The 144,179-nt window shown below is 38.8% G+C and overlaps 7 protein-coding genes across 19 annotated transcripts in view; 3 read left to right on the top strand and 4 right to left on the bottom strand.

Annotated features, from left to right (window-relative positions):
* rnaseh2b (ribonuclease H2 subunit B) overlaps positions 1 to 4,257 on the bottom strand; it is a 4,637-nt gene extending 380 nt beyond the window's left edge. Inside the window, exons 1-10 of one of the 2 annotated variants that reach the window (XM_022740989.1) lie at positions 4,035 to 4,257; positions 3,623 to 3,691; positions 2,778 to 2,885; positions 2,231 to 2,307; positions 1,814 to 1,928; positions 1,296 to 1,360; positions 1,074 to 1,179; positions 666 to 747; positions 527 to 572; positions 152 to 229 (exon numbers count right to left, since the gene is read on the bottom strand). In XM_022740989.1, the coding sequence (XP_022596710.1) occupies positions 152 to 229; positions 527 to 572; positions 666 to 747; positions 1,074 to 1,179; positions 1,296 to 1,360; positions 1,814 to 1,928; positions 2,231 to 2,307; positions 2,778 to 2,885; positions 3,623 to 3,691; positions 4,035 to 4,098 (810 nt within the window). In that variant the 5' untranslated portion in view covers positions 4,099 to 4,257. The remainder of the gene's footprint in view (positions 1 to 151; positions 230 to 526; positions 573 to 665; positions 748 to 1,073; positions 1,180 to 1,295; positions 1,361 to 1,813; positions 1,929 to 2,230; positions 2,308 to 2,777; positions 2,886 to 3,622; positions 3,692 to 4,034) is intronic. The other variant, XM_022740990.1, reaches the window with a different exon arrangement.
* Positions 4,258 to 53,565: 49,308 nt separating this feature from the next.
* Positions 53,566 to 57,084, bottom strand: trim13 (tripartite motif containing 13). Of its 3 annotated transcripts, none has more exons than XM_022740811.1 (2): positions 56,397 to 57,084; positions 53,566 to 55,733 (listed from the first exon to the last, which is right to left on the bottom strand). In XM_022740811.1, exons 1-2 carry the CDS (start codon positions 56,427 to 56,429, stop codon positions 54,531 to 54,533), a joined length of 1,236 nt encoding a protein of 411 aa, XP_022596532.1. In that variant the 5' UTR covers positions 56,430 to 57,084; the 3' UTR covers positions 53,566 to 54,530. The 3 variants fall into 3 exon arrangements, with proteins under 3 accessions (XP_022596532.1, XP_022596534.1, XP_022596533.1); XM_022740813.1 differs by lacking the exon at positions 56,397 to 57,084 and adding an exon at positions 55,828 to 56,106 and having other exon boundaries at positions 53,567 to 55,733; XM_022740812.1 differs by lacking the exon at positions 56,397 to 57,084 and adding an exon at positions 55,832 to 56,106 and having other exon boundaries at positions 53,567 to 55,733.
* Positions 57,085 to 57,280: 196 nt separating this feature from the next.
* Positions 57,281 to 65,135, top strand: spryd7 (SPRY domain containing 7). The gene is made up of 5 exons (XM_022740814.1): positions 57,281 to 57,479; positions 58,678 to 58,794; positions 59,236 to 59,402; positions 61,478 to 61,580; positions 63,896 to 65,135. The coding sequence occupies exons 1-5, from the start codon at positions 57,374 to 57,376 to the stop codon at positions 63,991 to 63,993; spliced, it is 591 nt and encodes a 196-aa protein (XP_022596535.1). The 5' UTR covers positions 57,281 to 57,373; the 3' UTR covers positions 63,994 to 65,135.
* Positions 65,136 to 65,427: 292 nt separating this feature from the next.
* kpna3 (karyopherin subunit alpha 3) lies at positions 65,428 to 83,545 on the top strand. 2 transcript variants are annotated; one of them, XM_022740540.1, is made up of 17 exons: positions 65,428 to 65,547; positions 68,265 to 68,309; positions 72,534 to 72,623; positions 74,923 to 74,952; positions 75,563 to 75,615; positions 75,705 to 75,800; positions 77,238 to 77,323; positions 78,037 to 78,123; positions 78,264 to 78,433; positions 78,753 to 78,797; positions 78,946 to 79,077; positions 79,200 to 79,328; positions 79,711 to 79,815; positions 80,111 to 80,182; positions 80,472 to 80,634; positions 80,894 to 80,988; positions 81,077 to 83,545. In XM_022740540.1, exons 1-17 carry the CDS (start codon positions 65,479 to 65,481, stop codon positions 81,173 to 81,175), a joined length of 1,566 nt encoding a protein of 521 aa, XP_022596261.1. In that variant the 5' UTR covers positions 65,428 to 65,478; the 3' UTR covers positions 81,176 to 83,545. The 2 variants fall into 2 exon arrangements, with proteins under 2 accessions (XP_022596261.1, XP_022596260.1); XM_022740539.1 differs by having other exon boundaries at positions 72,534 to 72,629.
* Positions 83,546 to 85,907: 2,362 nt separating this feature from the next.
* On the top strand, positions 85,908 to 97,455 carry LOC111218628 (RCC1 and BTB domain-containing protein 1-like). Of its 2 annotated transcripts, XM_022741015.1 has the most exons (13): positions 85,908 to 86,009; positions 87,570 to 87,815; positions 89,333 to 89,483; positions 89,566 to 89,732; positions 90,136 to 90,294; positions 90,378 to 90,485; positions 91,386 to 91,528; positions 91,618 to 91,808; positions 92,896 to 93,022; positions 93,126 to 93,277; positions 93,385 to 93,515; positions 94,390 to 94,543; positions 97,378 to 97,455. In XM_022741015.1, exons 2-12 carry the CDS (start codon positions 87,690 to 87,692, stop codon positions 94,528 to 94,530), a joined length of 1,596 nt encoding a protein of 531 aa, XP_022596736.1. In that variant the 5' UTR covers positions 85,908 to 86,009; positions 87,570 to 87,689; the 3' UTR covers positions 94,531 to 94,543; positions 97,378 to 97,455. The 2 variants fall into 2 exon arrangements, with proteins under 2 accessions (XP_022596736.1, XP_022596735.1); XM_022741014.1 differs by lacking the exon at positions 97,378 to 97,455 and having other exon boundaries at positions 94,390 to 95,886.
* Positions 96,518 to 105,707, bottom strand: phf11 (PHD finger protein 11). 4 transcript variants are annotated; one of them, XM_022741016.1, is made up of 18 exons: positions 105,473 to 105,707; positions 104,156 to 104,260; positions 103,925 to 104,058; positions 103,743 to 103,771; positions 103,581 to 103,651; positions 103,190 to 103,260; positions 103,016 to 103,065; positions 102,879 to 102,940; positions 102,748 to 102,770; positions 102,390 to 102,460; positions 102,213 to 102,301; positions 102,087 to 102,112; positions 101,426 to 101,460; positions 101,272 to 101,336; positions 100,838 to 100,982; positions 98,883 to 99,233; positions 98,717 to 98,788; positions 96,518 to 97,466 (listed from the first exon to the last, which is right to left on the bottom strand). In XM_022741016.1, exons 1-18 carry the CDS (start codon positions 105,581 to 105,583, stop codon positions 97,390 to 97,392), a joined length of 1,587 nt encoding a protein of 528 aa, XP_022596737.1. In that variant the 5' UTR covers positions 105,584 to 105,707; the 3' UTR covers positions 96,518 to 97,389. The 4 variants fall into 4 exon arrangements, with proteins under 4 accessions (XP_022596737.1, XP_022596740.1, XP_022596738.1 ...); XM_022741019.1 differs by having other exon boundaries at positions 104,156 to 104,247; positions 105,615 to 105,680; XM_022741017.1 differs by lacking the exon at positions 103,190 to 103,260 and having other exon boundaries at positions 103,016 to 103,028.
* A 1,316-nt stretch (positions 105,708 to 107,023) lies between these two features.
* Positions 107,024 to 140,097, bottom strand: LOC111218627 (guanine nucleotide exchange factor DBS-like). Of its 5 annotated transcripts, XM_022741008.1 has the most exons (31): positions 140,020 to 140,097; positions 137,799 to 137,913; positions 133,906 to 133,996; positions 130,534 to 130,653; positions 130,293 to 130,409; positions 129,621 to 129,770; positions 129,385 to 129,509; positions 128,326 to 128,440; positions 128,129 to 128,248; positions 127,068 to 127,259; positions 126,800 to 126,991; positions 126,317 to 126,476; positions 125,467 to 125,528; positions 125,275 to 125,360; positions 125,021 to 125,087; positions 124,815 to 124,930; positions 124,602 to 124,671; positions 124,411 to 124,503; positions 124,228 to 124,320; positions 123,993 to 124,118; positions 122,841 to 123,062; positions 122,657 to 122,749; positions 122,075 to 122,153; positions 121,831 to 121,900; positions 121,610 to 121,716; positions 121,260 to 121,352; positions 110,467 to 110,532; positions 109,655 to 109,764; positions 108,439 to 108,551; positions 108,242 to 108,345; positions 107,024 to 108,147 (listed from the first exon to the last, which is right to left on the bottom strand). In XM_022741008.1, the coding sequence occupies exons 1-31, from the start codon at positions 140,093 to 140,095 to the stop codon at positions 108,068 to 108,070; spliced, it is 3,423 nt and encodes a 1,140-aa protein (XP_022596729.1). In that variant the 5' UTR covers positions 140,096 to 140,097; the 3' UTR covers positions 107,024 to 108,067. The 5 variants fall into 5 exon arrangements, with proteins under 5 accessions (XP_022596729.1, XP_022596732.1, XP_022596733.1 ...); XM_022741011.1 differs by lacking the exon at positions 121,260 to 121,352 and having other exon boundaries at positions 121,831 to 121,903; positions 122,063 to 122,153; XM_022741012.1 differs by lacking the exons at positions 137,799 to 137,913; positions 140,020 to 140,097 and adding an exon at positions 134,535 to 134,609 and having other exon boundaries at positions 121,831 to 121,903; positions 122,063 to 122,153.
* Between the last annotated feature and the right edge of the window lie 4,082 nt (positions 140,098 to 144,179).

The following is a 144,179-nucleotide window of genomic DNA, read 5'->3' as shown; positions in this document are numbered from 1 at the left end:
CCAACAAACAAGAACTACACCAACAATCACTCAAGGTTTAAAAGAAAAAAAACAACTGCAGAGATAAAAGCAAACAAACGACCACTTTAGGTTTTTTTTTGTTGCAATAATTGCTCGGTCTTTTCAGGCAGACGGCTCCATATACACTCACTTTCCGCAAAAAGTCTGCACTGTTGAATTTGGTGTAGTCCTCTCCGGCCTCCACCGGTTTATCTGAAAGTTTCCGCTTCTGCCAAACGAGGAAGTGAGAAATGCTTTTCATGACAAAGAGCACACCTTTCACCAGAGAAACACACCACTAGCTCTAATGACCTCACACTATAGATAAAAAAGGCCCTAATAAGCAAAGTTAAAATCAGACAAGCAGTGACTTAGGATGGTGCAATCATTTCTCCTCAAAACGATGCGAATGCAGCAATGTTAGAGTGAGACTACAGAAAACATTCAGCGTGGTATTGACAGCATGCACAAAGAGGAGGATGTGTTATTCCGACTTCATTCATGTCTAAGAAAGACACTAACATACCTTGGAGGGCGGCTCTGTCTCCTTTGGGCTTGTGAGCTCTGGTAACCTGTGAAGAAGAAGGAGGTGCATGGTGGCTTTATGACCATACCTTAGCACTAATAACAATCATGTTGTCAAAGTGTTAGATGTCTGAACATACTGCAGGTGTTTGAGAAGGGCTTTGCTCAGGTCTTCACTGATGTACTCTGATATCAGGCCGTGGGCATAGCGAAGGTAGTCGTCTGTTTCATGAAGATGAGAGAATTACAGTGATTATCAATATAATACTAATTATTTTTAGATAATTTAAGAAAAAAAATCGAACTGAAAGGTGGAGAAGTGCTTCAGTGTTTTTTCACTAACCCTAACCCATAGACAGAAACTACGTCAGTAGTGCCATCTATTGGTCAACATCATATCTACTACAAAAACACAAGCTGGAAATGTTGGAAAAAATGGAAATGAGGCCAAAAAATTTGTGTTTTCGTCAGAAGGGGAGACTGGAATTTTACACAGTTGCAAGACACTGTCTTAAACACTGAAGCTCCCTGAAGATGAATCAACTTACCCTCATGGTAGTCTGATTCTGACTTCATTCTGACATATGTTGTGGATTTGACTCCTTCTCCCACAGAGATATTTCTCTTCTTGAGGGCAACGACTGTCCTCTCCACCTATAATAAGAAGTAATTCATTTTCACATGAACACATTTGTTGCCTATTGTACTGCAGTCAAACTCGCACTGTCTTTGGACCAACACAGAAAGATAATAGAGTCAATTATTAGTACCTTTTTCTTTAACCAGTTCATTGTCTTCTCTTGGCTGTATCGATGAAATTTCTGGCTTCCCACCTCTAGAAGAATGAAACACAGCATTTCAACAAACTAATTAGTATAACCTGTATTAGGAAAATACAGCATATTCCTCATTCCATCTTTGAGGATCATAAAACTCTATTTAAATCATGGTCACATAGCTTGTGGTGCCTACACTGCTGGTTTGTGCATTCTCATTCTCCCATTCATGTCCACTTTTAACTTGGCTTAGTGCCATACAAGGTGGGCATGTCAAGAGTAGTGATGTATGTACTACAGGTGTCCCAGGTATTGTGTGTATAAAAGCAGACTGCAGTGAACATGTATTGCGCTCTTGGTCAGGAACTCTCTCTGTTGTTGGCTAAGGTGTCCACTTGCAAGTGTCAGAATAAACTAGAAAAACCACTCTCTTGTTGCCGGTCCTCTGTTCCCAGAAATTCCCACGACAAACCTTACAGTTGAGAGATATCAGCTTCAAAAATAAACTTGACCTTTTTCCTCGGCAATGTGGTGCAGGGAGGCCAGAGAACGTGTGCAGCTCAGCAGCCTTGAGCAAACTGGGAATTCCTCATCCATAACAACCTGATCCACAGGCTGGAACTTCCCCTGAGCAGCAGATAACATTAACAAGATAAAAGCAGATATTGTGACTTTCATGTGTATGATCTAAATTAAAAAATAGAGAAGATTAAAATAAAGTCCAATTCACAATCATTCATATACTCCCATGGTTATATTAGAAACACACTATTGCTGTACAAAACTGTACTGTATATTTCGGAATATTAATATATAAGATAAGTTAGATATGAAGTTAAAAAAATAACTGTGAACTAGGCAGCATTACACCAAAATGATCAGCATGAAAACATCAACAGCTGTGACATGTTCAGATTTCTGTTTCTCACCTCTTTTCCAGCCGTAATCAAATAGGGCAAAATGAGATAGAGAGGATCCATTGGTGTTATGAACAGAAGTCTCCCATCTGTTTAACAAAAGAGATGACTGTAAAAACACAGAAGCCTGATTAAAACACACTCTAATTCTGACCCAGAACCAATTAAAAGTAAGGAACAAGAATTCAACATCCATATATCATCAACTTTGCGATAAACCACTCAAACTCAAATAATTTAATCAACATTTCAGCCGGTATGTCAAGACTGCTTGACCAGTTTGCAGTGTGTGAACCTGATATTTGGCTACTTTTAATTTGTGTCAGCAGCTCCTCTTTCTTGTTGTCTGTCTGTGCTTGGTGTAGTTATATTATATGGACACTGTTCTTTTGGACATGTTAAATATTATTTTTTAGTTTCATTACCATTGCACTTAAGGTTTCTGCATAGATGACTTGGCTCATTTGGATTTCTGTTATTTGTCTACCATACCTAGCAGGGTTTGTAATAATGATTAAGTTTCTTCAAAGTTTACACTACAAAGATTAATGAAACCAACCTCTTTGTACAGTCTGACCAACAAACCAGGAGTGGAAATCTTCTCCAAATGCTTTGACCTCATACAGCTGCACATCACCACTACCCAGCATATACAGAGATGCTGCATCTGCAGGATTAAAAAAGCGGAACAATATTATTTTCACTTCCACATCTGCGTGTACTCGCAACGTAATCAGACTGCGGTGAAGACTGAAAGCAAACATCCATTTTATATAGTTCCTCATGTTGACTTTTACTGTGTTCTGACTTACTTTTAACAGATGCTAATGGTTAGGACCGCAATTAACAATTATTATATTAGTATTTGCAACAATTTTGACCATCAAAAAATCGTTGCAAATGCCAGTTTGTGACAAGCTTGGCTGTTGTAAAGGTAAAAATGTGACATCTTACAACTGAAAGGCGGTCTTGCTGTATCTTGCTAATTTAGCATACACACAAATCTTAAAATGACACATATTGGATTATGTGTTGGAATAATTTTTCACCAACTACAGGAAGCGACGTTTCAAAAAGTCTGTGAGGTTACTGTGTTTTATTTCTTTCTCAAAGCCAAAGTGCCAGGTTGCTAATGGTTTTCACCAGTGCTCACCTTGCTAAAACTCAATGTCAGTTTCTCAAATGTTAATACTTGCTGATATTCATAATCTTCTATGATGATAAACTAAATATCTTTAGGCCCTTGGCTGCTGGTTGGACAAAACGAGAAATCTGAAGGCATCACCTACGGCTCTGGGAAGCTGGTATGGATATTTATCACTATCATCTGTATATACCATACGATAATGAAATTAATTGTTAGTTAAAGACCTAGATAAATGTATTACAACAAAAAAGTTAAACCTGTAGATGGATTCCTTAGTCTCACAAAAGCTGGATCACTGTCGGGCTTCTGTGTGTCGATGACAGAGTCTGTGCACATCAAAACACAAATCATGCACATGATAGCTCACTGTCAGCTCATTGAGAAAACATCACTATTTAATCTGTGGGAAATAATCTCTGTAGGGCTGCATATCATTCTGAGAACAAAGCTAATTCACAGCATGTTATGTACTAATGAATAACTATCTAGTAACTAACATTAGCTGACTTTGTAGTTACGCGTTATTTCTTTTATCATGTAGCTAATCATCCATCACGGGATTCAGTAAGTAATGACAAAATTATCAGGGTCTATTACCTTGGCTAAGATGTCTTATGTTTGTAGCAACTTAGCTTAGTTAGCTCACACTGACTGTACTGTTCAACCTACCTGCAGCAACGACAACCCAGCTGTCATTTTGTACATTAGGCGTTCGCTTCTTTTTAGAGGCCATTTTGTATAATTCAGCCTAAACGGATGAGTTTCTGTTGGCGTGGTTTAGTACTGATATGAATTTAATTCTTTTCTGGGCTAAAACACTCTCGGCCCTGAGGAAAGTAAACGCTACTTTTCCAAACAACATGAGCTCAGAAAAGGCGCCTCTGTGTGTCCATCTGCGATTGTACCACAGGAAAAAATGGGAGAAAATCATCCATTTATTATTGCACTGTGAGCCCATTTCTATTGTTTTTTAAATGAGCAACACTAAATACGTTTTTTTTTAATTAAATTAATAATATGCAGTTCAAAAAAGCTCAAAAAGAAGCGGAAAAGACACCGTGGTATACGTTTATTTCACCCTGTTCACATTGCAGTGGTACGTTCCGTTGTGACGTCGTCAGTATGCAGTTCCTCAGTGAGACCGCTAGAGGTCAGCCAAGACCTGTGATTAAAATAACAGTCTATGTTAGCATTTGAGTTTGTGCTGGGCAGTTTACCTCCCAGTTGCTGATATGTGAGAAATATAGTTTACCCTCCTCAGAGAGCCAAAAGGCCTCTGCTCTCAGGTGCAGGATGTTTGGTGACCAATCGTCCCTTGGCACATGTGCACATAACAGATTGGGGGATCCATCTGTCCTTCAGTAAGAGAAGGGCATCTCTCACTCTCACTCTCAGGATGTGACACTGTGGGTCCCAGTAGGTTTTCAGTGAGTCACTTGTTTTTTTTCCCTCCTGCACTGTGTATGTGCACGCTCAACTAGGGATGTGTAGAACGCTTGTGTGTGTTTCCTTCCCCGTTAGATGACTATCGCTGAGTCATCAATTTATTTAACTGTTCAGGGGTCCCTCTGATATGTTTATATAGCTTTTTTGAGTTGTGGATTTCCCTCTCTTCTAAAGACACCCACAGCACAGCCCATTAACAGGTTTTTAATTAGCTTGTTTTGGTAATGAGGAAGGGAGGGATTTGTGTGCTGGGTGACTGATCATTTAAACAATGCCATACAGTGTCCCTGTGGGGAGCAGCATGATGTAGAGGAAAACCAGAGCCTACACAGGATGACTTTTGGCTTAATGTCTCTCTGATTCAGTCTTTTTTTTAATGTCACCTCTTTTTGCATTTTCTTTTTGTGTGTGTGAGTGTCTTACCTTTGTGTCTTCCTTGTTTTTTTTTTCTATTTAAAAATAATATTGCCTTGAAGGACCATTTGCCCAGACTTGAGCAACACATACTCTAAACCCTTTGAACACTGTCTCAACTCCTCCTTAAAATCAGTTAGATTTATGTTACTGTAGACTGCGGCAAAGAGAGCATGGGTGAGATATTGTCCGTGAATTACTTGTTTTATGGGTCCCGGGAGTATCATACACAACAGTCTGTGCAGCTAAACAGAATATTCCATGAAAGCTTTCTTTCTTTTTGGGCTGCTTGAGGGAACGTCTGCGTTTCTGACTGCCAGGGAGAACAACAGCAGCCTTTCTGATACACTGGACCACAGACAACCCCAGAGAGCCCAGTCCTCTGTCACCAGTGTGCAGACAAGAACAAAGTGGGTCTAAATTTAGGCCCTGATGTGGCTTTGTGGACACAGAGTCCGAGACCCCCCCTCTATCCTCTCCCAAACGCAACTCCACAATCCTCATCAATCATACATCCAACAAAGAGAATTCTAACACAACCAAGGCCATGACTGTTCTTTCTTTCTCCCCCTCAAGCCCAACTTCCTCCTTCTCGATGTAACTCACTTTTGAGCTCGCTATTTCTTGTTAAAAAATAAGATGATTGCAGTAAACTCCTCTGTGGAGGTAGGAGTGTATTGCTGCCAGCAGGCTGTAGACGGTTGGTCACACTCTGCTGAGCTCATTGAACAGCCCGTGGTTCCATCTATCTCTGTGGCCTCATTTGTGGTGGTCCAGTGCAGGGTGACAGGTTACAGCTTACATATCGACTCAGCCCTGAGCTGCCATGTCACCACAATGTGCTGTGCATTAACAAGGGTGTATTTTTTACCCTCTTCATAGTCAATCTCTGAGATTTATAGAGTGAGAAGAGTTGATTTCAAGAGCATACATATTCACCACAGTGCATTTTTAACTGTCATGGCTGCCAGGAGAAGCAGGTTATAAATAGAAAGAAAGCATCTCTCAGGGTGCCACATTTTCTGTGTAGATACAGACATTGGCTGTTATTCCACACAGCTGTTAAAGCCACATTACCATTTTGAATTCCCCACAGATGTAAACTCCATCTTTAGCTCAAGGAGGTAATATACACATCGATACACTCACAATAGACATGCACACACGTACACACACATAAAAACAGATGTGGAGAGAATTCCCCTTGGCAGCAGAAGCCTTTGAGTCATCATCTGGGATTCCCTTCCTCTCACTTCCAAATATGGGTGGGATTGTGAGAAAGAGGGAGGCAGAGTGTGGAAGCAGAGTGGAACCCCCTCGTGATGTCAGAGCTGTGGAACAGTGAGGCTCACGCTGACTGGAAATCCACAGGAAGGAATGTCGGGAATGCAAGGATCACCGAAACGCTTTTTCCTCACGTACGTTTGTAAAGTCTGGGTTGTAGCACTCATGCCTCATGTGCACCCACACACATTCACACACACACACACACACACACACACACACGCACACACACACACACACTCATATAATGTTTTTCGCTGGTCCTCTCACTGGGGAGATATTCCTTCCCGTAAAGACTTCTTCCTCTTCACCCCCACTCACCCCGCAAGATGGTGACTCCTTATTCCCAGCATCAGTTGCTCTGTGTGAGGCCTCTGGATCAATGTGGTATTTCCCTTCGCCCTGAGTTAGAATGGTGTGAGGGCTTGTGCTCGATGAAGCCCTTTATTTTTTGAAATCATGCAAATTTGTTACTTTTTTGTAATAATCACAAAATTGATTTGCTGCAGTACTTTAGTTAAGTATGCTTCTCGCTACATTTCAAACTTTTTACTTCACTACATTTATCTGAAGGTTAGTTTGCTTGCAGAACAAATTCAAACATAAAATCAGCTTGGAAAGATTTAAGTTGAAACCACCCAACCAGGGCTCTGACAACATGCTAGATGTCCTTTGGGACATAAATGAGCTGTGGGCCACTATTGGAGTCCTTGTTCTTCCCACTCACACACCTGTTGTCTTGAAGAACCCATCAGCTACAGTAATTTACCACGCACTACTCCCATATTTGAATACTACCTGCCCCAGGTTTGCTGTGTGTCAATTAGTTTGTGGTAATTTCACACAAATATATTCATAAAGTCAAAAGGTGTTACATTTTGACACAAAACAAACCCTCAAGAATAGCCAAAAACACACAAGCCTTTTTAAAGGAGGACTATATAACATTTGTTGAGCAGCAGCAACAGTGGCCTCGTTACTGGACGCAGGCACATTAAATTGTGTTGGGCGCCGAGTCAGAGCAGTGAAGGGTACTGGAAAGAAGAAGAAAGCAAAATATCTTCAACTGAGGTTAAAAGAACAAAAACATCTGAATCCACAGCAGTTTTGTGCTAAAATTTAGTCTCAAGGAATTAACTTTACTCCAACTGAGTGAAGTGGCTGGGAAGGGTCAGCAGGATTGGCAACTCAAGCTGTGGTATAGGCAGTTAGTGAGTTACCCAACATGTGAATATGTTCCACTAATGTTACAGTCATCTTCACACACTGTGGAAAATACAGTCTGGTGGCTGTCAGTATGTAGCTCAGCTCTGTTGATGACCAGCAGGTCGTCTGGAACTTAGCTCTGCTGATTACAAGCCAGCTTACATATCAACGAGATAATGAGCTAAAGAGCAACTGTACCAGTGAATTACATGATTCATTGAAGGGGCTGATAAATGAGATAAAGCAATTAGGATGCACATGGCAATAAATGTGGGTATTAGGTTATTAGAGATAAAGTTACGAGAAAAACAAACCTGGCCATTGTAGTTGGTGTACTGTTAGTTTACTTTGTGGCATTCTCCCTCCTAACTTTAAATTATAGCCACAAAAATGACAGAAAACACAGAAAACAATAAGCACAGGATTGTTGCAAATCTAAAAAGTGATTGTGCCAAACCATTTTAGAAAAAGTGGGATTTAGCAGCCAAAATCATTGGTACATCATTTCTATTGCTTGGAAATCTACCTTTTGTTTTTCATGAGAAAAAATTTAGTTGTCTGTACATTTAAAAGTTCAGAGTCTTGCTTGTTTGTTTGTCCTCGATCAGAACTAGTTCATACTACATCCTGTCCAAACCAGGTGGCAACCCCTGGGGCAGAAAAATGAAGCCAACACGGAAGTGCCAAAAACTGCAGTTCCTCCGATGGCCACTTGAAGCTGGCTCCAAAGGCGAGTATATCCCCATGATGGTGCATAAACATGTTTACAGCTTGTTACAAAAAGCGGTTTTAGTCTCTATAGCTAATTCCCCCCTTCATGACACCTGTACAGGGGGGTGATTTTTTTTTATATAACTCACGCATTTAAATTTTATTCAGGCTTAAAGTTATGCATAATTGAGGGCGTGGCCGCTTCAAATGTCAGGTGGGTGTCGTCACAGTCCTCGAGCCGTATCCTCGGCGTCACGTGAGCTAACTCTGAGCAACACCGCACTGCCATGTTTGCGGTGTTTCTGCATTTTGGAAGATTTTTATGGCTTTCTGGGCGGATAATTGACCAACAGAACGTGAGGTAGTCTGTATTCTTCCCTTGTATTCTGAGGTGAGTGAAATTTAAGTATTACTTAATTTATATGTCAGCACTAATTAGCAGGTGTTGTCTGCGCTCACCATACCTGGCTTGTTTGCTTAGTTAGCTAACCATCGAATTAGCCAGCTAATGAGTTAGCCTTGGGTTAGCCTGTGAGCAAGACACCCAGATGCTCAGCTGTGATAACAATGTTTAAGAGAGAGTATGCTCGCCCCAGTTATTAAACTGCCATGCACTGAAGTCTGGGCTCCGTACATGCCCCATCTCTTTGCCCATTTTTGGATTAGCCAGGAGGTAGACTGAATCAGGCACCACCAAGATGGCGACGGAAGAGCAGTCAACTTGAAGGCGCAATCCCAATGTCCCCCCCTAAGCCCTGAACCCTTACAGACTTAATTGAATTCACCTGGTAAGCGATTGTGTGTGAGAGTCTACAAGGGCTCAAAATGGTATAAAGAGGATTGGGACTTTTGTGACATCATGTTACTTCGATGACGCCAAAAAATGTTGAGTATACTTGTGGGTTTGGGACATTACATTTTTCACTCCTTCCCTTTGCTCGCTGTTTGTAAACAAAATATTAATGTCGGGTCAGATCTGATAAAAGCGTATTTTGAATAAATCATCATGCCATCATAGTATAAACATCTACACACAGTTCTGGCTGTGAATCATCAGTGAGCTATGTTTTTATAGTTACATGTAAAATTCTTTTCTTTCTTTTTTTTAATTTTTCAATGTTAACGTTAGGGTTAGTTCCTTACATACTTGTTTGTTAACTGTTCTTCTAACTTCTCCTTTTTTCTGTTTCATACCAGTTGTTTATCATTTTTTTAACGCTTCCGGGCATCCCTTGGTAGCCATGGTAACTCTGTGTTTAATGTCACACCACTATGAACTGTGGGTAATTCCCTCAGGCAAAGTCTGCAGAAATGTGGACTTAAGGAAAGTGTTCATAAATGGCTCAATGTTTCCTAGAGAGCCCTCATGCGCCTCTAAGTCTGTGAGGGTGGACATTGGGGATTGTTCTGAACTTCAAAACTGAACTTCACAGACCTATAGATGAAGTCACTGAGGCTACGTCCATCTTTATTTGGAGCCTATGGTCCAAACACTTTGGAAATCTAAAGTGTTTATACTTGTACTGAATGTCTACACAACACACATTTTTAGACAGTCTCTCCAGGAAGACGCTCATGGTGTTGCATGTGGTTGTTCACATGAAAAGTGACAGAAATAAGAAGGAAAAAAGAGCTAGAGGGAGAGTTCAAACACTGGCTCCTCTTCTTGTTAAGCAGTCACACACTCTTTTTTTGTCATTTTTATATTGTTTAGTTAAATACAACAAACAAAGGAGCCCTTCTTCCTGTTGTCATGAGGTTATCATCGTGTTTTCTTGTGCACATGTGGATAATGTCCGCATACACATATCACTGATTGTAGTATGAATAGAAGGACGTCCATGTTTGCTGTCTGCATCCATCAGAGGGTGAGCAGAAACCATGAATTGGCCTTAACCAAGGGCCGTCAGGGCCCTGAGAGTCTGTGGCCCCAGGGCAGGCACTTTTCTTAGTTAATAATATAGCCTTGCACCTCACGATGAACCTTGTCTAGTTTAAGATACTCCGTTGAGTTATTGACTGAGAAGCTGAATAGCTCTTTTTGACCTAAAGTTACAGGAACTATGGAATTGTAAGAATTAGCAACAGGAACTAAACTAGGAACTAAAAGTCCCTTTTCTACATTCAAAGAACTGTGACGATCAAATTACTTCAATGACAGATCAAACAATAGGGGCTTTTGAAACTTCACATATGAGAGAACGACAGCAAAAAGGGATTAAGTTGTTTTGTGACTGATGGTTTAGGCAAACGTAATGAATGAATGAAAGTAGCTGTTTTGATGAGTGGGTTCCCATCTTGTTTGAATCTCATGTAGATCACTTAGGACACAAATCGTATGACACACAATTTTGCCATTTTTGGTTTCACACTATTCCACTGATTGCGGACGGTGATAATGTTCCAAGAAGAGCAGCACTGAGCCAGTAAATTGCAGGGAAGAAGACAACAAGCTAGCAAACGTGGATGTGGAAATGAAATGAATTCAGCAGTTTATTAGACCTCAATAATACACACAATGCTTTTTGTTGAGAGACACTGAATATAGAAGATGCTTGTTAAAGGGAAAACTCCACAGGGTACCTATAATGGGTAGGTTATTTAAAACTGAAAGGAACATTGCGCTCCTAAGACTTCTAGTCTTAGTAGAGCAAAACATTTTATATTAGGTACAAATTACTTTGCCATTTAGGCATTTGCTACTTTTTAGTACTGGAATTTGCCTATTTCTTCATTGTGTATCTTTCACATCTGTTTTTGAGCTACTCAAAGTATATTAATCATGGAAGTTGGGCTGAAGTGATGAGGAAAAATAACTGATCAATCAACATGCAGAGCCATTAAGCAAAAATACTAAAGATTCACTAATTGCAGATTGTCAAACGTGATGATTCATGACTTTTCTTAAGAGTTTGTCGCTGCCCCACATGAACGTTGATGTGTGGGGTTTGATAAAAATTGAAACTTTCACTCTTTCAGGGGATGCTGTCTGTCCCAGAGGCTTTCATCTGCCCATGATCCCTGCCTGTCTCCTTTCTCCCTTCTCTCTCCCTCTCTTTACTCTGTCCCGCCGAGTAGACGTCCCACAATACACTATCCCCAACCCTAATTATTGTTTACTAGGATCAATCTCTCTCGCTCTCTCTCACTCTCAATCTCTCTCTCTCTCTCTCCCTCTCTCTCTCTCTCTCTCTCTCTCTCTCTCTCCCTCTCTCCCTCCCTCCCTCCCTCCCTCTCCCTCCCAGTGTACCAGGGACCAGAGATGATGTGGTAATTACATCTGCCGACTGCTGGTCTGCCGCAGACGGCTCCGCAAGTCTCTATGCTGAGAGAGAAATTAGAGACTGCTCAGCACATGTCCAGGACTGCAATTAAAATAAGTACTCTGTATATGAAATGTGTTTATTTGTTTATTTATGAGACCCCTGAATTCCAGGGCATGTCTCTTTGCTTCTAAGGCTGGGTCATGTCAGGGGATGTGCACCAAAGCCCCTGTTGGAGAGTTAGGAAAAAACAGCTGTAGTGGTAGTTCTTCTCCCACTGCATTTATTGTTTTAGCACGTGTCTCTGTTTGATACTGTTTTGGTGTGATTGACATTTTTCCAAAAAAGTAGTTCATAAATGGAAGCTAATACGAGACTTCAATATTTTTATTAATCGTATGAAGTGAATATCTTCCAACATTACTGTCCTTATATTTCAAAATTCCCTTTATGTTTTTCCCCAGACAGTGTGTCTGGGATTAGCTGCAGTGGAGGGATCGTAACACAAAAAAAGAGGGACTTTAAACTAAAAAGTCTGTAACTTTGGAAGATACTCACTTGATTTTACTTTAACTCAGACTGCTGAACTTTAGCGTGCAATTTAAACTGAATGTGATTTCTGGCCCTTTTCATATTTTAGGGAGGGGTGTCTTTGGGCCCAGTATGAACAGTTGATTACAGTGACTGATAACTCTTTCAATGTACATATAAGGATGTGAGTTTACTTTTGCCTCTTCTTCCTCTTTGTGGATGGTACTAGCATCTCTAAACTCCATAAATTAAGACGTTGTATCTCGTTTCTAATCCCTACAAGTGTAAAGATTACACATTGTGGTTTTACATTATGTGTCGGACTATTTCTTGACCAGAAACAGAAACTACCTGAAGTATTGTTGGTATTCTGTAACCAGCAGAGCATCATATTTACCACGCAGCTGTGAGAGTGGTATCAATCTTCTCAATCTAACACTCAGCAAGAAAGAGAATAAGCATATTTCCCAAAAGGTTAAAATATTTGTTAAATCGTCTACCCTTGTCTTTTTACCGTCACTTGTAGCCAATGTGGCTGCTGTTCAGCAAAAGTTACATAGGTTCATCGCAGTATTATATCTTATGTAATTCATTTACTTAATGTTGTCACTCTGGTCCTCTATATTATAATTCTACTCTGTACCTACAACACCTATTACACATGTTTCTGTCCTTAATGAAGCAGTTCCTTTCTGTTGCTCCTCCTAATGTTTCTCTCCTTTTCCATTTTTCAAAGGAGACTTTTTTATTTTATTTTTTTCTTGATCTGAGTCAGGACAGAAAGTTTAGATTTTGGGCTATGTATTAAATTGACTTGATATTGTTGTTTTGAAGAGGCTGGACCAGGAGAGATTCAACTGTAATTACACAAAATATCTTTCTTTTCCAAAACTCTGTCTTTCACAGATATATTGAGAGAAAATCACAGTTTTATCAAAATAAAAAGACACAACTGGCAACTACACTTTCAGTAACTGTACACTAACTGTTTTCCTTGACTACCAATCCAGCAACAGGACTTCCAAAAATCACTGAATCTCTCATCTTTCCTGATAGCTGCATGTCTCCCCTTTCACTTTGAAGGGGTCCAATTTCAGACACAAAATAGTCAAGGGGACCTAGAGCTGCCGAGGGGCGCTTTCTCCACTCCCAGATTTATGAGCTGCGCAATGAGACAGTCGACAACTCAGGCCATTAAAAGATTATCTGGATTTTTCACAGGCATACTGGGATAATTTGGGAGCAGAGTCATTATGTTCATACCATATAAATCTACAAGGTGGAGGGTGACACAGTGGGGAAAGAACAGCCTATTACAGTGTATTTGTGTGCATGGATGTGTATGTTGCAGTATGTGCTGTGACATGTCTGTGGTTATTTTGTGTTTCCCCCTTAAGACATAAATTCTCCACCATTTACATCCTTCTTCGTGCTTTTCTTTGTTTGTAGGAGATTATAATTTTGATACCAAACCCCTGTCATCATGTATTGCACACCATCTTTTATCAAAGATAGCTGAATGATTTAGCCATGAGGTTTTGAGTGTTTACAAGCAGCTTTGCAATTTAATCATCTTCACTTCTTTTTCAGCCCTCTCACACTCCATGATCTGAGAGTCATTACTGGAACGGAAAAGCAGATGCTGGATGAGAGCAGAGGGCAGACCGAAAGGCAGACACATGAAGGTGGTCATGTTGAGGGAGGCTAAGCGACTACACAGCAGTGACAGGTACCGGATGGCTGAGAGCCCCGTGTGTAGCCTTTAACTTACCTCAGAAGATGGATTGACCAGGCTGCTTCATAAAATAACAAGTCAGTCTTTTAGTGAAATTGTTCCCATGATGGATCTATGCTTTTATGTCAGAACTGTCATTTTTCCGCCAAACTAAAACGACTCTCATCATGATTTCATGTGCTCTGAAGGACTTCACATTAAGGCATTGCTGAATTTCTTGAGCCAATGCACACAATCAATAAACACATTGGCATTTTAAACACAATCATCTTTAAGTAATGCATGAAATTGTGTATGTAAGCAAATATTTATACAGGGATGTGGATGGATAGACAGTGTGTAAGACCACTGACTTCATTATTCGTGACCAGAAAGACAAAAAGGTAATTCATGTGACATAAGGGTTTTGGCCAATTTCCATGCTATAGGTAATGACTACTTTACTTGCCAACACCATTATCTCAGAGTGTGAACAAGAACTTTAATTTTACCAATAAGCTCGTCTGACTGGACAACAATAGCTGAAGCAGACGCTTTCATCTCAGTAGTAAAAGTGGTAATTACTCTCCTGACTGGACCCAGTCTCACACAGTCTGCATTTTGTCCTTGGGTTTTCATGGATAAGGGTCTTGGCATGAACTAGCCAAGTGTAATGTAATCGAAAAAGGCAAAACCATGAATCTGGTGGCGTGATGTCATCACTATGAGACACTGTGTGATATCATAATTGTGAGGTAATGGCGGGAGGGGTGTGCAAGTTTATGACTTTGGCACACGCTCAGTTTACCGTCGGTCGACTGCAACAGGGTACTAATGAGAATAGATGGCCTGCCTCAAGCTATCCATGTGTGCCTGTGTGTATGAGAGGCAGAGTGCACATGTTCTTACTATGATGAATTGATGGTTATTGACCGAATGATGTAGTCAAGAAAGGGCTGATGCAAAGGACCTACAGGTACACACCAGGCGACGGACACATGAGGAAAGCATGTGAGGTCTGGAGTTTCACATGAATCTGATTCAGTTTTCCATTGACACATAGTGTTTTTAGACAGTGTCTCAGGCATCCAGACAATACAAAACCACTCACCAGATGAGTATCATTGTGAACTCAGCCAGTCAGAATGAGCAAAGGTTGAGTCTATTTCCAAATTTATTCTGTGGTCTGAGCAATCGCCACGTCCTCTCACACATAATCTACTAATGCCTGAGTTTTAATGTACCTACTGTCCTGAACCGGTCGCTAGTTAGTTTGATAATAAAGCAATCAAAGTTTCTTCAACCGTTGGATTTAATGTCACTCACTCTCAATGAGCGAACCAGTTGAGTGAATAAAATATAAATTGCTAAGTTACTCAGGTTTTTTCGTGGTTTACATAACATTGTCATTCTGACAAAACTCCTCAGTGTAATTTGTTACTTTAGTCTACACTCTACATATGACATCTAATGCACGTCTGTCCGTCCCAGAGGAGGGATCCTTCCTCTGTTGCTTTTCTCAAGGTCCTGTCCTGTTTTCCCGTTAAATGTTTCTCTGGGGAGTTTTTCTGTATCCAAACTAAGGGTCTAAGAATAGGGTGTTATATTCTGTAAAGACTGTAAAGCCCTTTGAGACAAATTTGTGATTCTACTCTACATTGTGAATAGGTTGTTGAGCAAATCACCTCTTAAAAACGAATGGAAACCAAAGTAAGTCATTTTTTTCCCTATATTTTGATCTCAAATAGTTTTCTCTTTTGTTTTCTTTTGTGTTTTGTAAGTTCCTCCTTCTCTTGGCCTCTTTATGACAAGGTCAGTGTAAGGGGTCAACTCATGCAGAATGCCAGATCCCATCTACTAATGTTTGGACATTTGGAAACCGAAGAAAAGAAATGTCCTAACTGATGCAGACATGCAAAACCCTTTTTTATATCATATATTGGTGGCAAATTATTTTAGTTCTGAATCATTTAATGTGAAAATTATTGCTGTAAAGCTCATAGAAAAAATTGGCAAGCCAGTATAAGATTTTTCTTAACTCCTTTTATATGAATGCACATATGGAGAAAATCTTAACCTCAGAGTTACACTTGCAATAACCTTGCTCAAGCAGTGGGCTATATGGTGCACAAAAGCACACGACACATATCGATACAGTTCTTATGATAGAATCAAGTATCAAATCCAGATCTTAATTTAATTTTTTTTTCACGGTTAAAAGATACAGGCAATTAGTCTCACAAAATGCATCCTATGTTTTCAGTTTTTTATTAAATTGGTAACATGTTTTCGAAAATGTTAGTTCTGACTACCTAATTGGCTGCCAAATTTGACATGGCTCAATCTGCAGCGGTGACCCACTGTTTCATTGTCAATTACAGTGAGTTAGAAGTGAAGGTGTGACCTCACCCAAACGATCACATGTGCCAAAGTCACCCTGCAGAAATGACATCATGGATAATGATGTCATCCCAGGATTCCAGACCCTCTCCCATTCCCGCTTAAATGCTTTTAGGCTTGGCTGCACACACATACACACATACACACGCAAACACACACTCATATACGCACGCACGCTCAACACCCAAGCGTGTGTGTGTTTACACACTGGTGCTCATACACACAGACTGGCACGCACATACATGCACACATACACACGTAGGCAACACACACGTGCGCACACCCACTCGAGGAGCCTCGCCCAAGACTGAGTCGTGATATAAACAAGACAAACATACAACAGATGCGATAAGGATGTCATTTGGCCTCAGAACAAATAAAACAAGTCTGCAGAACTAAACATGCCTAATAATAAGCTTGTAAACCTTCAGTTTTCTGACAAAAGCCAGGCCGCAGCTCCTCATATTCTGCCAGGAAAAAAAGCTACTTTAAATCAGACTCTAAATGTAATTACATTGAGCTTATTTTAAATAAGCCAAAAATAGTATTGTAGGCCACTGTGTTAATGTTCTGTAGCTTATATATAGAGTTCCTCACTGAGTAAAAAAAAAACTGTAAAACAGGACCTTTCCTTGTGTGTAAAAAGAGTTGTGTGTTTAGTTACAGACTTTTAACACAGCCAGGTGCCTTCTCTGAGCATGTGTACTTCTGGAGTCTGAATATTAAAATTGCTATATTATCTGGATTTATATTGAACTTCTACACAGAGCTTGAGTTGACAATTTGTTGAGACGGTTATGCTTCTGTGCATTCATTTAGATAGGCTGAACTAAAATTTGCGGTGTTATGATGGCAGCAGTAGATTACAATTAAACTAACTTCCTTCTCTGTCTTTCTCTCTCCCCGTCTCTCTCTCTCTCTCTCTCTCTCTCTCTCTCTCTCTCTCTCTCAAACCCGTACACAGGCTCCCCCCTGGTCTCTGTGCCCAGTGCCTGACCTTAGTAAATACGTGGCTAATTTGAAGCATGTGGCGGCAAATTGGAAACACTGAGCTTTTAAAACTGTGGACTTTTCTTTTGCACATGCTAATTCCTCCCAGGAGATCCCATCAGATGAAATGACCCAAAACATGTCAATGTTAGGGTGACATTTGGGCCTACAGGGTGAAGGGGGGTGGGTGAAGAAGAAGGGGGTTTGAAGGGTGGACAAAGAGCGGCTGAAGGGCAGAAGAGTGAGTTAAACAGGGTGTGTTTAAAAGGGGGAAATTCATTCAAGTTATCCCTTAATAAAACACCACTGCTGCTCTCCTCCCTCTTTTATTGTCTCTCTCTTTATCTGTCACACACACACACACACAGACACACACACACACACACACACACACACCTCCCACGCACAGGTGGAAATTCTTAGTGCTCTACCTCCTGTTCAAGGGAGAGCTGCATGTTCCATATAGGACAACAGGTGCACACAAGGCAGGAGTGCACATGCACTTGTGCGTGTGTCTGTGTGTGTGTGTGAGTGTGTGCGTGTGTGTGCGTGCGCGCACGCGCTCATGTTCAATCTACGACTCTTTATTTTGAGAAGTGCAGAAAAAGAGAGAGAGTGTGAGCTTTTGGGTAGGGTCCACATCTCACTCTGGGTGGACTCCTTACCCAGCCCCCTCAATGCTGCAAAAAATGCCCAGCCAATTTAGGTTATGTCCACACTAATACTTTTTCCTTTTAAAACAGTGATTTAAAAATGAAAACAATCTTTGTCCAGATGACCATTTTATCCCCGTATCAGAAATAATATCCATCCATACTAACACACCTGAAAGTGCATATCACATGACTAATGTACACTGTGAATACACGTGCCGGTGTAAACAGGAAGCAGATTGTCTACTCTGCAGTTAGTTAGTTGCAGCAAATACTACAAACGAGGAACAGCAAAGGCAATTGTAGCCTTAAAATGCAAAATTGAACTGCACGAGCAAAGACAATAAGGTCAGCAACACATGTAATTTGTTATCTATCTGGTATTCATCACTGGTAGTCGATGCTGATAAGATCCAATCAGGAAGCGAGGCGGGTGTCTGCGTCATCATTTCAAAGATCTCTCTTTTTGCCTGCCCAGACTAAAACGCAACCCCAGAGTTTGTCAAACTAAAATGGGGCCAGCAGCATTTCCAAAATTCTCTGTTTTATGAGGTCGAAAATTCCGGAGTCGTGTGGACGCCAGATGTAAACGTAGCAAAAGTGATGCATTTTAATACAAATAAATTGTATTGGTGTGGATGTAGCCTTAGTCTTCAAGTGAGGTTCACAATCGTACAGTCCTGTTTTTCTCACTATCATATTTGCCTATAATATATTTCAAATTATTTACTAAAATAATTTCCTTGTTTACTTAAAATATGTGTAAAAGAGGAGTGTTTCAAGACACCCTAAGTTGACTTCAATGTATCAAATCAGAGCACGCCAAATGAAAAAACAGGATTAAGTGACATGGAAATGCAATAATTGTGTTGCACTTTAACACACATCATCACCACATTTTTATTTACATAAAATAAACAGTCATCACAAGAACTCTTGTTGCAGAAATGTTGAAATTCAATTAAATAAACACCTCTAATTTCAGATAGACTACTAGGCATCTCAGTTGCCTTGTTTTAGTAATTAGACCATGTTATAACAAACAAACAGTCTACAGCTGTGCTTTGAGCTAAGTGCTAACATCATCATGCAAACATGTTCACATGAAGAAAGGTCAGGAGGATCACCAGAGTTATTGAGGTGCATCCTCTGGGGACCATGAATGTTCATCTAAAATTTGTTGAAATATTTCAGTCTGGACCGAAGAGACAGGCAGACCCACATTGCCATCTCTAGAGGAATGCTGCTAGCTAAAAATTAAATTCAGTGTTGCATAAATATTTAGAAATAGTTAAAATGGCACGCTTAAGGTCTTGAAAGGGAATATTTTTTGCAGTAAATACTATCCCTCTATGCTTGGCACAAAGATGATGGCCCCAGTTTTCCAACAATCTGGAGGACCTCTATCCCGCTTCGTTTCAACAGACCAGCTTCCTTGTCGGTCTAAATTTAGCCCTGGTCCCCTCTGGAGGCTGGAGCAGGTGGAGGTGACGGGGGCCTTGGCCTGTACTCATGGGACAGACGGGTGAACGCCATGACCAAAGCCCCGGACCTCACAATCTAGTTATAGAAATGATAATGACATCCTCCATTTCAGCACACACACACCTCTAAAAATGAGTCTGTTATGGCCTCAAACTGATGGTTATAATCTGTGTCATGCTAGGTTACAATCCCAAACTGAAAACAACAGATTTCACTGGCAGAGTCTAAAACCACTTATCAAAACTCTTCAGCACCACCACATGAAAACCTCCAACCATGCCTCAATATTTTCAGACTTGCAACATGTAATTTGAGACCAGCTTTTGTGGGCACATAGTCTCCAAGGCTCACCATTGTCCCCTCGATAGAAAAAACACACACACACACACGCACCAAAATGCTGCAGCCTTACCTTTCTGCCATAATGACTCCAATATCTGCTACTACACATGATGTCTGTCCCCAGCGTTTCTCATTTCAGAAACTTGCTGATCCCCATATTGCTGGCCCATTCACCAGGATGACATCATTGGTTCAGACCGTGCCAACTGTGCTCAATAAAGCCCAGGCGTGTTTCAGTGTGGGAGTGCCTCTGCTGCATTGAGACTTGTATGAAAGACGTGAGTGAGAAGATCTTTGTACTAAATTAGTCATGGCAAAAATTTGAGTATAGCTTGACACCAGTACTCACCTAGTAATTGTAATTAAGAAATTGAATCATTATAACAACATCCTTTCCTACCTAAAGTAGATGTTAGTGTGCAGGCTGAGCTCAGATAGGGGAACTGCTGCCTGGTGATGCCTTTTATTGTAAAACCTTTTGTAGTAGGTTCTATTTAAAGAAATATGAAGTGTTAATTTGTGAGTTTTAGAGATGCTTGCAGGTGGTTCGAGTCAGTACTACCAAAAAGAATGATGGTATCAGTCAGTTCAGCCAGTGCACACCACAACACATTTTTATGTTCAAATGACAAAGCCTTCAAGTGGACGTAGGAGTTATGATGGGAGCAAAAGAGGAAGTAAGGTGCCATTATCATACAGTGACAGAGTCTGTGCAGGGTGGAGGTCAGGGTGGTTGAATGGGTCAACAAAACATCAGACTTTAACAAGGGAGACCACTATTTGATTCCTTTTTCAAATCGATAGCTGACGTCGTTTCTTGTTTTAAAGTATGACCAAGATCATTCCACAGCCCTAACCGCTTTTATTATTGTAACCATCATGACAAAAATCCCCCAACCTTAACAAGGTAGTAATTTTAACATAAACTATGTTCTTTCCCTAAACCTAACCAAACCTTAACCATAGCATTGTCACATTGTAAAACTGATTTATTTCTCAACCGTGCATTTGTAATGGTTTTAGAAGGTACAGAGAAATGCTGTTGTCCTGCTGGTAGGAGCATCAGGGCAGAAGACACTTCTACATGTCATTCTACAGGGCGTGGACAAACACATTTTGTCATTTAGGAAGAGGACTTACAGGGATAGTCTACATTCCTGCTGAAACATGGCCTTTAGTATAAATATGGAGTTACAGCCAGTCGCAGGTTAGCTTATTTTAGCATGGAAACAGGGGGAAATAGCTAGCCTGGCTCTGTCCAATGGTAACAAAATTAGCCTTACAGCATCTCTAAACCTCACTAATTAACACTTTCTATCACATTAATATAATCCATATAAAAAGCCAAATGAAAAAACAAAAGGGGTTTTACAGGGCGTTATGTGCAGGAGTATTTCTTGGCTGGGAGCAGTGACTCCAAGATACAGTTCAGCACACAACGCCCTTAAAACCACAACCTCTCCTTTTTATGCGTCAGTTTTGTGTGGATTTAACAAACAAGATACAATATGTTAATCTGAGTTTTAGAGGTGCTGGTAGACAGATTTTGTTACCAATTAAGACAGAGCCAAGCTACTGTTTAACCCTGTTTACTGTCTTTGTGGTAAACTAAGGTAACCAGTACAGATATATTGATAGTCACATGAAACTCTCAACAGTCAAGTGAATAAGCGTATTTTTCAAAATGTCAAATTATTTCTTAAGCTCATTCATTTATCAGAATTTTACACCAGACAGTGAAGTCTTAAATATAATGATTTTAACAACAGACATTAAATAATAAAATGATTCAGACAATCTATGGCATTCCTCCATGTACCAGTTTTTATCTTAATGACAGTGTATGCTGAGGCTTTGTGGTGTTATGGTAGCAGCAATATTGTGTAATTAAACTAACTTGCCCCTCAGAGCCCATCCCCTCCCCAAGCCCTCCCCACACCTCCACTCTTCTTTGTCTGCCCTCACATCACACCACTACTGCTCTAAAGAATACCTCACCTCCTTCTTATGCGTGCGTGCGTGTGCGTGCGTGTGTGTGTTTCTGCCTTCCTGGCAGTCCGTGTCTATCGCCCTCATTCTCCTTGCTCTGGTCTGTGTGAGCACTTGTGCTAGCATGGCAGTTTGGCCGATGGTCTGGGTATAGCGGGTGTGTGTCAAACAGCACCTTCCCTCCGAGGAAAGAAGCAGAGGGAGGGCTGCAGGGGGAGGGGGGGGGGGGGGGGGGGGGTACACACACGCTCACACACATAGCACAAACACACATACACTGCATGGTGATGTCATCTAAAATGACATCATCCAATGGAGGGGAGCCAAGGGACCTGATGGGTTAGCATCCTCCAGTGAGTTAAAGGGAGAGAGCAAATAGGAGACACAGAGAGTGAGACTTGTAAATAAAGAGAAAGAAAAAGGAATAGACACTGTGAGAGAGACAATGACTGATCTGAATTTCAGCTCTTTGTTTTCTACATGACTGTGTCTCCTTCTTGTTCAATCTTCGCAGAGCCATGTGTCTCTCTTTTAGGAATACTTGCTTTATTTCCATTTGCAGGTGTTACCGTCCTGAGGGAAGTATGCATGAGTGCAGCTAAAGTGCAGCTAGAGTGCAAGTGAATCAATACCAGTCAGCGAATACACACTCACATATAAACACATCATACACACAGCTACAATATCTGCCAGCCAGCACACGCATACAAGTGTACAAGTGCATGTGCTGCAGTAGTATACTGTACATGTAGCATATGAGCACATGCTATATGCACAACAACATATTTACACGTGGACACATAGACACAGTCTCACAAATAAACACACTATCACACAATTAGTAGGGACACCTGTGTCTCTGCGTGTTTCCATTGTTGTCCACTTGGCTGTGCTGTGCTCCACACTGTGCTCCCAGCATGCCTGCCATCTGAAACCAGACACCTATGGACCAGCATCCTGCTGGAGTGATACACCTCTCCTTCTCTGGAGCCACTGCCGATGCTGAGGACATTCCACTTGGCAGACACTGATGTGTTCTCTGTAAAAAGCTTACTTTGCTCTATTTATTTGATAGCATGGTTATGATTATGACCACTTTTCTTTGTAGCAGGGTCATATCTTTTTAACACTTTGATTAACTGCCAGTAACACTCTGTTTGCTTTTAAGACAGTGAATTGATATATGAAAGCTGGTGTTTCTAATGCATGATGATTCAATCTTCCTTATCGCTCACTGCTGTCAGTGGCAAACTGACTCAACTGTATAAATAGAGAGGCATGTAGTGTGGGACAGAGAGGAGCAGGGATGAGCGATAGGAAGGGAATGAGGGAGGGCTCGTCGTGATGTGAGGGTGTGAGTCCACAAAATGGAGGAAAAATTTGGTCAGGGATAATCAAACAAAATAACCAGAAAAGAAGAAGCAGACAAATGTTCTTTTTGCCCTGACCAGCATCTATTCTTGGCAGGGTTATTACTCACAGCCATCAGATTTAGTGGCCCTGCACTTCTTCAGAGCCTCATCAGATTCGCTCCTTATAACTTAAAACGCTGGCTTCAGTGCAGTTACTCGTGTTCAGCAAAGTTAGCAAGAAAGATACACTTTAAACAGAAAAGAGGAAGCAGACCATTTTAGTGATTATTTCCCCTTTGAGTTCCTTCTCTTCGTGTAGTGTTTTGTCGAAATGTCTGCTTGCATGCCGTCCCATCCTTGACTTTAAAAGGCACAGCACAGCACATGTCAGGCAGACATGATTAACACAATAAATTGATCATTCACAACCACAGACCTGCATTTACTCACATACTGTACGTGCTGTGAGAACAACATTCTGATTGTGGGGTCGAAGAGGTCACCAAAATGTAAATGTTTACATAAATCACGGGGAATTTCACTACCTACCGCTCCCCACACTCTGCCTATTTTTGGTCTTATTTGGCGTATCTGTACCCAGTCCAATCACCATCCACTCTTTCTTACCTTCTGTCTTTTCGCTGCAGTATCGGTATGGCAACATTGGCACAGGCACACTCCTACTCTCTTCCGATCTTAGTCATAGGCCTCACTCATGAGGCACCAGCTGAAGCCCTCCAACAGTTGATATGTTTGGTCACTTCCGTGTGTTCTCTCTCTGCGCCTTTATCACTCTTACACACACACACATACACACACACACACACACATACACGCCAATGGCACCTGTGTCCAGCTCTCAAATGAGAATAAAAAATGAAACAGGATTCAATTTAAAGCATTCTCCTTGTTTTATCCGGTTTAGGTAAGTTAGTTTTTGCATGTGTCCAAGTAATGCTGAGCCTTTGTAGGTCAACAGAAAGGGAACATATATACCGGTGTGATTAGCCATTGTATTCAGGTTTTCAGGTTTGGCTAAGGCCTCTAAGTTACCTGTTGATTCCCATTGTGCTGACAGGCTGAGCAGGGTAGGAGAAGGAACTTATCATGGGAACACTTGTTGTCTCTATGGACACCAGCCCATAAGCACTCTGTGAATATAGGCCACCTTTTGTGCTTGCAATAGTTTGCATTGAGCGTCGACTTCAGTGTGTGACTTCCTGTTAGCTTGTTTCAGGTTATGCTATCTTCATTACATAACCATAGACCATACAAAAGATAAGAGACAGATGTTGGTAATTTTGCAATGTATGTTACAGTAATTGATTCTTAACATTGCATCTGTGCTCGGATTAAAGCTCCGTCTGTGTTGCAGTTATACATTTCTGAATCATACTGTACATCGTCATCAGGAGAACTGAGCTTTGTTTTCGCAGCTCTACATAGGTTGCATGTAAGCTTTGCTATAAATATTTTACTGGTGCTTTTAAGGTACAGTGACATCCAAGCCTCAGGGAAGGGAAAGGAATAATGTGGTGACTAATAACAGCTTCAATGGGCATATGGGTACATGAGTATTGTTTTAAGACAAACTTTAAAAGCGGTGCCCTTACTGTAAGAGTGCAGATTCTGCAAAGCCTCAGGAGAGTGACCGCTTTCAAATCACTTCTCTTTTATCATAAAGTATCTTAAAGTCTTGTTTTATGGCCTGTCATGTCACTGTTTGTGTTCATGACTGTCCTGTTCTTTTCTTCATGTAATGCACTTTCCTTGTTCAGCAAAACACTTCAGAAAAATACTAATTCAGTCCAGTTTGTCATACTATCTTTACTGAAGCTGTGCCGTTAAATACACCCTACAGCTTTATATTGTGGCAAACACTGTAATTGACTGAGTGCTTTTGCACACTGAATATCTCCGAGTGTATGTTGTGACAGAGACAAAGATGGAAAAAAGAATAGAGAGACCTTTGAACCTAGGCAGGCAACTTGCCATTAAAAAGTATAATTGGAGGGGTCCAGGGAAGGGCTCAACATGCTCTCAACCCACTCCCCACTAAATGGCCAACGGTTTATTTAAGGGGACAAATAGGTCAAACAGTCTCCAATTATCCCTCAATCGAAGGCAAGGATTTTCTTCTCCTGCTTTTTTTTTTTCTCCTTTTCTTTCCTGTGTGTGAGAGAGCAGCATCGTTCCAACTCACCAACCAGCGGTCTCTGTTGACCTAGTTCTGCTCTGGACACAGGGTGCTTTAGTAGGGACAGGCCTCACCCACTGTCTCCTCTGGGCCTGTAGACAGACAGTCCAGGATGTAAACATATTCACTCAGAGTAAAGCTTTACGCTCTCACATCCATAACCCCTCTGACATTTTATCCATCAGGTTAATTGAGTGAACATCATTGATCTTGGATGGCGTCCCCAGTTGACAAGGATGCCATTGTCAGAGTGACAGTGATTATGTTTGCATGCTGGCAGTGCATTTTCAGTCTATATAGCATGAGTGAAAAGTGAGACTGTCCTGTGCAACTGTCAAGATCTTACTGTAGATGTCTAATTTAGTTTAGAAGGAATTCACAGTGACTGAAGCCACCAGATGCAGGTTTACTTTGACTCAGCTGCTGACTACATTTGAGCCCAGGCTAATATTGAGCACATGTTCAATAGCAGATTGTTTAAGAGAAATGTTTTTACTCATGACATTTCCACTGAGTACCATACTAATAACCTAAAAACCTCTTTACAGTCTGACAGGGGAGATGATTTGTTACCAGTGTGTCATGTGCGCGGTTACACACACACACACACACACACACACACACACACACACACAGAGAGAGAGACAGTTGCTGAGTTTCTCGTTTTGAGTAATATAGATTCCTCCCACTCAATATGACCTTTCAGTTGCTTCTCATATTCTAAATATCTTAGTTAAACATTTGCGCAAACGCTCTCCTTTTACGCTCTTGGGTCATGTTTGCGTTTTGAAAATGCTTCTGATACATAATCGATTGAAAAGTTAAAAGAGGAACATTTTGTAATCAGCTGTTACAAAGCGCAGAGGAGGGACGATCTAAATCTTGTAGCTTTATCTTCGATTGCTTTTCCTCTTTTTTGTAAGACTCTCCAAACTGCGCGTAAAACATTTGACATCTGAGTTGTCTCTTTTATTAATCCTCTCAAATTCAAACTTCAGTTCACATAATTTGCATGAAAGGGTATTAACTATTGGTTGTAATATGATATGTGATAACTTTGGCTTGACAGCCCCGTGAGAAGGGAGAGGTCAGCGCTGGTCAACTAGGAGTATATCAGAAAGTTTAACGATGTCTTTTATGCGCATCGCTCTTAATTTTTCATAAAAGTCAGCATTCAGGTGTTAAACCAGAGCAGAGGAAAGACGGGGAACCTACATAAACTCTCTTAAACCATATGTGAGTTTGTTTTAAGGTAAAAAAAAAAAGGACCTGGTTGATTGACATATTTAAAAGTGGAAATTATAAAACCTCTCCACGACTATTTTAGACGACTCTCGTCGCAGTCTTGTTCTTCATCGATGACCTTTAAGGGGAACCGCAGCCCATCAGATGATTTTACTACTGTTTCTTCTTTGCATTCTGACTGTGCATCAGCCCACACATCGGGCAAATATTCAAATACTGCTGCATAACTGTGAGGCTGACACTCCCAAAAAACACGCTCACACGCAGTTAGGCATCGTGCATCTTAACAGTTCCTTTTCTTCAGCCCTGTCAGTTGGTCACTGTAATTTACACACACAACAGTACACACAACTAAAGGTGTGTTATCAGTCAATAAGTGTCAGTAATAAGGAAATTGTATTATATGCGTATTTAGAGCTTCATTCTGTTTTTTTCAGCTCTCAAAGCCTCAAGTTTTAACCTCATTTCGTTTTTTTTTTGTTTAAAAAAAGCACCTAAGTCCTGTCGAACTCAACAAATAGAAGATGTTAAAAAATCTGCTCATGACAATTAAATATTTGCAGTTTTACCAGAGTTTAGCGAAATCGAATGGTGACTATTTAACTGGCTGTAATCAAGCCCCATTTTCAGTAAAAGGTTTTGTTTTCCCCAAAGAGAAAAAGACTCACACCATGTTTTTCCTGTAATTTAGTCAAACCGGACACAATTTCACTACTTCATCCAGTAACTTCAGTATTTAAATGTCCTCGTGCACATGAAGCTGCATATATTTCAATGCAATTTTCGAATACAATTCTCATCAGAGAGCAAATGAGCTCTGTCAACACTCGTGAAGTCCAAAAACCATTTTATTTTTCATCGTATGTTTTGTTTTATTGTTTTATCCCTTTACAGCACAAACAGTAAAGACGTTTGTATCCCACTCCTTATAACAGATGACCTGTGGCACACAGCCGTACAGTGGCTGCTGTGCACCTGCTGTTGTAGGGACAAAGTGTGAAACCAGCATAAATCAAAGCTTTTTTCTGAACGTTTTAAAGTTGGTGCTAAAAAAAATAAGCTCACCTGGTCATTTAAGACGTGGTGGCGCAGCGCTGGTTGCACAGTAAGGACCGTGTCAGTGGACTGGCTCCTCAGTAGGCTACTGGGGAAGGAGTAACCTTTTGTCTGCTTATGATAACAAGCAGCATTCTTTTGGTCTCGTCCTATCAAACATACAGGCTCATGCAGCGTTGACGGCTGCTTTAATCCTCCCCTTCGTACACTTAAAAAAAAAAAAAGAAAAAAAAGTGAGGGCACAGTTGGTGGGCAAAAGTGCAGACTCTGCAAAGGTAGCTTAATATTTCTATGCCTCAAACAGGATATTTGTTAAAATCAAACTCCTATATGCTTCCAGAACTCTAGAAAAGACTCTTACACGGTGACAAATCAGAACTTCTCAGGCTTGTACATCGTCTTTTACGCATATTCTGTTTTATAATGCTTGTCTGTATATGCCACACTTATTATACACTCTCAGACTTCGAGGTTGTTGGCTTATTGTGGACTTCCTAATGCAAAAAATCCTTCACAGGCCTTGTTTTTTTTAAGTCAGTAAATTTAACATAGCTTGAAAGGAGTTTGTAAAGCCAGGATGCAGCCTACAGTAGGCCTGAAACTGCAGGCCTGCATGCACAAGGAATCTTTGTTATGAGCTGTAAACGCTCTTAGTTCATTTGTTGTGATTAAGCTGCCACACACATCATATGTGGATTTTTCTTTTCCCTTATTCGTCTACAACCTTTGAAATTGGCATCCTTGTCAATGAAATGTGCAGCCTTTTATTTCCATCGCACCAAACATTTTTGTCACAGCCTCTCGCGCTGTCAGGTCACAAATATTTTCAAGGACATTTAGGAGCTGAAGGCACTGGCTGCTTTTCATTTGATATAGGAATGATCTGAGCGGGCTCTGTTAAGCGTATACGCTACTAGCCGTCAGGCTGGATGGAGAGAAGAAGAAGGGCGTCTTGATGGTGACTTCACTGACACCAACAACTTCCTGACGCAACGCTGCTGTAACAGCGGCGGGGAAACAGGGAGCTCACCTTTTTATCCGATGAACCTACATGATCCTATTTCTGCATAGTAAGCCGCTTCAGCTCCCCCTCCCCTCGGTTCCAAGAACAGCGACGGGCTCGTTATATTAAAGGGTCTGTTCGTGTCTCAGTTTTTACAAGATGAGGGAAAAAGCCTCTTTTGTTACCCTATACTTGTTGCATTGCTCTGTGGTCCTCGTTTTTGTCGTTAGAAAGCAGGAAATCAAATTACCTGTCCTGTAAGTTGTGTCCAAATTGTCTCTCCATCTTTGTGTTTGATAAAAACCTGCTTCCGCTCTCAGAAAGTGAACTTTTCTGCCTCATATAATCTATGACAGAGAGCGAGTAACCTGTCGAGAGAAGGAATGGGTAGATGGGATAATTACTCAACTTCAGTCCGGCGCTCAGGCTGAGGGAAAGGTGAATTCATGTGAGAGCAAGAGTTTTTTTGAGTGGAAGGAAATCTGAAGTCTCTATAGGCCTACTCCCTGCTGGGGAAGCGGCAGTAACGCGTTACTGAGCGTGTCGTTACCGCCCTGTTACTGTCCGGGAACTAGCAGAGGTTGAAGTGGAGAGGCGTATAGGCTGCATGCGTTCTCGTTTTGAAGACTCCAGCTCGGTGAAGTAACAGAGTGAAAGCCTGTGAGCGCCATTGAAAGCAAGAGAGGAAGCGTGTCTGCGATTCGGAATCTGTAGTTCTGTATAGAAATCCAAGTTACCGAGCCGGGCTATGCAAATGTCCCCGTTCCTCTACGCGCGCACGGGGCGCACCGATGTGTAGTAGCCTGATCTTGGATAGCCTATCGGACCCGGGCACCGTGTGCTGTGCTAGTGTATTTCACTTTGAAGGGATGCTGGTCGTCCCAGACACGTGAGCTGAGCTGATGAGACGACTTTATCGCGGATTTAGATGAGGGGTTCTCTGTGCGTTAATGGCCAGGCGTGCGAACTAGGCTATGGTGCGCTCAGATGTTTTTTTTCTTCTTCTTTCTCTCTCTCGGTCGCTCTCTGTATCCACCGCTCCGCCTCCCCCTTTTCGCAACATTGACGCAACCAAAAATACTGGAACAAAAGAAACAACTTCCTTGAAGCTTTGCTGAAACTGCACTTAGTCGGAGAATGGAAGCTTGTTGTCAACTTGCCTTGGATGGAAATGTCGAGGTGAGGGTGTCACCAGTGGCCGGCTGGCAGCGAGGGAGATGCAGTCGATCACTCCGAAACGCATCCAGGCGATCGAGTAAGTGCCATTAAACATTCAGTGGAGTAATTTCAACTTTTGGTGTGTGACCTCTCGACTACTTGAGTTTGCCGTACGGTGTCAGTCACTGGAAAAATAAAGTCGTTTTGGTCGATTCTCTGCGACACTGAGCACAAAGTAAAGCCCCTTTAAGGTAATGCTGTCGAATTGACGAGGTAGAATATAAGTTATAGGCCTATATATCATAATCACAGTGGGAGATGTCGATGTGCATGTTGTTGTCAATTTAACAAGTTTGTACTCTTTTTTGACAATTTGACATTTAGGGGCCATTGACAACGAGGCTTTAACTATTGTTCTGTCAACCTAAAAGACTGGGGCTGTAGGTTTAGTCATAATCTATTGTGAACAAGAAACCAGTTTGTATGAGGTGAATGTGAACAATCACTATTCCAGTGAACGTAAATGTGTTGTGCATTGACAGGACTTCAACACAGGCTCCCAGTTTATTATTGTTATTCATGCAGCAGCCTTGAGCAGTCGCCGGTTGCATGAAGATCCCTGTGATCAACAAACATGTCCACAACAGAGCAGCAGTGCGATCATTTTATTCCACAGATATGGTGTCATCATTTCTAGGTGCTGTGTCTAACTTTGCTTCGAGGTTCGGTCCGCAGTTTGGGCGGACGATCACTCCGCTTTGTCGCGTCGGTGTTTTTACTGCATGAACAAAGAACTGGATGGAGTAGTCGGCTCGGCACAGAGCGTCGGTGGAGAGCAGGCGGGCTGTTTACAATAATAACACGATCGCGATGACGTCACGCGACTGACAGCGGCCTCGGCCAATGGGAAGGCAGCGTAGCCATCAGCAACACGCTATATTTGGAAAGTGGTTACATCATCGAGGTACAACAGCAGCCTGTGTAGGGAGGGACTTCCGCAGGAATTCTCAGTTTGTAGTCCAGAAACAGGACAATGAATAGACCAGTTTTGTTTTTGGAGCTTGAACTCTGATATTTTTTAGGGCTCACATCCACTCACAGAGCCTGTTTACGCTTTCATACAGCCAAGATGCTGCTAGGTGTGCCTTAAACAGTGTTTATGACTGTGTCATTACAATGCAGTCATGCTCAGGTAACACACATTATAACTGAGTAACCTTTCAATCTGTCAGCATGCTTGTAGTTTCAATGCAAAAGATACTTGACTGGTGAAGATTTATGAGCCTGCTGTTTAACTCACATATATACATAGAATTTCTCAGCAAAAGCACACTCCTTAATGTCTACTGATCCCCCAAGATGTCCAGTAACTAATGATTGGCGGTTCTGTACCAGAATCATTGAGTGCAACGGCTGCATCTTTTTGTAAAGTGTCAGTTTTAGCAGGATAGGCGTATTGATACTAGCTTTAAAGATTGCAACCACACAACATGCAACTGTAGCCACCAAGTGTCAAAGAATAGGTTTGCCACAGTCCTCAGCTCCTACAATGACTGAGTGACAAAACAGCTAAATTGGTCAATCACCTTGCTTATTAATAAAAATTATATCAACTTGGTGGACACTTGACTTCAGTGCTACAAATTTGTTCAGACACATCAGAGTCAATTACCAGAAAGAGCCAACCGAGCTGCAACAAAAGAAAAGCAACTGTGTCCAAAATTATTTTCAAGTTCAGTTCACAGTTTTGAGATGGACTGAAGTTATTGCAATGAAATCCTATGTGCCCCGTGACAAACTGCATTACTGCTTGATTATTATAATCACTATTTGTAGTAGCAGCAGTAGTTGTATGTTGTATGTATATGTTGTAACATAATAATACATGTAAGACTGTAGACGGTAATGTCCTTAATTGTCTAAATGTAATGTTATGTGAAGTATATTCTTCAGTTTAGATGTGAACACTGTGAGCAAGTACATGCGGCCGGGAGTGCGCAGGATTGTTTTTTTTTTTGTTTGTTTTTTTGCCATTTTGTTTGTGTGCAAATCCTCTCATCTCCATGAAATTACATTCAAAGTTTCTATCAATGCAAAGTATCAATATTAGTATCAGTGGCACCTGCTCTGATATTATTTGGTGAAATTCAACCTTAAATTTAAGGTATTGTCCATCACTACTATACTATAAGAGCGGACTCACTTCTCACTCTGATTTTCATGAGAGCATAAAATCATTAAATATAAGCAGTGTACCTGAGACAAGGATCCAGGAGCTATGGTTGTTTGTCGATCTTTTTAATGTACATTGGCCTAATGTTTAATGAATATTGTACTTTGATTACCTCAGTGCAGTTGTGGAAAATGTAAACGGTCATCACCCTAGAAAACTATGTTTTTTCTAGCATCAGAAAACATTAAAGTACCCAGTGCGGTGACATTTGCGTGATATCAACTGTAGAACTACCAGCCAGTGTAAACACACTTTGCAATTTTCATCATCATAAACTAACATAAATCTAACATATGCAATGTAACATGATTTTAGAGGAAACTAATGTCTGATTTATGAAAAACAAGAATACTGGTTGTGACAATCGAGTCTCAATTTAGCTGATAAAATGAGTTGACTCCTGAGTATATTAAGAATGGGGGGAAAAAAAGCCTTAACATTTTGTACACTATATGTGCTTTGTTTTCAACATCATCTTGTCATTCCAGCAATCACTGTCCATACTGTCTGATAACTTGAGTTTTATCCACAGTGATGCCTAAAATAATTGCACTCGGATTGAACTCTTCTAATAGTTACAAATGTGTGTTGGAATGTATTAAGTATCGCTTACAGTGGAAATCTGTGTGTAATGGTGGCTTGTAAATTGTTTGTGAACACAGACTTTGGGCAAGAATGAGGACATAATTTAAACGTTATCTAAATACTGATATTTATACAAAATGGACATAGGAATGTTGTTGCACACTCATGAATGCAATGTATGAAATCAGTTGGAAGATGCTGTGGTTTGTAACTGCACTGTGGTTAAAGTTACATGTAAGAGATAACAACTGAAAGACAAAATAGAGCTTGGACAATCATGTAAGAAAATAAATTATCTTGTAGGACAGTCCAATGAGTCTCCTTCAGCCTTTCAAATGTCATAAGAGCTAGTGACTAATGTTATATACAGTATAATCCAGTATATTACTTTGCAAATAGTCTATCGGCCATGCAGATATTGCTTATTCCTCTGTGACTAACTGATGTCGCTTATAGGTACACCTGTCTATAACCTGACTTTTAAAATTCAGTATTTTGATTCAAATGCACACTAATGTGCATATAGATATTATTGATATCATTTATTTATATTATTTCCATTCAGGTCTCAGTGGAGTGTTAAGTCTTATGGTGAAGCTGCTGTTCATACCATACTTGGCTTTATTTTTTTTGGCACCGTCATCCTCAAATTTAAAGATAAAGAATGTCAGCACAAAACATCCTCAATCACCAGCTTCAGGCAAAAAATAGTGCTGTTAACATCGGCCTTCAAAAAACTTATTCTTCAAGGGCCTTCTGTAACTCTGCTGGCCTAGGATTAGATCTTGCTTGTGTTTAGCCTTCTCTGTAATCCCTCTCAGCAGTCTGCCTCAATAAAGAAAAAAATACGAAGGGGTGTGGACAATCCAGTCAAGATAAAAAAATAAAAAAAATACTACTAGAGCAGGAAGCAACATGAATAATGTTTTGTTGGGTGATTTAAACCTGTCCCAAAAATAACGATAACATTTGTTTGGAACGGAAAATGTCTCTCACCAGATTGAAACAGCCCCAACCAGTGCACTGGGTGTTTGATTCTCGATGTAACACATGTCTCTGAGGTTAAACATGTTATATTTTTTTAGCACATGACTCTACAATTAGTCTGCAAAATAGTATTTAATACATCCAGTAGACAACTGGTGTTAACAGATGTAACAGCAGTCAAAAGCACAGTTTTGGGGTGAAATTAAGCTTCTCTTGAGAATCTTGTCAGTGACTGTACGCTGTTAGCAGACTACACATCTCTTTAAGTGTCTACGTTCATGTTTTTGCTGAGTCTTTTGCTATTTAACAAGTCTCAAACCAGTGACTTTCTTAGTGGAACATAACTTTACTGTCTTCACTTTGCCTTCCTTTCCTTTTACCAAACACTTTTACCCTCCTGTGTTCATGTTACCATTGCAGCTGGCTGAGTTTTTCCCCTTAATTGTGTCCAGTTTGTAATGTAATTTTAGCCTGTTCTATGAATTATGCCCACTTAATTTGATCGCTATGTGTGAGAATGTCTGTAAGATTATAGAGAGACTAAATATAAAGGGCTTCTTGTGCTGTAACATATGAAATTGCTGGCCAAGCATGTGATAGTGTTTAGCCGAACCCTGGCTATCTGTTCTTTTGCTTTTACTTTAAGTTAAACAATTTATTTGTCATGAGATTAGGTTAGGAGAAAGTTTGTCAGAAAGTAAAACAAGAAACAATATTTCATCATGTTTTCTCACAGCAAATGCTGATATAAACATGTTGAGTGTGTGTACACTTTTTTATAGCGCCTGGGGGCTAATGTGACCACCTTACAGCCTTTGTGCTAAAAAGAGGTCAGAGGTCTCTGTTGTGTTTTCAGGGTGACCTGCTAGTGACTATTAGCCATTGATAAATGTGATGTCCCACAAGTGTGCGGGCCGGACCCCTCCAAAGGGGGAGGTTTCATAACACGCCCCACACTAACCTCCTCGCCAACCCCACCTCAACTAGTGCATACACACACACGCAAACACGCACACTCTGCCCTGCTGACAGGAGCACAAGGGGGCAGCTGCTACAGATGTCTCATAGAGAGAGGGGGAGGGGAACCAAGGAGACATCAATGGAGAGTCTCTCTCTAGTATGGAGTTCTCAGTGGGGCTCATTGTGTTCTCTAAAGACCAAGACGAGGGAATAGGCCACATTAATATAGTAAGCCTATAGTCTCTTATACTTTCTTCTAGGGTGTTGCTCACTTTGACTGTTGTGTTGCTTCATGCATGTACTGTGTTCACCAGAAATTGTCTCTTGGTGTGCACTGCCAAGTGTCAGTTTACACAGGTTGATATTTACTATGAAGAATGAAGTTTTTTTCCCCGTCACTCTTCTTTGTGAATTGAATGATAAAAGGAAATAATTTAGTTTCAGGTTTTACTTGATATGATGGGGTGTCTGATATTTTTGGAGAATGGAAAAAACTATATTTAAAACGATGATCATCCTAAATTCACCTTTACAGTGAGAAAAGTAAGATTGATTTAGTATTACTGTGTACTCTCATTTCAGCCAACACCCATGACGAAAGGTGATTTCACTGTATTGCACATTCAACAAGACTGAAGGGAATTCACCTACTGGTGCCTCAAGTTGACATGAAAGCTGCAAACTGTTTATTTGCTTTTAGTCTTTTGTGATAGGGGTGTTTTCAAGGTATCATTTAGTATTTTCTTCATTTCAGTTATATAGAGGGGTCTTCTGAAAGGTTTTGCTTTTGAAACTCTTGAAGCTTGTTGTGGTTTGAGCTGTCCATTTCCCCATCATTTGATGTGATGCAGTCCAATGTCTGGTGGTGTGAAGGGATATCTTTTGATTTGCGTGAGGGAAGAGAGAACGAGAAAAAAATTCATAAAACTCCTCTTTGAATGAGAAGCAGCTGAGTGTAACAGCCAACTATGCACGCAATTTATCTGACATGAAATCAAATTACATTGAACTAAAACTGCCCCAGCATGGCAACTTTGCAGCCAGGTTAGCCTGCTGTGCTGAACCCCACGATACATGACACTGTGGCTCTTGTTCAGCTCGTCTACCAGAAGACAAGGGAGAGCCCCACTCAGTCTCAACCCTTCTAATGAAGAGATGCATTATGATGTGATTTCATTTGGGCCTGCAAAAAAAGCTGCTGTGGGTAACAGAGCAGTCTGAGTAGCATGGTTCATTTGTGTAGTGACATGTGACTTGTGTTTTCGTGAGTCATAAGGATCTCCTGCCTAATGGAAGGCAGTGTGTGCTCATGTGACGGTGACACAATGCAGGATGAACTGTATAGTATTCACCAGCGCTCAGCTTGGCTACTGTTTGGCACTGCTAATAGGGACCCATGAGTATCTTTTTATCTTGTTAATTTTTGTCGTAGTGAAACTAAGGAAACCACAATTTCTGTTCATGTTACTGACAGGATTTGGCTGAACTGGTTACTAATCTTTTGGAAACATACAGTACTAATCTGCAAATCTGCAAGTACTGCATATGTGTTTCTGTAGATATTAATGCATGTACATCCATTTGTGTGTGTGTGCGTGCGTGCGTGCATGTGCACGTGCGCGTGCGCAGTGTCTTTGAGTACTGCATCATGATCTTCCCTATGGTCACAGTGGTGTTTTTGCTGGCTCATCTCTGCTTCTCCACATGCCTGTTTAACAACACAGAGCTCCTCCTTACTGGCTTCCTGTCCAAACCAGTTTATCTGTAAACAAGTGTGTTTTTTTCCTCTCCGCCCCATTGTCCACACTACACCAGAATGCATACACAATGGGCGCCCTCTCTCTCCCAGTCTGCTTTTGTACTCCAAAGTAGGAAACATTATGTTTTACTACAACACACAGCAATGCAAAGAAATTATATGTTTCTTCATGAGGGCTGAAGAAATATAAAGTTTAAAATGTCATTAGTATGAAATGGCATCTGTAATTGTGTAAAAGTTTTTCAAAGGCAAGTAGAATTAACTTGCTTAAAGTTGCGTTCAGGAGATTGGTCTCTATTCACTTAAGCAAACCCCACAACTAATGGCAGGTTGCAATTAATTCTTTTTCCAGTGCACCCTGTTGGAGCCAACTACTGGCATAGCAGGTGAATGTTGTGCATTGTTATTATGTGTGCATTGGGATGAAATGGCTGTCTCTGTTTATCTTGCCCGAGGTACACTATGCTACAGTAGATATGATAACAGCAGGGTTATTGTGGCAGAGCCCAACCCATCCATGCTTTGGCCATTGCATATACACCACAATGTTGTGTGTGCTCATGTGGTAGCGAAGCTTAAATTGAGTAGTTACACCACAGAATTTACTTATGGAATTTGTTTCTTATAAGCTTGATACCCCAGTCCCTTTGAAAGGTGTGGAAAACAAATCAGTCAAGAGTAAAAAAAAAAAAAAAAAAAATGGGGCAACTGAAAAGGAAACTTAATTAAAATTAGAGAGGGCACTATGATGTCACAGCAATTTAAGATAAGAAAGCAATGTCCTCATTCAGACTGTGGAAAATAAACTAAGACAGAGCGTCTTTCAAACCAAACTCCACAATATGATCAAGAACAGGCTCAAAGGAGAATATCACAGCTGATGTCTATGATTACCAACCTCTTTACCTCACTGAATCAGAGTTAAACCTTTGCTGCCTTTTGTTCCCTGACATGATTTTTTTCACATCTCCTTGGCCTTGGGACTTAACTTGTTGACCTAATAATACACATATACCAGATATTATGTTAGATGTTCTGTCATCTATAGCTGCAATAAGGTGTTTTATTTGGCTATTCTTTGATTGTTTTTGATAGGCCTGTCACTCCAAGACACACACTATTGTTCTAACTACAGATAACCACCCATTCTATAAATAAGGGACACACTTTGAATAGACATCCATACTGCTTGTATCAAGGATGGTTATAAAAGTATTGCAGTGTAGCATTCTTATACACCCACAGGACCATGCCTTTATATGTACTTTATATGAAAAACTCTCCTTTTATTTTGCCCATACAATGTGCTATAACATGTAATATGTGAACTAGAAAGTGTGTGTTTATGCATGTACATTTTAAAAAGTGTCCTTAGCTATTGACAAAATACATGTACATTTTTATTTAGGATGCCTCTGGTAAGGAATAATTGGTGAGTGAAAGTGCAATAGCAGACAGCTAACACATTTTAATCCAGGTCATCTGGGTGAATAACAGTGTATTTAAACCATGAGGCCAATAGCAGCTCTCAATCATTGCTGTTTTGTTTTGGATCACTATGGAGTGAGCCATTGAATTTGCTCAGTTCAGTTGGTACCATGGATATTTATCATGCTAAAAGGGACAGCCTGTGGAGCTTTAATTAAAGTTTTTGTCATTTTTATTCACGGGTGGTAAGAAACTTGACAAATGATCATGTTTGGTATAACTTTTAGTCAAGGAATTAGATGCAACTATGATATTTCTAAACTGCATACAATATTTATGTTGGTCTATGAGTATAGTTTGTCTATAGTACCTAATAATGTCATTAGTATTTACTTTATTCAACTTTTTTTCTCTCAATCTCCTGTTGTATCACCATGGAGTTTTGTGGACATTCATTTTGTGACTTATAAATGCTGATTTGTATTATTAATAGTGCATATAGTCGTTACTAATGATAACATTAATTTAATATCAAAAATCCTGTTATGAACAAGTTTGAAGGTAAAGGCTTTCGAGTGATTGCTGTAAAAGTCGTTGAGGGACGTAAAGAGTTAATTTGTCGCTCTCTGTTGAACGCTGTGATGGGCTGCGAGATCATTCGAGAGTGCATTTTCAGCGTCCAATCAGCTGCGCGGAGTCCACTCCGCATTCAGCCAATAGGGAGAATGGGAGGCTCTATCGAATTTGAATGAGGAGTGTATCTTTCGGCGCCATTTTCGAGTGAGCAGCGATTGCCTCAGCAGCTGCGGAGAGAGGATGCTGCGAATATATGAAGCTGTCGCTGAGACGGGGAGAAACCAAGCGCTCAAAATTAAACTGCGCTTTTAGAGAGGGAAATCACGTAATTTCAACGGAAACACAGGTAACTGCAGCCACAAACGATTGAAATAGATTTTAATCGGACAAAATAAACGGAGTGAAGGACAGGAATACGTGGAAAAGAGAAGAGACCGACCGTGGCGGGGAGACGTTAGCCATTTGGCCAGCTTTGTCAGCTTGTACTACTCCTAGCAGCTAGCCTGCTAGCTTAGCGTGCTAGCACATAGAGAGGGATTTCTGACTTTGCTGCGCTGTAACGGTAGAAAAAAAAATGCGCTCATACAGCGGTCCGTTTTATCCAGGAGGTGAGGGGGGCATATTAGAAAAATACACGAATAGATGGAATATTATTTTGTATGGACGAGACACTTAACTTGGGGGTTATTAATCAGAGTTGAAGTAAAATGGACTATATTTTTTTCGCATTGGAGCCCAGTTTTGAGCGGGAGGTGCAAAAGCAGCCAGGCTCGAGCAGAGGAGAAGCACGGTCGGCAGTGTCAACAAATGCACACGGCACCTACACTGGCTTGGGAGGGAAAAAATCAAAACGAGAGACCGAGACAGACACAGTGCCTTTTGTGGTAACATAATTTTTGCCAAGCTTGTTAGCTAAGGTAGACTTTTTTGTCCGAGCTGGTAAATTGCATGACGTTGTGTTTTGTTTCAAACGTATTTTTGGATTGTAAGAGAGAGAGAGAACACCTGGTAAGTTTGTAATATTATAGGTTTGACTTTACAGTCAGTGATGCCTTTAGTAGTAATGACGGAGTTTGTTTTATTTTCCCATCTGTGTCGCATAGTGGATGTTAAGCTGTATTTGCAGGCTTAACCTTACTGCTGACAGCTCTTGTATTAATATAACTACGATTAATAATTAACTTGATCTCATCCAATGTTAAGTACTTGTTTCATGTTTGTATCTGTGAAAACGTTTCAGTATCTTAAATTAACGTTAGGTGATCAACGTGGCTCTCAGCCAAGTGACAACAGTCATAGGTTGCAACTTCTGATGGTTCAACTTTAATAGCTGTGTTAAACGTTAGACGAATGGCTGTCATAACCACTAACGATGCAGTAAAGTTGAATTAACGTTAGTTAATAAAAAATAAGAATTATATTGTTGGTTGTGGTGCTGCTCGTGGCTCGCTGTAATGTTGAGTTTTTTTTTTTTTTTTTTTTTTTTTTTTTTTTTTTGGGTTTATCGTAGTTTGATGCTGAAGGCTTTTCAGCCATTGCCTTCTGTCTCATTTTGCCTTTTTTTGCCCTTACTAGCCTCGCTCCACTTTCTATGTGCCCTAGACCCTGATTAAATTCAACTACATTGAAGAAAAAAACTCTCTTGTGGTCTAATCGGTTTAGCAAGGAATGACAAAATTGAGCTAATCATTCATTTCTTGAGAGGTTAGATGTGTGATATTTTATACTGCCTTATGCTTCTCATCATGAACATGACTACTTGACTGTTACAGCATAAGAGAGGAAAAGAGAGGCTGCATATAATTGTGAGTCTAAACCCGCCCCTTCTAAGTAGAGATCGGTTTAATGTGTTACATAATGTGAGGCCTTCCTATCTTTTACAGTGTTACATTTATTTAAACAAATAAGTGTCTACATTGTCAAGTATCATGTTCAAAATTCTAAAAATTTCTTATTTAAATTAACCACGTTGAGAACATGAGACAGAGTGAAGGTACTTATGTCCATTTTCCCTTGAATCTGTTTCTTTGGCCAGTCACATCTGACAGTGTGCTTACTAATAGCATTTTCCAGGATTTTTATTTTGTTATACATATACTGCAGAGTAAGGATAGGACTCGAGTTTCTACTTCGATTAGATATACATGACCCGAATGAAAATGTAACTAAATACCATAGTTTTAAGTATAGCTGTCTTAACTGAAATTGCAGATTGTACCCTCAGTGTAACAATTGTTGCAGAAATGGGACAGCATTTTCTCAATGAAACCACCCCTACCCCCCTTTTAGAATGATTTTTATTTTTGAGGGTATTTAGTTGGAGGGAAATTAGCCAATGTGATAGGAGGGAAAGATCTTTCACAGCCACATACCAGAGTAAAGAGGTGGAGGAGGAAATTATTGTACTATGAGATCTGATGTGTCACTGACAACAAAACTTTAATTTGGGGGTGTATGAAACACAATGAATATGATGACATAAAATGTGACTGGCATATGATTATCTGCCTTAGGAATAAATAAATTTGTTATTTAATGTACACCACATGGTGTATTTAAAATTGATGGGCAAATTATATTTATCCCAGGTTCCCATCTTACTCTAGAAGGGCATGTATGTTAACTGTCATCGCCAATATGAAATACACACATAATGATAAAAAAAGTCCCCAACTGTTTATTGAATATATATATATATATATATAAATAAGCTTCTTGATAAATTGATCTACAGAGGGGAGGGGGAATTCCGATCACAACATAAGGTGGGGTGTGTTTTGAAATATTATTTTTCACATTACCTGATCTAATGGATGAAAATTGGTGCTTGAAAAATGTAATTATTCAAAGCTCAATATCTAATATTTTTTACAGTATGGATTCACAACATTTTGTACATTACTATTCTGGTGTATATCTTTGAGTACATTCACATACTAAGTTCATCTGGTGGCTTATTTCTTGCTAAAAGTTGAAATTTGGCTGTCTCTGTCTTTCATCATGTGATTTCACCCAAATAGCTGATTGCAGTTTTAAAGTTAGGAAATCAAGTAGCTCTTGTAATGTAAATGGATAAAAATAATACTGATGGATGGCTATTAAAAGTGGCGATATGAAAAAAATTCTATTGAAAGTGTTAATGATTCACAGTGTCAATCTAATTGTTAAAATGGGGGGAAAAAAGCTAAAATATATATTATGACACTTAATATTTCAGTTGATGCAGCATTGATGATTATTAAAATCAAGTTTCATCAAATTTAGTTGATGGAAGCAATGCAGTGTGGGCTTATTGCTAATATTGTTGTTTCATAAAAACTACAGATTTGAATTTGTAGATCTAATCTCTAGAAGGGAGGCAGTAGCAGTTTGTCAAAGTGGAATTTTAAGATCAAGAGTCTTAGTAATATATAAACGTTTACTCACTGGTTGGCTCATTTCAGAATGTGTATCTGTTGTGCTCATACAGGTGAAATAGGTGTAAATATTTTGCTCATTCTTTTGAAGAGGGATTACAGCATTGTTGACTCTGTCTCTGTATGCAATTGTCAGATTAGTACTGGTGTATTTTAACAGTTTTTATTTCTGTGGTGCCTACAGTTAATCTCCTTTAAATGCTACAGGTCTATGTCTCCCCTCCGTTCTCTGGTATTTGCCTTTTCACTCTCTTTGTAGAGCACCGTTGTGCTGTTTCAGACTGTTAGCATGACATTCTGTGACTCATCATTCTGTCTTCTCAGACCCCTCCGGCAAAATGGGCTCCCACCCCCATTTCCTGGTGAAACTGTGCCTCTCTTCTTGTACTTGCTCACATGTGTTGTAGCCAGGCTACAGAGAACCCCCACCCTTCTCTTCCTTCTTTCTGCACCACTCAGCACAAACTTTATAGTATTCAAATTTGCTGTGATGGGAACAGGTTTTCACAGGTCTTGTTGGTTATTTTCCAGAAGTTGGCCTTGGTTTCAGTTCTATGTCTCAGCAGCATTAAATAGAAGCTGTCAAATGGTTTTATATGCATCACTCAGTTCTCTCACAAACATAACTTTAGTGCTGGAATAATCTAAATAATGGTAATTCTAGGTAGACCTTAAATTAAGATGTAGTTTGTAGTTTGTATTAAGAGGATGACTCCTGAAAATGAATGTGTGTTTATTTTTTTTCTCATGTATTTAACCATGAAGTTAAGACTGATAACACTAGTGGCAGCAGTGCACCATATGAGGGTGCCAGGCCCTCGCATGCTTCTTACAAGCATATGTTTTGCATTGGCTTTGATTTTTTGCATACAGTATGTGCTGCATCACTGTAGTGCATAGGGCTTTACACCTGTTTTCATTAAATGGTGAAAAGATTAAAAAACAGTTTATAGGGATTGCAGTAACATTTTTAAATAATTGCCAGCTATGTGCTTAACTGCTGTTATGGTTTGTGTGTATTTCACCACATTTTCAGTAAATCCGGTAAGTTGAAAAAGTAAGTGGGATTTTGTGGCATGCTAAAGCAAGATCTGTTGTGTACACTGTTGTGTTAAGGCTGGCCAATTAGCTGCTTCAAAAATGTTACTTAATTTTCAAAAGGTCAAACAATCTTTTCTTAAAAATCAGGTCTTTTGTGGCTGTTGCACTCAAAAAGTTGTAGATTCCCTTTTATTTTATTTATTATTTATTTTATTTCATTTCTTCCTGTAGTGACAAAAGCACTTATGAACTTGGACAACATGTTTAGAAAGGGTACGTCAGCTGTTACAGTGCTGGTGAATTCTCTGCTTGATAATTAAATTTTAGGTAGTAATATGATAACCTGCAACATCACTGGCAGTAAGATCTGACATGGTAAGAGTATGTCTCCTCTGACTAGACACACATGGTGTTTTCATTTCTGCTGCACCAGCCTTTTTTCACCTGAGGGTGCTAGATTAGCCTACAGTATTAACATGTAAGCAATTAGATTGGAAAGATTTATAATGATCCTAAAATATTGGTGGTTGGCTTGTGTGTGTCTGTTTTATTAGCCCTAACTTGGTAAGCAGGTAACACCTCACCCACTGCTCCACAGTCAGGCAGTGTGCTTGGGTGCACAGAGACCAGATACTTTGACACACACTGTGACTAACAGTGTCTTGTTTAGTCCGTTTTAAAAGTTTGATTCAGACAACTAATTTGGTGTATTTACAACCGTAATATTAGCAGTCTTAATTTTGGATTTACTGCTGTAACTAATGTTGATCTGCTGGTGTGTAATTGCCACTGCCTGTGCAGTTGTAAGTAGGTAGGTCATGTCTAGCAAGGAATGTGGTGAAATCTATAGAAATATCAAAGCCTGCATTTACATGTGATTCTCTTTTTTTTAATTTTTTTTTTTAATTTTTATTTTTTAAATATAAATATGCAACAGCCATAATACTGTTTTATTTATTCTTTTTTTATTTATTTATTTGTGTCAATATCTATACTCAATCGTCAATAGTGTAACAACAAAACTTTGAAGTCCTTGGAAAGCCTTATTATTTTTGGTTTTGGTTGTGGTATGTGTTTACCAAACATTTTTACACCGTGAACCAGAGTAATGTCAGTATCTGAATTTAACCAAGGCATTTGAATTGGAATATACAAAAAACCGAGTATAGTCTGTGTGTTTATGTAGTTGGTGTATGGGTGTGCCATTCAACTCTCGCACTTAAGCTTTGCTTCCTCTTTTGCCTCTCTTGCTTATGTGTGCATGCACATACAACATACAGTGCACTCTTTATTGGATATTAATTTCTGCCTTACTGATGATTGTTTAAATAGTGATTCACTGTAATGAAAAAAATATGGTAGTCATATTAAAGGTAGTGGAAGTTATCAAGACTTAATTTGTTGAGGTGGTTGTAGCCATGCTTTTTTATAGTTTAATGCTATTGGTCAAGTGTAAATCAGGTCCTCATGTCGTAGTTTTGAAATTGCATCACAGTGTACTGCTTTGTCTGCATCCTGTTTATTGCTGCTCTGTCTTTCGTGGCAGTAGGAGAAAGCTTGAGACAGTTCAAATGAAGTAGTAAATAGCTGGAGAGATTAGAAATGAATTTGCTGAAGAATAGTAATATTGAGTTGAAATGCATTGTTTATACAGTAGGAAAAGGAACAGGAATTGTGTGTTCACTTTAAATATTTCACCAGACACATTGTGGACACACTGGTGTGTTTAGAGAGATGACAGATACTGCTGTTGGTCTTGGTGGAATCTTATAATGTGGTCCACACTGGTAAAAAAAAAAAAATAATAATAATAATAAATGGCTTCAACTATTAGTAAATCTTTGAGGACATGCACTGCCCTTTTGTAAGACATGCTTTCAATAACTAATTCAAAACAGCACATTGAATCATATTAATCATTACTTTATATGTTAGAGGGTTTTTGTGTTTACACTAGCCAGTTTCAGACATTGGTTAATTATACTTTTCATTTATTTATTACATTTAAAACTTAGTTTCTAATCCTTTGTTCCAAATGATTTTACTTATTAGAATAGATGTGTACCTCATGTGTAAAGAGTCCTTCTGTCACAGTCATACCTGACAGTAAATCGAGGGGGTGGTTTATACCTGTGGAGTGCAATAATGAATCAGAGGTCACTCTAATATCTGCTAGTGTTGTCCTGTGAAATAGGGTTATTCAGTTTCCGATCCCAGGTATGTGTTTTCACGAGTCTCTAGAGTTTTCTCTTATTCATTTGACATGATATGGCTGTAGTTTCCAGGGAATCCCAGTCACTCTTCCTGTGCTCTGCTGGACATGTTTTGCTTGGTGTGCAAATGTAACAGGTTTTTCTAGGATTCACACATACCATTATAGTAGTGTGTATGCAACAGAGCAGCGCTTCATAGGTAGCATTTCTGTTCTACAACGAACAATAAAACTAATCACCGCCTCCTGGGTTGCTTTTAGATTTGCACACCCTCTCTAAGTATTGCTGAACGCTGAAATATTAATTTTTTTTCTCCATTATTTACTTGTCATCACAGTAAATTGCTTTGTTACTATGGAAGAACTGGTTTAGTTTTTACTACTGTATAGATCTCATGCTGTGCACATGCTACCCCAGTAGCTGATGAAACAATTTGTCACATCTTTTAAAGTGGTGACATGGTGAACATAGAATATTTGTAGTGTGTGTGTTGCCAAACACAGGACAACAACGATGTGGCTAGCTTAATACCTGGTGTTTATCTGGCTTAAAATTTGACAAGTTATGAATGTGTAATTGTGTAGGTAAATATTTTTGCACATTGCATCTACCTTAACATTCATTGTATCCTGGACTGATGGCTAAACATACTCTGAGACTAGTATTAATCAGTAATGTTTGTTAATTGTTATGGCTGTTAAACTAGGCTGTTATGTCTGCAGATATTTAACCTGGAGTTGTTTCCTTCCGTGCCCCAATGACTAAAGATAGAAAGTATTATGGACATAATGATGAACTCATATTTGCATGGATCTTTTCAAGTGGATAGATGCGATTGCCATTCAGGTTTTTTTTTCCCACAGCTTAGGATGTCATTGCAGATCTCTCTTTGGTTTATGCTTGTACAGGCAGGGGACTGTGTAACACAGACTAGAAGAGGCCAGCCCAGACCACTTGATCCAGGGAGGTGATGGGCTGTCATGTCCATGTCCCTGTACCCGATGGGGTGTAGGAGGTTACTTGACCCTCAACCTCAGGGTCAGGTGACTCTTTGAGGCCATTGTATGGGGAGCAAATGTTGTAGGAATGGGTTAAAAAGGCTGAGCAGTGAAGGTGACATGTCCGGGCATGCTTCCTTAAAGGAAAGCAAGAAAAATAGGGAGAGGTTAGAGTCATTGATGTGAACAATTCCACTTAGACTTGTAAAGAAATTATCAGTTAAAGGGAAATTATACATCTTACCTGGTTAGTTCCTTTGGGCATGCATGTTTTGTAATTTATTAGAATGAACAAGGTAAAATGGTTATGTCATGACAGCTTCAGTTTAATTCAGTACTGTCTGAGCCTCTAGGTAAATGAGCTAAAAGAGGGAATCTACAAATGATACATAAGACTAGGAAATGATATGCTGTATTTTCTGTATGCAAGTCCAAGTTAGTGTACATTGTGTGTTTCGTGTGTTTTTCTTCTTTGTGTCATAAATAAACAGTCGGGGGGGGGGGGTCTATAATTGTAACTGACAATAATTTTTATTATCAGTTTTGTCTTTTTTTCTTATATTAATTTACTAATTAATTGGTCAAATGTTGGAAATGATGTAAGGTGCCCCTTTCCACCCCAATTTTCCAGAGCCCATCTGTGTCTTCAAATTTCTTATTGTGTGAACAGCTAAAACAGGTGATTGAGTTTACACAGATGAAAGCTGAAAACCCTAAAGTTTCCAAAGCTGAAACCAGCCAATGTTTGGCATTTTATCTTTAAAAAAAAAAAAGAAGAAGAAGAACAAAAAAAACAATTTATTGATTTGGGTTTTCTTTTCTTTTTTTCCTTTTCTTTTTTTTTTTTTTTTTTTTTTTGCACACAATTTTTTTTTTTTTTTTTTTAATTTTTTTTTTTTTTTTTTTTTTTTTTTTTTTTGGCACTGCTTCCAATAGCTGTCTCTGTTCCCCCTTTTTTGCCAGGAGATGTGGACCTTGACAGGAGATGTGGACCCTATTAGCCCAGGGCTAATGCAAGGAGATCACAGGAGTCATACCCTCAGAGATCTAACAATAATACCCCCTTGATGTGAAGTTGTGAACTAACCACAGTATAACATAACATGGTATCAAATGTCTTGCGTATAATTAGTTGACTTTTTGATACCTTGTGTTTTAAACTGTTCCCCCATTAAGTGCTCTGCACCAATTTAACAGCATTGGTTATCAATTAACGTCTTTTTTTCTTTTTTAAAAAAAAATTATTATTATACATTTTTTAAAAGATAGTAATTTGTCATTTAGATGTTATACCAAATTTTGCGATGGTCCTGCAGGATTTGTGCAAAAGATGCATTTTTGAGATGCTAGGTATAATTTGTAAAATTGGTTCTAAGTGTAAACTATACATTTTCTTGGGGGAGTGCTTCATTTTCATACTAAATTAGCTTGTACCATGTTTTTCCATGCTATGGTTGTAAGACATTTTTTATGTTGTGGCATAAATGTCATGTGTAATTAAAGGTCTGGGCTCCAACTCTCCAATTTAAAAAAGCACTGTACTCACTGGTCCTCGCTGTCTTCCCACCCTCCTGCTACTGCTAAGTGTGTCTGACTGTAGATAGCATTGTTGCACCTGTGTTTTCAGCCTTTTGTTTACCTAACAAATTTCAGCTGCAATGATTAATGTACTTCACTAAGAATTGCACGTATTATGCTTTGAGATTGAACGATGAGACAAATGCATATCAGTATTACTAACATACAATGTGCATCTTAAAACTCTGAAACCCTCCCATTTTATTATCATTTCTTCCCTGCTTGCACTAAGATTGATTTGACATTAGAAACCAATATCTGTGGTTTAAGCCTCTGTGCAGAGATGCACATGCAGTATGTAATGATGGCACTGGGGGTGAAGTTGATGAAACGTCTAGGCCTCTGTCAATTTTACTTCAGCAGTTGCACAGTTTATGTGGTAACTGCTTAACATTTTCTAAACTATACCACGGGGTTTTAGATTGACTGCTGGCCTTTGCACATCTTATCTGTTGTTTGTGCAATCAGTGAACAGTTTTTTTGGACAAATTTTGTTGTTGCATGGTAATGTAATTTAGAGCAGGGACCAATTTGAAAACTGCCTTTTGGTGGTTGTGGGACACTGACATCCTTAGTAAACAGGAAAACAACCCAATTCATATAATCCCCTCCCAGTGTTTAGCTTCTGACTTTGTCAGACAGTATACAATGAGAGCAGTGCCAGTAAATGATGAGAGCTGTGCCTTTGTGTGGCTGACCCTGGCATCTTAAGAGCTTTTTTCAAATATAAATTATCCCTGCTTTGCATCTTCATTACTATGACAAATATAGATAGAAATAGAAATATAGATAAAAGCTACAAGTTGTTAATGTTACCTTTCCCCAAACGAATGAATGAAGTGGCTTTTTTAAAATAAGTCTTCTCTGAGCTGTACTGGAGTTCGTGTGGGAGAAAGAAAGACTGCACATCTTGTCTTTTTTTTCTCTTTGAGAAGGACGTATGTAAGAGATATCATTAGGTTCAGGCTATCCGGTCCATTTCAAACCAAGGTCACAATAATTACAGGTCCATTGAGACCTCTAGTGGCAACACAATCGTTGGACCCCATCACCTACAGGATTATTATCAGGATACAGTTTCTTAACATATTTGCATAAAAACAAGGTTTTGTTAAAGAAGATTTGGTTTTTAGATTCTCAAAATTTGGTCGATGTTTCCCAGGATAACCTAAAACATCTTACTATAAAAGTTGACACATTCTTGTTGTATTTGGAAGCGGTACCTTTTATGGCAGTTTATTGATTCCTCCAGTAGACTAATTCTATTTTTCAGTTGCTGTTTTCCATGTGTGGGGTCATTTTTTCACTTTTGTTTTCTATTTTATACGTATATATGTTTTGGCTTATATACAGTGGTTTCTGTTGGGTGAGCACTTAGCTGAGTGCAATGGAGTAGTAATTATCTTTGAACCTAAAAGTGCTCATCCACTGAATGAGATACTGCACTATCCCTCTGACCAGTAACCATATTTGTAAATCTGGTCACATCTGTTAATAGTTCTAATGTGTGCTACTAAACATGAAAATGCCACAGTGTTATAGAGGTACACTTACTTTTTAGAAAACGTGATTTAATTCTGAGTCATGCAAAGTATAGATTGGCTTTTTTTTTTTCTCCATCAACCACTTGTTTTCATAGTTCCTAGCTGACACAGACCAGTATGATTAGTAAATTTATTTATTTTTTGCCTTAGTCTTGTAACGTCACCTATGCTACTAAACCATTTTCAAATTGGCGAATGCAGTCTTTCCTTCTAAGTTATAGTTTTGCAGCTTTTGCTTTTGGCAAAAATGGGATTATTTTAAACGTCACATAGTTTTACTGTTTGTACTAAAATGTAATCACATGTAATGTTCAACTGTATTGGAAAAGGAGTCTGCACAAATTCTTCGACTTAAAATATGAAATTGCTTCAGTGCACTATGGCCCTGCTCAGACCTGGCATTAACATGTGTCTTGGATGATCACAAGTGGACAGCTTTAAGTACATCAGTCCACATCTGGCATTAAGATGCCTCTTGAGTGTCCACTTGTGCTCAGATCTCACCTCCCTGTACATCATTTCTGTGTAAGTAAAAACCAAACGCATTGTTGTTAGCCAGTCCAACTATGACAGACGGGGCGGGCCACCACAAATCTATATGATGGGAAGCACTGGGATGTGTAAAAGTGTTTTTCAGTTCATTATGAAGCTGTAGTTGGATAAATTGTGACAGTGACTCAAGTCACGTGACTGTGACAGAGGACTGCAGTTGAGTAGCTGGTCCTTCAATGTGGCCCAGGACACATTTGCGTTCACACTCCAGACCACCACCAAATGTGGTCTGAGTGATCGGATCTCAGTTGACTCCTCAATGCATCTTGGGTGCGTGAACACCTGTACTTAGAGCTGTCCACTTGTGATGGGATCACTCAAGAAGCATGTTAATGCCAGGTCTGAACAGGATCTTAATGGCCAGAATGTGGACAACCCTACCCATATCTGGGTACAGCATACAATGTCATTGTAGATAACTGTGCTTCAAGTGTTGTGGGAAGGCCCATTACTGTTTACATTTGACAATGCCACAGTGCATTAAGCAAGATCTATAAAGAAATGGTTTTCTGATCTTGGAAGAACTGTCCACCAGAGAGCCCTGACCTATCACCCAACATCAGTGTCCAACCTCACATTGTTTCTAAATATGTGTAAATCTCTGCAGCCAGATTCCAAAATGTTGTGAAAAGTTTTCTCAGAAGAGTGGAGGCTGATACAGCATATACCTTTGGTTATATGGTGCACTTGGATTATTGTTAATAATCAATTTTGACAGGCTGACCTCAGAATTAAATTAACATCTACTATATTTTGTGTGTGTGTGTTTCAGTTGGAGAGCCTCCTTGCCTGCTTTCGGAGTGGACAGGAGACTTCGATCTGCAAAAGATGCTGATGATCATCTGAACGTCCTTTAGGTAGATAAACGATAGGTGATAAGTCTGTACCCATCTGTGAACATATGGTAAGGACTTGAAGCCTGGAAGATGAAGAGAGTGCAAACAACACAGTAGATGAGAAGAGCTGGAAGCGGAGGGACCATGACTGCAGTTCTGGCAATGCTGTAGCAGCACGGAATGGTTTGTGGGTTACACAGAGATGCAGGCCATACTGTGCTGCAGCAGTAAAGCCTGAATGTACAACCTGGCTGCCACCTATCAGTTCTTTAACGTGCTGCCTTTGTTCAGTGATTGAAGTTTGTTGTTAACTATCACTCTTGCATACACAGTAGTCTTCACTGTCTGAATTAATGTCACATAGTCAGCTGTTTTCCTGATAGTAAATTTATCCTTCTCATTTACTGGTCGCTTTACTGTAGCAGCACGTAAATATTGGAGTTAAGACTAGCTGAAACCTCCAGTATTGATCGTGCTGCTGAAGCAAAGCTGACCACTCACGATCAGTGCAACTGACCAAGTGTGAAGTTTGATCAACCCTGGTGGTGTTAAGACAGTGGATTTGCTTAAGAGATGCTCACAGGTACATTGTTTACTCACACATTCTGAGTTAACCTTCAATACGATATTGTTTTGATAGTTAAAATATGTATACAGCATATTTTTACATTTCATTGTTATGTCTGCACACTTGCAAAAATAAAATTTTAAATGGGGTTTTGTCTGTAATGTGTTTTGAACATGACTAAACTTTTTTTTACTGAATGCCATGCATTTAGTATTGGTTTTCTTTTAAAGTAATACTTAAAAGTGTTAGTTTTGCTGACACTGAAAATAATTAACATGGTTTTAAGTAGCACTGCCATCCACAAAGAAGAAATCATGCACACTGGCCTGCGTGGCCTTGATGCAGCGCTACTGGAATGGCGGCCTGTTCAACATGTTCACAGACAGATTTGCTGCGGATTAAAATCATTACAGTCATTTTATTGTCGACTATACGCCAGAATTCTTTCTGAAATATCAAAATATAAATATATATAAATATTCAAGTCAATATATTTTTCTGTTGAAGATATTTATAAGACCGATTTCTTCTCTTAAAGGCCCGATTGCCCTGATCGTCTTTGGTATCTATTTTGTCGCTCATAACGACGCAGTCGCTTTACATTGTATATTGTGTCGGCCTTATGCCAACAACCCTATGATGATATATTCTTTGCAGTGCGGAGACACATTATATGGTGTCCTGTCACTGCTGAAAGCCTCCATTTTAAGCGCATGTGATAGCCATGTAGGCATCTCTGTACCAGGACATCCGACGACAACGATAATCCCAAATCAGACGTACCTAATAAAAATCACTACATTCATGTTTTACGGGCTTTTGGAATAAATCGCTGGCTTTTGTAAAAATTTGGACTGCAAGCTGCAGGTGAACTCGCAGGGTAAAATAAAACACTTCAAAATCAGATAGGTGGAGAGAAGAAGCTGAGAAGTGGTTACACCTGTTTACGAAGTCGTATAGAGCCGACCTTGGTTTTTGATGAAAATATTTGAAATAAATAAACGTGTTACAGAATATTACTTTAGTGATAACATTTTACACGGTGGCCATGCTTTTTTTTCTGACAAGTTTAAGGCCCAGTGATATTTTGCTGTATACTGAACAAACCTACGTTGCATCGGTTTTCTTCCATTTGGCCTTGTGGGCCTTTTTATTGATTCTGAATTCTTAGATTTGTTTGTGCAACTATAATTATAAATAAACTAATTATAACTAAATTACGGGATTTGGCAAAAAAAGTTTTTTTTCTAAGTAGGAAGGCTGCTTGGAAATGGAAAATAAATTTATATCAAATATATATTTTTTAACATCCGGGCGTTTTGTTATAGGAGGATAAGCCTGAATACAATAATATGCCTTATTTTATAACGCAATGGGTACAAGGTGGACTTTGAAATTGAAGATACTGTGTGTGTGTGTGTGTGTGTGTGTGTGTGAGTGTGTGTGTGTGTGTGTGTGTGTGTGTGTGAGAGAGAGAGAGAGAGAGAATTAATAGCATCAAAGTAATCCATCAATAATTTTGTAAATTCTTAAATCATTTCCTAAATACTGTGATTTAAATCTGAAGTATGTTGGATTATTTCGCGAATTTAGGAAAGCTGCTGACTCCGCACACCGCACATCAAAATGTGGAAACAGTCTTGATGATGTCCGAAGGTCCACATTTTGTCTTACACCTGTTAACTTTCACATTTTGTGCCATTTTTACCAACCTTCATGTAGGTCGTGAATATTTTAATTATCTGAACAATTGTACAATTATTCACTCAATAGCATAGTCACCCACAGGATTTGATTGCGCTTGTATTCTTTGCAACCATACTTTCCAGAAAATGTGAAAAATGCTTTCTATGTCAAAAATATTATAACAATAGTAGATTATATTGAATAAGCTGTTTAATCATTAAACAGTTCTTTACTTAAATTACCATCACACACTAAGACCCACAGTGTATAAGGGTGTGGGACCTGATCCAGGGATGTGATCAGACACGGATAAATATTATTCGCTTATTTGTTCATTTAGTCACGTGCACATGGTGACTTGAAGTTTATTTTGATTAACCCTCACCATAGGCCCACATATATTTAAGTGTCTGACCGTGCGCCATGGCTTAATGATCATTTTTCAGAAAAGTCTTAGTTATACACCGTTATTCACAATAGTTTCTTTTGATTTGGCTTGAGTTAACGTTTGTAAGGCTATATTTAAATTTGCGTGCAGTCACAATTAAAATATTAATGCGGTGTGGTACTTTTATTTTCATCCTATATTTGCCTGGCAACAGAAGGCTATATATGTACCAGCGTGTCATGACGTACATCCTGAATTATGGTCAGTGCTGACATCACGGATTCACTTTGTGGTCTGATCTTAGGATTTTTAAAAATGTATTTATTTTTTTTTTTCAAAATGCATATGCTCAGGGGAATAAATGAATAAAAGGTTACATGATCAATGTACAATTCATTGTTTGTCCGTTTGCTCCGACCTACTTTAATGAAGACCACAGTTGGTGATAAGCCAAAGATTTCACTGAGCAAACCCTAATTTAAAAGAACTTTAAGAACTTCAATTTGCCTGCATAATTGCACTTTGATTTTAGGCTTAAAATCACGTTTCCTTCATATTAAGATGGTAGAAAATATACTTTTAATTTAACATCCTGCAAATGTTTGACTTTATAGACCGGAACAAGTCGTGCTACGAATGACTCGCATGAACCTCCGCAAGTAAATTTTGTGCAGAAATGAAGTGACTGCCGAGTACGCGTGTCAATCATGTAGTCTTATATAAGGTGTATTATCATTGGGTAGAAGAAATGCAGTTGTCAGTTTTTTAGATTTCATGAAAACAACATAACACCACGGGGCCGTGTTCTTTTTTACCTCTCGCACCGTGTCTGCAGCTTGCTGAATATTTCACACGGGCCCTGTTATGCAACGTTTGTAACCTTGAAGAGGTTGCAGCATCACTGGTGCGGACGCGCTCTGCGGGGAAGAGGCCATAGATTACACTGTATACTTCTTTAATTACTCACTTGCGTAGTTCACTGGCTCGCCACGGTTCCTAAATAGATGTCTGATTTGGCCTGTTACACTAAATAAAAAATCAAACATGGATGTGTCTTACATTTCTCAGTTTTATTTATCAAGATCATCTTGGAGAAGTATAAAAGTGTCATCGTATTAAGAATAGATCGCACATTTGTGGAAAGAAGTGTGATTTAGTGTCTGTCCTATGTAAATGAAGGCTTCAATCTCTGAATGAATGATTGATTCTGTGGCTTCAGAGAGGTTAAGCAAAAAAGAGCAAAAGACATAATAAACAATTAGATAAACAAATGTTTACATATGCTCAGGTGCATATTTGTCACCACTTTTGTGCATCACGCGGGTCACTTTGGAAACAATTTGTAGCTGTGAGTGCGTGAGATGCCACAGGCTAGTAATTAAAACAACTTACAACTGCCAATAAAACTGACAGTAGAGTCAATTAAGTGCACGACACATTCCTGGCCTGCGCTCATTAAACTTGTGCACATGTCAGTCATTTCCCGCAGGTACACAGCAGTGTGGCTGAGGTGCGAGGAAACTGTAGTAAGAAATGGTTCAATCTGAGAGGTTACGCAGGCTGTAAGGTTGTGCGGCTGCAGCAGGAGCAGAGTTGACAGCAACAAACTCATAAATAAGGTGATCCACCGAGGCGCTGCCATCCGTGAGCCCCCCACTCTGTACGAGCCATTCTCATGGGGGACTGAGATCTTGTCCACGTCTCTGAGCCTTAGTGAATCCCACTTTTTTACATCGAAATTGCGCACAAGGGGGCCGACGTCCATCTCTTTCCGGGAGGGCAGGGGAGTCTCCTTAAGGACCTGTAATCTTTCCCGAAACTCCTGCATCTGCTGCAGAAAGCACAAGGGGTCGGAGACGCTCCTGAAAGACTCCGCGATGCTGAGCGCCAGTCTCTGCTCTTCCAGTGCTGCGCTCAGCTTGGTGATCTCCGGGTCATATGCTTGCATCACCACCAGCTTCAGTGTTTCAAAATCGGAGAGGATCTCATTCTTTTTGCATTCAAGTGCACTGATGAGCTTGTCGAAATAGTCTGTTACCTTTTCTGCGTCCTTGGTCACGGACTGAAGAGCCTTTTTCTTACTGGTTTGTAGTGTCTCCAGGCAGGACAGGATATCTGCACTCTGCCAGCTCTCCACCCCGTGAAACAGCTCTTCAAACGCCTCCTTCTCATGGTCATATGCCTCCTCCAAGGAGCAGAATTTATGCCCTTTGTGGTCATCTGTTGTTGCGCAAAACCCACAAATTAGTTTTAAGTCCGTGGCGCAAAATATGTTAAGAGGCTGGTCGCAGTGTTGTTTACAAGCAGACATCTTAGGCAGAACCCTTATTTTGCTGTACTTCTCCACTATTCCGCGCAGAGAGTAGTTGATCTGCAGGCTGTTTGCGCCGTTGTGAGGGGTCTCTTTGCGGCATGTGGGGCATTTGAAAGGTGTTCTGAAAGCTGGACCTCGGTTTCCTTCCAAGAGTCCCTCCAAGCATTTCTTGCAAAAGCTGTGTGAGCACAGCAAGACCCGTGGGTCCTCGAAGAGACCGCAGCAGATTGGGCAGGTAAGTTCCTCTTCTAGCTGCTCCATGGCATCCTGTAAACACATTACCCAGGCGTCAAATCGTTGCCCAATTTAAATAAAAGAGCAATAAATCAACACTTCATAAAATAGACTACATAATACGCACTCACACTCGGAGATGCTGCCACGTAAGGGAGCAGCAGCAATATATTACACACGAAAATGCTGTAGCATCACAAAGGATACAGATTTTGCAGTCATGTTCCAGCTGTGTCTGGTGTATTCCCATCCTCAAAGTGAAACTGACTTGCATTGCTGTACCCGCGCAAAAGGCTGACAGGCGCTCTGCCAAAGGCTCCGTTTGCCAATCTAATGTTAAGTAACATCCTGTGTTTGGTGTCTCTCTAACCAGCTGGCGTTGTAAAAAAAAAAAAAAAAAAAAAAAAAAAAAAAAAAAACATAAAACCTCGTCGCAAAACCAAGCTGAATATAAGTCAAAATCAATGATAACTTTACAGACGATTTTCTCCTAGCTTTGTATTACAGAGTAGCAGGACGGTGGTTAGCTGTGATGAATCCTAAATTATCGCCGCCTAACCAATCCAATGCGACAAATTAGCGACAAACAGGGTTCACGTTTGCGTTGCTCCTGTTGGCAAGGTACTGAAGGAGGGCTGTGACAGATTTTGCAAGCGCATAGTAACATGCAACTACTGGACCAAAAGAATCACTCACCAGCTGCTGAGACGCACAGTGCAACGCAATCATGGCGCTTGTTGCTGTGCAGACTTCGCCCTTTCCGGGTATGGAGTTAACTGTTTCAGTGGCGCACAGAAAATTAAGATACGCTGCTTCCTCGGTATTTGCCCACACGTACACCCACGAGCGCGATATGATGCCATCAATATGAAAGCTACTGGTATTTCGATTTATTCGACAGTTTAATTTTGAACATGACGGATGTTTACGTTTTTGTCCCTGCAGGGTAACTTGCAGAGGATCCCTGCCAGTTGGATGGGGGAGGGGCTGTTGCTATGCAAAACATTACAGCGTGAAAAACTGTCAACTAGGTTTTAGTCCGAGCTTGGCACCACAGGCTTTTTATACTGCCCCACTTCAGTCACTCGTGTGGGCACTTGTCAATATATGCATGTGTAAACAGTTAACACGATAAAGGCGCCCAAGTGCATCAACTGGTATGAAGAGTAAACTTCAATTCTGTGTCGCACTGAACAAAACAAGTGGCAGATTATCTGCGCACCGTGAGCGAACAGAAACTGAGATAGGCTAGAAACATCAACACCATTGGCTTCATATTTCAACCAGTTCAAATCAGCCTCTAAGAGTGCTATTCACTTATCAATTTATATTAGCAATTCAGCACTTGTGCACTACTAAACATTTGATGTTTTCCTCCCGAAACTCACTTTTTGTTCACTTGTGATTATGTAACTTCGATATCCAATAGTTACTTAGTCACGTGTAGAAATTTTGACCTTGATTTTCTTCCCTTGTTTCCATGCCATCAGGAGCAACTGCCTATCTTAGCCACTGTGATTGGATACAGTGGGGTAGCGGGGGCTTATGTAGCTCCGACCTCTGCCGTGGTGTGTCGCTGTTGTTTGAGGGGAGTCTGACGTTTTAACGGCGAGCGCTCTTTGGTTTGATGGTATGAGTTTGTTTCCGGATGTTTAGCTTAGTATCGGACAAGAATGGCTGCGATGTTTACGTGTTGTCTAGGCTGCTGCGGAGATGGCGGATCCGGGCATATTCCCCTCAAAGAAATGCCCACGGTTCAGTTAGATACACACCACATGGGTAAGTGAGTTTGTCTTTAATTTTCACAACTGATGTACAGATAGTTTATGTCTTCACACGTCGACATGGTTGTGTCTGTGACTTGATGGTTTGCTACTTCCGCCGTTACCATTAGCTAGCTAGCTAACTGTGCTATTGACTGTTTTGTGGCAGAGTGGTTGCAGACAGTTGTGTTTATTAAACAAACCGTCACTATACCGCCCATGAGGTTATCGCGTTGTTTTATACGACACGACTTGGCGCAGCGACACGAACAAATAGAAAAACTGGGAAATCTGACCGCTTCTCTTTTGCAAAGACATGAGTGATAGTTTTCAGAATAGACATTTCTCAGTTTTTCACCAACTAAACTTTAAAGATCCCTTCAGTTTTACGGTAAACACAGAAACTTTGGTTCTACACTGTGAAGATCAAACATACAATGGAAGTAACAATAAGAAAGATATATTTTTGAGTTGAGGGTCATGAGGTATTATTTGTCTGAGTTGTATTTCATTAATCTTAGCTAACCTAACCTCAGATAAGCAAGGATTCACAGGGGAAATGCAACTGAAGCCTTAACTTGTTATAATATTGTGTTGATTATTGATTTTGAAATACAGCAACTGGTTATTGAATATAAACCTAAAATACTCCCCTTGAATAACTGACCCACCTCTTTACCCCGAGGAATATCTGGATTTTCAAATGGCACCTGCAGAGAATTCATACTGTCCAATAATAATTGGTGTAATGCTGACACAATCAGCAGATAAACCAACCACCAAAAAATGAATCAACAATTTTGATCTAAAAAGTCATGTATTTATTGTTTATTTGTTTTCACTTAAAAAAGGCTCAATTATTAAAAAAAGATATGTTCACAAAGACCCTCACACATATGGAAACACATTTACCTACATATAGTCAGATATAGATAGATAGATAGATAGATAGATAGATAGATAGATAGATAGATAGATAGATACTTAATTAATCCCCTTCGTTGGACAAAGCAAACTGTTAGAAGCTGAGCACTTGGAAAATATGACAAGGATTTTATAATATTTACAGAAATTTTATAGACTAAATAATTCCTTGATAATTCAAGAAATAGTTGACAGAGTAGCTAACAATGAATATCAGCTGTTGTCAAAATTGCTTTTATGAATTTTATGTGTTTGAACTGAAAAATGTATTCTTTTTTTTTTTCTTCCAGGCACAGATGTGGTCATTGTAAAGAGTGGTAGGAGGATATGTGGAACTGGAGGCTGTCTGGCCAACGCTCCTCTGCACCAGAACAAAAGTTACTTTGAGTTTAAGATCCAGTCCACCGGTAGGCATTTGGTTTTTAGTTGATGATCACCCTACTCTCATACCTCTCATGCCTTCTTTCCCTTCCAGATTGCCATTTTCTAGTGCATTCCTAGTGGTGGTTATTGATTCTGACACACTGTACTTTTTAGTAGCTACACTATCTTGTGACTGCATGAAAACTGATGGAATTCTGTTTACTCACAAGGACAGCATCTGAAACCACGAGATATTTTCTTTCTTCCACATAAGACTTTAAGCAAGGCCACCCTCATGCAGCTTCACGCTAGTCACAGACTGGTTTTGCTATGTAACATTTAGTTTTCAATATGCTATGTATGTGAATCACACCTACCAACTTTTTATTGCAGCTGGTCTTTGTTATAAATATTAATGCGTTTTAAGCTTTGTGTTTAAAGTGTTTGAAAATAGCAGGTACTTTAGTGTTGTGCTTTGTGTTTAGGTGTGTGGGGAATAGGTGTGGCCACGCAGAAAGTGAATCTTAATCAAGTGCCTTTGGGCAGAGACACAAACAGCCTAGTCCTGAGGCATGATGGGTCTGTGTACCACAATAATGAAGAAAAGAATCGTCTACCTGCAAACAGCCTTCCCCAGGAAGGTGACATTGTTGTAAGTTCAAAATGTATTTTATTTGATCCTGAATTGAAGTTTGAGACCAAATCTTTGAATATTTTAAGTGTTACAAGTTGCTTGTCAAGCTGGAACTTTTTCTTATCTGAATCTTCATCTTGTCAAATAAATCAGAACTGGCAAGTGTAAACACATACAGACACCAAATTTATTAATGAACTGGACTCATGAGCAGGGAAACCGGCTCCAATCCAAAGATACAGGTTGTGTTGCCTGACATGGGGAGTGACACGATTTTGTGCAGAGTAAAGTTGCACTAATGCTTGCTGGAATTCCTTTTTATCAGTCTAGTCTGTACACATATTGAGCTATCTCATGGTCTTCCAACAAGCATATGACTTTAGATTGTGTGAATTTACAAAGTTAATCAACCTCTAAAGACTAATCATCTATTAGGAGTACTGCGGGCCAGCCTGTTCCAGCAGGCCTCTGAGAGGCACAGTAGTAATCGATATTTTGTGTTTTTTCCCCAAGGTAGCTGGCTGACAGCTTCAGTCACATTGTAAACCTATGGTCTAATGTGGCTTGGATTGCCTTCTGTTTGTGCGTTGATTTTTCCACATGCACACCAAATTTCGGTTGTAAATTCTGATTGATTTATCATTACCCTAAAATAGCCATTATTGCAGTTGTTTATAAAGCTTGTCTATCAGAACTCATTTAGTAAAATTTGATGTTAATGAGCACAGACTTGAGGTTGGAACAAATGGACTGTGGAGCAGTTTGTGTCTGTGCAGCAGAAAATCCTACGGGTGCAGGTGGTTGCAGCACAAAGCACAGCAGGGGCATGCGAGAGCTGTTTTAAGAAACATGCCGACCTCTGCCTGTCAGTGTCAACAAGTGTGTCATTATCTGTATAGTGGAGTTTGCCACATTTTACCTGTTTATTATAAGACAAATCATTTCTTTCTTTCTCCCAGAGCTAAAAGCTTTCTTGATTTATACTTACTCATGCTCATTTTATGACACTATATGGCTCTGCTAAAGAAGATACCAAAACAGCTTAGAGCTACCACAACTGGAACTTAACACTGGCTAACTTTGGAGACCCTCTAAGTCCTTTAGTGGCAGTACTGTATTTTTGTGAGATGTATTCAGACCCCCACAACCACCACCACCATATACATGTGCAAATGTACATAAGACATGTATGCCGGCACATGTCAATGAACTTGTCATACTGCAAACTAAGTAATTGTGCAAAATAATTTTTTTTTATCATGACACAAGGTATTTTTTATCAGGAATTCAGGTTAGCCAGTGAAACTGTTATCACACCCTGAATTCAAATATACAATGCTACCACCACTGAGATCCATGCATGCAAATATGCAATGCAATTAGTGTGTGTTTATGACTAATAGGCTGCAGGTTCATGGAGCAGTGTGCAAAACTCACATGCATTGTCATCTGTTCACTTTATCATTTACAATGACTCGCAAAACCAAGCTCTGACTTTGTTCAACACATATTTTCAATACAAAGGTCTTTTTTTGATTGTTTTAACTGATTTAGGCCACAAGATAGATAACAGACACACACACACACACACACACACACACACACTTCAGAGGCAAAAGAGGCCACCATAAAGACATGTAATACACAGATTTTCTATGTGCAGATAATAAAATAATACATTTATAAAGTCTATGATATATTAATAAAATGTTGTCAGGTAGTGAAATCCTTAATCTACCAAAATGTGTAATCATGTCATGTATTTATATCCCAATTTGTGTCAGAAACATTTTCTTCTTTGATAGAGTCTCATTGTTACTGCAGGAAGGAGAGGAAGGCAAAGAATACTGCAGGACAAAATGTATACATACTTGGGTTTTGATTTTATTTGGCTAAACCAAGCCTTTCCTGCTCCTCTTGAATTGGACTGAAAATAGGAAAGAGTCTCAATGCTTATCTTCCACTAGTTTTCATCATAAACTTTGGATAGCCAGGCTATACATATGAAAGTTTCTTTTTGACAATTAAACCAGGTTTAAATGTGTAATCATATTCACATTGATTAGTTTTAAATTTTTGTCTATATTCCTCAGGGCATCACATATGACCATGTGGAGCTGAATTTATACCTGAATGGAAAGAACATGCATTGTCCTGCCTCAGGAATCCGAGGCACTGTATACCCGGTTGTTTATGGTAAGTTTATTTGTTGGCTTGTTGACTTGTTAACCAAGGTTTGTACTAATTTCTTTAAAATTGAAGCTAATTTATGTGAATATTATTGACTGTAGAACTGCTTTCTCAGAAATGCCATTATAGCGGTTACAATTTTATTCCACTAGAGGGCTGCATTTGTACATTTTTACATAACATTGGCCAGCTCGGGTCATTAGCATGGTCATTAGTTGTACTTTAGAAAAAAAAACTTTTATTTGAGCACAAACAGATTTTACTTTCCCAAGAGTGAGTTACGTGAACGAAACCAAATAAGGCCTTTAGAAGAAAGGAGCAGTCTTACCACATAGAAACAAGACATGCAGGTTTTATTCTAGTCAAAAGCTATAGCAGATGGTTTCACTGACCGTCTTGCTTTTTGTTGCATGTTGAGCTAGTCAGTGAAATCAACTGGTGAGTTTATGTTGGAAAGAAAACATGTAAACTGTTGATATTTAGTGGTAGCTTTGTATGTTACTGGCCTACAGCAACAATAATGACTAATTTGTTTGAGCTTTCTTGTGCAAATACCCTAAAGCACTGCTTTTTTTTTTTTTTTTTTTTTTTTTTTTTTAGAAAATAATATCCATGTGATCAGAGCATGACCCTGGGTGCTTTCATAAATATCATGTCAAACTATTAACTTTATTTTCTTTTGTGTATGAACAATAATATTATCCATATCCAAAGGGCAAGAGAAACTTTTTTGGCTATTAGGATCATGACTTCACTATTCACCATATTCATATTCATATTCATGTCATTTACAGCAATGTCAGCTATCTACAACTCTTGACTCAATTCATTCATCATGGGAGAACAACTGTTTTTCTGTTTTTAAACTACACTTTTGAAATGTGGGGCATAGACAGTAGTTTATGGAACCAGTGAATGAGACTTATCTCAAGTGATAACTGAGTTCTTCAAACATCGCCTCTGCTGTCGCCACACCTCCAGTTGATAACTAGTAAACAGTACTGTAAGTTGGTGTGGCTTAGAAGTGGTGCTGCTTCTCTAGCTGAGAACCGATTTGCATAACGAGTCAATTACAAGGCTGACCAGGTATTTTAAGCTGAATTTGAGTTGATAACATTCTAGCACCCTAAGATTTCAGTATTATGAAACTCGAACAGTTTTAATGTTGACATCTGTTCAAATGAAAGGCCTTTCTCAGGGCTGATAGCTTGTCAGAGCAGGAAAAACACAAGTGTAACTGCTAACATCAGAAACTAGAACATCTTGTAATGGGATCACACCGCAAAGCCTGTCAACATTTTGACGTTCCAACCTATGAGTACTCAGTAGTCATTACTACATTATTACATGACTACTCAGTACTCATGGATCAGACCACACTCATCTTCATTTTGAGCTCAACTATACACTTGTAAATTTTCATGACTGTATTTTGCATGGTTATGATGCTCTCCTACTGACAAAATCTGTCAACAGACAGACATATAAACACCTACCAAAGTAGCCAGAACTGCCTCTGTGGTAGTTCCTGCTACAGTAGGTGTCTTCAGGACAACAGTTTGCCATGATTACCCACACACACACACACACACACACACACACACACACACACACTCTCACACACACACACACACACACACTCTCTCACACTCACACTCACAAGATGAAAACAATACCAGCAATGCAGTTGCGACGGGTAACAACTGCTTTCTGTTTACATGAGCTGGTTCCAGGGTCCTGGTGTTGTGCATGTCTCTCTGTCATGGCTTAGTGGGGCACTTGATGAAACTGCCATCATTAACTACATTTGTTTAACCTGTGCTTCTCCTTCCATGACAATTTTCCAACTTGAAGGCAGTTTTCTCAATCAACTTCTTACTTTGAGTGATGTGGGCATACACACAATTTTCTGCACAAGTTAGAATAGTTTTGGTTATTTCATATGAAGAAGTTTTGCATTTGTGTTTTTCTCTGTTCTCTTCTCACGGGGGTTAATTAGAAAAAGGTAATAACATGAAGCAATATTTCAATAAAAACATGATAACAGTCATTTGGTTGTTTGGTAATGTTGCCAGGCCACTGTCAATCAAACTTGATCAGTCCACACCCACACAGTCCCAGTGAAGCAGCTGAGCCGAAGTTTTGTTGGTTATCTCTTAATGATAATATGTAAGGATGGTTTTTCTGATGTTATAGAGAAATGTTACAATTTTAAACTAAGTTTCTAGTGGCTTTAAAGGTTAATATAAATGTTGTTGTTTAGGTAATAGGTTAACATTTAAACAATGTCTAAGCTTGTGCTTTCTCTTCTGTTGTTGCAGTGGATGACAGTGCCATCTTAGACTGCCAGTTTAGTGACTTCTATCACACACCTCCACAAGGATTTGAGAAGATCCTCTTTGAACAACAAATCTTCTAAAGGAGCACTTCAGCCTTAGCCCCTCTTTACATTGTTGTCCTCCTCTATATCTCATAGCAACCTCTGTGGCACTACAGTTTGACCTTGATTGAATGTTATCTTAATGTGTGGCTTGAATGCCTGTTTTGTTTCCCTTGATTACTCTGTCTTGCTACTGCTGCTCTGGATTGATGTTGGAGTATCCTTCAAGAAGTGGGGATTTCTGATCATTGTTCGGCCTTGATGGGCTGCTACAGTCTATGCTGATGGAAAACTCAAATCATTACCTTGTGTCAGTAGTAATCACCCTGTATTAACTGAAACACTTTTAGTTGCTGTCAACATCCTCAGTCTGTGAGTAGATGCCAGGATCAGAAGCCATGTCTGATTGACAGTGCTTTATAGTCATGTTTTTTCATATGTAATCTACTAAATGCTAAACTGGTATCTGGCTCTATATTTATTTGTATTTATTTGAATCACAGATCACAGTGATATGTTAATTTAGTTTGACAAAAGCTGCAATTTCTGGGCCATCAAGAGTTTGTGGACTAATTGAGGATCAGCTTTCAGGACTGACATATCATTCAACAATATCCCAATTATGTTTATGTTGCCTTCTTTATGTAAAAATATAATTAAAAGTGGGGATATTGCAGCATTTCATGTCACTGCTTCAATTTGAGTTTAGACAGAGATGGTTTAATATATGAACTCCAGTAAACCAGTGCACATTCCAAGGAACAGACAGTGGCTGAAGTTGACTTTTCACTGAGGTATGCTGAGGTGATGGTGCTGGAAAATGTTTCATGAAGTGAAATGTTTCTTAAATTCTGTGAGACTAATATGTATTAAGCCTGATTCCTATCAACTCACTTCTATGAATAGCCATTTAGTTTTCCCACACTTTTCTTGTCCTGAAATCTTTTTATGGAGTATTTATTCTAAATATCAGAATATTACCAGAGCTGGTGCTGGTTGTCTCTGATTAGAGATATATGGCTAAAAATGTCAATCTGTTGTGTTGTATTGGCATTGCATATCTGCTGCTGAAGTGTGACCGCTAAATATTTCAGATGCTTGTTTTCGTTTGCACTAATGATGTTATTGTACAAGCAAATCCAAATATTGTTGATTCATTAAACTTTTGTGTCTGGAGGCATCCTTTTTGAGTCCTGAGTAGTTAAGTTGCGTATCTTCATTGTAATCATCAGTGTTATTATCCGCAAAAATGAAGACAGGTTGCTCAGCCCTCACGTTTGAGGATGCTTGCTGCGGCCGATAAATTGTGGGTGAATTTATTATTACTGCGTCGAGGAAGCCGTGGAAACCAGGACAGCCCGTGAAGGAGTTATGCGTTAACTCCTCCCCTCACTCTGCGATTTGTTACGTCGTCCTCCCCCTCCTCCCCTTCTCCGGATCCAGCATCAGCATAGGAGCTGCCGTGCCTCGTCTTTCACTGAGGAGATCCAGAAAGCCGGAGTAACAGCTAAACCCCTTACAGCCATGGCAGAAAACGCCGGCTTGGAAAACCACCGCATCAAGAGTTTTAAAAATAAGGGACGTGATGTCGAGGTGAGCTGACATTGAAATGCGCATGTAAATACCACGAATCGAATTAGTTTTACGTAGAAAGCGACAGTCTTTGGGCCTCGTTGGGGAGCCTGGCCCCGGCTGCAGCTGCCTGCCAGCTAGCTAGCTAGCTAGCTAACATAAGCTATCGTTAGGAGTTCACCATCAGAAGTGCTTATTTGCCTATATCCGGTTGTCGGTAAATCCCCCCCTAATAGATCGATTGTGATGATAGTTGTCGCATTAACACAAGTGGATGTTGGTTAATAGTAAGCAATATCATAGTTGGACCGTAGGAAATGGGAGAATTAATGGATAGCGATGTAGCTGTCACTGCCAGCTAACGTTAACTAGCTACTTGGATGGACACCGGTCGCTAGCGAGGCTGGGCCTGGCCGGCACCCTAATCTTGACATTTGCTATGTTGTACATCCAACTGACCTTAAGTCACACTAATGCTAACTAGGAAACGTTACATATTTTTGTCATTATTAGTAAAACGTCGGATTATGTTGAATTAACGTCACACGGTTAGTCCACATCAACCTTAACCAAACACTGCCCCTCCTTGTTAGCTTGCTAACGTTGTCAAGCAAACAGCTAGCATGTAATACCAGGTGAGCTAGCTAAACTGAGCTGCTAGCTAAGTCACTAAACTGTTAGCTGAACGGTAATGGTGCCATGACCTGAGTTTTGCGGTCCATTTTGATGTTAAAAAACAGCAAATATATTGCTTACTAAAACCGATGAATGTCACGAAGTTACAGTTTGGTTAGAATTCTTCAGTGAGAAATGGTAATGTTAGACTTGATTACAATTAGCTTGCGTTTCTTTTAAATATAACTTTGCCTAGCGTTGTAAGGCTAGCTCTCAAATTTCATTATGGTTATGCTTACTCATTTTTTCAAACACACATTACTATAATAACGAAATATGAAAGATAATTGTAGGTGCCTTACAGACATGTCACATGTTCTAGAAAACACCACCGGTGTACTTTGTGTCTTACTGGTAAAGCTACAGCCTGAAACGCTGGGCACTGCAGCATCATCCAATTAACAAGTGTAATTTTAAAATTCAGTGACAGCATTTGTCTGTAATGCTCATTGACATGAAGACCAAACCATTTGGCAAAGGCTGTGTTCAGACAAGCCAAGGTAAGGGAAGCTAAAAGTGTTGGACCAAAGGAAGACGTCACAGGAAATAACAAATATCTAGACTTGTTTAGTCTGTATATTTTATAGATGTAATTAATTGATATGCCACTCTTAGCCTAATAGTTAACCAGCAAAGAGACATGCTTGTGCTGGGTTGTTCTGATCTATTGGTAATCCTGAGATAATCCTCAAACAAAGGTATGTCTGAAAATGGCCCCTCAAAATCCATGAGGGTGCTGATTGGAGTTTCACCATCAACTGCCTCAAAGCTCAGATCGATGACCCATAGGTGGTTGTTTTGAAATTCAGTCAGTGTGACAAGCACATGGCTACTATAACAGGCAGACTTTGCTAAGTACATTCCTGATGCTATTTCAGGCATAGATGTCTGACATGGGTCCTCTTAAGAGCCTCTGTATGAATTTGAGTTTTCCTAAAGGGATGACTCAGACTAAAACAGGAAAAAAATGCCAGTTTGGGTTTTATTTATTTAGGTCAGGCATAACAGATTGCTCGTCATTTCTGTCATCATTAGAAACAGCTTTGAATTGCAAAGCAGTAAAGTCTCACATGCTCCAGATCATACTAAGAGCCTCCTTTGTTTTCCTGTATATCATATAAAATGTAGTTATGGTTGTCATTGTCAAGTGTTAATCCCAAAATATCACATCTTTCTTGCCTTGCGAACATGCAGATATTATTTAATTTTCTGTAGGTTGTATCTACTGTGGTGCCTCTATGATCTCCAGCAGTTTTGTAATTGTAAGCATATATTTATTCTAACTTTGTATTTAGGTCCATATTTTGGGTATATCAACCAACAGACTTAGGCAAATTAAGCCAATATAAGTGTATTGGCCTGCATTAATTTCTCTTGACTGTCAGGCAGGACAATGGTATTTTAATGTTCTGCTGGCTGTAAAGGGACATTTTTTGTTTGGGGCAGTATAGTGGCATTGTTGTTATTATGCATTGGGTGGGAGACACCAATCTGCTCTACAGCCTCCTGAGTTATGACTGTCCCAGATTGCGTAAGAGGCTATTTAGGAAGGCAACATGAACCTCTTCAAACAGTCACAAGATGTTAGACCATCTCAAACTGTTCAGGATGAACTGGAAACTCAACAGACACTCAAATACAGCAATTAGTTAAAGTGTCTTCCCTCACTTTTTAAGTTGTTTTATAGATGCCTAGATGTTTTACATAATCTGTTGGTGATGGTTTTTTTCTTTTATGATTCAGTCACAGATTTATGCATAAATTGAAAAAAGTCACGTACTTGAGTAATGCTGTTAAAGTTATGTCATTTCAAATGGTTATAAGATTAAATGGATGAAATTAAGTTGTTTATTAATGAGATGGAAATTGAATGGAAAACATACAACTTGATAACCTTTTTTGATCATGTTGGTTTTTGTGATTTGCCCATTGGGTCATTTTGTTATGCATTTAAAAGGCTCAATGTATATTTATCCACAGCTGTAAATGGTTGAATTTCTCAAAAATGTCAAAAAACAGCAGTTTTCTCATTTACTGTCTTTCTTTTTGTTTCTTTGTTACAGACTATGAGAAGACATCGAAATGAAGTGACAGTTGAGTTGAGAAAGGTGAGAAAAGATGCACCATCTGTCTACACACACATAAACCAAGCCCCAGTCAGAGTATTATAAACCTGCCACAGATTCCAGACAAGTGGAGTTTAACATACTGAGTATATTGAAAATGCAGACTGAGCCATTTTATGTTGAGAACCACTGGGAGGTAACTATACAGTCTGTATGCAAAAAAGTTTGCTAAAAGGTGCAGAGTTGAGCATTTAAGTTCATTACATCTGGAAGCAGTAGCTGCCCATTCCATTACAGGAAGACATTTAATTCATCATTAAAATCAAAAACCTTGCTCAAACCTCTAGTGAATAGGCTGAAATTTTCACAAAGCCTCATTCACCACCCACTATTACACTTGTCTTTGAAACTGATAAAGCTTTTTTCATGAGAACTGTTGCAAGTCATGTATTTTTGGTTTCCATTTTGTCAATACTGCTCAGAGGAACACCACTCCTCCCATAGTTATTAATTACAGCACCAAATACCAACAATCCAACATTCACACCCACTTCACACTATGATTGATAAGCTGAGAGGTGAGAAAGGAGCCAAGGGTTGAACTTCTCTCTTTTGCTCTCCTTTTTCATTTGTTACACAACTATTAGTGGCACTGGTCATGTGAACAACCAAGTGCAACGCTATGATTGATTTCCTGGAGAGACTGTCCGAATGTCGAACATTTAGTCTTACTAACTAGTTCTATAAACTAGTTCAGACAGACCATGAACCAACCTGACATGGATATATTGATCATTTATGGATTTCTGTTGTTGATATGTAATGGTGAGAGTGAAGCCTTTTTTTGCTAAACTTCTTAATTGGGTCGCAATGGGAGATCCAGAGATGAGTGTTCACTACCTGCCAGTTGTCATTTACACTTGACAGCTATCTAACTACAAAAGACCTGCTTATAAATGATGTGATGTTTGTTAACAGACTCTGTTTGGTCTTATTTAACAGCAAAACATGTCACAGCCACACTTGACTTATTATTGTTTCAAGTAGAATATCCAGTTGATACTGAAGGATGTTTCTTTCCTGAGGAAATCATTTTTGGCTGAGCATTAATAGAACAGACATTGGCTTGCAGAGGCAACAATAACAGTCAAGTTTAATTTTGTCCTTTGGTTTACTGAAATAATTAAACTTAATTAGCTACAGCAAATTAAATTTGTTATATTGTAGCCTGAATAAATTCATAGGCACTATTCTTACATTTGTTACAGAACAAACAAATCTTATGCTGTTTCTACCCAATGGTTTATACGCTTCCTTGCAATTCCACATAGATCTCCATAGATTTTCAGACCCAAAAAGGACTAAATTAGCTTCAGCTTTTTCCTAAAAATTGTAATGTGATTGTGATTTTACACTGGACTATTGTGTGTTGTTGATTTGCTGCACTCCCACTGTTCCAACATGGTGATAGTATTGAAAAGAGAGATGAATCTCCATTATTTTGACAGAGCATTATTGTCTGTTTTTGATTTTTTTTTGTTTTACAATATGCACTTTGTGCATATAACATGTTTTCCCCTTTACCCTGCACCATGCACTAATAAATGAAACTATTTATTTATATATATATATATATATAATTGCAACTTTCAGCTGTTTTTTGAGGATGTTATCATGTGCATCAGCTGAACGGTGTTGGAATTTCTATGATATTCGGTTTTGAGTGCATACTGTTTGCAGTCACCAATTGACATATATACATCACAGGATGAAAGCGTTTTCATTTATTGCTTGTTTCAGGGGATATTTGCCTTGATTCTAATCTTCACTTAGTAAAACCCATTCTCAGTTGAATTTCCTGTTAGTTCAGTAGGTTGCCTTGGATAGATGTTGAGGATCATGCTGCAGCTTTAGGATGGCATAGTCCAAAGAGATTTGAAGCATTCACTGTGATCTGAACAGTATGCATTCATGTTGCTGCCATCAGCCGTGACTTCATTAGCGAGCTGGTTCCACTGTCAGCCATACATGCCGCCGTCACGTTTCACAGATGATGTTTTACACTTTGAATCACATTTTTCTCCACACAGTTCTCTCCATTACTATGATATGACTTTTGCCGCATCATCCAGTAACACTTTGTAAATTACTTAAGTAAAAACCCATCAGAGTTCCACAACCAACTGTGACCTGGTTTTTCTATATGTGAGGTCCACAGGAGGTTTTTTATCTTGTGATGAATCCCTGGAGGTTAAGTTGGTGTCATTTTCTCTTGATGGTACTCTGATAGAACCATGTTATACATCCTACAGATGCCTCTTAATCTGTTTGTGGTTGTTCTTTCACCTTTACAAGTATACATCTGTCAGATCATTTGCAGTCGCTGAGCTGTAACCTGTTATAGCAGGGGATGTTTGATGATATAATGATGATATATTTAAAACTAAACCTCACTCTGTTATATCAATATAATTTGGCGAGTATAATCTTGATTTGTGTATGCCAACTCTGTCCAGAGTCAGAAGAAACTAAGGCTAGACTTCAATTTTACACTTCATAGCTGCTTCATTGACACTCACTAGGAGACAGCCTTTGTGGACACTGCATGGTAGGATATTTCTTTCCGACAGTAATGCATTTTCTGGTGAGAACTATGAGTAAAAACTCACTAGAAAAGGTATGCATAAAAATTGTAGATACAGTACAGTAAAGTTAAACTTGAAGCAGATCTTCAAGAAGCTGCTTGTTAAAATCAGACTCAGCACCTGGATTCCAGTTGCAGAGTTCAAGTACTGAGATCATTGGCTCTTGAAGGTTTGAATACAGTGTAACAGGAGTTGAATTTTAACTGTTGCTTTGTCTATTTGCTGTTTTTTTTACTAAGAAATAAGTTCTGTCATGCAGCTTTTAAACTTGCTGATGGGTCTGAAGTTGTTTTCATTTTCACACACAGTTGCAGGCTGATTTGGGTTTGTAACAGATGCATAGATTGCTCACATCTTGGCTGGGTTCATAGTTCTTTGTGTCTGTTTAAATGTAATTATCTGACAACAGGAAGACCAATCTTGATTGTCACATTTTTTGTAGATTTTCTTTGTGTAGATTATACCTGATGACTTTGAGAAATAAAGTGCTAACACAGTCACTATGGCTCAACCACAGGGGTTGTATCTACTGAATAATAGTATCTAAAGTATCTAGTATCTATCTAAATGTATATCCACAACACATTTAATGATCATTTTGGTAGGGTCCATCCTTATTGATAAAATATTCCCACATGAATCTTATCATGTGATATTAGAGTTGTTCCTTCTTCCTTTCCTGGAATAGGAAAGGCGTATGTAGGTAATGGGAGATGAAGGTGCCCTCTGGTTCTGGGAACTGGGTGTCAAACAAAATGGTAGAAATTGAAATGAGTCATTGCCAAGCGATTGCTCAGTACAGTTTAGTTTTCACAGCTCAGCATGGCATAGAATTGACTCCATGAAGAAAATCACAGCATCTAAACACCATACTTATTAAAATGAACATTTAGGTGACGGATTCACATGTAGAAACATGGCTTTGTATAGGGCCACCTGAATGGTATTGGTAATACTAATATGTAAAACTCAAGCACACTTAAGCACTGTGCTTTCAGAGTAAGCCTGAGAATGCTGGTAAACAAGCATCTAGAGCAGCACAGCCATCAACAGTCATTTGGAGAGCACCGTCACAGCCAGGAGTATTAAAATATAGAGCGTCACTGTTGTGGAGTGCTGAGGTGGTCTCAAGTCTAGCACATTCCATTTAGCTGGATCAGAGCAGCAAGAAGCACTGCACTAGCTGATTAGTCATCAGTGACGCACATCAGTATGATGCACAGGAATGTAGGGCAAGGGAATCTCCTCCTACCACTGACTCACATACCCTGTAAATTGATGGGAGGTGTGGGTCCTCCTGCCTGTCTCCATGTACATGTCTGTCTCTGTTTTTCCATCTTGAATGCGGGGGGGGGGGGGTTGGTTGGTTGCACAGTGTGTTAAGGTTCAGTGTCCTTCAAAGATGAATGTGTGTTTGCTTTGTGGATTAGCCTGCAGACAGATTTCTCAGACTTACCAACTTAGAATGGGATTTCAAACTTATGGGCTCTAGAAAGTTCAAGTTTGGAAAAGAGAAAAATAGTTTTCAAGGTAAACCTGTTACTTTAAGAATTCATGAATGCATTAATGAACACGTTCATCTCCCCTCATTGGTTTTCTGTCTTTTTTTCCCTCTTGTCAGAACAAACGAGACGAACATCTACTGAAGAAGAGAAATGTCCCCCTGGAGGAGAGTCTGGAGGACTCTGATGTCGACTCAGACTTCAAAGGAGTAAGTGTGGGTGTCTGGGTATGTGCTTGAGCGAGAGAGATGTAGTGAGACCGGACTGTCTGGATAACAGGTCAGAAGTGTTAAAATCAAGTGGGCAGTGTACTTAATGTGCACTGTGTGTGATACACACTAGAAACAGAACGTTAAGTAGGAATAAAATGTATCTTTGAGGAAAGCTCTGTTACTGGGATTTCCTCCTATATGGAAGCATTTACAGTGCAAATTAAATGTAAGTTTTCATGTTATGATTTGTTATTTCAAAATTAAAAGGGCCAGTTCACCCAAAAATATTTTCTCCTTAGTTGCGATTGAAGGTTCATTCTTGATCTTGGGAAGAGCAGATGACCAAAGTTAATTTAGTGGCTGTTTTGGAGCTTTCAGTCACACATGATCTTCACCAGATGGAGTTTTCCCAATTGTCATGAAATTGTAAATGGTCAAATTTCTAAGAAGTATAGCAGGGTCCAAAAGTCTGAGACTACTTGAGCAAAAGTGGCCTCAGACTTATGGACCCCCCTGTAGTTCCATTTGATAGCTTAAAAAGTAAAGAGCTCAGAGGGTTTGGGTTTGGATTTGGGTCGGGGTCAGGGTTACAGAAATTTGAACATTTACAATTCCATGACAACTGGGTAAACTCCCAACTGCTGGGGAAGGTTGTTTAGCATGTACATCAATTTGTATATTTGGGGATCCTTAATAGCTACTAGATGGCCGGTTTGGTGAGTTTATTTTGTTTATTGCTAGTTGTCGGTAAATGCCGATTTCAGTTTTGTAATATCTGCTGCTGAAACTTCTACCAACACCCCAAAACAATGAAGGTGACTGGAATTTTGTTTGTGCTCCCCACAGCAATAAAAAAATGTTTGATGTTTGCACACTCAACAGCAATGTGTCTTTCCAGTAATAATGTTCTGGTTTTTCAGTATCCACATACCTGGGTCACTGTTTTTCTATTGAAAAATTTATTATAAAACTGATGATAGCATGTACTGTGTATTATCCTGAGAAACCAGGAGAATGTTTCTAGGAAGATGATTTGCTATTAAGTGTTTTTTTTTTATTTTTTATATATATATATATATATATAAATGTTTCCTTGCTTTGGGTACCACAGATGAAATATCATCCGAATTGGCTTTGCGCCAGAAATCTAAGGCAAATCTTCAAACTAGTGCAGATAACATGAACCCTTTAATTATCCCTCACTCAACTAGAGAATTTACAAATATACCATGGTTAATAAAGTCTGTGGTTTGTAGGCCAGAACTTTGCTCCTAAGACTGCAAAAATCATCCTGTTATGCTACTAGTTCTTCTACAAAATGTAATGTGTATTTGGACAGAGACATTTTCTTTTCTCCAAAGCCAGTGATTTCTGATGACATTGTTGCAGTAGGTAAATGATGAGGAATTGCCTGCAGAGGAAGCCAATCTGTGCATCTTAATTACAAACTGAAATTACACTCTCAACTTGTGGCTCACAGAAACATTAGTGAGAAGGGATAAAGGAAATGAAGAGTGCTAATCAAAAGCGGGATTGAATAAGTTTGTTACACCACATGTCCAAGCCATTTCATCCAACATTACTGTTACCTCTGCTGTGTTAGTTCTGTGTATTAGGCACAGAAGTACTGTGAAAGTCACATGGGAGCTGTGATTGAAAGCTAATGCCATCATTGTTTCATTGTTTGTTAATATGAGGAGGTTTTCCAATTTTTGAGCCAGTACAGTATTAGAGAAACTTTAATATAACATTAAATATTTAACAAAATATCACTTTATGTTGATACTGAAACAAGCTAGTCTGGAGGTGGGTACTTATTTCTTTGAGCCCTGTCACACTGAAAACAGAGAGGGTGCAGTTCACAGTGACTTCCTTCTTATGTTTCAGTTGAAAGCCAAAAAGCCAGCAAGAATTTTGCATATTCTGCATTTATAATTTACATGTCAGACACCAAGGTGCAGTGGTCAAGCTCAATATAGGCACAGAAACCATTTTAGCATATTTATATAACTTAGTATTTATATAATTCAGTTTGGTATGGGTACTTACACTTGTTTAGTTTGTTATGCTGCAAAGGTATTTAAAATATAATTACGTCAACCTCACATCAAAATTGTATCCTCCACATTGTATCTACTGAGATTCTGTCATCAATTTTTATTTGCTGGTTGATACAATAATGTTCAAAAGGAGTAACTACAGCCCTGACATTGAATGGAGTACACTTTTCAAATTATGACAGTGCTAATGTATTATAAATAATTACTAATATTCCTCTTTATTTCTTTTTGTGCAGCAAAATGTTACACTTGATGCCATCTTACAGGTAAGAGTTAACATCATTCAAGCGGTCCCTTATGCAGTACTGTGCAAAAGTAAATTAAGTAACTTCATACAAAGTGTAATAAACTGAAAAAAGTTGAATCAACCAGTATTTGGTCATCTTTTTGTCTTTCTAAACAGCTCCAGTTCCCTTATGTGCACTTTCACGTAATTTTTCAATGTGCTCAGCAGGCAGGCTGTCCCAAGCATCTTGGAGAATTTGCCACAGTTCTTCTGTGGATTTAGTCTCTGTCTTCTGTCTCCTCATGTAATCCCAGACTGACTCTGTGATGTTGAGATTAGGGCTCTGTAGAAGAGAAACCATCTGCTGCAGGACTGATTGTTCTTCTTGCTGAAGATAGTTCTTTATGACTCTTGCTGTATGTTTTTGGTGTGTATCATGCTGCAGAATGAGTTTGGGACCAATCGGATGCCTCCCTGATGCTGTTGATAGCTAAGAACCTAAACATCAATCTAAACAAATGCCTAAAATGTTTGCACAGTACTGTGCATTGGCCTTTTCCAAATGTAACAGCTGTAGCCTCTTAGTTGTTGGCTTATTATGTTGTTCTAACATTTGTTATGGCCATCGCTCTTGCTTCTTGCATCTACAGAATGCTACCAGCGATAATGCAGTGATACAGCTCAGTGCTGTACAAGCAGCCAGGTGAGTTACTGACAGAATACACACATACACACACCAGCTGTTTTTATATACGTAGTTCTTGAGATTTCTTTTTCCCTGCTTTTTGTTAGAAAACTGCTCTCAAGTGACAGAAACCCTCCCATCGACGACTTGATAAAGTCTGGGATCCTGCCCATTTTAGTTAAATGCCTGGAAAGGGACGACAAGTAAGTCTGCTTCCAAAACAGTTTGTGTTTGTCGTTAGTCTTACTTATGTCTCATGCTGGGTGTTCGAGTTGATACGACTGGAGACTGGTGTGCAGTTTGTGATGGATTACTGATGCCTGCCCCATCAAGTCTTTGCCCCAACAGAGACTGTGTGTGTGTGTGTGTGTGTGTCTGTGTGTGTGTGTGTATGTCCTACTGTGTCCACACGTGAGAGTGTGTGGAGGAACGCAGGGCAGTTGGCTGGTCCTCTCAGTCCAGGCCAAGCCAAATATAACAGCATTCCTGTCTCTTGGAGTTCCCCAATTCCCAGGACCTTGTGTTCACTGAGGGGGCAGACTGAATAGTTGGGGTTGAAAAAAACATTTAAGGAAGAAGTTGTAAGGATTTTGCTATGACAACCTGAAACATAAGGCATCACGTTAACAAGGTACACAAGCCCATGTTGGACAATTTTGTCATTTTTAGTTTGTACAGAATGCAGAAATGCAGTACAACCCATGTTCATCCATCAAGAAAAATAATTGTCTACCATGTTGCCCCTAGCATTATGGCAGAAAGACAAGCCAGCTCAGCTTGACATAATGAGGTACATAATTACAATGAAATGAACAGAATTAAAACCAGCACTACTTGACATGAACAACAAAAATATATTTTCTGAGGTCTTCAAATTAAATCTGTGAATTCACAATAGGGGAGAAACTAAAACCAAGTTGTCCACAGGCAACCACAGTGGCAGGTTAATCACAAAGAGTACCACACACTGTTTACTGTTTTACATCCCACCTAAAACTTAAGAAACCAGTAGGAACTCAAGGTCACGGCTGGTTGTATGATGATATATTTAGTGGGGTAGACGGACTTACCACCTTTTGCCATGATTTACTAGTATTTGGCTGGCAGCTGGTGTGAGGATCACCTGCCACTGTTTGATGTCTAATATTTAGTGATCTTTTTTTTTTTTTTTACAATCAATTTATGACTGTCCTCCCTTTTGAGCACGGCCCCGGTTTGCCGAACAGCATGTCTAGGCCACTGATCCATCCAGCGTTAGCCACCACACAAACTCTGTTTTTACCAGGATTTCATGGAGAGTGTGAAACTGGTTATTAATCTCTCTTTATAGAAACCAATAATAGAAAACTCCTCTATGTCCACATGAGCAACAAGTTTTTGATTAAAATAGGGTTGAGGTACATTGCTCTAAAAAGTCCTTCTAGTACTGGCAGCCCAAAAACGGATAAGTGTGTTAGGTGCTTGGGGGATGAATCACTCTTGGAAAAAGATGTAAAGGCAGCTGGAAAATCAGGAAATGTGCAATTCAGTGTTTATCATTATCATTATTATTTCATTTCCCCCGTTATGTCCCAGTCTGCTGTGAAACTTTTAAACTAAACAAGCTTTCTTTACCTGGTTTTGTTTTCTTTGTCCTCCAGCCCCTCTCTTCAGTTTGAGGCAGCTTGGGCTCTGACCAACATTGCGTCTGGGACTTCAGCACAGACTCAGGCTGTGGTTAAATCCAGTAAGTTGACCCCACATTCTGTCTTCCCTGATGTTACCCCTTCAGTCTGTGTTTGTGTACTGTCTGCAATCTGCCAAGCAAACGCATTTATTTGTTTTTTCACTCAATGAGGCACAGCCATTTTTTGGATGATGGCTTTGTTTCAACATAAGAGTGGTGTGTTATCTAATAAAAACAACATGACTGGAGAGTAGGAACCATGATCAGTATTCATATGATTACCGGGCTGTCACAGAGAGAGGATATGTTTACTTAAATCCAAGTATATATAAAATACAGTTAGACATTTCATATGTTTTTGTGTAAAAATTACAAATCTCCATCAAACCTTTCTGAATAAAAGCTGTGTGTTCAGCTTGAATTGGTCTAACTTTCAAGAATTTAGGCTAGCCTAAGTTAAACTTGACCTTTTATTTTTTTAAAAATTTGTTTATGTGTCATTTTAAAACATTAAGATTTGATGATTTACCTGAGCGTGTGCATTGGTTGTGTGGCTCTAAATGGGCATTTGCAGTTGGGCTACTTTATACAAATTAACTGGGTCATTACATGTTTTTATTTTATTTAGATTAACTGGACGTCCTGTGACAGTGTCATGGATTTATGTTTATTTTATTTGACTTTGAATGTGTCCAGGCAACAGAGCTTATCGCTGAAGTTGCACAATCTGTCACGTTGGGCAAATGTTTTGATATATTGATGTTTGTGTCCAGATGCAGTGCCCCTCTTCCTGCGACTGCTACACTCCCCCCACCAAAACGTTTGTGAACAGGCTGTATGGGCTTTAGGAAACATTATAGGTAAGTAAAGTCAGATAGAAGTGTGTGTATGTGTGTGTATGTGTGTGTATATATATATATATATATTAATATATTATTATATATATAGTGTGGAAGCAGCTCTTCAGAGTTATGTTGACCTCTGCCCTTTGCTTGCCCAGGTGATGGTCCACAGTGCAGGGATTATGTCATCTCCCTGGGTGTGGTCAAGCCCCTGCTTTCATTCATCAACCCATCAATCCCCATTACCTTCCTCCGCAATGTTACCTGGGTCATTGTTAACCTCTGCCGCAACAAGGATCCACCACCACCAATGGAGACTGTGCAGGAGGTGGGTGGGTGTGCGTGTGTACAGGCTTTCATGTGCCAGACAGATGGATGTTGCTTTGCAGTTGACTGTCACTGCAGGCTGAGTCACAGAGAGCGTTTCAGTAGCCAAATCAGCATCAACACCCAGTGGAGTTTGTAACTATAAAGCTCTTCTGGCGCCATTTGAAGACCATTTGAAGTCTGGTTTTGACAGCTATTCATTTGTGATTTTTTTTTTTTTCTTTTGTCTTTTCACTGCGCCCTGTTTTTGCCTTCATCTGATCCATCTACTCCTCTGCCTACATCCAACCCACTCACAACCTACTTTTCTTTCCCCACAGATTTTGCCCGCCCTCTGTGTGCTAATATATCACACCGATATAAATGTAAGTATAAGAGTGAAGAGTGATTATCAGTCATTTACTGTTTACTGATTCCCACAGTTTTCAGAGAAAAATCCCAAATTCTTTTTGTGTTGCCAACTTGCCATAGATCTTAACTGCATACATTTTTTTGTGTTTTGTGTCTGTTTAGATCCTAGTAGACACAGTGTGGGCTCTGTCCTATCTGACGGACGGAGGCAACGAGCAGATCCAGATGGTCATTGATTCTGGAGTTGTTCCATTTCTTGTGCCTCTCCTCAGCCATCAGGAGGTGAAAGTTCAGGTGAGGACTTATAGGGCCAATTCACTAGTTTTTTCCCGTCTGTAGAGAGATGACCATTTTCATTTTCATCCTCCATGAATTAATAAGATTTTCATTCCTCCTCTTTGTCCTAAAAACTGCAGACGGCAGCTCTGAGGGCAGTGGGAAATATTGTAACAGGGACAGACGAGCAGACACAGGTTGTGCTCAACTGTGATGTCCTCTCACATTTCCCCAACCTGCTCACACACCCTAAAGAAAAGATCAACAAGGTATCTTTTAATTGCTATGGACCCTCTTGTAAGTCTAAAATAAGGTTTGAATAGAATATCATAGCCACAATTTATTTATTTTTGATTTTGTATGTCTGGTGTTTTTTTATGGCCTAGTATGGAAACAGGAATAAGGTTTCTGCTGAAATCATTCTTAATGGAGGTTTCACTTTAGCCTTTATTGTTACAAACATGTTCAATGGATTTCCATGTTAAGGTGATACAGCCAGATACGATATGTGGAACGATGTGTAAGAGACTTATGAATTGGAGCCAGCACCAGAGTTTTGGCCAAACCCAAAAATGACGAATGTCACTGAACGAGTATTTGTGTGTGGAAGCTTTAGTGCTGGTTTTGAATTTGTGATGGCTCTGTTTGCAGGAAGCAGTCTGGTTCCTGTCCAACATTACAGCTGGGAACCAGCAGCAGGTCCAAGCTGTGATCGATGCTGGCCTGATTCCTATGATCATTCACCAACTGGCTAAGGTTTGTTCACAGTGGAAGAGCAGAAAAGAAATTCTTTAAGCTTTATATCCTATACCCTTCTATTCAGTTTTCTCAACAGATGGTACCAGACTCGATGCACAATGCTGGCATTGATTTTATGTCAGTTGCATCGACACATTCCACATTTTGTAGCCAGTGAAATAACACAACTTTTGATAAATGAAAAACACACTTAATGCAAACGTAGCCTAGATTTTCTGTGAACCTTGGCATCGTGCTTTTGTAAAAAAGACCCGGTATGTGTACATCTTAGTGACAGCCTGTCTCTCTACAGGGTGACTTTGGCACTCAGAAGGAGGCAGCATGGGCCATCAGCAACCTCACCATCAGTGGGAGGAAAGACCAGGTGAGCTGGGCTTTGGGACCATTGATGTAGAAATGTGGTGCATGTGTTTAAAAACGTTTGCTGATATTTTTTATTCAACATAAATATTTTTATTTAAACTGCAGAAATCACGCTTAATATGTGAGTCAGTCATTTAATATTCTATCATTTTGATAGAAAATGTTTACCCCACAATTTCAATTTATGAAGGTCATTGTGAGTGAATTATAAGGACATGTTCCACACTTGTAACCATGTACCTATGTTGTAATCAAGTATGGATGTGGTGTGTATGTGTGGGTTTGTGTAGGTGGAGTTTCTGGTGGAGCAGAATGTTATCCCTCCATTCTGTAGCCTGCTGTCAGTGAAGGACTCCCAGGTGGTGCAGGTAGTCCTGGATGGCCTCAAGAATATCCTCATCATGGCAGGAGATGAAGCCAGCACCATTGCTGAGATCATTGAGGAGTGTGGAGGTCTGTTTCTTGCATTACTCCTCAGTCTGATCTCTTTATTTGTCTGAATTATCTTATCATTTTAAACGGTTGCGCTTTTTGTTGGAAGTTGTTGCAATTTCTTTTTCAGGGACTAGCATTGTAAGATTTTTTTATATATAATTTTTTCAATATTTGGCGAATAAGTGCATGTTTTTCTCAGTCATTAAAAAGACGAGGAGAAATGTTACGTTTGTCATTGTTTTGTTTTTTTTTTTGTTTTTTTTGTTTTGTTTTACAGGTTTGGAGAAGATAGAAAATCTGCAGCAGCACGAGAATGAGGATATCTACAAACTAGCCTTTGAGATTATCGATCAGTACTTTTCAGGAGATGATGTGAGTTTATCACCAGTGATTTTACACTTTAAGATTTTCATCTGTTTTTCTTGCGCAGTCATCAAATTATCATGCATGTCTTTTTCAGATTGATGAAGATCCCAGCTTGATCCCTGAAACCACTCAAGGAGGAACCTTTAATTTTGATCCAGCTTCCAACATGCAAACAAAGGAGTTTAATTTCTGAAAGCCAGGATGTTTGGTTCAACCAGCTGCACGGGTACTCTGTAATCACCCCAGACATTCATCCATCTCTCCTCCAACCTGGCAACCTGGTACCGAAGGATTTACTTAGCATCACTTCAACATGGAAACTCACCACTGAAGGATTTACCCACCTCTGCACTGCGGGGTGTTTTTTCTTTTTAAATGGTCATCCTTCACAGAACACGGCAACCCTTCATAGGAGACCTGGTCACTCAACAGGCACCATCACCATCTGGCAACCTGCATCAGGAGGATTGTCAGTATTCTCTGCCAGTGCTTCTAAATATCACACAAAAATAAAAACCAGAAGGAAGAAAAAGCCTTCATGGCAATATTTAATTGCCAAATGTCAAGTCCTCACAAAGACAAAAACACAAGCACATTTCCAGACACACACACACACATATACACTCTTTTTGACACCTAGAATTTGTGTGCATACTTCTGTTAGAAGCCATCATATCACTTATGGGGAAGAAATACTGCTGTTTGTTTGTGGTTTATTTTTGTGCTTTCCCTCCCCTGGATTGTCCTCTGGTGTTACTTCACCCTCATGCACGCACACTGACATTCATGTACACACATCAACACACTTAGTCACACTGATACCTGATGGCCGGGCACCCAAATAACCCCCTCTCACCCAGTTTAAAGAGTTAATCCCAGAGCTAAGCCATGATTAACCACGGACCCCCACTGCCCTCCCAGGAGACTCCTGGGGCAGGTGGAGGGGTGAAAGGGCTCTAAGGCAAAAAGAGGACTCCGTGGCAAACTGACTGATGGGACTTCTGACTCAATGACGTCACTTTTTTTAATGTGACCTCTGTTGAATTATCAAACTTAATGTTTGTTTAAGAAAATCATCAAAAATGTGAAGAAAATGCCATAATATTTTTTTCCAATTCATACAACTGTAAGACCTGCTAATTGCCTGCTTCTGATTCAGCAGAGCGACAACATTTTTGTTTTTTCCGGATGTGAATACCTGTCACAGGAGGAAGCAACTTTAGGTGAAGGCGCAGAGACTTAAGAGAAAAGGAACATGTCAGCTGTAGCATTTATCCCCCTGCCCCCCCCACAGGACATCCATTTGTGCAACATGAGCTTGGTCACGCCTGTGATCCAGTGAACTGTTTGCTCAGGACTCCCCTGTAATGTGAAACTCAGAAAGGGGGTTTAACAAAAAACAAAAAAAAAATCAAACTTAAATCAACCCAAATTGCTTATCTGACTTTAAGCTTATTTTAATTCTTTTAAACCTTCAATCAAATATTTTAGGTTCATGTTTCAGCTTCCTCTGGTTGAGTCTGTGGAGCTTCCATATGTCTGTTTTTGTTTTTTCCTTCTCTTCAGTCTTATGCACACGTCTGAGAGGCATATTGATGTCTGCCTGCAGAAAGGGACCTATACTCACTGAAGACTAAGCTTGTATAAGGAGTACAGGTCCTGAACTTTACTATACTTAACTACTTTCAATGAAGAGGTCACATGTCATCACTCAATTTGAATAATTGTAGAAAAATGTGATGTGTATCTCTCCTTGCCGTCTAATGAATATATGAATATATTTACATAAAGCCTGTACAAAGCTGCTGCAGCTGACAGTCATTGGATGGACGATAACCTTACTGTCAAAGATGGCTGGGGAGGTTTTTTTTTTTTTTCTTTTCTTTTTTTTTTTTTCTTTTTTTTTTGAAGCAATATTTCGTTGTTTCATTGTTTTTATTTTTGACTTGCATATGTATTGTGATGACATGCTGATAAATTGGAACAGGCTGTGTTTTTCTTCTCTTCGTAGTGGTGACGGGCTGTTTAAAATGTACCGTCCCATGTCCCAGTTGGTGTGTTGGTTCGGGTTCGAGTTGTCAAAAGTCTTGAGCCCGACCCTAGCCCTGGTCTCGAAGACTTTATGATCCTCTGGATGGCTGCTAACTACTGAGAGGGGGTCATAGCAGGGGAGGGAGGGGGGTCACACTGGGGTTTTAAATATTGGGTGGGGTTGTTATGAGCAGCCCAGGCTTGTTTTTGGGACTAGCTGTTTATTACTGAACAAAACTATAGAGAGGGTGTACAGTCATGAACTAGCAGACTAGACCGAGCCACTTTAAAGATTTACAATTTCGTTGCCTTGTATCTGAATTGGATACAAGCTTATGTTTGTTGCAAGATTTTTACTTGCTAATGAAAAGTTGTTTTAAATAAAATAATAGGAGAAAAGCAACAGACAGCGTTTTGGCCTCTGATTGTTTATATCTTTTTATAAATTTTAGATTGAATTCTTCTCTTTAAGGTGGCTCATTGATGCTTTCAACTCTTGTGCATATTAAAGACAAGAATGAGTTGAAAATCATTGTGCCTTTTGTTTTTCATTTCAACTAAAACTAGGTTTTATTGAATAGAAAAGATTCTTTGAGCGACTGGAGAATTTTGAAATGGGAGATGTGGCTGCAGTAATATTATGTGGCCTCCCTGTTGTTGGAGTTTGCCATGGGAATGGTCAATGCTGCTCTCTGCTGTTGAGAGTAACTGCTCCCCTCCAATCTTACCCACTGAACATTGTAACACACCATTTCTCCCACTCACTACCCCCCCCTCCCTCCCCACCATATTGCCATATTTCAGTCAGGGGATTTTGATATCATCTCCTCTCATCTCGCCCTCAGGACATGATCTGTGTTTCTGATCCTAACCAAAATAAACTTGCTGTTTAGCCGCTGGATCCTCCATGCCTGCAAGTGTTGTGATTCACACATACAGTAGCTGTTGGTTAAATTTAAGTTGCATGAATGTGAATGTGACTAGCTTTTAACAAAGAGATTCCAAGTGTGTGAGAGACAGACCCATTTTTTTTTTTTTTTGGTTTTTTTCATGCTCTTGAATTTGTTTTCAAGATCTGCATCACTTCTTCTCTGTGGATTGATCATATCTTGTCAAACAGAGTTTTTAAGTTCTCTTACTCCTCATGGTTTTTCTGTGATGTGCTCTTTACATTACAGGTGAGATCCGTCAGCAACAAAAACAGTATGGGGGTCATGATGGTCCTGGATTCCTCTCCTCCTCCAGGTGATGTTTGTGAATTCACTTCATCCCAAAGAAACATCTGACTCGTGTACAGCAGTGGGGACCCCAGGCTGGTTTCTGGCCCACACATTTTCACTCCTGAAAATGAGGTTACACTGAGCACTTGGAACAGCTCATTGTGTATTCAACATGTTTTGTTTTGTAAGTGGCATAGTTTCTGTCTGCTGAATCCATGCAAGTGCCTTGGTGAACACACTGACTTGAGGGTAATGATTAACCTCAGGCCTGCAGACACTGAATTTGGGTTTTGGATGGGGTGTGTATCCAGAAAGTGCATAGTAAGATAACAGGCCTGTAAGTGGAACATTTACGCTGCTCGACCTAGATCCAGATTCCACAGGCCCCAGGTTTACTGTGAGGCAGTTACTTTGGTAATTTCATTGCAATTTTTGGGTACAGTATATGCACAGACACAGAAAGATGTAAATTGAAATGGTAAGGGCCTTGAGGCAGCTCTGGCTTTTTACCTAATCAAAAGGTCCTGTCTTGTATAACTACATCAGCATCTAACTTTAATGTATGCATAATGACCAGAAACCGACACAGCAAAACCTGAGGCAGGAGAGTTTTCCATCAGAGAAATGATCTGAGCTGAGATCCTGAGTTCACGTTTGACCTCGGAGAAACAGCAGTTGACAAAACAATCGCACCACAGTAGCTGTTCTGGAGCTTTCTATCATGTTACACAATCTTCCTCTGCAGATGGAGGTGCCCAAGAAGATTGTCTTTGATAGTTTTTTTTTTATCAGTTAACTTCTCACAGTGTAGTAAAAAGAAAAAAAAATCCTTTAAAATGGCTCCAGTTCTTCTTGGTACACGTGCACATAGTTTTTGGCAGGTCGGTTGTTCCAAGCATCTTGGAGAAACTTGCCTCAGTTCTTCTGAGGGTTTAGTCTTTCTCATTGTCTCCTGTCTCTTCATGCAATCCCAGACTGACTCCATGATATTGGGATCAGAGCTCTGTGGGTGCCAGACCATCTGCTGCAGGACTCCTTGTTCTTCTTGTTGCTGAAAATAGATCTTTATGACTGGCTGTATGTTTGGGGTCATTGTCATGCTGCAGACTGAATTTTGGACACCTCCATCTTTTTCGGACACCTCCACCTCCATCTCCTGTGGAAGACCATGAGCTGTGATAGATTAATTTACCAGGGGGTTCTAAGGGCAAAAATGTGGTATTGGGCCCATATTGATCCCCAGCAGGTTAATAATTTCATAAGACAAACAGAAACCCACCTGTACAACTGAAAAGATACATTTATCATTTAGTTCTTAAGAGAAAATGTTTGATTTAAGAGAAAATTAGTTGGCAATGCATTTGATAACTGATTAAAGATTTTTTTTTTTTTTTTTTAAAGCAAAATGCCCAAAATTCACCAGTTTTCCATTTTAGGATTTTTTGAATTTTTAACAGTTGGTTAGAAGAATATGTTAATTTCTGCTTCAGGTAATTTTATGTACAGAACAATCAATCATTTATTAAGGAAACCTTTACTAGCATGGCCTGGATTCAGCCCATCCGGTCTGAACTCCGTCTGCAACCGATTATTTTGGTCTATGATGATGTCACGTGACATTACTTTTCCTCCCCATTTCCGCAAATAAACGCGAGCGCAGGAGAGTGTGGCGGCTCCAGTCGAAAGTGAAAACAGACGGCCGCCACCGACTCGTGTGTCATGGTGAAACCGTCAGCCACAGCCGTTAACGACGACAGTCACGGGCCTATCTAACAGGTGGGTTGAACTCTTGTGTTTCTTCATTGTTTGTAGTTGTCACCGGCTGTTTTCTTCTGGCTAATTTGCTAACCGTAGCCAGGTGAAAAAAAAAACTAGTCAGCTCAGATTAGAGAGACTTTCCAAGCGGATCAGTCTAGCACCAGCTCCGCTCACTTTGCTGTGTTGTGTCAGCTGGATAGTTTGCTGAATAATGCGTTTGTAACAATGGCCAACGTTAGCCAGCCAGCTAACTGTTGTCATTTAACAGTGAAGTGCTCCATGTCTGCTCGGTGTTTCATCTGACTCATTACACAGGAGGGAGGGGGTAAGAGTTACTGTTGGTTTAGGACACCCCAACCTCCCAGACATGGCTAATTAGACTTCATATAATTGGTGAAATAATGTAAGAAATTATTAAAACTCATTACATTATTATGTCATTTCATAAGTAATCTTCATAATAGCATAGTTTTATAGGGGTTCATTTTTATTTCATAATGGAATTTTCCCCAATACTACTTCAATTTCATGCCATTTTTGTTATTTCATAAAGTCACTCTTCGTGACAGTGGTGCTGTCATGGTCCTCTGATGAATTTTAACTTATTTACATGCAGTTGTGTAGTTTAATCAGTAACTGTATATCATATGCAATTACCTAAATTCAGATACTGCAGTATATAGTATGCATTAAACTGAACTGTAATATAGGGTTTAAAGGTGTGTGTGGTGTTGTCAAAGCCTCTGCACCATCTATGGAGCAGCTCCAGGATTTGTTTCATCACCACTGCCTGTGTCTCTCCTGTCCAGCTTAAGACAAGGCTGATTCAAATTCACAAACTACTACTAGGTTATGCAGAGCTACAAAAGTAAGACATAATATAATCTTTTTTTAAGATGGATTTTTTTTCCTTGAAAGACCAGATAGGGTTAGTTAGAAGTAGGAGAGTCCTGACTGCTTCACTGCTTAGACATTGAAGAATAGTTTGAAACATTGTACTATCATTTTAAAGAAACCGAAATATATTTTCTTGAAGTGTGTATCCTCTAACTGGGTTAGGAAATCTCTAGAGCTCTCTTAAATAATTTTGGAGCTGAAACCAATTCCTAACGTTTATCCATAGGCACATATATTAATTATAAGGCTGAAAAAATAAATTGTATAACTTAAAAAAAATTATAAAGAATTTTGAAGCACATAAGACCAAAATTTTTCTGAGCGGCTTTATACATACTGGCCCTGATCTCTTGGGACTAATGTTTCACCACATGACCCAACTTCCCTTTAATCTTCTCAGTGAGATCATGTGTGGGGTTCACATCATTTCTCGCTAAACTGAACATCAGTGCATGCGTGTGAAGCATGTTTGTCCCAAAGCACTTAAACATTTAACAGTTTCACAAAGTCAGAATGCTTTGACTTTGCTGTAAATTCCTTTTTTTTTTCCAAGGATTAAAACTTGTGCCAATATGTAATTCTCCTTTTCCCATATTTGTGTGTTTAAGTGCGTTGACCGAATGGTTGTTTATATAGTTTGGAAAATTTCTGACTGTATATTTTCACACCCACTCATAACAGCAACTGCAGCACTGGCATCCTCGCCCGCCCAGACCCTCCCCCCGCCCCTGCCCCCTGCCCTGCCTTTGGACTGAGGTTCTTCCCTCCACCCCGCTGCCCTCGCCACAGACTCACAGCATCATGGTGGATGTAACCAAATGGCCCCTTTTCAATCTGATGGGGCCTCAGGAGCTCTCCACCATACGGAAAGCATGCGTGTTTGGAACGTCAGCTAATGAGGCCATCTACATCACTAATGACGATGAGGTGAGAGGTCGAAGGGAAAACAAGGTGGTGGTTGATATTTAATCATTCAAGGGAAAGAGAGTGCTGACCTTTTGAAGGTGATGATGTGAAGCTTCCAGGGTTGCTTTGAGAAGTTAACTGATACACAGCGTATAGTTAGAGCCATTAGCTATTAAACTACAAATCATGTCTTCTTTACATTGCTGCCATTTTCTTCAGCATACTGTTTAGATTGGTTTCCTTCCTTGCAAGCAGCTATTGGTTTCAGTTCATGCCTCATTAGACTCTAATCAACAACAGTAGTAAAACACGGTAACTTCAGACAATCTACCACAGAGGAAGTTTACTCTGCTTCATTATCTTTCTGTCAGTGCCACAGTATTGTAGCAACTTCACTATTGGTTCAGTGTCACTGCTCTCATTAACCTAGTTTCCAGCAGTGGCAGTCAGCCATTTTCAGCAAAAAAAAAATCTCTGGTGCTGAACCAGTAGTGTACAGTTGGTTTAGCAACCAGCTGGTGAACATAGTGGGCATAGCATTTAGCAGCTAAAGGGGCAGATATTTCTCCATATTTCTTGCTGCAAAAACAAATGGGAATTCAGGAGTTTCTGGCTTTGAAAAGGGTGCTACTCAACAGCCCAACTGTTACATCCTGGATATTAAACCTTTTTATTTATTTATTAATTTGTCATGTGAAACGGCAACTAGATTTACCAGAATTACTTTGATGTCATTGTTGCTCTGGCTAACAGATGCTAAATGACTTAATGTGGTAGCAGTTGTGGTAGGGCTATGTGATTGTCTAAAAGATAATGTCACTAATGAAAAATGACATTATGTAATAATGGTAAAAAAAAAAAAAAAGGTAAAAACTACCATTATGAAATCAAAATGAACTCCTATAAAACTCTGTCATTATGAAAATGTCTAATGAAATGACATAATGTTGTACTAAGTTTTAATAATTTCTTAAATTGTATAAAGTCTAGTTAGCCAGGTCAGGGAGGTTTGTGTGTCCTAACAGCGTTGCTAAACCAACAGTAACTCTTAATACCCCCTCCCTCTGAGTAATGAGTCAGATTAAACACAGAGCAGACATGGAGCACTTCACTGTTAAATGAAAACAGTTTGCTGGCTTGCTGTTTATATATTTATATATTTTACACAATTTAGTCATATGATTTATGTATTTCATAATTATTTATTCAATATTGAACACCCTGGGGCTCCTTTTAATAACTAATGCTAAAGTAAATATCAAAATAAACTCTAGGCTAGTGCTGCTGTCGTTGCTTGTCAGCTCTCTGTGTCAGTGCTGTTGGTCTGTACCGAGTTTGTGTGTGTGACTGTGTGTGTGAAAGTATGGATGGTCAATGGCACCGGATCTTCTTGTGCAGCTTTTATCAATACTACTGCCTGTGTTGATGTTTGTGTGTCTGGTATGTGACCTGTTACCTACTCAGCTGACTCCGTCTGTCTCTGCTTAGCCCTGCTTATCACTGATCCACATTACATGTTCTCCTCCTGCCACTCTCAGGTGTATGTGTTCGGATTGAACTGCAGTAACTGCCTGGGAACAGGGGACAGCCAGAGCACCATTGTACCCAAGAAGCTGGACTTCCTGAGTGGGAGGAAGGTGGTCAGCCTGAGCTACGGCAGCGGACCCCACATCCTGCTGGCCACAGAAGGTAGCTGCACAAAATGTGTAATCCTCCTCTTCACAGTTGGATTAAAAAGTGCTGTAGGACGACTAATCTCTTTGTGTTTCAGACGGAGAGCTATTTGCATGGGGACATAACGGCTACAGCCAACTGGGAAATGGAACAACCAACCAAGGAGTTGCTCCAGTGCTTGTCTCTGTCAACCTGCTCAATAAGAAGGTCACAGAGGTGGCCTGTGGTTCTCACCACTCAATGGCTCTGACTGACTCAGGAGAAGTAAGTGTCAAGGGGAAACGAAATTGTTACTTTTACAGCAAAATTATGCACAGAGCTGAACTGAAGCCTGTTTAAAACCTTTGTAATGACACAGGTGACTCAGCTTTGGTCAATGGCCCAGTGGTTAATCACACAGACCATTATAGGACCCTGAGTTCAGTCACAGCAAGAGTTCATCCCCCTGACCTGAAAACTTAGAAAGCTGTTTAAGCTGCAGTGTATTATCATATAACTATATATTTTATAATATAACACTATAATTATAGTACAAATATAATAAAAACATCATTATGAACTAGTGTCATATTGTTATAGATAAGACAAAGATATTTAACTCTGCATCATTCAGAAAAGCCAATAGCTATCATAATCATCTATCATCATAAGCATCATTGTCTGCCAGGTGTATGCATGGGGCTACAACAACTGTGGTCAGGTGGGCTCAGGCTCCACAGCGAACCAGCCCACACCCCGCAGAGTGTCCAGCTGCCTGCAGAACAAAGTGGTCGTTGGTATCGTCTGTGGTCAGACCTCATCTCTGGCAGTGGTGGACAACGGAGAGGTGATTGCTTAGTTCGTACTGGAGATATAAAAGATATCCGGAAAAAAAAACAAGCGCTTATATTCTCTTCTTGGCTCTGCAAGGTGTACGGTTGGGGCTATAATGGGAATGGACAACTTGGACTTGGAAATAATGGGAACCAGCTCACTCCCTGCCGACTTGTGGGTCTGCAAGGTTTATGTGTGCAACAGGTTTGAAATAACACTCACACACACAAACATTTTGATGAACTTCTTAGTACACATGGACACTTAAGGGGGAGATCTGACATCATTACGTAATCATATCAATACACAAAGAACGATTCAATCCATCTGAATACAGCTAGTAGATCTCTACAGTTAGATTCAGCCCTGTCACCACAGTTACAGTTCTACTCATGCAGTGCTGTTGAGAATCATGTTTGTTTATCATTTGAGATAATGCCGTGAAAGATTTCAGAAGAAGCGCAACTTCTTTAACTTGACTTCTTAGTGACTTCAAAATTCATTGTTAGATGTGTGATGAATATTCTCAACAAACTCAAACATGTAAGTGCTCTAATATTTTGCCACAAAAATGCCTCCACAGAAAGAGACAGGAAGAGTTTAGTGAGGGGGAAACATACACAGTGAAAGCACCTGAAGTAGCCGTTATTAGATGCTAAAAATAAATACAGGTGTCATATTGAGGAATGATGATGCGCTGAAGCCTGTATCTGTGTTTTTGTGATTCACCCTTTGCTGAATTGATTTAACCTCATTTTAAACATGAAGTCACGCACAACAGTTTTAATTTGGTGTATCATCATGCCTCTGATGTACACAGTGTATTTTCTGTTTGCAATGCAAACTCCAAAACATAATTAATCACAGTATGAAACGGAACAAATACTCGCATATGATAAGTGACTCAAATTATCAAAATTATTATTAGTATGTTTTCTGTTAAAAGACTGGGAACTTAAAATGGACAACTCTGTATTTTTATCTTTATTCAGTGTTAATGAGACTTTTATTCTTTTTTTTTTTAAAATGAGAAAACCTCTTTTGTGTGTTACATTGGCATGTTAACATGGTGGACCCCACATGTAAGTTTTATTTCCTCTCCAGATTGTCTCAGGCTATGCCCACTCCTTGGCACTAACAGATGAGGGGTTGCTCTACGCCTGGGGTGCCAACACGTATGGACAACTGGGCACCGGTAACAAGAGCAACCAGCTGAGCCCAGTTCAGATCATGACTGAGAAAGAGAGGTGAGCATCACCACAGATGAAATAGATCCTCCCTCCACTGTCTCGTACACTGACACTGACTGATTTCTCTCCTCTGGCTTCTTTGACAGAATTGTCGAGATCGCCGCCTGTCACTCCACTCATACATCGGCTGCAAAGACTCAGAGTGGTCAGGTGTACATGTGGGGCCAGTGCAGGGGCCAGTCCATTGTGCTGCCTCACCTCACGCACTTTACCTGCACCGACGATGTCTTTGCATGCTTCGCCACCCCCTCAGTCATGTGGAGGCTTCTTTCCATGGGTAAGACAAGAAGCTCGTGCTCAGTGATGGCGGTAGTGATGCAGTAATTAAAGCACAGCAGCAGTTCTTCTGACATTTGACTCCATTAAACACAAATCATGTTTCTGTTACTAGAGACTATTTTCCAAAGCAAGTTTTTGATTTATTTCTTACCCTCCAGGAAGTGATTAGGTTTTAGTCCATGCACGTACGCTATCAAAATCGACATGCACAGACTAAACTTTAGACAGGTAATTCATCACAGAGGAACATTTAATTTAATTGACTTTACATAAATATCATGTGGTAATGTGGCTGCAGATGTTAACAGTTTTGAAAGCATCTGTGTTTTTCCTGAAAGAGTTTCCTGAAGAGTTGTCCAAATACGTTCATGTTCGTACCTGCATATCTCCACTTGGGGTACTGCATTAAACATATAACAATGTAACATATTGTTATAGAAAAACAAAACTTTATTTATATGGCGATTTTAAAACCAGGCTTATGATGGTCTTCAGTTAAAATATTTGAAGGAATAGAAGTTTTTGTTCCTTGAAAGAAATACTCCATTTAATTGCAAATGAATTTTCATTCATCAGTCTTTTTTTTTTTTTTTTTTTTTTACAGCCGACATTTTTACTTGTCACAGCAGGAAAAACATAAGTGTTACCGCTGACTTTGGCACTGTAATGTTCCAGTAATGTTCAGTAAGCCATGACAGTGAGCCAGCATGAACAATACCAGGACCCTGAAACTGAAGCCAAAATGTCTGCTGCCTACTATTGGGAAATATAAACCGTAGGCATTGACTGAAAGACTTTAGGTTACACTAGCTTACCATTTAATTTGAATTGTTTAAGGGCAGTGTATTATCCAATTTAGCCCTGTGTCAGTCTGACCTATAATTAGAGCCAAGTTACTTGAAACTTGAAAGGAAATTATTAGGACCATGTAAAAAGAATTAAAAAAGCCTGGTCAAAACGACATAGGAAGACTGTGGTCCTTCCTGTAAAGCTTATAAAAATACCAGTGGTTGAAAGTTACTGCTACAGCTTTTATCTTTCTAATGCCAGAAGCTGATTTGTGTGGGTGTGTTTTCTCGCTCCAGAGCATGATGACTTCTTGACCGTGGCTCAGTCTCTGAAGAAGGAGTTTGACAACCCAGAGACAGCTGACCTCAAGTTCTGCATCGATGGCAAATATATCTATGTCCACAAAGCCGTTCTCAAAATCAGGTCAAGATTTTCATCTCACAGCTGTCCACTGAAGTCACAAAACTATAAAATAGAAACAATTCAAAAGTAAATAATATCTGTATTCATCCTCAACATTTTGCAGGTGTGAACACTTCAGATCCATGTTCCAGTCCCACTGGAATGAAGACATGAAGGAGGTGATTGAAATAGACCAGTTCTCCTACCCGGTCTACCGCTCCTTCCTCGAGTTCCTCTACACAGATAACGTGGAGTTACCTCCTGAAGATGCTATTGGTCAGACCCCCTCCCATACACGTGTCACTTCATAATCTCACATCCTGACATTTATCTGTCAGTTGTTCCTACTCACAGTGTTACTGCCTGTGTCTGTGCTCTATCAGGGCTGCTGGATCTGGCAACTTCGTATTGTGAGAACCGCCTGAAAAGACTTTGTCAACACATAATCAAGAGGGGAATCACTGTTGAAAACGCCTTCTCCCTGCTGTCGGCTGCTGTGCGCTATGATGCAGAGGTCAGTCTTCACCATCAGTCAACACACCATCTGTTTATTTTTATATATATATATATATATATATAATGTAGAAAGCAGTACATATCTTGAAATCCACATCTAAAGCAGCTATTGTAAAAGTAGGACAGAAAATGTTTCATCCAGTGAGAAGGAAACAAGGTCTTTGTTTTTCCATTAGTTTTTCTTTTTCAAGGAATAGTTCAGCATTTTGGGAAATATATTATTTCTTTATTATTACTTATTTGCCTCATGCTGAGAGTTAGATGTGAAGATTGATACAAGTCTCATAACTAAACAGTAAATATGAAGCTACTGCAACCAGTTATAATAGCTTCACATAAAGACTGGAAACGGGTAGAAAAGGCTTCTCTGTTTAAAGGTAACAAAGTCTGCTTTGTACCTGTGGAATAATGAGAAATTATTCCTTTAAACCACAAACAAGGTGACAGAAGGAGGCAATTAAGAACCTGCTGCTGCTCATTCGAACATGGCAGTGAGGACATGTCCTGCAGAAAATGAGGTTACAAGGTATCAGACCGTAGAAATCAGCTCCAGTCAGTTATTCCAGTGACAAAAGTCCACAAAGTTCTCCCTAAGATCCCTGATTCCTTGGTCTCTCAAGTAGGAAAGAGAAGGGTCCCATACTTAAAAAACTGAAATTGCTGTAAAAGTCTATGATCTGCAGCATGTATTTCTAAATATATTTGTTCAATAAATATGCGTTGTCTCGCAGACAACCACACATCTGTGGGAGAGTGGTGGGCCAATCCACAGGATATGGGAGTTATTCAGAGAATCTCATTCATGTCTTTGAGAACATTTGACCTAAACAAGGAACTCTTTGGTTATTTGTGCTCTTCCCTTTGTCATTCAGGACCTCGAGGAGTTCTGCTTTAAGTTCTGCGTGAATCACCTGACTGAGGTGACCCAGACTGCTGCTTTCTGGCAGATTGACGGCAACTTGCTCAAAGATTTCATATGTCGAGCCAGCCGCTGTGGAGCCTTCAAAAACTGACCTCAACCCCAAGGTAATGATGGGAACTGACGCAGAGGATGCTGTGGGACTCTGTGGGAGTAAATTCTCAAAAGATGTCATCACCCCCAGTCGGCTGCATGTACCTTCACTGACAGGTGGTCACACAGTGGAAATCTTTAGATTATCACTGTCGAATCTGTTATTTAGCTCATTCCGGACTAGAACCTGTTTGTTCATTACATGAGCTGTACGGACTGAGATTACAAGACACAGCTGACAGGTAGCAGCATCATTTCAGAGTGCAGTGATGGTAGTTGTTTGCCGCAGTGCCTGACTGCCTATTAATTTACACATATTGTGTAAAGGAGGATACTATTGCTTGATCAAGTTGTTTCTTTTTAACTTAAAAGGTTTTTGCCAGTCGCCTATTCACACTTTACTTTTCTATTTTTTTGTTTAATTGACCAAGTTACTCCCTCAGTCTTTGCACTTGTATTCTTAATATGATTTTGTTCCACTTAACTAGAAGACCATATTGTAGTTTGGATGTGGCATCTGGATTCATGGGTTTCAGGCTGAGGTATGAGACTCTGTGCACTTGTAGTTTTCAGGACAGAATGAATATTTTGAAGACTGGACACTAACATAATGAGCAAACAGACTCAGGCATCCAAGGCTCGATTAAGTCTGTTTGGGTCAAACTCCAGTCAGTGATTATTAGTTCCAGTGACTTCCACAGCTGTGATTCTAAGGTGTGAGCTTTTGTCCAGGTTGTAAGTTGACCCAAAGATGGGAACTCAGGTTTTAAGTGAGATTCAGAACAGAGTGATTCAGTCTAAAACTGTGGATTTCACTTTACATTTGTGGATTGCATAGGTTGGAAAGTTGTTATTGTGCATCTACAGCATAGCATATATTAAGCTTATTTAGTTTGTCAGTTTTTAAACGCACAAAACAGATAACTGGCAGTGAAACTGCCTGGTTGCACAGCCAGACAAAGGTATGGAGCCACTAAGATTCAGTTTAAGGCATGTAGCCTTGCAGAGGCCTGGGCTGAGTGGGCCTGGACGTAGATTTTGAAGGACACTTGTGCATCTGCATGACATACCTGCTGGATGTTGAAAACAAGATTTTACAATATTAACATTAATAAAGTTGTTTAGTGAGATCTACACTACTGCCGTGAGTATTTTGAAGAACATATTTGCTATTTACTTTGCAGGACATTTCTACTTTAAAATCGATAATAATGTTTTATTGATATGAAGTGCCAGTTACATTTTGTGACCTCTACAAACAAATGAATAAAAACACTCTGATCTGCTTGTGTTTTCTGTAAACAAGTGTTTTTCAGTATTCAAAAAATGTATTGCAATAAACCAAATTGGAAAAGGTGATGGGTAATATCAGATAAAGTACAATAATTGAGTTTTTGACAGGTTATTAACATAGTGGATCAACCTCTTTTGTGCATCTATAAACCACAAGATGCAAACCACCTTCACAAATACACAATGCAGCATTCAGGATTTATAAAGTGACTCCACCACCATAAAGTGTTTTGTTTCATCATGTGTCAAACTAAATGATCTCCTGCATAAGTAACTAATTCTACAAATAGTCCTACTTATTTCACCCAGAGCATCTGGGTCTTAGTGCATTACAGATGTGTTACAGATGTTTAGAGACATTCAGATCTGCATATTGTATCTTGGATACAAGTGTTATTCTGTATTGTTAAGATGTTATGTTGAGATCATGTGGCCACTGTAGGTTCTGCCTGTTTTTTCTTTGAAATTATTTTTAACTTATGAAAATCTTTCAATTGGCTGTAAAATGTTGGGATAGTTTTTTAGCACTCAAGAGTGGTTGTTCGCTCTGTCATTATTAACAACTGGAAAATATTACTATGTATTATTAACAGTTCAAAGATTTGAAAAATGTATATTATACTAGGAGCAAACACGAATTATCTGATGATATGTTACAACTAGTTAAAACTTTACAAAAAAGATTCAAGAACATCTTTCAGCTTCAGTTTTTATCTTTTACAGTTATAAAAATATATTCCAGAACACAAATTCCTTTTTAATCATAATGTAAATGTAAACAAAACAAAACGTCTGGACTCCACTGTCCCCACAGGACACAGAAAAAATTACTTGTAAACACTGAGCTGTAAACTGCAACATTATTTCAGCTCTCCTGTCCATGGTTTACTAGTTTGAAGATAATACCAGTCTGTTCAATCACTGACAACATGTAAAGATATATAAGATGTATATAAAAACACACTTTAAATGTAAAATTGACATAAACAAATATTTTTTGTTTTTCTACTGTGGGTCATTAGTTTTACTATAAAATATCCTCCATTTTAACTACCTTAAGAAAAAGATAATATTAAACAAGATCTCAGTTGAACATAATGAAAGCAAGGAAACTTCAATGTAAACATTTAAAGAATTTAGTTTCTAGGGTTGGATATGGGACGTTTTCAAGACAAATATTCTTTCCAATTCTTCATGTTCAGTAAAGCTTTTGAAATCAGTTTTCCCAGACTTATTTCTTAATATGAAACAACTCTTGTGTACGATATCTTCTAAATGGAACTGCAAAATCTTCATCTGATTTGTAAGCATCATGATCACAGGCTGAATTCTGAGATGACAATGCAAGATTCAGCCTTTTTAATCTTAAAGTGATTTTGAATTATCAGTGCCAAACATTGGTAGTTTTATATTTCCATATCCAGCACAGCTTTCCACTATTGGAAATTAACGAAGGCACAATCAGTAAAAGAAAATATACATATACTGTTTGTGTAGAGTAAATACAGAACAACAGTGAGAAGGGAAAGGTAACTGTAACCTTGATCTCTTCTAGCTGCTGATGGACTCATCTCCTCAGTGCTGAGACGACCTCCTTCATCGCTGCTGCTGCCTTTGTCAGCTCCATTTGTTTCTGTTGTAACTCTGTCAAAACAATATATTTTTATTTATAATTTGTGCTTTCATTACTATAAAAAATGGCAATTTTGAATTGTAGAAGATTACACATCTTAAAATAGGGTTAAACAAAAACTGAAGCTGTACTTTGCTATTATTAGTTAAACAGCTGAACATTGTGGTGAAGTGGCCTAATATGCATCTTTTATCTTTACTGCTGTCATTGGTTTTCATTATATAAACTGCAACTAAAGATTGACCATAGTCATCTGTTTCTCTGTCATGTTTAAACATGGCTATACTTCCCTGATCAATCTACACTTAATATCCCATAATGCCAAAACGTAAACTGAATTTTAGTGTTTGCAAATTTATTAAAGAGTAAAAACTGAAATATCACATTGACATGAGTATTCAGATCCATTCTCATATTTTGCAACCTCAAACATGCAATTTTAAGCTGTGCCATCTTTCTTCCAATTTGCCAGCACAAAACCTTGGTGCAGCTCGGGCCGCAACTAATAGTTATTTTCATTATCAAGTAATCTATTGATTATTTTCTCTATTCATCATTTAGTCTTTAAAATGTAAAGAAAAATGGTGAAGACCTCAAGATCCCAGAGCTCAAACTGACATCCTTAAACTGCTCGGGTTGTTTGACCAACAGTCTGAAACCTGCAGATATTTCATTTACTATCATATGCTGTATGATGAAGACGTGCAGTTAAATTCTTGAATATGAGAAGCTGGAACCAAATATTTGGGATTTTTGCTTTAAAAATAACTGAAACAGTTGATTATCTAAATAGTTTTAGCTGATTAATTTTCCTGCAATCTAACCGATCAATTGGTTAAATCGCTGCAGCTCTCTATGCAGCCCATTATTAAATTAGTTTTAAGGCCAAACAAAGAGCCTCATACATCAGTAAACATCCCCTAAAAGCCTAGACACTAGGAACACTATGAGATTGCAATGAAATTTACTGACCAGACAACAAAATTGTCTGCAAATTTTGGTGCCAAAGAGAGGTCAAGCTGTCTAAAGCAAAACGTGTGAACCTCTGCAGAGTGCACTTTTTGATATCTCATACTCAGTTTAAGAGGCTCAGCTCTACATTGTTACATTACCTCCACTTTTATCAGTCTAAACTACTTCAGCCTTTGCTGAATGCTAAAATTGTGTATATGTTTTCACAGTAATGCTAAACTACTCTTGACCAAGTGAAGGACAAAGGTACCAACCCACATAGAGCCACACTGTTAAGAGTGTACTTCACCTTTCTGCTGCTTGGCCACGAGCTCTGCCAGCTTTCCAGAAGCCGCCATCACTGTTAGTGCAAGATCATAATCTGTGGAAAAGAAGAGGGAGCATAAATGTATGTATGAGTATGAGACCAGAGATGTTGTCCCAGCAACTTGTGAGTATACTGAATCCTCTCTCACCCTTCTGGCTGGCCTGGTCTGACTGAATTCTGCTGGCGATATCGTTCATCTCATTAATGAAATCAGTAAAGATGGCCTGTGTGCATCCTGCCACGTTACAGCTTTTCCAGAAGCTGGGGGAGTCAATGATGAGCTCTGGGTCAAAGCAACAGCCCTTAGGACAGGGAGACGAGGAGATGAGGGATACACACATGGATTCAGGAGGAGGCGGGGAAATGGCCGAGCTGCTGCACTGAGGTGAGCCAGTAACACTGTCGGGTTTCGAGTGGCCAGGAGAGGGAGAGGGAGGGGCCCCAGTGGAGCTTTGCTGTGGGGCAGAGGGTCCAGCGATGTGTTGATCAGGACTGCACCCTGAGAAAAGGGACAGTCCCATGTGTTATCACAGCTTTCATAACATCACAACTGTATGTTTCAGTATCATCATTTTTGATTTGATATTTGAGTAATTTCTAAACTTCCTGCAACAACAGCATCTTACTGAGCTCACTAGAAAATGGTTTTCCACATATTATTTATTTTTCCCAAATTGATTGTATCATTCATCCTCTCTCTGTAATGCTCTGTCTGTACTGTGATCTGTAGCAGTGTAACTGCTCTCTTCACTATCATGACCAGGCACATGTTTTTGAACACTTACAAATGGTATATTAATAAGTATATGAAAGGTTAAACGTATGTGCACTTTCACACAACATATGCATATAACCATGAGGTCAGTTCGCAAATGTGTGATGTCAAGCTGTTGCAATCTGTTTTTTGGGGTCTTTTTTAGCATGCTAGCAGCAGAACTGTACGAATGGCACTGTTGGTGCTTTGGTCCAGACTGAAATATTTCCACAACTACTGGATGACCCTGAGCACAAACAGAAGTGGGCCCTGTAAAACCATGTGCCTGTATAATAGGTGCAATATATACTGGAGTCCAAAAGTCTGAGACCACATTAAAAATATATTCACATAAACCTGGGAATAACCAGCAAATTTGAGGATTGAGAAACATTTTAAAATACAAGGAGAAATATTTAAGATTCTGCACTATTTCTAGGTCAGCAATAAAATTTAAGCAAATTGGGGCATTGACCAATTTAATACTGAGATCCACTCAGATGGATTGGATCTACTAATCAGTAACTCAACTTGCAGCCAGTGTTCACCTGTTATAAATAAGGCTGTGACTCCAGCTTCCAGCAGATCATAGCTTATTCAGTATCATTGTGATGATGGGAAAAATAGCATCAGAAATAAGCAAAAGAGTCATGAGTCAAATTGTTATTCTGGGCAAAGAGAGGCTCCCTCAGCATCAAATCATGGTTTGACTAAAGCTTTATGAGGGGGCAGTTCATGGAGCTCTAAAACGCTTTGCAGTAAGTGGATCAGTTGTATCCAAAGCACAATGAAGCAGACCTAAAGTGACCACGCCATCAGAAGATCAATGCATCAAGCTTAGTTCTCTGAGAGATAGAAAAGCAACGTCATCACATATACAGAATTTACTAAATAAATAATGCAAGACTCCAATCAGCAAAAGTACTGTTAAAAGAAGACTGTCTTGTGGTGGTCTCAGAGGACGAGTAGCAGGTTCTAAACCACTTCTAAGGAGGGAAAACAAGGCCAAATGCCTGAGGTGGGCTAAGAAATACCAGAATTTCACAGTGGATGAGAGGAGAAATGTTATATTTACTGATGAATCCAAGTTTGAGATTCATGGCAGTAACAGAGGGGAGTGTGTAAGGAGACGAAAAGGAGAGAGAATCAAACCGACAGAGAAACATGGTGGTGGGAATATTCACGTCTGGGGGTGTTTTGTATTATCTGTCCTGTAAAATATTTTTTATAACACTTCTACTGAATCTGTATCTACTTTTCTGAGTTCCTGACACACTTATAAAAAGTTAATGTTATTATCTCACTGCATTTCAAACAAACTGTTCTGCCACAGTAGGTGTAAAACTTGCCTTCATCTTCTCTCTTTTTCTCCTCCGCTGCTTTAACCAAAATCACTTTCGGATATGCTGTCGACACTGTCTGAGGTGAGAGTGTAGAACTTGTTGTTGCCTCCGTGCAGATTTCCACAGGAAGTAGACTCTCTGACTCAGCATCCTGAGAGTAAGCAAACATATATCGTGTCACAATCCTGTTCTGCAAGTGATAATGGTACATCATATTATCAACCACATATAAGAAGTATATATATTCTGTGATCAAGTATCCTTTGCAGGCAGGCTAATTCAAATTAGCCTTAAGAAGCTATAAAGAAATACCATGAATATCAGGTAAAAGACTAAATAAATTAGAAGAATTGCTCAAATGTGAATAACCAAAACATCATATACTTTGAAGACAGGAAACATGTTTGACAGTAATAATGCACTGGACAGTAACAACTCACTGAATCTATGGTTGTTTCACCTTCATCTTTATTTTCAAATTCGTTCTTGACGTTCAGTTGATTTCCTAAAGGGACAGAGCAGGAGTTTGCAAACCACTGGTATACAGCATCGTGTCTTAGCTATATATACACAGAATCTGGCGTGACTGTTTACCTGAGGTGCACTCTGTTTGACACTCTGTGTCTTTTCTGTGAAGGCAGAACATCATAGAGAAAATTATCTACTGTGGTCCATGTTAATGCAATCCAATACAAAAGGCCTGTACTAGAAACTAACATTCATTTTCTAATAGTTGTTAACAGTGTTTCAGAGAAATTAAATTAAATTGATTTGAATTAACTTAATTGAGTAAAATTCATGAAATAATGTGATGTCAGGAACACCTGGAGGGAACTTCTAATTTGATACAAACTCAAGGATGAACCAATTAGATTTTGGAGGTCAAAGGTCAAGGTCACTGAGGCTTCACAAAATGCGTTTTTGGCCATAACCCTCAAGAATTCATATGCTAATTATGACACAATTTAACACAGATGTCTACTAGGATAAAATGACGTGACGACAACAGTCAGAGGTCAACTTCACTGTGACATCATAAAACACTTGTAGCCATTATTCAACGCTGTAACTCAGGAACAGGAGATTGTTGATATTTACTGCAACTTGACTGGTTGACAGAGGCGTACAGCTGTGAGGTGGTAATTCTAGTTATGGTCATATAGTGCACACTGCAAAAATGATTACACAATGTAAATAACTAAAAATAAACTTATTTCACACTTATTCTCAATGAATCACAGAGAGTTGGTCTTACCTTATAAACTGAGGCCTAGTCAACAACTGGAGAAGAATGAATGATGGAGAAGAAAAATATATGATTATTAAACATTATTAAACAACTCTACTGATGGTATTAGTTAGGGATTAAGATTGGATTTACATAGTTCTGTGGAACAGAGTTTGTAGTTTCATCTATATCGGACTCTAAAGGGGCGAAGATTTCCATTTCTGTGTTAGGTTCATTATCATCTGTAGAAGAAAGGGAATCATATAAATCAGTATTGTAACGGGTTGATTAGTTCATTAGTTTACATTCTCTCACTTGCAATTGGTTAACCTGAATGTGAAGAATCAGATATTCTCCTTGTCTTGGCTGCAGGTTTATATTTGGATCGGCTCTCCTCCTGTCTGTGACAAAGGAGAGAGATCAGGTATCTTGCACAATTGTAATAGGTAGACTTGACTGGGAAGGTGGTGGTGCTGCATTAAACAAAAGCAAGGATGTAATCGTAAAGAAAAGTAAAAAATGTAGATGATTGACAAATCAAATACATTGTACATAAATATAATACATTTTTAAAACAAATAATTATTTAAGCTGTAATAATGGCCACATTCTACGCAAAAGTCTCAAAACATCAAAGAAAAAAAGGTTTGAACAGCCAAGTCCAGGATGCAAACGATCAAACACTTACCTGTCATTGAAATTCAACCGTCTCTGTTTCAAATGCAAAAGCAAAATGATTAAAATGATTGAATCGTTTGGAAGAGAAATTAAATGATATTAAAAAGCTTTATTTAGAGTGACTGAGAATAATATGTAAACCTTGGAGTGCAAATGCGAGTTTGAGTCACTGCTGCAAACAGGTCTGGCTTCTGCAAAATCGTCTGTCAAGGAGAAAGATGTTTAGTCTGTGACACTAAGAGGTAAAACAGGAGACATGAGACACTCATGAGACTTACCATTGCTGTTCCTCTTATATGATGAAGGAGCATGTTTGTCACAATATAACCTAAAAACACACGTCTAGTTATCACAACGTGATCAGATATTGATGTTGAGAGCAGATTAGAAACACACAACAATTTAGTTGTAGACTTACAAAGGAAGATGTTGCAAAATGTGAACATACTTACATAATAATGCTATTAGACAAACTTTCCAAACTGATATTTCCTTCTGTCTCCTCACAGGTGAGACAATATACCTCATGAAAATAAACATGGACATCATTACTTCCTAGACAATCAATGCAAACATTTAAACAATTACATGTATACTGACAAATCTCATGAAAACCAATTAACAAGTTTTGCCTGTTGACACTGTTGTGCAAAAGCTATAAATAAAAATACATCCATGTTCCACATCAATGTTCCTTCGTTATCATGCGCCATTTCTGGGACATTTGCTGTAAACTACAGTAGCCAGCTGTTTTAGGAAATTGCTGATCATTTTTTTTTAAAGGTTTGCAGTTTTCAGTGATGCGCTTTACGTCTATGTAGGAGATAGATCCATCAATCAAACCTGAGATGTTCCAGCTTCACTGGGATTTTTGGAGGTTCCATGCCCATTTACAGGGCCGTTGTATTTCGAGCCTGAAGAATTCAACACATATCTCATACGTTGAAAAAAAAAAAAAAAAAAAAAAGGTCACAGAAAGGCAAAAATTCAGAGATGCCCACTTACTTTGTGAATGGTGTTTGAAGCAGAATAGCCTGATGCATAAACACAAAACACATAAAAGAAGTTTTAGGAAAATGTATATTTAACTGCAATGACACATAGATGTTTCTTCCAACAAATAATGCAGATGCAGGACAGGTGTTTTCTAGATATACAGGTAAACAGACACAGTATGTTGCACTGACCCGTACTTCCCATTGTCTGGATCTTCAGTAATCTCAGCTCTCTCTTGAACAGCACAGGGGTAGTGGAAGGACTTCTTGCAGCGTCCGACTTCACAACCAGCAGTGGCACCCTTTTGCTTACATCTGTTACAATACTAATGCAAACAAATTAATAACACAACTACAGATAGTTTCAAGCAGACAATTAGAGGATTAGACCTGTTCAGATTGGAAAATGTCAGTAATTTTTACCAGTTTGCTTCCTCGTTTGACCTCAGTCATCACATCCTCAACGGAGAAACCAAACAGGTCATCAAACTCTGGTGAATTCCGACAAAAAATACCTGAAGAAAATAACTGTAAAACAGAAACAACACAAGTGAGGAGAAAATGTCTGACACTGTAATTCAAAGATACATAAAATCACAAATGAAGAGCAATACTGCTGTTGTGTTTTTATGCTTAAGTGAGTTACTCACTAAATAAAATAAAATTACTCTTCCACAAGAGGGTGACAGATTTTATGTTGGTATAACTTGTTTTAAAATGATTTCTACAATTTGATGTCACTGTAGGGACATTCTTGACCTGTTTAAATAAAAAAACAAAAAAAAATGTTAGTCGTAAAAGAGATTTGCCGAAAATTGTCCCACTTTACCCGAGATCATCCTACTTAGTCCCCCCCCCCTTTTTTTTTTTTTACAATTGGTAACATGTATTTCTCGATACTGAGTTAACTGTTTGCCAAACTCTTCACACAGTTTAGCACAGCAAGAGTCAATGTGGACTAAACTGTAACCCACTTTTCATTGCTCTGACACAAAATGCATTCAATAACCATGTCTTTCAAAATTCATTCAACTGTTTCCTCACTCAAACTCAACCACCACTAAAACTGTGTATTTATAGAGCCCACAAAAACAAATCCATCATAATACAAAATTACTGTAAACTGGACTGTAATTTGCTACATCCTGCTGCCTACAGCTAAACAGAAATATAATGATAAAAATGTCCTCTACTAGATTTGTGCCAGGTGAGATCCCCAGCACATTCCAGGGGGGTGTCACTTCTCCTTACACAAGATTAACTCTTGTTCTGAGCTGCATGTCAGCAAAGAAAGCTTTGCTTAGGGTTTTGAAAAAGTGAACTTGGAATAGAGAACTGTGTGTTATAAAATGTAAAAAAAAAAAAAAAATGAAATAACTAAATTTGGAGGCTTAAAGTTAAAGGATTACCAAAAATGCCAAGAGTTCTGCTTCTTGGCAGCTATTATACCACCTCTGCCCTTTCATCATTTCAGTATGTGTGGGACAGCTCCACACTTTGCATGCAGGGCATAGCATGTGGAGGAAGGTTTCTACTGCTGTTTGTGTACTTTCATCGATCTCCATCTTCTCAGAGATAGATATCAAACATAATACGGTTTCGTTGTTCTTCATCGTCTGCTTTTAGCAAATGTCAGTGCTAAGCTTTTAACCGATTTAGCCAACTGCTAACTTTAGCTCACTAGCTACTCGTTGGAATTGAATGAAAAAAAAAATCAAGGCCAAATAAAATTATATTCACCAAACAGTTCTGATGAGCAGTGACTTCATCTTTAGTCGACAAGGCTCCGGTTACCTTCGTCTCCTCGGAACGGTTACAAAGTACACAAAACACTTTACGGCCGGGACTCATTTTTACGGACTGTTAGCTTGTCTGAAATAACCTCTTTATCTATCTTCAAGCCCGATAACCGTCAATTTAATACGCCCACGTTACTTCAACACCTTGCTCTATGCTCTTCCACTCCTTTCTCGTTTCTCCGCCCAATAGTACGGTGGGTGGTTGCCAGGTTGTTGCCAGGTTGTAACCACGATATCCCCCCATCGAGCTCGAAAACCCCAAAGGGCATTTCAATCTTGTGAGAAGCTATTTTTGCAAATAAAACTAACGTGTCCTGAGAAACTATTGATACAGATCTTCTTTATATATCTATATTGTGTTTTCCCCATAAAATAATCTGTGCTGTAACCGGGAATTTAGAAATACTGTAGTTATGAACTAAATCACCTTACTAAAAACATCTCTGGCTAGGCACCAACTAAAAACATCTATGCTCAAGGTATTTAAAAATTTCCTATGTTAGGCTATATACATTTAATAATTACTTTTTTTGTGAGTTTCATCAGAAGGTGAAGAATACTGAGTTATTTTTATTTTATTTTCATTCTTTGCCCCCAAACAGTCCAATTTAGTCTAAGTCCTATCAAAACCCTCTCATCTGTAATATGTGTGTAATTGTAGGATGTAAACATTTCTTTCAGTAATTACAAAACCCTCAAAATGTAAAGAAATATTAATGTGGACATGCCTTTATATTCTAATATTTCCATAACATATGGATAGCAATTTTCAGGGACTTTAATCAGCTCATTTCAGTTTATTCCCAGTAGTCTGTATCATTAAAATGATCTCTCGGCATTCTAAAATACTTTGTTAATTCAATTATACCACAAACACGATTTTATGTTTGTCTCTTTTTTTTTTTTTACACCTCTAAAAGGTTTCATGTGGAGAGTTTTCTGCTGTAATAAACAAATATTTGTTGTGTGTAGAAATGTGGCCACTTGAATGTCAAAAACACATTTACCTATTTAAAAAATGGCCCTTTTTGATAACAATGGTACTTTTCATGGCAGTGAATTTTCATACCTCCACATTACTTTTGTAGTCTTTGGTCTCCACCGAGTGTAAAAGATGGGTTTTAACAAAACCTGGCAACCGAGTTCGGCAGTTTGAGTTTCGTTTCTGGTCGTTAGACTAGCTGAGGGCTCGCAGGGTTACGCAGGCGCCCCATATAAAGAGGCTACAGTCCTCGCTGCAGCTGGCCACCGGTTCGACTCCCGCATCGGACGGCCCTTTCCTGCATGTCATACCCCCTCTCTCTGCCTCCCCATTTCCTGTCTCTCTACTGTCCTGTCCATTAAAAGGCACAAAAATTCTTAAAAAAAAAATCTGCTCATAAAATTTATAGGAATATCTAGAATGCTTTCTAGGCACAGAAAAATGGATCGATATTTAGCTATTCAGAGACACACAGAAACAGTGACTGAATTATCACAAGTCATTTATATATAAAAAAAAAAAAATTAGACAAGTCACAAAGTAGTGACATCACCGTACTTAATGTACAATATAGCATCTCCAATAAACATTTCATGACAGACAGATATTAATGAACAATATCTACATTCATAACATGATCCCTTCACAGGGAATAAGTTAGCGATATACAGTGATCTCTGATTATTCACACTGAGAAACATTTTTAAACTGCAGCGTACATGAAAACCCACAGAGTTAGACAATGAAGCCATCAGAGACTTGAAAAGACAAAAGCTCATACACAGTCAAGTCCGGACAGCTGGTGACATAACAGGTTCCTAATGACAGGCTGACAGAGAGAAAAATGGCAGACAGGAAGAGAATAAAAAGAAAGTAAGAAAAGATGAGATGCCAATTTATAATTGGCTAAACATACAATATGTGGGCGTTTTCATTTCTTACAAATAAATAAACATGTAAAGGGAAAAAAAGCAGAGGACAGAGGTGATTAGACCCTCAGAAAACATTCATTCAAGCTAAACAAGCTGTATGCATTTATCTCTTGCCCTCTTTCCTTATTTACAGTAATAGCGGAAATGTAAACTCTTGGGTGAATTAGTGCAGATGAACACAAAAACAACTGTCATCCACATTTGATCACTAATCTTTCTCCATTTTTAATGCGAACACAAATAGATGCATTAACTGAGATCAGTCCTGCTGGCCCATTCATACATCTATTACATTAGAATCACACAGATCCTGCATAAAAAATAAACAGACAAGTGTGTGACTAGAGGAAGATCATTTTACTATACTATGAAATTACTGTGTGTAACATATGCATCTATGCTGTATCTTCACTGTGCAATGGCACCACAGTCAAATCTATAACGTGCCATTGTCTCAATATGTGGTGCAAGTGCGTGATAAAAATAATGAAAAAATACAGCTTTCTGTGGAAACCTGACAAAATACTTATGAGCACTGGTGTTGGCATTACAGCACAGATAGCCACATGATGCTAGCATTGAAGAGGGCCGTTTGGTGATGGAGGAAGTGCTGAGCAGTTATTCAGGGTTTGATGTCAGAGAAGCTTGTGTAGGTCTCGCTGCAGCTAGACGATGTGCTAAGGTTTCCAGAGCCACTTCCTTCTGTTGGAGACACGCATGTATTGAAGATTAACATTACACTTGCATAACAATTGTGTGTTAACGTCTCACACAGTAAATTGCTATGTTTGAATACCTGAGCTGGTGAGTGACTGGCAAGACTTGGACTTTCCAATGAGTGTGATAAGATTAGCAGCAGCAATCCAACCCTCCTTAGAGGTGCTAAGGTTACGTACAAACCTGCATGACCACACACAAAAAAAATAGTATTATAGTAGTGCTGCTGTAATTGTTTTTATTTCTAATAGGCCGCAGTAAAGGCTGTATGCTCACCATTGTCCATCATCTCCCTCTTTGACCAGCTGCACCATGTCTCCATTCTTCACTGAGAGCTCTTGAGAGTTGCTCTTCTCGTAGTCAGCGATAACTGTATATTTTCCAGCACACTGTTCATAATGAAGATATGAAGCAAACAAGATACACAGTTGGAAAATCAGGAGCTTTGTCAGATCAAAAGTTACAGTAACGCCTAGGATTAGTTTGTGCTATGAGTGGAGAAAACAATTCAGTCAAAACATGTGTCACCTTTAAAGCTTAACTAATCATTATTTTTACATTAACAATGGATCAAATAATGTTTCTGGCAGTAGCATGCAACGCTTTTCTGCAAAGTTATGATAAACCAGTTGTATGCTACCTGCCAGCAGCAGACAGCACACAGACTAAGGTAATGACTAGCTGGTGAACATAGTGGAGCATTTAGCAGATATAGAGCCAGATTATTTTCCTCAGGAATTAGTGAAGATCAAAGTAGAGCTAAAGGGAGAGTGGATATTACACTTAAATTCATCAGGTGACTAGAACCACTACTTCTTTGGTCTATGTTTGCTGGATATATAAACAAGAAATTGTTTGCTAACATGTTTAACAAAACAACTTTATACTGTGTGTCAGTGTTGTGTTTACAGCTTGTTCTGCTGCCCCCAAGCGGCCAAAAAAAATTAAAAAATTGCAGCTGTAAATAAATGAAGCATCTTATATTTAAATATAATTCTGTTTCATATTTGATCAAATGTGAAAATCCACAGAAAATGGAAAAAATAGGACATAGTTGTAAATTGTCATACAGTAAGAGTTATCTTCTATGGGCAAAGAGGACAGTGTTCACTAGCAAATGGATCACAAGCTGATCATGTGACTATGGATAGTGAAGCTACAGTATACAGCTGCTAATTATTCCACATGTACTGATTTCAACATCACATGTTTTCATGGCTTGTTAAGGCCTTTTAACGGAAACGTCTGTACATACACTTATGCAGTAGATACCCACAGACAGACTTGTTTTTGTCACTTAGGAGAACATTGCACTATTTATTCCCTGGAGACTTACCTTAACTACAACCATACATACCTAACCCCAACCCTATGCTAAACCAAAGGGACAAAAGGTGAGTACCCATACTTTGATTGTGTAATCAGGCTTTTGTCTCCACAGTGTGATTAGGACACAGGCAAGCTGACATGTTTGTCACGCATAGTGACTCACCAGCTTCTTGCCGTTTTCATCCTCTGGGTCAGAATTAAGAGGCTCCTCTGCGCTGGAATAGCCATCATGCTCCTCTGAGGCATCCAGTGACAGGGAAGCCTTGTTCCAGCCTGAGGAGGGGAAAAAAAACAGGTGATTAGTCTACGGCAACATGTAACTTCACTCGCTGTCAGACATGTGAGTGGCCATCAGTGACAGATCTACAAGAGTGAGGGAGTGAAAGGGAAAACCACAAAAAGCTCTTGAACAGAGAAGGTTGAGCAGCTAACCCCAGGAATCCCAGCATGACACAACCAGTCCCACAGCTATTATCAAATCTATTTTTCTACAACAGGGGAGGTGGACATGCAGCGCTATATTTTAAATTCCGACTGAAACCAAAATATAATGTGGCAGGCAACCATGTCTGTCAGTGTATCAGTGTGCATTTATTTGATTCTTACTAAGCCTGAAAGAAAGGTGAAGATTTCAGATGGGCAAAGCAAAAATAGAGAGAGACGGTCTATAGATTTTTATAGTAGTGAAACAGTGGACCCAACACACAGCCAGCGTGAGGCAGCTCGTGCCAGTGTACCTCTCCACTTTGTCTGTAAGAGACTAGAGGTGCTGAACCACCTGGCCCTGCTCAGGTGGAGGGGTGGAGGACCTGCATCTGAGGGACAGGAGGCAATGGAAACACAGCCAGTCACTCACCCTGCAGCAGCTACAGCAAATCCAACTCATCAGTGCTAGAGACCCTGGCTGTGCTCAGAAATCATGGATGAACAACTAACAAGACGGGGAAGTACGCACTTGTTGCTGAACAGACTAACCTTTGAAGCCGAAAGGCGTTGGGTCGCTCTGGCGTTTCGTCTTGTGATCAGGGCTCGTGGGGGATCCTACCATGAAGCAGGAAAAAGAAAAGATGGGTGATTTGTTGATGCAAGAAAGAAACCACACCCAGAATATTGACAAGCAAAAGCTAAAGGAGTAAAAAAAAAAAAAATTTAAAGGGAAAAACTGCAATTTAGCTCTGATTACAATGACAGTAAACTTGAGGAGAAACTGATACGAGGATAAACTAATTCTAATAAGGAGGGAAACTGCAAAATACAGCTCAATGTTGCAATGCATTTTGAAAGCAACATTACACTGCACTGGATTAAATAAAGCTGGGGTCTAGAGCTGTGTGATACCTGGAGACAGGAGGACTGTCATGGGTAATGTAAAACTTTTATCATCAGTAGTTGGGGGCTCTGTGGAGGGAAGCATGCAGTATTTGACCTGCTGAGCAAACATCTTGAAAATAAATTATGTCTTCACTCTATTCACTATACACTTCATGAACAGTTCAGGGAATAGTTCGAAATTGGAAATTAGATGCTTATTTGCTTATTTACCTAGAGTTAGATGAAAAGATCAATACCACTCTTATGTCAGCATGGTAAATATGAAGCTACCGCCAGAAGCTGCTTTGCATAGCTTAGCATAAAGACAGAAAGCAGGAGGAAACAGCGACTAATTGGCAACTCTAATGTGACTGACATTTTTACATCTTTCAAAATTATAGCATTTTTTTTATGCCTTACTATACTATGATGTTTTCTGATGTTTTTATGCCTAACTATACTATGACATTTTATGCCTTAGTGTACTATTATGTTTTTAGATGTTTTATGCCTTATTATACCAAGACGTTTTTTGACGTTTTTTTACTAAACTATGACATCTTTATGCCTTACTATACTAAGACGTTTTTATGACGTTTTATGCCTTACTATACTATGACGTTTTTATGACTTACTATACTATGTCGTTTTTATGACTTTTTATGCCTTACTATACTATGACTTTTTTATGACTTTCTATACTATGACGTTTTTATGCTTTACTATACTATGACGTTTTCATTACTTTTTATGCCTTACTATACTATGACTTTTTTATGACTTTCTATACTATGATGTTTTTATGCCTCATTATACTATCACATTTTTATGAATTTTTATGCCTTACTATACTATGACGTTTTTATGACTTTTTATGCCTTACTATACTATGAAGTTTTTGTGACATTCTATACTATGATGTTTTGATGTCTTACTATACTATGACGTTTTTATGCCTTACTATACTATGACGTTTTTATGACTTTTTATGCCTTACTATACTATGACTTTTTTATGGCTTTCTATACTATGATGTTTTTATGCCTTACTATACTATGACGTTTATGACTTTTTATGCCTCATTATACTATCACGTTTTTATGAATTTTTATGCCTTACTATACTATGACGTTTTTATGCCTTACTATACTATGACTTTTTTTATGACTTTTTATGCCTTACTATATTATGACATTTTTATGCTTTACTATACTATGACGTTTTTATGACTTTTTATGCCTTACTATACTATGACTTTTTTATGACGTTATTATGCCTTACTATACTATGACTTTTTTTTGACTTTCTATACTATGATGTTTTTATGCCTGACTATACTATGACGTTTATGACTTTTTATGCCTTACTATACTATCACGTTTTTATGAATTTTTATGCCTTACCATACTATGACGTTTTTATGCCTTACTATACTATGGTGTTTTTTTTTTTACTTTTTATGCCTTACCATACTATGTCGTTTTTATGACTTTTTATGCCTTATTATACTATGACATTTTTATGACTTTCTATACTATAACGTTTTTATGCCTTACTATACTATGTCGTTTTTATGACTTTTTATGCCTTACTATACTATGACATTTTTATGCTTTACTATACTATGTCGTTTTTATGACTTTTTATGACTTTATGACTTTTTATGCTTTACTATACTATGACGTTTTTATGCCTCACTATACTATGACATTTTATGCTTTATTTTATTATGACGTTTTTATGACTTTTTATGCCTTACTATACTATGATGTTTTTATGCCTTACCATACTATGAAAGTTTGACGTTTTTATGCCTTATTATACTATGACGTTTTTATGAATTTTTATGCCTTACCATACTATGTCGTTTTTATGACTTTTTATGCCTTACTATACTTCATAAATTCATAAAAACGTCATAGTATAGTATACTATGACGTTTTTATTCCTTTTTATGCCTTACTATACTATGACTTTATGACGTTTTTATGCCTTACTATACTGTGACGTTTTTATGCCTTACCATACTATGTCATTTTTATGACTTTTTATGCCTTATTATACTATGACATTTTGATGAATTTATGCCTTACTATACTACAAAAGTTTGATGTTTTTATGCCTTATTGTACTATGACATTTTTATGAATTTTTATGCCTTACTATACTATGACGTTTTATGTCTTACTATACTATGACTTTGACAATTTTATACCTTACTATACTATGAAGTTTTTATGCCTTATTATACTATGACGTTTTTTAATGTTTTTTTCCCTTACTATACTAGGACATTTAATGCCTTACTTTACTATGATGTTTTATGTCTTACTATACTATGACATATTATACTATGATGTTCTATGTCTTACTATACAATGACGTTTTTTGATGTTTTTAAGCCTTATTATACTATGACTTATGTATTAATGCCTTAATATACTATGATGTTTTTTGATGATTTTATGCTATACTATACTACGAAAGTTTTTGACGTTTTTATGCCTTACCATACTGTCGTTTTTGACTTTTTATGCCTTACTATACTATGAAGTTTTTATGCTTTACTATACTATTACATTTTTATCCATTACTATACATTGATGTTTTATGTCTTACTATACTATGATATTTTATGATTTACTATACTGTGAAATTTTTATGCCTTACTAGACTAAGACGTTTTTTTATGTTTTTATGCCTTATTATATACTATGATGTTTTTTGATGTGTTCATGCCTTAATATACAATGCAGTTTTTTGACGTTTTTGTGCCTTAATATACTATGACATTTTATGCCTCACTATACTATTACATTTTTGACGTATTTATTTTGACAAGAGCAGACTGCAGCGCATCATTCACTCTGCTGAGAAGGTGATTAACTGCAATCTGCCAACCCTCCAAGACTTGTACACCTCCAGGACCCTGAGGCGACCAGGAAAGATTGTATACGACCCTTCCCACCCTGAGAGACTGTTTGAGTTACTCCCCTCTGGCAGAAGGCTGGGGTCCTTCAGGACCAAAACTTCTCACAACAGAAACAACCTCTTCCCTACTGCAGTTGGCCTCATTATCGAAGCTCTGTTATTTTTCTATTTATTTTCTATAATATTTCTTCATGTTGTAAATATTGTATCTTATTGTTAAATTTTTCAATTCATATCAAAGACATCTCACTGCAATAATTCTTTGTTTCATCTTTGTTTATATTTCCTTCTTACTCTGTTGATTGTTATGCACCAAAACACAAGAGAAAATTCCTTTTATGTTGAAAACCTACTTGGCAATAAAGCAAATTCTGATTCTGACTCTGATTCTGTACAATGACTTTTTATGCCTTATTATACTATGATGTATTTATGACTTACTACTACAAAATAATGTCGTAATATATTAAGTATATTAAGGCATAAAAAGTCATAAAAACGTTATAGTTAAGTAAGGCATAAAAAGGTCATAGTAAAGTAAAGCATAAAAATGTCCTACTATAGCAAGGCTTGAAAAGTCATAAAAACGTCATAGTATAGTAAGGCAAAAAAAGTCATAAACGTCATAGTATAGTAAGGCATAAAAAAGATATAGTATAGTAAGGCATGAAAACGTCATAGTATAGTAAGGCATAAAAAGTCATAAAAATGTCATAGTATAGTGAGGCACAAAAAGTCATAAAAATGTCATACTATAGTAAGGCATAAAAACGACATAGTATAGTAAGGTATAAAAAGTCATAAAAAAGTCATAGTATAGTGAGGAATAAAAAGTCATAAAAAAGTCATACTATAGTAAGGCATAAAAACGACATAGTATAGTAAGGCATAAAAAGTCATAAAAACGTCATAGTATAGTAAGGCAAAAAAAGTCATACTGTAGTATGACAAAAAGTCATAAAAACGTCACAGAATAGTAAGGCATAAAAACATCATAGTATAATAAGTCATAAAAAGGTCATAGTATAGTAAGGCATAAAAAGTCATAAAAACGTTATAGTAAAGTAAGGCATAAAAACGTCATAGTATAGTAAGGCATAAAAACGTCATAGTATAGTAAGGCAAAAAAAGTCATACTGTAGTATGACAAAAAGTCATAAAAACGTCACAGTATAGTAAGGCATAAAAACATCATAGTATAATAAGTCATAAAAAGGTCATAGTATAGTAAGGCATAAAAAGTCATAAAAACGTTATAGTAAAGTAAGGCATAAAAACGTCATAGTATAGTAAGGCATAAAAACGTCATAGTATAGTAAGGCAAAAAAAGTCATACTGTAGTATGACATGAAAAGTCATAAAAACGTCACAGTATAGTAAGGCATAAAAACATCATAGTATAGTAAGGCATAAAAAGGTCATAGTATAGTAAGGCATAAAAATGTCATAGTATAGTAAGGCATAAAAAGTCATAAAATAGTAAGGCATAAAAACGTCATAGTATAATGAGGCATAAAAAGTCATAAAAAAGTCATAGTATAGTAAGGCATGAAAAGTCATAAAAAACTCATAGTATAGTGAGGCATAAAAAGTCATAAAAAAGTCATACTATAGTAAGGCATAAAAACGACATAGTATAGTAAGGCATAAAAAGTCATAAAAACGTCATAGTATAGTAAGGCATAAAAACGTCATAGTATAGTAAGGCAAAAAAAGTCATACTGTAGTATGACATAAAAAGTCATAAAAACGTCACAGTATAGAAAGGCATAAAAACATCATAGTATAATAAGTCATAAAAAGGTCATAGTATAGTAAGGCATAAAAAGTCATAAAAACGTCATAGTATAGTAAGGCATAAAAACGTCATAGTATAGTAAGGCAAAAAAAGTCATACTGTAGTATGACATAAAAAGTCATAAAAACGTCACAGTATAGAAAGGCATAAAAACATCATAGTATAATAAGTCATAAAAAGGTCATAGTATAGTAAGGCATAAAAAGTCATAAAAACGTCATAGTATAGTAAGGCATAAAAACGTCATAGTATAGTAAGGCAAAAAAAGTCATACTGTAGTATGACATAAAAAGTCATAAAAACGTCACAGTATAGTAAGGCATAAAAACATCATAGTATAGTAAGGCATAAAAAGGTCATAGTATAGTAAGGCATAAAAATGTCATAGTATAGTAAGGCATAAAAAGTCATAAAAAAGTCATAGTATAGTAAGGCATAAAAACGTCATAGTATAATAAGGCATAAAAAGTCATAAAAAAGTCATAGTATAGTAAGGCATGAAAAGTCATAAAAAACTCATAGTATAGTGAGGCATAAAAAGTCATAAAAAAGTCATACTATAGTAAGGCATAAAAACGACATAGTATAGTAAGGCATAAAAAGTCATAAAAACGTCATAGTATAGTAAGGCATAAAAACGTCATAGTATAGTAAGGCAAAAAAAGTCATACTGTAGTATGACATAAAAAGTCATAAAAACGTCACAGTATAGAAAGGCATAAAAACATCATAGTATAATAAGTCATAAAAAGGTCATAGTATAGTAAGGCATAAAAAGTCATAAAAACGTCATAGTATAGTAAGGCATAAAAACGTCATAGTATAGTAAGGCAAAAAAAGTCATACTGTAGTATGACATAAAAAGTCATAAAAACGTCACAGTATAGAAAGGCATAAAAACATCATAGTATAATAAGTCATAAAAAGGTCATAGTATAGTAAGGCATAAAAAGTCATAAAAACGTCATAGTATAGTAAGGCATAAAAACGTCATAGTATAGTAAGGCAAAAAAAGTCATACTGTAGTATGACATAAAAAGTCATAAAAACGTCACAGTATAGAAAGGCATAAAAACATCATAGTATAATAAGTCATAAAAAGGTCATAGTATAGTAAGGCATAAAAAGTCATAAAAACGTCATAGTATAGTAAGGCATAAAAACGTCATAGTATAGTAAGGCATAAAAAGTCATAATGTAGTATGACATAAAAAGTCATAAAAACGTCACAGTATAGAAAGGCATAAAAACATCATAGTATAATAAGTCATAAAAAGGTCATAGTATAGTAAGGCATAAAAAGTCATAAAAACGTCATAGTATAGTAAGGCATAAAAACGTCATAGTATAGTAAGGCATAAAAAGTCATACTGTAGTATGACATAAAAAGTCATAAAAACGTCACAGTATAGAAAGGCATAAAAACATCATAGTATAATAAGTCATAAAAAGGTCATAGTATAGTAAGGCATAAAAAGTCATAAAAACGTCATAGTATAGTAAGGCATAAAAACGTCATAGTATAGTAAGGCATAAAAAGTCATACTGTAGTATGACATAAAAAGTCATAAAAACGTCACAGTATAGAAAGGCATAAAAACATCATAGTATAATAAGTCATAAAAAGGTCATAGTATAGTAAGGCATAAAAAGTCATAAAAACGTCATAGTATAGTAAGGCATAAAAACGTCATAGTATAGTAAGGCATAAAAAGTCATACTGTAGTATGACATAAAAAGTCATAAAAACGTCACAGTATAGAAAGGCATAAAAACATCATAGTATAATAAGTCATAAAAAGGTCATAGTATAGTAAGGCATAAAAAGTCATAAAAACGTCATAGTATAGTAAGGCATAAAAACGTCATAGTATAGTAAGGCATAAAAAGTCATACTGTAGTATGACAAAAAGTCATAAAAACGTCACAGTATAGTAAGGCATAAAAACATCATAGTATAATAAGTCATAAAAAGGTCATAGTATAGTAAGGCATAAAAAGTCATAAAAACGTTATAGTAAAGTAAGGCATAAAAACGTCATAGTATAGTAAGGCATAAAAACGTCATAGTATAGTAAGGCAAAAAAAGTCATACTGTAGTATGACATGAAAAGTCATAAAAACGTCACAGTATAGTAAGGCATAAAAACATCATAGTATAGTAAGGCATAAAAAGGTCATAGTATAGTAAGGCATAAAAATGTCATAGTATAGTAAGGCATAAAAAGTCATAAAAAAGTCATAGTATAGTAAGGCATAAAAACGTCATAGTATAATAAGGCATAAAAAGTCATAAAAAAGTCATAGTATAGTAAGGCATGAAAAGTCATAAAAAACTCATAGTATAGTGAGGCATAAAAAGTCATAAAAAAGTCATACTATAGTAAGGCATAAAAACGACATAGTATAGTAAGGCATAAAAAGTCATAAAAACGTCATAGTATAGTAAGGCATAAAAACGTCATAGTATAGTAAGGCAAAAAAAGTCATACTGTAGTATGACATAAAAAGTCATAAAAACGTCACAGTATAGAAAGGCATAAAAACATCATAGTATAATAAGTCATAAAAAGGTCATAGTATAGTAAGGCATAAAAAGTCATAAAAACGTCATAGTATAGTAAGGCATAAAAACGTCATAGTATAGTAAGGCAAAAAAAGTCATACTGTAGTATGACATAAAAAGTCATAAAAACGTCACAGTATAGAAAGGCATAAAAACATCATAGTATAATAAGTCATAAAAAGGTCATAGTATAGTAAGGCATAAAAAGTCATAAAAACGTCATAGTATAGTAAGGCATAAAAACGTCATAGTATAGTAAGGCATAAAAAGTCATACTGTAGTATGACATGAAAAGTCATAAAAACGTCACAGTATAGTAAGGCATAAAAACATCATAGTATAGTAAGGCATAAAAAGGTCATAGTATAGTAAGGCATAAAAATGTCATAGTATAGTAAGGCATAAAAAGTCATAAAAAAGTCATAGTATAGTAAGGCATAAAAAGTCATAAAAACTTCATAGTATAGTAAGGAATAAAAACGACATAGTATAGTAAGGCAAAAAAAGTCATAAAAATTTCATAGTATAGTAAGGCATAAAAAGTCATAAAAACGTCATAGTATAATAAGGCATAAATACGTCATAGTATAGTAAGGCATAAAAAGTCATAAAAACGTCATAGTATAGTAAGGCAGAAAAATGTCATAAAAACGTCATAGTATAGTAAGGCATAAAAAGTCATTAAAAAGTCATAGTATAGTAAGGCATAAAAAGTCATAAAAACTTCATAGTATAGTAAGGAATAAAAACGACATAGTATAGTAAGGCAAAAAAAGTCATAAAAATTTCATAGTATAGTAAGGCATAAAAAGTCATAAAAACGTCATAGTATAATAAGGCATAAATACGTCATAGTATAGTAAGGCATAAAAAGTCATAAAAACGTCATAGTATAGTAAGGCAGAAAAATGTCATAAAAACGTCATAGTATAGTAAGGCATAAAAAGTCATAAAAAAGTCATACTATAGTAAGGCATAAAAAAAACCATAGTATAGTAAGGCATAAAAAGTCATAAAAACGTCATAGTATAAAGGCATAAAAATGTCATAACAAAGTCAGGCATAACAAGTCATAAAAACGTCATAATATAGTAGGGCATAAAAATGTCATAGTATAGTAAGGCATAAAAAGTCATAAAAACGTCATAGTATAGTAAGGCAAAAAAAGTCATAAACGTCATAGTATAGTAAGGCATAAAAACGTCATAGTATAGTAAGGCATAAAAACGTCATAGTATATAGTAAGGCAAAAAAAGTCATAAAAAAGTCATAGTATAGTAAGGCATAAAAAGTCATAAAAATGTCATAGTATAGTGAGGCATAAAAACGTCATAGTATAGTAAGGCATAAAAAGTCATAAAAAAGTCATACTATAGTAAGGCATAAAAATGACATAGTATGGCAAGGCATAAAAAGTCATAAAAATGTCATAGTATAGAGAGGCATAAAAAGTCATAAAAAAGTCATAGTATAGTAAGGCATAAAAAGTTAAAAAGTCATAGTATAGCAAGGCATAAAAACGACATAGTATAGTAAGGCATAAAAACTCACGAACGACATAGTATAGTAAGGTATAAAAAGTCATAAAAAAGTCATAGTATACTAAGGCATAAAAACGACATAGTATAGTAAGGCATAAAAAGTCATGAACGTCATAGTATAGTAAGGCATATAAAGTCATAAAAAAGTCATAGTATAGTAAGGCATAAAAACATAGTATAATAAGGCATAAAAATGTCATAGTAAAGTAAGGCATATAAAGTCATAAAAAAGTCATAGTATAGTAAGGCATAAAAACATCATAGTATAATAAGGCATACAAAGTCATAGTATAGTAAGGTATAGTAAGGCATAAAAATGACAGTATAGTAAGGCATAAAAAGTCTTAAAAAATTCATAGTATAGCAAGGCATAAAAAAAGACATAGTATAGTAAGGCATATAAAGCCATAAAAAAGTCATAGTGTAGTATGTAAGTATATGACTCAGTATAGTATGACGTTTTTATACCATTATACAATATAACTTTTTATGCCTCATCATACTATGATTTCTTTATTGGATGGGTCGGTGACCAGTGGTTAGAACTTTCGTCTCACAGTGAGAAAATTCTGGGTTCCAACCCCGGCCTTGGGGCCTTCTGTGTGGAGTTTGCATGTTCTCCCTGTGACTGCGTGGATCATTCTCAGGTACTCCGGCTTCCTTCCGCAGTCCAAAGACATGCGCATTAGGTTAATTGGCAACTCTATTGCCTTACTATTCTATGACTTATGACATATATTTGACATATATGTCCCTATATCAAGAGTGATGTTACAATATGTGTGACATAAAAGAGGATATCTTATTATGACATATATACATTCTCTGTATATATGAAGAAGTTTATAACATATACATAATATGAACATATTCTCACAGGCTTTGGGATAGATATGTATATATGTGATATAATGTCTATAATATAAACAGACATATTAAAATACATGTTTAGGTAGACATACATGTCAATATATGATATTGTTCCAAATTCTAAGAGGTTTCATTTATTAATTTTTACATATATAGGCTTTACCTTAAAAACATATATTATTTTACATCATATGTACATATATTTCATATATGAAAAATGCAACACGTACATATATTACATTTGCGCATGGGCATTTCTGAATGTAAATTAAGATCTTGTTATGTTAATAAACTGTTTTGATGAAGGCATTAAAAAGTCAATTTCTTTGTTTTAAAATGGGTGGCAGTGTTATTGCCTCCCTACCAATGTTGAGACCAAACTTGCACCTTTGGTAACAAACACCACCTGCTGCCACCTCTAAAGCTCACTAACTAACACATTACATATATCCATTCTGTTAATCTGTTCAGAAACTTAAGTGTAAAAAGTGACAAATTGTGGACTATTTCAAGGCAGAGAGCTACAACTTTCTTTTTGCCATCACCACACACACTTAAGAGTGGTATCTAACTTGTCATTGATATCTCAGCAAGAAAGCCAATGAGAATATTTCCATAATGTCTATTGCTTAAATTACTCAAAATACAAAATTCTTTGACTTCCACTAAATGGAAATTCACTTTTTAATTGTACAAGTACAGAAGATGATGTGATGTGTTGAATATGTAATCAATAATGACCTGCAGTTACCTTTCTGAGCTTTGAGGTTACTGAAGCCTTGTAAAGTAAAGCGTTTTTTAGCCACAGCAGCTCTGTCTGAGGTAGGGCTTGTCACAGCCTCATCTGAGACAGAGGAAAAACAAGAATACAGGACGTACACAAAGAAGGAAGGAAGGAAGAAGGAAAGTTAACCAAGTGTAAAGGGAGAAAATCAATATAGAGGGAGAAAGATATGTTTTATCATCAGAAGAGGGGAAGCAAAGAGGTACAGTGGTAAGTGTAGTTAGTATCATACATGTACTACAAATGCTAAAGGCAGATTTGTTAAAAGAAAAAAAAGATGTGTTGCATCTGTCTCACAGGATCTCTCTTAGTCTCACCTTTTCCTGTGGGCTTTGGTGAAGAAGAGGAGTTGACATCAGGGCTGCAGGGTTCAGCTTTCTTCTCCTCTCCCTTTTTAAAGCTCTTCTGACCGGTCTTGAATGGACTGTGGGGAAACAAAAGTGGAACGTAAGAATCTTGAACAGTCTCTGGAAAGACTGGCCCAAAGACTGATTACTTAGGGTTCACTTTTAAAAAAGCCACCACAAATGAAACTCACCTGAGACTTACTGTTGCACTGGGCACAGGGGGGAACTGGAAAACCTGGTCTGGTGCCCTCTGCTGGCTGGCTTCTGAAACACAGAGGGAGAATGTAAACAAAAACAAGGATTGTACTTTCATAATCATTACAGCTAAATCATTAGTCTCTCAGTTTCTGGTTAAAAATAGATATTAGTGTAACCATGACCTGAAATTGGACATTAATTTGAAAAAAAAAGAAAAAGTTTAACCTCTTTCTGTACCTCTGCATGCTTCCAGCTGAGTTGTCAGAACCTTCCTGATCTCATTTACCCAAGTGGTTTTTACTTCAGTTGTTGGTGCCTGAAATAGGACAATTAGATATTAAAAGGCTGAGTGTAAACTGTGTAACGCTTGTCACTGTTGCCAGGAGATAGACAGCCCCATTTTTGAAATACAGTACATTGTACTTAAAACATAAACCCTGTCTTTATTTTGAAGCACATTCCTGAAAAGGCTCAGTAATTTCCTAAAACCAAACATTAATAAAACAATGTTAAATTGTTGGGGATCATTTTCAGCCTCAGGATTAATAAGTGCAAGTGAGAATTCAGGAAATAAATGAGGGATTGACTCAGAATAAATAGTTGTAGTGAAGGAACATGTCACTCAATGCAACACTGTGACTGACTGTTGTGTTTTTAATATGTTTTGGACAAAAATTAGTCCCTTTGGCATAGTCCAGAGGAAATAGATTTTGACTCTATAGAGAATACTTGTCAGTCATTTTGGTCATTTCATGGGATTTTTGACAATTAGAAAAAGTTTGAATATAAGCAGACTCTTAATTTTTACGTGTTAATTACCTGAACAATATAAACCTCTTCTCTTGAGTTGCACCAGATTTCAAACTTCTTGTTGTCTCCCTTTGCATTCTCAGTAATGCCCACTGCACTCATCTGTTACAAAAGATAGCAAGGTAAAAATGTAACACATTTTTGTTGAATACAAATGGATGGCTGTTCAATACACAAGTGTAGAGATGCTCACACTCAGTGACTGTTTGAAGCTGTATGAGGGAGCTTTCTCGTAGCCTTCCCCATTCTCCTCCCGCCTCTTGCAAAAGAGCAGGGCTTTCTCATGGAGGAAGAGGTGTCTCTGCATGGGCTTGAAACGGGCCAGATCCTTAACCTTGGCATGGCCTTTCTTGTGCTCCGTCCACACGCTGAATGACCCTTGCATCAGCAGCTTTCCCAGCTCACTCAGATTACCCTGAGAAAGAGAAAGATGTCTTAAGATGGAGTTGATTGACCACATACTGCTATGTTCTAAAATACTGTATAGAGGTCATCATTTTAAATATTAATACATTGTTTAAACAACTCGACCTTTGATCCATTTAATGTATCTGTGTCTTTCCTCTGAACAATGTGTCTATACTTGGAAACCGCTACCAAGTACATATGTCCATATGTCATGTTTTGTCTGACCAACAGTCCACAAATCAAAAGCGGTTCAGTTTCAAGTCATGCACGACAAAGAAAAGGACCAAATTCTCAAACCTGAAAAGCTGGAACCAACTAAATGACTTAAGTTATTATTTCAATTATGAAAATGGTTGGCTGTTAATTTTCTGTTGATCATCTAATTGATTAATCGACTAATTGTTACAGCCCTAACAGATTTAATGTTGAAAACAAGATCTCTCTTATCATCCCAAATTCAACAATATTTGTCACAAATAATCATCACACATGAAGTGACACACTGAAAAAGAAAGATCATGCCTGATACTACTCTTTTATCCCACTGGACTATTTTGGTATTGTGATTACTGGGTAAATGTTGCTGTGTGTAGTTTTTATTGAGAAACATGATTTTTGACTATATAGTGTATACAATTTGATTTTGTATTTCTTAGTTTATATTTAACATGTGGCCAGTTTTGTTGTTGCTTTTCTCTTTTTACTGCAACAGTTTCGCCTCTGCCTTCTTGTTGATCATTTCCTTCTTTAAATGACTGAGACCATCATGCGAGTGAGACCATCCTTGACATCACACTTCACAGATGAGTTTGGCTTTCACACGATATCTTATTCAAAGGCTACGCTCAGCATGTCTTTGTCTTCCATTTTCTATCGGTGACGTATATCAAGCATCTGTTCTGTGATTGATGAGCCTGGATCCTGTTCAACGTCTAACCTCATATCCTGTAATGGCGATGAGGTGCATGGAGTCATTGACGGCCTTGAGGATGCCCAAGATGGAGGTCAGCGCCTCCTGCAGGTCAGCAGCCCCCTCACGGCCCTTACTGTACTTCAGCATTTCCTGTAGTTAGAAAATGGAAATAGGAACCACATGGATAAAAAAACTCAAGTCCCACAGAAAACGAAATTTAACAATCCAGTTGACTTGTCGGTAACAGACAGTATGATACCTTCAGTAGCAGCTGATATTTGGTGATCCTCTGAACAGGCTTCAGCAGATAAGAATCTAAACCCAGTTTATGCTCCAGCTTTTTCTGACACTCCTGAGGCAACAAAACAGAAAAGAATTACGTTAAATAAAACACACAGATGAACATAAAGCTCAAAAGCAAATTATCCATCGGTCTGTTCACCTGGAAGAAGGCGCAGTCTGAGCACTGCCTCCAGAGGCTTTCAGAGCGAGGCTTATTGTGACAGTACTTCTCATAGATCTGCAGGTCTGTCATCTGAGGAAGGAAGTGCAAATGATTTGTGATCAGGAAAACCCCATCAGCAGCACTACTGTATTCACATCTCTGTGCTGAAAATCTCAAAATTCACTCACCCTCTGTAGAAAACACCTTCCAACCAACTCTGGGCAGTCGGTGTACAGCTCCAGCTCTCTCAGAAACGTCCTGGAAACAACAAAATCATGACAGAGAAAGTATGAGGAAGAGTGAGAGAAAAGATAAAGAAGATTGATTGAAATGCTGTTCCTGCAAAATGTCACAGTCACAGCGTAGGTATCATCAATGACAGCCAGATGGCGCTCACTCACCTCTTGTGGAAGTGGTAAATTTCAGGCATGTTGCCAAACAGAATCTCCTTTTTGTTCTGCAGAGGAGCAGGGATGAGGTGAGACACTGCTGGATTATCCATCTCAGAGGCATAACCCTGTGACACACACACAATTGCAAACATGAAATTTCAGGCACAGGTATAAGACTGACAGAATAAGAATCCTTCTGTGGAGTGAATAGACACCTGCAATACACAGAGCAGCTCCTCTACATAGGCTCTCTCAGTTTCCAGCAGCTCGTTCATCACGTGCCTGCAGACAGAGGGAGAATAGAGAGTGAGGCAGGCAGAGAGGCAAAAAGAAGAGGGATCAAATAAAGGATTTGGTGGACTCAGAAAAAATAGATGCACAGCCCTATAGATAATGAGATAACTTTTCAAACAGTCCATCTGCCGTGTAATTTGATTACAGATGAAAGAGCGGCAGCTGATCCCCTCACCTCCTGAGCACTGCCAGGTTCTCCTCCTCCTCTGACAGAGAAGCATGTCTGCTGTTATTGTCTCCATTCTGCAGTTGGCCTTTTCCCTGAGGGGGGAAAAAAAAAACAACAACATAGGATCAGCATGATAAGCAACAGACAATATAAACCTAACAGAACAAGTGGACAGACAGTGCGCAGAGACAAACTCACTTTCTCACAGTTGGTCCCAGAGTCCGACTCTGAGCAGTGTTTCTCCTGCTGAGCTCTGTGTGCTGTGGATGAGGAAACAGAGTCATCATTTTTAGGTTATTAAAAGCATCAGTCCAATGCAATATTTGAAGCATTGCACATATATTTACATACGAATATATAATTACATATTGTAATTCTGAAGATCATCTGAGTGAGGAAACAGATACAAGAAATGTTTTGGCTTTTTATTTTACTGGAAATCACCTATCCATAATACAGTAAGTATAAACTGTGATCATTATAATGGTGCATCTGTACCAGACAATATACTGTTTATTTCTCATGTTGTCACTGTCTGTGTTTTTACACATGGATAAATAATGCTGCAAACATCTTGGGATTTTGCATTTGTTATGAAATTTTTTTTTAAATGATATGGTTTTAGAGTTTTAATAGTCTTAACATATTCATTGTTTTATATTACAAAATATAAAATAAAAGCTTTGTCCTGCTATGCATAAGCAAAAAGCAATAGCAAGAATTTTCAACCTTATATGCAAAGAATTTCATGATGAAACAGCCGGTAGAATAAAGCATTTTTCATTTCTTGTTAGAGAAATCACTAATGTTTCTGAATTCACGAGTCGACCTACCTATTGTTCATTTACAATTTCTAGGTTATTTGTGTCTACAATGAAAATTTCTACAGTATATGCTATAAGTGAGATAACGTGAAATATATGTATAGGGTTACACATAGTGCAAATAGCAATGTGGTCATGCAAAGTATAAAGAACATAAAATCCTTCTGAAAAGACTCTACACAGTGGAGAATAAATGGCCCATGTGTGGCTGTGTGGAAACTGACCAGGTGAGCTGAGAGGGGATTTGATGAAGGCCTCTGGTCTGGGGGCTACCGGCTGCACCGGCCTGGTTTGTTTGGCTGCTAGCTTCTTCAGGCTGACCCTCCTCTTGTCAAACATCTCCTGCATAGATACCTGCTTCTGGAAAATCTTCTCCACTTGGTCCTGACACACAGGAAGTCATCAGAGCAGTGTCAGTACATCATTATATTAATATTTGATGCTTGTTTAAGTAACTAAGTGAGTCAGCAGATCATTTAAACATTCATCATCATTTGTTTAGCATATTAGAATCAATAAACCAGTGCCACAATCAGTGGAGACCTGATACCATACTGATGTTAGACAGATGTGCACAATAACAGTGGTCAATGGACAATGGTCATATCTATTTACAATAACTGCATCAAGTTGTTACTATCTATTTAAAAGTGACAGAGTGATGTTTAAAAAGTGCAACATACGTTTTCTGTGGTTGGTCCTCTTACCTTGAACTGCTGGTTGAGCACAGCCTCATATTCTTTCCCGATGGTGCTGAGGTCTGTCAGCTGGTTCTGGCCTGCGTTATCCAGATAACGCTCCAGCTCCTGCAGGGCTAACTCAGCCCCCTCGTGTGACTGACACTTGTCTACTGGCTGAGATGCCAGCAGGTATATACCGTCATCAACCCATTTAGAAGCCTGGAGACGACAGAAGGTGTGGTCAGAAACAAGACAAGGAAACTACACTATGAGTGTCTGTGTGTTGTCTTCTCACCCTCTCCAAACATTGATGTAGCTCCATGGCTTTGAGGAGATGGTCCTTCTTGGCCCTCAGGCTGCTGCTCACGCTCTCGCTGACCGCTCTGAGCTCGCTGCATTTGGGCTGAATGGAGTCTTCAGCATAGTGCGAGTTCTGGATAAGTTCATCACCCTCACGAGACAAGGCCGAGGCTCTATCCAACACCTCCTGTGGAGCAGTGTGGCGTGACAGTGATTACCTCTGCCAAGGGTGCTTTCACCAGTCTTCTAGCAAACTTCATCTGATTTTAACCAAATCTGCTACACATCCTGATGAGCCTGAAATCTGGACTCTCCTCTTTACATATTCTCTACATTTTTCCTATATTGGCTGTGAATTTCTGTGATCATAAACTCCCAATATTTTTGAGTCCACTGTGCAATTATGACCAAATTCTTAGGAAACTATGAACATAAACTGCTACATTTTATGGGATTTTACCCAAAGACGCTGCTATTTAGAAATGAAATTATTCATAATTTACACTATTTGCACTATTAATTCTTGTGCAAAGCCCTAATATTCCCAAAAAGATCACTTTCCTTTTAGCTCCTCTATGAGAATAAAGGCCATCATCAACATGCTTCATATGTATGTTTTGATTCAGATCCGGATTAGAATGAAACCATTTAAAAGATTATGCAAATTATCTAAATTTAAATTTAGATGACTGTGCAGCCTTGGCAGAGCATTACGCTCAGCTTTGTTAATTAAACTGTGCTCATTCACACCTTATTCAGGAAGCTACTACATAGATACTGTCATATGCACAGTATTATGAATATGATTGTGATGACAAAATGATATATGATGACAAATTATAACAAAATGTAAAATGGTATTACAAGCTAAATTTCTATTAATTTTCCAACCTCCTGATGACAAAAAGTCTACCTGTCAGGATTATTGGAGTGACATTAGATGATTTGTAACAGAGACACAAACAGAACTGCACATTCAACAAACCAAGATATTATTCAGCTATTCATGCTATGATTGGACAAAGCTTTGATTGTGAGGGGTCAGGTATTACTTACACAGACTCTCTCCTCATAGGTGGTGAGTTCACAGAAGATATGTTCAGCGTGGGCTGGGCTGATCCCAACCTCAGAGAAGGTTGCAAGTTTCTCAGACACCTGATCCAGCAGAGCCCTCACCTGCAGCAGAAACACCTCAGTCAGTTTTCAGGTTTGAACAGGGATCATGTTGACTGAGATCTAGTACGGAGGCTCACCTCTCTGTAGTTGTGCTCAAAGTGGCGCAGTTGGAGACACTGCTCCAATTTGGTGTGATGCCTCACCCAGAACTCATCGAAAGCCCTTTCTGTCTCATCCAGCTGAGACAGCAGTCTGACAGAGGAGCAGAGAAAGAGATGGGAACAGTAAAAGACAGAGATGGAGATAGACTGTAAAAAAGCAGGCAGTTGAGTAGAAAAAAAAATGCAGTGGGGGAGAATGAATAAAGTACAAAATGCACCACAAATGCTGACTGAGGTATTTGGATATTTTTCCTGTGTTTATGTGTGTGCATGCTGTGTAGAGCTAATGCCTGTTGACAAGGGAATCAGTGCCTTTAGTGCTGCTCAAAATACTGGCTGACCTCAAAGCACACTGCCTCGGCAAGTGTTACTGCAACTATACTGACGGTAGGAGATGAGACGCCACAAACAAATTACCTGCCATCAAATAACACCAAAGTCTCCTGGCTTTACTCTTTGTTAAATCAGATACACCACTGACAGTCTGTATAACAATAGTGGCACTATATTTTTAGTCCAACTAACATATTATCAAGTCACTGCAATGTTGAAAACTGTTGACCTAAAAACACTGACTTTTCCTCATCAACAGCGAAAAAAACTCACAGCATTAATTTGTATGAAATGGAGACAAGCAAAGAAGCTGTAACTAAAGATGTTTGGTACTTTTTCTTGATGATTATCAATAAAAAATGATCAGTTACAAAATGAAAAAAAAAATTAACTATTTTCTTTCAATTTCATATTTGAATAATTCACACAATAATTCACAAATATCTAGTAATGACAATAAAAAGCATATTTTTCATTCAGTTTCTGATTTGTCAGTACATGTAGTTTTGGCACCTTATTTAATCTGTGTTTAATAAGTGTTATGGTAACCATAGCAGTTTGTGTTAAATGATATATAAAACTCCTGACTTAATATCACTTCCTGGTTCCTGTAGTTTCCATAATGGATTTGACAGAACCCGCTTGATTCTGTCTGGTTTTCAACAGCCATCCTGCAGCACTATGAGCTCTTGTGGTTCTAACCTTTGCACTGTAGCAAGGTTCTCTAGTTCATCCTGGTTCATGTTGTGGTCAGGGTCTCGTACTACAGGCTCATTGATGCTCTCCAACAGCCTGCTACCCTGACCCAGAGCCACCATCAGATCCTCCTACAGACACACCGAGACAGATAGAGGATAATCCAAACAGATAAACGATGTATTGTATGTAGAAATATACAGAGAAGTAAAGCAAAGGTGTGTATGTATATGAATGGTTACCTTCATTTTTTCTTTCTTGTTGGTGTGTGTGCTGAGCAGGATGGTTGTGGCCTGGATTTCATTTGGGAGTTCAGTTTCAGCCAGCTCAGTCCCAAATGACTGCAGGATCTGTGCCGTTTTCTTTACCATCAGCGCAAAGCCTTCAATAGCCTGACGTGTACAAGACACAACAGAGACTGTCTGCATGCATGTTTGTGATGAGAGTCAAGAAAATGTGCAGTGCCTTCATTTTTTAGATTCAGGTGCTGCAGTATGATGCTGATGTAGTGAGACATGAGGGTATTTTTCATTGACTGAATATTTCGTTTCAGCATCCATGGTCCTTTTTATGATTTTACCAAAGTGAAGATTTTTTATGGAGGGTTTCCAGCCTGAAGTAGAAACATGTTTTGCTCAATCAACTTTCATCGCACTATTGTATCTTGTCTATCTCTCATCTATCTTGGCCTGAGCTTCTTAAATCTGACTAAGTCTCTTTGTCTCCTGTTTATTTTATTGTTATTTGTATTTCTCACCTTTTTACATGCACTCATTTCACTATATATATATATATATATATATATAGACACACACACATTTATTTTATTTGTAAGGCTCCTTGTAATGACTGTGTGTATTTTAACCATGCTAGTAATTCAGTGTAGGGTGGTGTGTACTGTACAGTGTACATACAGTGCGGTGAGAGATCCACTTCTCATGACAGTACTCCTGAGTTCCCCCGAGTTCCTGGGTCAGCTGGGTGCGGTCGATGTAGGAGTGCAGCTCAGTTATAGAGCTCAGCATGATCACCTGAGAAAGAAACACACTCTTACCTATATGTCATCTAATTATAAATAAGATCAAATGTCAATATTAATCATTGTTTGATATATATACACAATGTTTCCACAAGTGGGAGAGTGACTCCACTCACCGGCACCTTCATCTTGAACTCATCCTTGTTGAACTTGAAGAGGATGTCGGACAGTGTGCGCTGCAGGAGGGTGGTGGGCCTCAGAACCAGGACCAGCTGGAGGTTCCCTGGGAAGGAGCCCTGAAATTAGGGAGTAGATAGAGACTGTCACCGATGTAACAAAGCAGACAGGATCCTCCTCCACTGTGAGTCAATTATACATCACACTTCAGCCAGACGTGTCCTGTTCTTTTTTGCTGACAGCCAGCACTTCCTCTATATTATTCCCTCCTTTTGTCTCTGCGTCTGTCTCCCACATGAAAACTCTCACTCAAACACATTCGAACATGCACATGGAGTGTGTGGAGTACAAGCGAATAGGGAAGGTTGTGGGGGATGCGGGGGATCCTGTGGCAGGGACATTAATCTTCATGTCCCCAAGATGCCTTTGCATGAATAACGAGGCAGAAAGAACCAGCACCAGCTCATAGATATGCACAGGCATGATTACAGTCTACCCAGTTGGCATTGTTAGGATTTAAATTAGCATAGTTTTGATGCATTTGTTAATACAGAATGATGCACAGGGTAAACGTTTTACTTTTTTTAAAGCCCTAAGAGGCAAATTTATGATTTGTGATTTTGGGCTGTATAAATTAAATAGTCATCTCTAACAAGCATACTCAGCATAAAGCAAAGAATCACTTGGCTTTACTAGACACTTTTGGAACATCCATATGAATCCCCTTTTCCTCATTTCTCATGCTATGTATCCACCATACATTCAACTCAGCCAACAGAACCAATAAAATGCCAATTTAAATGTCCGGATTGACACCCACTGACAGACTAAGTACTGCTGTGAAGGCACTTGGATGATGGTTGAGGGTGGACATGGACAATGCAACTATTAAAGCAGCTTTAATTAGCTAATGACCTAAACAGATGCTTTGCCTGATTGGCTGTCCTCCCCAAGTGAGTTGAAGAATGCTGTTCTCAGCAAAAATAAAAATGAAGACTGTTAATAAAAAAAGTCTTAAGATCTGCACCGTTAATGGAATTATTAAATCAATTCAGTGTTATTCCTTGCTGACCCGGTGGAAGGAGAATAATTGTGTTGAAACTCACTCACCATATGGGGTTTTTTTTGCCTCCACTATTTTCTCTGGGGAAAAAAAGGGAATATAAGGCCTGTAGCAGCACTGTCAGTGTCAGAACAAAACACACCTGACGTAGCAATACTAGGGCCAAAGCACCACACAGGTGGGATTATTTAGTCTTCTTTAAAGATTAAACTAAATATTCATGCTCACTGATTTGTCTTGTGTAGGAAAGAATGGGTTTAGGGGTAAAGGCCCCAGACAGGGTAGAGAAGTAGGAAAGTATTGAAAGAGACTAATTCACTGCTGATTTTTATTTTTTCATGAGATTTGTTATCAACAAAAACAATATAGAATATCTATGTATAATGTATATTGTAACCATTCAACCATGCTGCTCAGATCTGTCATCACTGGCAGTTGTGGTCATGGTCTACATGTTCTTTGTCACTGGCAGACTGTGAGATGAATGCACACACACACACACACACACACACACACACACACACACACACACACACACACCCTTGAAGAAGAGCCAGATAAATGAAGGAGAGGGGGGTATGCTTTAGGGACCAACACTGTAGACTTCATTAGGATCAGCCTGTAAACACACATCGTGTCCGTCATCAGATCAAACTCAGCCATGCACAGCAACGGGTAGCTTTCCATGAAACACACTGACCCACATTCACACAAGCACATGTGTACACAAGTGTGCTCATATACATAGACACAACAAGACAAAGAGATCCACTCAACAGCAGAGACGCTCTCACTCAGATCCACACACGTACCCACTGACTAAATAACCTAAATACGTCACAGTGTGCTTAGAGTATGATTTAATATAGACCATGAGTTAGTCTCCACTGTACACAGATAATAGCAGCTTAGAAAGTCCAGTTTCCATCATGATGTATTTAGCAGGCTGGCTGAATCACCCCAAACAGGACATTATTGCAGGGATGACTGAATGCCCCCTATTACCAGCCTGTCAGCCCGTAAAAGTCCCCCTTGTGGGATTAATAAAGCTTGATTTAATTTGAAATGAATGAGTGGGTCTCTCATGTCTCTGGAGACAGCGGGTGGTGATATTCATCTCTCATTCTCACAGACGTTTCATCTTTACGTGTAGTCCACTGTGTTGATTTATTATTTTTCTGCCATTAATGATACACCTGTGAGGATCTGTCCAAAACAAGTATTAAATGACTTCAACATTTTTATTCTATACAATATTTCTGAAAAATTCAAATGTTCAACAATATAAATTGACAACAATAAACATGTCTACACTACACTGGCAGGGAATATAAGGGTGGCATTGCAATGAGTGAAGCTGGTAAAGCTGTTAAAAACTGGGTGCTAGTCAACTGTCCATTGTTTTATCCCAAAAAATATGCTAAGAGATTATATGATGGGGGTGATTCTCTCTCTCTCACACACACACACGCACACACACACACACACACACACACACACACACACACACACACACACACACAAAGATATAGATATGCCGGCTCATTGTCCAAAGGAAAGGACTGAAACAGTGAGAAGGACCAGAAGGTGGAAATCAAATGATTAGTTCTGTTGCTCAACAGCTAGATTCCTCTTATTCAGCAACATGGTGACATGTCACATGGTGAGATGAACCATTAAAATGGAAAATAAATGATGCACTAAATGGAAGGGAGACAGCATGTAGCAAAAATATGCAGCAGCTCATCACAGTACAAAAAAAAAGACTCAAATTTAGGAGGCTAATAGGATAGATCGTAAAATAGGCTGAGAATTAGGTGTCCATTAATTTATCTGACTCATCTAAAGTAATTAAGTTTAGGCCTTTTTTTTTTTTTTTTTTTTTTAAATGTGTTATTAATAAATCAACTTGAAGAGATGAGTGATATTTAAATGAATGAGTGAACAAAAAAAAGTCATCTCCTTCTGTCTTTTCTGGTATGTGACTGTTTATTTTGCCCCGTAGCTATGGAAACACATGGCACGCTGTGATGGTGATGGGACAGAGTTCAAGGATGGTGTTGGCTCATATCAACCCCCCAAGGTGGTGGTGATGATATTAGTGGTGGAGCTGCGAAAAAGAAACAGGGATGCTCCAACACCTCTCTGTGGCCTGACAAACCTGCTCCCCCCATGGGTGAGGGTGCAAGGCCAGTGCCGCTCAAACCCTGGTCCTCTCTCCCGCACAGACGCACAGACACAAAGACACTAACAATGCACGCAGGAAGAAAGTGCATGGTCACATCTGCAGACACAAAGGCAAACTTACTGCAATACGGAGCAGGGTCCCCTTAACAGCCGCCCATTTGTCTTGCCGGCGATCAATGACCAGGATGAAACCCACGCCTGTCGACGACAAGCTGGAACACACAGAGGCAGCATGTTTAACACAAATGACACACTGGTCCGTTTGACCCACAGAGATAGTTCAGGGGTCAGCACCACAGTCAACGGCAAGATGAGATCATATAAACTGACTAAACTTTAACCAGATAGCCACTTTTAAAAAGACAGAAAAGTAGTGAGCCCACAAAAAACATTACAGCGTAATGAAGAAAAAACAAAACATGAAAACATGCGGTGAAGAAGCCGGGTGCTTGTTCACAGCTAGCTGTTTTGTTATGCTGCTCTTTATCTTCTTAGACAGCTGGTGCAGTCCATAAAAGGAGATGCTGTGAAGCACCTCCAGATTTCTTGGCCATCAGCCTCAAGCCCCCTGTACTCTCTCTGCGCACCCCCTTCCCCTTCCCCCTGCCGTCTCTCTGGTCCCAGAAGAGGGGGGGGGCTATACATCAACAATCACATGTGCAGCTCACCAGCAGAATCCCCTGTGCTTACCTGAAAACATGATGCACCTACAGCATAGGTGACACATGCGCACCTTAGCACTGTCAGTACCTTTCTTGCAGAAACATGCCAGTGATCTTCAAGTATTTACTTTCATATCCTCCATTTTAAAACTATCAACTGCACAAACAGGGTGGCAGCAGATTAAAAGGGCACTCCTTACGACAAAAAAGACAAAATAAAAAACACAGGAGTTGAGTAGATCCCAGCGTGTGCTGTGTTGTTTGAAGGGGGAGGGAGCCGAATGCCTCAGACCATCACAGAATCCAGCCCCTGCATCCCCTGTGCGGCATCTGTAAGCTGTCCAATGAGACACTGGGAGCTGCTGGGACACAAGCCAATCACAAGATGGCTGCAGAATGATGAGCAGCTCTAGTAGCTAATCAGTGGATCCTTATAGAGGTGGGGCGGGAGACAGGCTCAAAGAGGATGGCACTATGAGCATGAGGGTTTCAGTTATTAGGAAAATACAGAATGTTTATCAATGTCTGCCTCTCTACTTTATACTCTCTCTCTCACTGTAACATTTACATTCATGATGGCTCTTCTCATCCTTTCTTCCTGTACTTTCCCTCCCCTTTCATCTTTTCCTATTCTCTTCCTCCATCATCCCCACCTCTCAGCTCTGCGTACAATCACCTACACAGACTCTCAAAGCCACTCGGGCTTTCAAAGCACAATCTGCTTTACATCTCAGCCGCAGAGGAGGAGGGAGGGGAGTGGGACAAGTGCTTTTCTGCCTCTGAGACATTTATGGCTGCTGAGATGAGAGGGTGGTTTATGGTGAACATACAGCAGCACAGGTAAAGGAAGAACATCAGAAGAGCCTGATGAAATGGCCCTCTGCAGCTGCTACTAAACCACAATGACCCAAACTGCATTTCAGCTGACTGCCCTATTTATTTTTTCAATAATAAATGTCATGATATATTCACATATGTTTGTTATCTGTTCTGTTTCTTATTGTTGTATTGGGGCAGAGGGTTTAAACTAGCTTTTGAGCTAACCAACATTTACTCTGCACTTTGAAAACATCCTGTTCCCCTACAAATAAACAGTGTATGTGATCAGCATTTAGACTAATTCAGTACTTATACTGCATCAAAACACAGTTCAAGGAACAACTTCTAATCTTGTTTTATAAAGAATTTTGAATTTATAAAAATGTAAATGGACACATATATAATTATCATGCTGTGTTGTAAACATACATCAAAATTCATAGAAATTGCCTGGTGATGTTGTGGCTGCACACGTGTGTGACGAGAGTCCTAATAATAATTGGATTGCTCAGGTCAAAGTGTGTAGGAGCACCGCAAGCTGTGACTTGAGCTGTGAAAAAGCTCTGCCTAATGGCAATGCAGTGATGAAGGAAATTTGCTGCATGAATGCATATGCAGACATAGCAATACACATACTGCTACACCCCTCCTCCTTCTTGAGTACTGAGCATAGCAGGGAAAGTGACTGTTTGAATACAAGGGCACTGGTATATTAAATTAAAAACAGATTAGATAACCATGAGCGAAGAAAGCATTACAATTATGGCCAGATAGTTTAGGGTTACCTGTATTTTTTTTTTTTTTTTTTTTTTTTACATAAATCCATGCGTGAATGCACATATGCAGAGCCAAGGAGAGATAAAATGAAATAAGGAACATCATCTGTGCAAGGACACAGTAATTAGTTCATTTACTGTGTTTGCAGATGCAAAGCCTGATGTAAATCAATTAGGATCCAGAAAATCAAACAAGACAAAAATTAATTCAATATTCAACACATCCAAACTTTAGCTGTAGTAAAAATGACATTTATGGTTGATATATAATGTGATTACAAGCATGCACGTTTGGTATGATAGAATTAACATTTGAAATCATGCATGCAATTGATATTGATCCCAATGTATTCATTTAAAAAAAAAATAGTAACAGCTGTTCAAGGTCGTAATACACAGATGCAGCATATTTGCCCCTGGTTGAGGACTATATATGCCCTGTCGGGGGTGTTGGTCCCTCAGGTAGCTCCAGCCATCTGTTTCTGTGTTCACAACAGCTTCTGTGGATGACCCCCCTTCAGATGACCGGTAACCTCTACACACCACAGAGGAGGTGAATTTAGACACTTAAAAATAGATGAAAATTGTATTTGCCTGTTGGCTGCTTTTCAGCTTGGATTTGGGGGGAGAAAATCATTCTCGTGGCTCAGAAGTTGAACAGTAATACAGTGTACACATGAAAAGTTAAACACAATACATAATAAAGTCTTGGTCATGCTAAAATTGGAATGAATAATTTAAGCAACATGAGATCAGCTAAACGGACATAAAGGCCTTTAAACACAAACACATGTACTGTGTGCTGTAATACAGATGCATGTCTGTGTGAGCAATTCAACACACACACACACACACACACACACACACACACACACACACACACACACACACACACACAGACTCTCAACTACCTCAGAACATGCTGCACAGCTGTCTGTATGCATTATTCAGATTCAAACAGTCAGAATTGCTGCAGTTTCTATTTTTGCAAACTACTCCAGGCAAGATGAAGGAAGGGCATGACAGACAGGAGGAAGGGCTAAATCAAGAAAGTGAAAATTGTGAGGAAAAGATGAAAATGAACAGGAAAAGGGGACAGGAGATTGTTTTCTGGGGGGATATTTGGAGGAAAGGGTGGTCTTCTATCTTCCCCTCCCCCCTTGTGTCATCTGGTCTACCCATGTGTACAAAGACAATCTGCAGAAGACTGATAAAGACCCTGGATTATGACTTGGCCATCTTATTAATAATACAGAAATCACAACCTTTTACAGATATCTGTGCAAGGAACAGGCCGTCTCATCCACTGAGCAAAGCCTCTGCACGTCTTTGTGAAGTGAAGCTGTGATTAAGTATCCACTGCCACCTACAGGCAGACTTCATACACAACGGTATATTCACAAACTCAAGTTTTTATCCATATACTTCTTACTATCCTTCCTTCATCCACGCATTTTCATTTCTTGACGCTTGACTTGCATGTCTTTGGACTGTGGAAGAAAACCCAAGATGATGCAACACCACACAGAAAAACCTCAGTCATGTTTAAACTTGTAGCCACTCCATCTTCATCTACAACTGTAGCATCAAGAGAGAGATTAAACAAATTGTTGGTGACACCAGGAGAGTGAATAGTGTGAAAAAAGCAAACAAAGAGGGGTATGAAATAAGATGAGGAGAGAGGGAGGTGTGGATATAAGCAGCAATCTCAGATTTGTGTGTTTGCATATGAAAATCAGCTCAGTGAGGGACTTTACCTGGGAACACTAGTCAAATAGGTCAGCACGTTGTGAAACTCTCTGTCGGTGATCTCTCCAAATGCAGGGAACTCTGGGAACACAATGATAGGGCTGCCATTGTCTCCTCTCCCCCCTAGAGAATGAACAAAAAAAAAAGAGAAACACCGATACTGATACTTTCCACATGAATATATAGGACTTATGCAAGAATGCTTTGTGCGTATCGCCTTGGGTATAAACAAGGCAAAGACAAAACCATTGAAACTCATCATAGCTTCCATTGTTTCTGGGCTGCTGTCAAGAGCTTTGTCAATCAATCTGACAAGGTCTTTTGATATTTTACAGTAAACAAAAGAGAGCAGTGACTAAGAAGAAACTGTGGCCACATGGGGGCACTGATGTTAAAGCTGTGGAGGCTGTACAGAAAAAAAAAAAAAAATCAGTATCCCATCATAACAAATTAGTCTCGTCCACTTACATCTACAAACAAGCAAAGATATGCTGGTGATCTGACATGAATTAATTCCTTACCACAGTGCAGACAGACCGCTTAGTCCTAAATACAGGGATTTAGAAAAAGAAATGTTTGCTAGACGCTTGATCACTATGGGATGTAAATCTTCACCACCCCCCTCTTATGCTGCATGGATTAAAAGTGTTTTCAGCTATAGTATTACATTATAAAAAATCAGATACATGTTGAAGAAGGTCTGTGAATACTATTTTTTATTTATTTATTTTGTGGGGTTCCCTGCAGATCCATCTAATTTTACTTTGTCACTGTTCCTGACTCTCCCTGTGGTGCTTATTTAGAGAACTGAGGGATATTCCTGTTATTCCTTCCCCTTTGGTTTGTCTAAGGCCTGTACAAGAAATCAGTTTGAACCCTCTTGTTCTCTTCTTTACTCCTCTTCTGTCACATTGGCAGCTATTAATGCAAACTTTTACACATTTACTAGCCTTGCATTATACGCCTAAAAAAAGAATTAAGCACAAAGCAAGACTAAGGCTCCAAGTGTTGACAGTTGAGTGTTAAAAATAATAAGTGATATTATCTCATTATCTTACCCCCTTATTGCCTCATCTTACTACAAAATTCACCTTAAAACCCTGGTTTCAAATCTTAAGCAACTCTCTTTAATTTATTACTAAATACGCAACAATCAAAGACAGCATTTAGAAACTGTTCTGAATAATTAATTATAAGGAGTTTAACAATTAAGAATACAGCAAATCTGCTTCCTCAGGACTGTGTGGGTACGGTTTGATCAGATTTGATTTGTCGTTTGGAAACATAAGCAAACACGTGCAATGAGATTTTGATGCTAAATCCTGATTGGCAAACAGAAATATGTGACATAGCCTTTCTCCAACTGAGTTCCAGGCACTTAAAACCAGTGAGAAGAGCACAGAGAAAAACAGAATAATACAAAAATATAGAGCAGAAAGCGCTTATGTGAAATAACCAAAACTGGCACAAGGTTGTGTTCCTGTAGGAACCCATCACTTATATTAAGAAGCCAACTGAGAAAAATGTTTTGAGGGCTTATCTCACCTCGCACACACACACGCACACATGCGCACACACGCACTCACTCCTTGTGTGGAACAGCTGCTCTGTCAGCGCATGTGACTGGAATATCAATCTGTCTGCCTTTTCTTCTCTCATTGCTATAGCAACAGCAAGTGCATGGTCATGGTTTCAACGTCTGCTTAGATCTTTGTCTGCAAAATGGTTCCCGACTCTGCTGCAGCCACAAGGTCGACTCTGTCACACACACAGCTTTTTTTTTAATTTTTTTAAGTAATGTAGTAATGAATATAATAATAGGTGTCACAGATATCCAGCAATCTCTGCAACAGAAGGCTCAAATATTGTGGGGACGAAAACATGTTTATCATGACCTGGACATTTAGAGGCAGTGAGTGAAATGCAGATCAGGCAACAGTAGCAAAAAACGCAGTAAGTATCTGGAGCAAAACCTGTCAGCCAGTGAAGAGGAAAAGGAGGGAGGTGACATTTGAATAGCAAATCATGAGTGCCAGGAAAAACTGTTTCCGTGAACAATGCAAATATCAAGTGGAATAGTTAATATGTAATGATTATTGAAATGGCAGAGATGAGGAAGAGGATAGTTGGTAGATTGATGAAGAAAGAAATGGACAGCACATGGGTTGCACTCGACTCAAGAGAAAATGGAAACACATGCTGATACAGACAGAGCAAGAGGAGTGTCACCTGAAAGGAAGGCAAACTGCTTCTTGAGGTCAGGGGTGATGTCAGCAGCTCGGAGAGGACTGCTGTCCAGCTGCATGATTTCATCTGGAAAAACAGAGAGAAGTGCCAACATTAGTGACACATCAGAGCTGACGATATATGGCATGAAGCCTGAGACCAACTTCTCAGCTCTGTTTCATTATCAAGTTTGTTTATAATATGGCACAATAATTAGCATTTTCACACATAACCATCAGGTGATGTAAAGTGGTCCATTGTCATCTATGCTATGCACAGGCAGAAATAAAATGTAACACACATTTTCACTGAAATTTTACTCTGGAAGTAGCATTTCAGTGGTGATCACAGCTCTCTAACCCCCATGGACTCCCTCCATGTGGATTAAAATAATCAGATTTAAGATCCATTGCCCCAATAGGAAATGGAGATTGTAGTTATACCAGGGCTCAAACTGGTGGTTGAACAGCAGACACCGATAGGGTAAGGGGGGCTCAGAGGGGGGGCATTAAGAGTCTAGCCAGTGACTTTTTGGCCAGCTGACACACTGCACACATATATATATATACATATATATATATACACATACACATACACACACACACAGACACATATATATATACACACACACACACACACACACACACACACACACACACACACACAGATACCATGTAAGAAATTCTTACAGTAACATATTCAATAAGGCAAATAATTACTTTTCCATTGTGGTGTAATTTGTAAGACAAAGCACAAATGGAGATATTTATTTACTCTGATGAAGTAAATGTAGGTTAAACTGAGAAACATCTGACAGCTGCTAGTGCCCACGAATACTACGCATTAAACATAAACAGTCTCCATGCTGTGAACAGTGTATGCATTGATTTGTATTCAGGAAACTTTTGAATGAAGACTGGCCACAGTTCAACTTGAAACTGAGAGCTACGCAAGGGAAAACAGATCAATAGAGGAAAATTGGTGACGCAGAGTTCTTTGGTATTAGATTATAATGCTATTGCTTTGCGTCTCTCTCACACTATTCACAGTCACATAAGCTAAATGTTCTCATCCAATAATTACATTTTACAAGGTCAATACAATTTAAGATTCACCTTGTATGTATCTTTTTACATCTGTGGCATTTACAGTATACAAGTTATTTATCCTCCCATATAAAAGAAACAAATGACAACATTCACATTTATTTCACTACATCCATGCACTCAGTTTCATGTCTCTTTATTCAGTTGCTGTCTGTTATCAATGTCAAATGTAGATGTCATACCGACAAGCCTGAGGGAAACAGGGTACACTGTGAGAAGCTACTGTAAGGTAACTCATTTTCCTTGGGGCACTTTGACAAAGAAACAATTGTTTTAAGATGCAGTTCAACAATACCAGTAAAGATAAAAAGCTTACTGGCCATGTTTAAAGATGCCTGCATATTTTATATCTAGTTCGAGCCGAATGGGGCCTCCATGTCATGAAAGCTAAGAGACCACATCTCAAGTTAGAGCCAATATAGTTCAGAGTCATAAAAACATGAGACATTTTATGATACTGTACTTCAGGTAAAATTTGGCTGAAGCTGTGAAAATCAGGAGGAAAATGACAAGGAGGGCCATCTAGAGACCAGAAAGGCCTGGAGGTTATGAGAAGGGAGTTTCTCATGGTCACTGACTTCCTGTAAAAGTGGTTACAGTACACACATACACAGATAAGTTCAAGTAACAGCACCGGAACAATATTGACTTTTCATCTTAGTCTGACTTTGTTTGCTCTGTTTTCCTGAGGCAGCCTCCACTGACTCACCATGCCACTGCCACGCTGGAAATGTTGTTCAATACAGTTCATGTCTTTCAGGATAAAAAAAATACTTTTCTAATACCTTTAGAGATATAACACAGTATAAAAAAGGTAACAAGTCTCCCCATTCCTTTGTTTTGTCAGAATATTATTGTACTAGCATGGTAAACTCAAAGAGACACTCAGACGAAACACACCTATAGTCTCAAAGAAACAAGGAAATCAAAAACTATACTGACACGACATAGATGGCACTGTACCTGTTCTGTGATGCATGACAAAGCGCTGACACCAGGCTTAGACCCAGAACCAAGACACATCCACCTAGTCCGACTTCATACTCACTGGAGCCAAATCCATCACGGATTATCACATTGTATCCCTCAAAGTTATGTGTGTCGTTTCCGTCTTTCTCCCGTATGTTCGGATGACTGTCTCGTTACTGAGCATATCCCTTTCAGTTTGAGCCCTCCTCTGAGAGCAGCTTAAACAAACCAAAAAGGCTTGCTGTTACTCTTGTTTGCCAATGAAACCTATCAGGTGACTTAGCCTTGAGGTATTACTACATTGACATTCATTGCTTGCTTGCTCTCTCTCTCTCACACGCGCACACACACACAGACACACACACACGGGGACAGGACTTATGTGTCTTAGCTTGGTCTCCTTTAAACCTTTTTCCTCTGAGACCAGCTGGTGCCATGACTGTTCTGTCAAAACAACATCAATCAAAGATTTTTCCCAGGGGACTTAAAGGACCATACCAGGGCTTTTGCATGTGTAAGCTTGTTGACAACTAAATAGCATAAATGTCAAAAGTTTTGCATCCCTGTTCAACACCTTTGTGTTTTCTTCATAGCAGTATGATAAATTGGAAAGAAAAAAAAATGGAAGATGCATCTGTCTTAACAAACCACGAAAAAGCATGTTTAGACCTACAGTACAAAACGCTGCAGGATACAAGCAGGAATACTTTGGAAAAATCTCCTTGTTGCTGCGCGCAGTGATGCTCTGATATCCAACACTTGAGAAAAGTGTGCCAAAAAGTATTTGTGGAGATATGTTGCGAGATGAACCACCCACACACCCACCCACCCAATATGGGCACCTCATCTGAAAATGCTAGTGTGAATCTGGTGGTTTCTTGCATTAAATTGTTGCTGGTTTGCTGATCTTGTGCGACAGGATCAGAGGTGTGGGCAAGGTCAAGCTAAAACGTTGGTTAGAAAACAGGTGGCGCAAAGTGGTCTGTAATTATAGGTTAATGAGTTTACACTAGTCCACTACATCCAGGAATACATAGACACATACACACACACACCCCCCTTGAACACACATGCAGTGTTTTGTAAATTGTACATATTACACACAGGCAGATAATTAAATAGGCAATTCCAAACCTGGAATTAAAACCTTAATAACGCAGTGTGACCAAAAAGGTGCTGTTCAAATCACACTCATCAGTTACAGCAATCTGTTTCCTCTCCTCCTCCACTGGAAATGCTTCTGTCTATGATACAGCAAAGGTTGCACTAGCTCATCTATAATAAATTAAAAGCCTCTCTGTTGCTGGACAAACATATTGATTGCATGCATTTTTTTGTCTGCTCTTAGAACCAAATCACTGTTGTCCTTTCTATTCTTACCAGACCTACAGGGAATAAGGTATCTGCTATCTTGTCTATTGACTGGATACCATTTCCAATAACATCTGTAGTTAACAGATATTGATGAGAGACAACTGACTGATATCTACTGATGTTACCTGAGAGACAGCTTCCTTTTCTTCTTTTCTTTGAAATTAACCTCAGGCAAGGGTGTGTGCACCAAAATGGCTCCTGAACAGAAGGCAAGCAAGTGGAAATGAGACTAGATAAATGACCCATATCTGTGATGTTTGTAATTTGGTAAAGCAGCGTTGCCATGTTGATGATGTCCACTTGATGCCTGAGGCGTTTGGACACAAAGCTGCATCTACAGAGCGCTCACAGGTGCTGACACGCTCCTTATGGTCTCAAGTTCACACAGAAACCTCCATCAGCTCCCACTGTCTGACCCTGCCTCCCTCAGCCAGCCACGCCTTGCCCCCAGCTACTCTCACACATATCAAATCAAACCTCCCCACCCCCGCCCCCTACCTAACAGCAAGAGCTCGACTTTGTTTCCAGAAAGCGGCTATTCTGTTACTGAAAAATCCCCTTCTTAAAAGATGTCAGATTTGAGTTTCAGTCACTTCTTAGTGTCACTTTTTGTTCTACATTTACAAAATAATATCCACTAAATTTTCTCTATATTTGTTTTTACCCACCCCCCACCTTTCTTCTGATCGTTTTGGGGACTTCCTCTCAAACTTC

Source organism: Seriola dumerili, unplaced genomic scaffold (assembly GCF_002260705.1).
Source record: "Seriola dumerili isolate Sdu_G_001 unplaced genomic scaffold, Sdu_1.0 BDQW01000052.1, whole genome shotgun sequence".
NCBI lineage: Eukaryota > Metazoa > Chordata > Actinopteri > Carangiformes > Carangidae > Seriola > Seriola dumerili.
Note: the sequence above shows the minus strand (reverse complement) of the source record. Positions and strands in the feature narration are given on the sequence as shown.

Bases quoted from the DNA above. Each gene is read 5' to 3' on its own strand.
- trim13 (XM_022740811.1), bottom strand. From the start codon at position 56,429: ATGATTGCGTTGCACTGTGCGTCTCAGCAGCTG. The intron at 55,734-56,396 runs GTGAGTGATTCT...ATGTGTTTACAG, and splicing joins ACTGTGCGTCTCAGCAGCTG to GATGCCATGGAGCAGCTAGA.
- spryd7 (XM_022740814.1), top strand. From the start codon at position 57,374: ATGGCTGCGATGTTTACGTGTTGTCTAGGCTGCTGCGGAGATGGCGGA. The intron at 57,480-58,677 runs GTAAGTGAGTTT...TTTTTCTTCCAG, and splicing joins GTTAGATACACACCACATGG to GCACAGATGTGGTCATTGTA. The intron at 58,795-59,235 runs GTAGGCATTTGG...CTTTGTGTTTAG, and splicing joins GTTTAAGATCCAGTCCACCG to GTGTGTGGGGAATAGGTGTG.
- kpna3 (XM_022740539.1), top strand. From the start codon at position 65,479: ATGGCAGAAAACGCCGGCTTGGAAAACCACCGCATCAAGAGTTTTAAA. The intron at 74,953-75,562 runs GTAAGAGTTAAC...TTGCATCTACAG, and splicing joins CACTTGATGCCATCTTACAG to AATGCTACCAGCGATAATGC. The intron at 78,798-78,945 runs GTAAGTATAAGA...GTGTCTGTTTAG, and splicing joins TATATCACACCGATATAAAT to ATCCTAGTAGACACAGTGTG.
- LOC111218628 (XM_022741015.1), top strand. From the start codon at position 87,690: ATGGTGGATGTAACCAAATGGCCCCTTTTCAATCTGATGGGGCCTCAG. The intron at 90,486-91,385 runs GTTTGAAATAAC...TTTCCTCTCCAG, and splicing joins AAGGTTTATGTGTGCAACAG to ATTGTCTCAGGCTATGCCCA. The intron at 93,023-93,125 runs GTCAAGATTTTC...AACATTTTGCAG, and splicing joins AAAGCCGTTCTCAAAATCAG to GTGTGAACACTTCAGATCCA.
- phf11 (XM_022741016.1), bottom strand. From the start codon at position 105,583: ATGAGTCCCGGCCGTAAAGTGTTTTGTGTACTTTGTAACCGTTCCGAG. The intron at 102,302-102,389 runs GTTAACCAATTG...TTTCTTCTACAG, and splicing joins ATCTGATTCTTCACATTCAG to ATGATAATGAACCTAACACA. The intron at 101,337-101,425 runs GTAAACAGTCAC...CTGTCCCTTTAG, and splicing joins TCAAACAGAGTGCACCTCAG to GAAATCAACTGAACGTCAAG.
- LOC111218627 (XM_022741008.1), bottom strand. From the start codon at position 140,095: ATGCAGCTGGACAGCAGTCCTCTCCGAGCTGCTGACATCACCCCTGAC. The intron at 124,504-124,601 runs GTGAGTGAATTT...TTCCTTCCTCAG, and splicing joins GAAGGTGTTTTCTACAGAGG to ATGACAGACCTGCAGATCTA. The intron at 122,750-122,840 runs GTGAGCATCTCT...CTTTTGTAACAG, and splicing joins GCTTCAAACAGTCACTGAGT to ATGAGTGCAGTGGGCATTAC.